Raw genomic sequence first — 123,361 nt, 5'->3', positions numbered from 1 at the left:
CGCTGATATACTTCATAAGTGGTATGTGTGAAGGAAAAAGTACAGTAATTTTTCAGTATTGGAGTTTAAAATATCGGAATATTAAAGAAAGGAAAGTGTTCTGCTATAATTTGGTCATTCATAGCTGTTTAGGCCCGGCATGGTCAGGACTCGTAATCCGAGGGTCGCGGGTTCGAATCCCCGTCACACTAAACATGCTCGCTCTTTCAGCCGTGGGAGCGTTATAATGTCACGTCATTATTCTCGTTAGTGAAAGAGTAGCCTAAGAGTTGGCGGTGGATTGTGATGGCTAGCTGCCTTCCCTCTAGCCTTACATTGCTAAATTAGGGACGGCTAGCGCAGATAGCTCTCATGTAGCTGAAAAAGTGTGCCAGGTCCTGAATTATCATAATGTGGGCTTACTTTTACCGTTTTCCAATTGATAATGAGGGACTAGAAAGAGGTTTAAACTAATAATTATAGATCTACAAATACACCCTGAAAGTAATCATTAAACTGTCTTTTATACGTGTATAAGTATCATACCTACATTAGGCCGATTAGACCTAAAATAATTTCGTTAGTAAGGAAATTACAAAATGCAAAATAGAAAATATAATAATGGTGAAAAAACTCACCAAATTTCAGTACTTTTAATGGTAAATAGCCCTTAATTGGGTTTTCCGAGACGTTGTTTTAGTGTTTATCAATAAGATAACAATAATTTAGAGAGTTTCAACGTCACTATATTTTATATTTTGCATTTGATAATAATATACAGTCATTAAAACCACTTGACCTTAGGCTATGGCCTCGTGTGCCTCATGTGTTAATCTGTCCTGTTTAGAAGTCTTCGCCAGGTAATATTGTCATGGTCAGGTGATTTGACTGCTCGACGCGTAACATTAGGGTCGCGGCTTTGAATCTCCAATACACTAGAGATGCTTGCCCTTTTAGCCGTGGGGACGTTCTAATGTTCAGTAAATCCCACTATTCATTGGTAAAAGGGTAGCCCGAGAGTTGGCAGTGGATGGTGATGACTAGCCTCCCTTCTTCTAGTCTTACACTACTAAATTATGGACGGCTAACACAGATGGTCCTTGCGTAAACTTGCGCGAAATTCAAAACAAACAACCAAGTATTGATCAACAAGTCACAAAAGTCCCACAACACCAACAGTAGCAGCCACAAACATACAACCACAACTCAATAGAATAGGCGAATACTGTCAACAATACAGAATGAAAATAAATACAGCAAAAACACAACTTGTCGTCTTTACAAAGTTGACAAAATACAAAAAACTACAGCCTGAAATATACATGAATGGAACACAATGCCAGACTATTTATGTAAAAACGGCTCGTTTGGGTTGAGAATGTTTTTTTTTTTTTTCACGTAGAGCACTTAACCTTTTTCAGTGTTTGCACCCCTTTCAAATCAGTAATCATTTCTCGCACCCCCTGGAAACTTAAATATAAAAATATAAAGCATACTCTTATGTAAAAATATTGATTTGCTTTAATTATTCATGGGCATCCTCGCACCCCTTGGGAATCATCTTCGCACCCCCTAGGGGTGCGGGCACCCCTGGTTAAGAACCCCTGACGTAGAGGAACGAACAAAGTTTCGACCTTCTTCGGTCATCGTCAGGTTCACAGACACACACACACAAAATCTCAACCTAAACGAGCCGTTTTTACATAAATATTTTTCTCTATAAGTGAGTTTTCTTGACATCACTGATTACAACGGCAGACTGCCTCATCGGCAAAATTTCTAGATTTAACCTATGACTTAAAACGGCCCAGCATGGCCAGGTGGGTTAAGGCGTTCGTCTCGTGATCCGAAGGTCGCAGGTTCGAATCCTTGTCGCACCAAACATGTTCACCCTTTCAGCCACGGGGGGCGTTATAATGTTACATACAAATAATACCAGATAGACTCTTACATAGTACAATAACGTATTGTGATAAAAATTGGATGAAAAATGAATTATTATGCGAACTAAACTGGTACTTCATACATGATGAAGATTGTCCTAAACACCTCTCCCCGATCAACATATATTTTAAACACAAAAATAAATAAATGAAAACAACAACAATAATAAACATATATAGAGAGAGGGAGGGAAAGGCCACCATCAAACTGGACTTCCTACTGATGGGGAAAAAGAATATCTAAATGTATACCAGCACATGGACATTGCCATGAAAAAGGGTCGGAGAAATTCAGCCCACTCTGACCCTAAAGCCCCCTGCTAGTACAGTGGTAAGTCTACAGGTTTACAACGCTAAAATCAGGGGTTCGATACTCCTCAGTGGGCTCAGCAAATAGTCCGATGTGGCTTTGCTATAAGAAAATACTCTAACATTCTGACCCTAAAGCAGTAACTAACACCAACCAACACTGCATAACCATATAAGTAAAGGAAGAAGGAAGAGGTCAAAGAGCACCTGACCCTCCAGGGTACATATGATACCCAAAACCCTTGAGAGAGAGAAAACAGCGAGTCACAATTTTTGTCTGACATCCCCCTCCCACTGGTAGCTCAGCAGTAAGATCGAGGGCTTATGTCGCTAAGATCCAGGGTTTGATCCCTATGGTAAGCACAGCACAGTTATCCACTATGCATAGCAACTAACAAAAAATATACAATTTTACATAGATTTAGTTTCAGTTTATAGGTAACTCTTATAACGAAAAAATATTTTATGAATAAACAATATAATTTCGTAGGGGCGTAGAGGTAGTTATCGTATTCTTAAACATGGAAGAACATTTACTCGCTTTGAAAGGTATTTTATCTTAATGTTTATTTGTAATAGAAGCTTTAAAGTATGATTAATATTTTTCTAAACTTTGAGGATGTTATATTTTACTGAGTAAAGGTCAGCCACTTGAAAACTGTTGTCCTTAAGTAAAAATGAGAATTATAATAAATTTTAGTCTGACAGTAACAATTGCAGTGTATGAGTATTGACAGTAACAGTAACATTATAGTATTAGTGTTATTGGTACAGTAACATTACTGCCACTAGTGGAACATAAAGCACTAAATGTAAGACTGAGTGCCATATTTATAAAAATGATTTAGTATTAGAAGTTACAGCAGAAATCATAATACCTTATTAGTTTGTGCTAATTTGTAAGACCAGAACACGTTTCCCTGTTGACATGCACAGAAGAACATTTTATTTAATGTTTTCTTCAAATTGTAGTCGTATGGCTCATGTACCTAGCACTATTCTATAAGTTACAAGAAATCTTAGTTGAACAATCAGTATCAACTTTAAATTTTTAAGGTACCAACAAATTATTATTTATTCTCTCCACTAACAAATTACTCATTTAAAAAAATGAATGTTAGTGCCACAGTTAATTATTTCATATATTAATACATGTTACTAAATATGTATATATTTTATTTATATATATAAATCTGTTATTTTTGTATCTAAATATTGTATCAGAACACATTTTAATTAGATTTGGTAGTGATTTTGTTTTAACTGATTCATAACAATTAAAAGATGCTTAATACAGAATTAAAGTATCTAGAACATGACTGTCTGGATTGACAAGATCTGTGCAACCCCCACTGATGGCCATCCTATAATAAAAAAAAAAACCAAACTATTTTATTATTAAAAGTTGCAGCTTAAATATTGATAGGCCTAACATTAGTGTTAGCCAGGAACAAATGAAAAAGGATGTGAAATAAATACAGGTGCAGATATTGTGAATATAACAGACTGGACCATTTTCTAAAATGGTATGGATAAGTTGAAGTTATGTTGTTAATATCCCTATTTTCTGATGCTTATCCTGGGTTTGCCATGCTGCTGAAATGGAGAACTAGTGCAATCTTTTCAATTGTAGTTATAGTGACTTTATGAATTATGAATGTTGTGTATAAATGAATGTATGTATCATGGGTGTATTTATATTTGACAGTAAGAATCTGTAAATCTTCTATCTGAAATGTGTACTAATGTTATTTTTATAGTGTTTTCTAAGCAAAACTTCAATACTAACAAACAATTAACTAGTTTGAAAGTGTTAATTTTGAGTCTAGATAATTTAAGTTTTGAGTACTGTATTGTAGAATGTGATAGATTAACTTCACAATTTTAAAGTGTATCTCTTGTTTACAATACTATTCTGTAAATTACTGAATGTTCTTGTGTCTCTAATATTTTGAATTGCATAAATACTTCATATAAAACTGATTACAGAAAAGTAATACTGAATATTTCAGTGATGAGGCTTACTCGGCCTTCATTATATGCAACCTTACCGGTTACGAACGATTTACATGACTTACCTGGAAACCTCTTTAATGAAGAAATATGTGCTGATCTTGGGACACCTAAAGGATTAGAAAACTTTAGTCTAGGAAGCTTACTGATGCTACCTCAGAGCTTCGGGTAAGTTGGATATTTGTGTAGATTGTTCCTACATAAATCTCACATTAATATTTTCCATATGGAATACACATATTTTTCCTGAGTCTCTTTGAAACTACTTAAATGGAACTTGATTTCAGTATTTATGATTTATTGTTCTTGGAATGTATTTTCATGAGTGATGGTAGATAAGTGTGGAGAACTTATGAATTCATAACTACATGAACACACACATCTGCATTTGTGAAGACTGTAAAACAGCAACCTTGAGATTTTTATAAATTATTAATTTTTAAAAAGTCTAAAGTAAAGAAGCCAAAGAATATTGTACTACATAATATAAAAAGTTGATTAATATTTAGAAATAGATATTTTAAACTGGGAGATTTAGTTGTTAGTTCAAAAGGACAGGAATTGTTTAAAGTGGAAGGTTCTTTTGACTTTAATGCTAAAAACATAATTTGTGTTTTGTAATATTTATGTGGAGAACTGTATGTTGGAGAAACTAAACATCTGAGCTTAGAGTTAATTTAAATACATCTTATGTTAGAAATCTGGTGCCTTGTCAGTAAATGTTTTTATTTATATAATACTAATTTGTTTAATGTATTGAATGAACTGTTTTGTCAGAGTTTTCCTTTTTTAAATTTTATTTGAAAGTCAGTAAGAGGCAAAGTTTTTTAAATTTAAATCTAAATTTAAACCTATAGTTTATGAGAGATACGTTAATAACACTGTTATTGTATTCAGAAAGCAAAATTGTGTCAAAAAGTTTCAAAACTACTTAAATTCAAAATACAGGAATATTGAGCTCACAGTTGAAAGAAAGAAAGAAATCTAAGTTATCTCTTTTGGATGTTGAAGTCATCAACTGGAACAACAGCTTCAAAACTGTATACTACCATAAACAAACATTTTGTAGCTTGTACTATCATATCAGCACATTCATACTTGACTGTTACAAAACTCAGTTGATAATTATTTTAGTTTATAGAGAATTTAAATTTATCAGCTCTTATGTTTAGTTTCACGATGAACTTACAACTGTTAAAAATATTTGAATAAATATATCTTTCCTCTAGCACTTCTCAACAAAATTATTCATGAATATATAAAAAAAGTTTACAACTCCAAGATTTCTGACCTCAATGTTCCTAATTGTTCTGTTGCCTTGGTGTAACTTTCACTGGTTCCCATGACATCAAATGTAAAAGTAAAATGAATAAAATTCTACAGTCAATGTGTCCCAAGTCAGCTTAAGAGTATTCTTCAAACCACACAAAGAGATACACACAGTGTTTTGCAGTTTAAAGACAAAATATCTCCTTCAAAAAATCACAGGTAGTGTATAAATATTTGTGTTCTTGCTGTAGACAAGTCTGTATTGGGTCAGTAGCTAGAACAGAATCAAGGGACATGCATATAACAGGTTTTTCAATAACTCTGGAATTTACAACCACTTATGGAGATACTAATAAAAAAAACCAACAGTTAACAGTTCAAGTTAATAGAGTCGGGGAAAGGTGATTGGATGCTAAGTTCTCCTATTTGTAACCTCACTGCATTTCAAACATACACAATGCTTGAGATGGACAAAAAATGAAAAATTCATACAACAAAGGTGTCAATAACTACTTAAATGGGAACAAAACTTATGGTTACTTCTCAGAAAAGGACTTCTACACTGACATGATTCACCACAAATAAACACTAACATTAATACATTCATAAATTACAAATCAGATGGAAACAATTTAAAACAGCTTAAATCTGTTGGGATAAAATTGATATAGATAACTTGATCATTAAGGAGATTTGTAAGATTTGGTCTGATTAGCAAATTATATTAGGCCTAAGTCATTATACTGAGTACTAATGAAAAATTATCTTTAGTTTTGAGACAGTTAGCTGTAATACAAAAAGCTCAATGAAATATATGAAACATCAAGAATTATTGATTGTAAGAGGACAGTGGGTCACACCATAACACAACCTGTACATGTATCTGTTGTTAAAGAATACAACAGTGGACAACAACTGTAATTCTGTGAAATCTTTGTGTGTTTTTGTAATGTATGTTTTTAATCACTGATTAATTAAGTTACAAGTATTTTGTATTCCTGTCGTAACAGCTAAATATAAATGATGTAAAGCTAGGCTTGAACTGACTAACTTACAATCTGAATATATGTGAAAACCTCAGATATGATGCAATACCTGAAATTCTGAGTGACAATTTCTGTGAAATATTTAAATTATTGTCTAGAATTGTAATGGTACAATTATTTTGAGAAAATTTGGGAAAAAGAAAAAAAAACAACAGATTACAGAGGGATGAATGATCAGTAAACTAATGTAGTCCAGATTTCTTAGTACAGACAGTAGTAAAGTTTAGTTAGGCTTCTGAATTTTAGGGTTTACTCCTAGATCAAGGCCTGATATAAATAAAATGAAATAAGAACCAACTGCCATTGAATAACAGAAATATTTTCAGTGGAATAAAAAGGCTGAACTGAAAGTTATTTTGTAGTAATATTTGGAAGTGTTTAAAGTTATGGACATCTGTAGTAATCTGTGAGAGGAATATTTGAATCAATATTAGATACCTGAAGACTTGGTTAAGATGTTGAGAGAGTATTCTAAGGAAGTGTTTCTGATTTGTCACTCATATTTTTCTCATGTTCAGGAATATTTATCTTGGAGAAACGTTTTCCTGTTACATTAGTGTCCACAATGACAGTGCTCAGACTGTGAGAGATGTTTCAGTGACTGTAAGTATTAACCCTTTTTAAAATATTACAGGAATGTACAGAATAATTACTTGAAATATGCTTTGGAAAAACAGAAAGTAGATAAATTTATATATTAATTCCTGTTATATTTAAAACCTTTGACATTAAACAATATAGAGGTGATAAAGAGGTGTAAAAAGTACACAAATTATGTAAAAACCAGTGAAAAGAAAACAGTATCACAGAGACAAGTGGAATAAAAACAGTGAACAAACCAGTTGTAAAAAAAATCACTGAAAAGAAAACAGTATCACAGAGACAAGTGGAATAAAAACAGTGAACAAACCAGTTGTAAAAAAAATCATTGAAAAGAAAACAGTATCACAGAGACAAGTGAAATAAAAACAGTGAACAAACCAGTTGTAAAAAAAACATTGAAAAGAAAACAGTATCACAGAGACAAGTGGAATAAAAACAGTGAACAAACCAGTTGTAAAAAAAAACATTGAATAGAAAACAGTATCACAGAGACAAGTGGAATAAAAACAGTGAACAAACCAGTTGTAAAAAAACCATTGAAAAGAAAACAGTATCACAGAGACAAGTGGAATAAAAACAGTGAACAAACCAGTTGTAAAAAAAAATCATTGAAAAGAAAACAGTGTCACAGAGACAAGTGGAATAAAAACAGTGAACAAACCAGTTGTAAAAAAAACATTGAAAAGAAAACAGTATCACAGAGACAAGTGGAACAAAAACAGTGAACAAACCAGTTGTAAAAAAAATAATTGAAAAGAGAACAGTATCACAGAGACAAGTGGAATAAAAACAGTGAACAAACCAGTTGTAAAAAAAAAACATTGAAAAGAAAACAGTATCACAGAGACAAGTGGAATAAAAAACAGTGAACAAACCAGTTTTAAAAAAAAACATTGAAAAGAAAACAGTATCACAGAGACAAGTGGAATAAAACAGTGAACAAACCAGTTGTAAAAAAAAAAACCATTGAAAAGAAAACATTATCACAGAGACAAGGGAATAAAAACAGTGAACAAACCAGTTGTAAAAAAAAATATTGAAAAGAAAACAGTATCACAGAGACAAGTGGAATAAAACAGTGAACAAACCAGTTGTAAAAAAAACATTGAAAAGAAAACAGTATCACAGAGACAAGTGGAATAAAAACAGTGAACAAACCAGTTGTAAAAAAAAAACATTGAAAAGAAAACAGTATCACAGAGACAAGTGGAATAAAAACAGTGAACAAACCAGTTGTAAAAAAAAACATTGAAAAGAAAACAGTATCACAGAGACAAGTGGAATAAAAACAGTGAACAAACCAGTTGTAAAAAAAAACCATTGAAAAGAAAAAAACATTATCACAGAGACAAGTGGAATAAAAACAGTGAACAAACCAGTTGTAAAAAAAAAACCATTGAAAAGAAAACATTATCACAGAGACAAGTGGAATAAAAACAGTGAACAAACCAGTTGTAAAAAAAATCATTGAAAAGAAAACAGTATCACAGAGACAAGTGGAATAAAAACAGTGAACAAACCAGTTGTAAAAAAAAACCATTGAAAAGAAAACAGTATCACAGAGACAAGTGGAATAAAAACAGTGAACAAACCAGTTGTAAAAAAAAATCATTGAAAAGAAAACAGTATCACAGAGACAAGTGGAATAAAAACAGTGAACAAACCAGTTGTAAAAAAAACCATTGAAAGAAAACAGTATCACAGAGACAAGTGGAATAAAAACAGTGAACAAACCAGTTGTAAAAAAAAATCATTGAAAAGAAAACAGTATCACAGAGACAAGTGGAATAAAAACAGTGAACAAACCAGGTGTTAAAAAATAAACATTGAAAAGAAAACAGTATCACAGAGACAAGTGGAATAAAAACAGTGAACAAACCAGTTGTAAAAAAATACATTGAAAAGAAAACAGTATCACAGAGACAAGTGGAATAAAAACAGTGAACAAACCAGTTGTAAAAAAAAAAACATTGAAAAGAAAACAGTATCACAGAGACAAGTGGAATAAAAACAGTGAACAAACCAGTTGTAAAAAAATACATTGAAAAGAAAACAGTATCACAGAGACAAGTGGAATAAAAACAGTGAACAAACCAGGTGTTAAAAAATAAACATTGAAAAGAAAACAGTATCACAGAGACAAGTGGAATAAAAACAGTGAACAAACCAGTTGTAAAAAAATACATTGAAAAGAAAACAGTATCACAGAGACAAGTGGAATAAAAACAGTGAACAAACCAGTTGTAAAAAAACCATTGAAAAGAAAAAAAACACAGCATCACAGAGACAAGTGGAATAAAAACAGTGAACAAACCAGTTGTAAAAAAAAATCATTGAAAAGAAAACAGTGTCACAGAGACAAGTGGAATAAAAACAGTGAACAAACCAGTTGTAAAAAAAACATTGAAAAGAAAACAGTATCACAGAGACAAGTGGAACAAAAACAGTGAACAAACCAGTTGTAAAAAAAATAATTGAAAAGAGAACAGTATCACAGAGACAAGTGGAATAAAAACAGTGAACAAACCAGTTGTAAAAAAAAACATTGAAAAGAAAACAGTATCACAGAGACAAGTGGAATAAAAACAGTGAACAAACCAGTTTTAAAAAAACATTGAAAAGAAAACAGTATCACAGAGACAAGTGGAATAAAAACAGTGAACAAACCAGTTGTAAAAAAAAAACCATTGAAAAGAAAACATTATCACAGAGACAAGGGGAATAAAAACAGTGAACAAACCAGTTGTAAAAAAAATATTGAAAAGAAAACAGTATCACAGAGACAAGTGGAATAAAAACAGTGAACAAACCAGTTGTAAAAAAACATTGAAAAGAAAACAGCATCACAGAGACAAGTGGAATAAAAACAGTGAACAAACCAGTTGTAAAAAAAAACATTGAAAAGAAAACAGTATCACAGAGACAAGTGGAATAAAAACAGTGAACAAACCAGTTGTAAAAAAAACATTGAAAAGAAAACAGTATCACAGAGACAAGTGGAATAAAAACAGTGAACAAACCAGTTGTAAAAAAAACCATTGAAAAGAAAACATTATCACAGAGACAAGTGGAATAAAAAACAGTGAACAAACCAGTTGTAAAAAAAAACCATTGAAAAGAAAACATTATCACAGAGACAAGTGGAATAAAAAACAGTGAACAAACCAGTTGTAAAAAAAATCATTGAAAAGAAAACAGTATCACAGAGACAAGTGGAATAAAAACAGTGAACAAACCAGTTGTAAAAAAACCATTGAAAAGAAAACAGTATCACAGAGACAAGTGGAATAAAAACAGTGAACAAACCAGTTGTAAAAAAAAAATCATTGAAAAGAAAACAGTATCACAGAGACAAGTGGAATAAAACAGTGAACAAACCAGTTGTAAAAAAAAACCATTGAAAGAAAACAGTATCACAGAGACAAGTGGAATAAAAACAGTGAACAAACCAGTTGTAAAAAAAAATCATTGAAAAGAAAACAGTATCACAGAGACAAGTGGAATAAAAACAGTGAACAAACCAGGTGTTAAAAAATAAACATTGAAAAGAAAACAGTATCACAGAGACAAGTGGAATAAAAACAGTGAACAAACCAGTTGTAAAAAATACATTGAAAAGAAAACAGTATCACAGAGACAAGTGGAATAAAACAGTGAACAAACCAGTTGTAAAAAAAAACATTGAAAAGAAAACAGTATCACAGAGACAAGTGGAATAAAAACAGTGAACAAACCAGTTGTAAAAAAAATACATTGAAAAGAAAACAGTATCACAGAGACAAGTGGAATAAAAACAGTGAACAAACCAGGTGTTAAAAATAAACATTGAAAAGAAAACAGTATCACAGAGACAAGTGGAATAAAACAGTGAACAAACCAGTTGTAAAAAAATACATTGAAAAGAAAACAGTATCACAGAGACAAGTGGAATAAAAACAGTGAACAAACCAGTTGTAAAAAAACCATTGAAAAGAAAACAGTATCACAGAGACAAGTGGAATAAAAACAGTGAACAAACCAGTTGTAAAAAAAAATCATTGAAAAGAAAACAGTGTCACAGAGACAAGTGGAATAAAAACAGTGAACAAACCAGTTGTAAAAAAAACATTGAAAAGAAAACAGTATCACAGAGACAAGTGGAACAAAAACAGTGAACAAACCAGTTGTAAAAAAAATAATTGAAAAGAGAACAGTATCACAGAGACAAGTGGAATAAAAACAGTGAACAAACCAGTTGTAAAAAAAAACATTGAAAAGAAAACAGTATCACAGAGACAAGTGGAATAAAAACAGTGAACAAACCAGTTTTAAAAAAAACATTGAAAAGAAAACAGTATCACAGAGACAAGTGGAATAAAAACAGTGAACAAACCAGTTGTAAAAAAAAAACCATTGAAAAGAAAACATTATCACAGAGACAAGGGGAATAAAAACAGTGAACAAACCAGTTGTAAAAAAAATATTGAAAAGAAAACAGTATCACAGAGACAAGTGGAATAAAAACAGTGAACAAACCAGTTGTAAAAAAAAACATTGAAAAGAAAACAGTATCACAGAGACAAGTGGAATAAAAACAGTGAACAAACCAGTTGTAAAAAAAACATTGAAAAGAAAACAGTATCACAGAGACAAGTGGAATAAAAACAGTGAACAAACCAGTTGTAAAAAAAACATTGAAAAGAAAACAGTATCACAGAGACAAGTGGAATAAAACAGTGAACAAACCAGTTGTAAAAAAACCATTGAAAAGAAAACATTATCACAGAGACAAGTGGAATAAAAACAGTGAACAAACCAGTTGTAAAAAAAACCATTGAAAAGAAAACATTATCACAGAGACAAGTGGAATAAAAACAGTGAACAAACCAGTTGTAAAAAAAATCATTGAAAAGAAAACAGTATCACAGAGACAAGTGGAATAAAAACAGTGAACAAACCAGTTGTAAAAAAACCATTGAAAAGAAAACAGTATCACAGAGACAAGTGGAATAAAAACAGTGAACAAACCAGTTGTAAAAAAAATCATTGAAAAGAAAACAGTATCACAGAGACAAGTGGAATAAAAACAGTGAACAAACCAGTTGTAAAAAAAACCATTGAAAGAAAACAGTATCACAGAGACAAGTGGAATAAAAACAGTGAACAAACCAGTTGTAAAAAAATCATTGAAAAGAAAACAGTATCACAGAGACAAGTGGAATAAAAACAGTGAACAAACCAGGTGTTAAAAAATAAACATTGAAAAGAAAACAGTATCACAGAGACAAGTGGAATAAAAACAGTGAACAAACCAGTTGTAAAAAAATACATTGAAAAGAAAACAGTATCACAGAGACAAGTGGAATAAAAACAGTGAACAAACCAGTTGTAAAAAAAAACATTGAAAAGAAAACAGTATCACAGAGACAAGTGGAATAAAAACAGTGAACAAACCAGTTGTAAAAAAATACATTGAAAAGAAAACAGTATCACAGAGACAAGTGGAATAAAAACAGTGAACAAACCAGGTGTTAAAAAAATAAACATTGAAAAGAAAACAGTATCACAGAGACAAGTGGAATAAAAACAGTGAACAAACCAGTTGTAAAAAAATACATTGAAAAGAAAACAGTATCACAGAGACAAGTGGAATAAAAACAGTGAACAAAACCAGTTGTAAAAAAAAAACCATTGAACAAATTTTTAGAATACCAAACAAAAAATTAGAATACTAAACTGAAAAAGATGCAGAAACTTTATACACTGCCAAGTAATGAACAAATAAAATTGAATAATACAAAATTTGAAAAAACTGTCCAAGTTGAATAGAATATCAAACAGAGAAGGGAAAAGAAAATGTAAAACAAGAAAGTAAAAAGATGAGAGAATATCTACAAAAAATAGTGAACATCTTTGGGTAACTTATTATACATCAGTATTATTTAGGTTAATGTATTAACCTTATTGTTACTTTGTATGATTTATTAATCATTTTGTTACTTTGGTTAATGTATTAACCTTACTGTTACTTAGAGTAATCTATTAACTTTAGTGTTATTTAGGTAATGTATTAACCTTAGTGTTATTTAGGGTAATGTATTAACCTTAGTGTTATTTAGGGTAAAGTATTAACTTTATTGTTACGTAGGGTAATGTATTAACCTTAGTGTTATTTAGGGTAAAGTATTAACCTTATTGTTACTTAGGGTAATGTATTAACTTCAGTGTTATTTAGGGTATTTGCATGCATTTCTGCCTCCAATAGGGTATTCACCCAGATGGTCAGCTCCATTTCAAATACTTTGTGCATCTTGTGGTCTCTCAGGCAAAGTTCTTGGGACTTTGACTGTTAGCTTATTTTTATTTCACACATCAAGCAGCTACATGTCAAGTGTATATCCTCCATGTCCTCTCTTCTACCTCTTGAAGAGCAGATTGATGTTCTATGCTAAAAATCTATTGTACTCTTATTTGATCAAAGCTGGACTCTGGGTCTGCCAGGATCTCAGCCTTGAAGATTTTGGACCATGTTCACCATCAGGGGCCTTTCACTCTTCTCCAGTTCAGAGTTTGTGCACTGAGTCTCATGAATCTCCTCTATACCTTCTCCATTTGCAACTGTCTTTACTGTATGCTTCAAAACTTTGAATTTTACCACAGCATCTCACCTAGGGTTGTGTTTTTCTTCCTCAGTGGGCCATGCTTTTTCAGAGTAGACTGCCTGCCATTATTCTTTTTGGCCTTCCTATCCAGGTGCAGTTGGATGAATTAGGTTTGTTCTTGGATGACATTGCTGTATCTGCTGGTCAGTGCATCCCACCATGGCTTATTACTGTCTTTAAGTGTGACCTTACTTTGAGTCATCTGAGAAAAGCAGATACTCCCGATTAGAAGTATTGCCTTTTATTTGCCAAACTTTTTTCAAACCATCCTTCCATTTACATTTATACAGATGGTTTGAAATCAGATGACTCTGTGGGCTCTACCATGGTTTGTTGTGATTTGATTCTTGTACACAGAATCCTCTCTACAATTTCTGTGTTCACTGTTAATTTGTATGTCATTCCTCTTGCCCTGGATCAGAAGCTGTGTAGGGCATGAACTGTACTATTTATACTTACTCACTTAGCTCTCTATTGGTCCTGGAATGTTAGTTCTCACCCTGTTCTTGTTGATATTCAGAAACAACTGGACCATTTATCTCTATAATCTGCATCTTGTTTTTTGAATAACAGGACATGTCAGAATTCGGGGGAATGAGCTCACTAAGATTGCAGCTCAATCTGTTTGCATTTGTACTATCACTGCTGTGCCTGTCCCATACTTGGACTATAGTCCTATATTCAAGATTCAGCTTTGCACCTTTTGGCAGTCAACTTGGAGTGAGCAACATGATAACAAGCTTTTCCAGATCAAACCTTCTGTTGCTCTTTGCTCATCTTACTTCCCTAATGATCAGAAGGAGGAAGTTGTTATGGCTAGGTTATGCATTGGATATGGTTTTTAACTCATCACTTTTTTTAATCTGATCTGTTTGACACTAAAGTCACAGTAGCCCACATTTCACTGCCATGCTGTCATTTCAATCAAGAACGACGACACAATTTTAAACATATTTTTACCGTATGTTCATCCTTGATGTTGGAAAGTGTCATTGGTGATGATGGCACTGTCCACCTCATTTGTGTTTTTAAGGGTCATTGATTTTCTTAACTCTATTTAAAATATTAATTTGAAAATTGGACTATGTTTTGTTTTAGCATGAATCCTCTTTATATATTTTAATGATTTTACTTTCTTACCTTTCTATAGGTTGTCTGGCACAGATGGCTTGGTTGCTTAGCATCAGTGAATATTAAACAATCAACCAACTAATTAACTTAAGTTAATATATTAACAGTAGTGTCACTTAGGATAAGTTGTTAACCTAAGTGTTACTTAGGATAGGTTATTAATCTTATTGTTACTTAGAATAATGTTTAACCTTTTTGTTATTGAGGTTAACTTACCAATCTTATTAATATTTAAGTTAATGTATTAACCTTAGTTACTTAGGTTAACATATTAACCGTACTTTTATTTAGGATAGCTTATTAATGTTGTTGTTATTTAGGATAACTTATAAACTTTAAAGTTAATTAAAATAACTCATAAACCTTTGTGTTATATATGGTGACTTATTCAGTTTTAATGTTTATAGAACATTAAAAGTCTTTTTATTTTTCTTAAAGAACCCACGGAGGTAGTAGCTATAATTTTAATTACTAATAAGATAACAGTAAATATTCTGTTGCAATTTAATGTGTGTGTAATATCTTTAGCTGTTTTGTCAAATTTTCAAAGTTTTGTTTCACTAGTATGTGATTTTTATTGTTTTTGTAAACTTAGGTTACTCTGTATTAAATTGCACTTAATATGAGAAATAAATATTTACATCAACTGCTTGCCAAACAATAAAACTTTCTTCCCTTTGTTGAGTGAATAGGTTGTTCGTATTGAAGTCTAGCAGTATGTTGTTATGAAAATTTGAGATATGGTAACATCTGTATTATATTATGAAGTTTCTGTAGTGAATGTAAAGGTGGTTAACTACTAAAACCTGATATTTTTATTATTTCCTAGGCTGATCTTCAGACTGGAACTCAGAAAATACCGTTGATGTGTCAGAGTGGAGAGAATGTTGTAGCTGAACTTGTGTCAGATTCAAGTGTGGATGATGTTATACATCATGAGGTTAAAGAAATTGGTTCTCACATGTAAGTAATAGTTTTATCATTCATGTTGTTATCTGCAGCGTTATGTTACCCGATGTATGAATCTGGTTTGTTGTTTCCTAACAAAATGTCAGTATTGATGGCGTATACTCACACAGTCAATAACATAGTTAGTGCTATTGAAAATAAAATATTTTATTTTATTAGAAGAATTTTCCCAACAAAGAATACAAATTACCAACTTGCACTTAAATTGAGTCATAACTTGTTATAAGGATTTACTCTTAAGTTTTAAATTGAGTCATAACTTGTTATAAGGATTTACTCTTAAGTTTTAAATTGAGTCATAACTTGTTATAAGGATTTACTCTTAAGTTTTAAATTGAGTCATAACTTGTTTTAAGGATTTACTCTTAAGTTTTAAATGTCAAAAGGAAGTTTTACTTTATTGTCTGTAAAATAGATTTTCTATAATAAAATTGGAAATGCTGTGAATCTTCAGATCAAAACTCATCATCAGAAAATATTCTGTTTCTCAAACTGTTTAGGTAAACTTTTGTAGAAAATATCATAAGTATTGTACTAATAGTAATTTCATGTTTAAATATTTTAGAAACTAGATATGTATGTTAAAATTAGTAGAAGTAAATCATTACATATATAAATAAAAGCAACACAAGTTTGATGCTGTTCACTTCTCACGTGAACATCTTTAATGTATTTTACACACAATATGCTGGTGTCATTCCTGCTAATCATGACAACCACTCAATCTACACAACCTGAACTTTGTTGTGTGGCTGTGCTTACCTTTATAACATGCTACACGAGTATGTATAGTGACCTAAGGAACCTTGATATAGAAGCCACAATGTTGTCTCCTTTGTTTCAACAAACAATTAAAGTTTGGTAAAGTTTAAAGCTCTTTTATAGTCATAGATCTAAAATGTCCAACATGGTAGCCACTTGCCACATGCAGTGAAATGGGTGTTGACCTGTGCTTTACTTCTACCATCTATTTTGTTAAGAACAATTAATTTTATCAATAAGTAATTGAAAACATTTCTCTGTATTTTTCTATCCCTCTATATTAAGAAAAAACAATTATTTATTGTCATGTGGCGAAAGTGTTAATATATTCTGTACAATTTTAGGGATTATGAAAATACTATTGAACCCTGCTGTCATAGATACATGTGTTTTAAGTTACTTTTCAGGTAATTTTCATTGTCCATTTAAGTAGATACTTAACCTGGTAAGAAAATGTAATCCTACTCTAGAGGAGTGACCTTGTTTCTTAAAGAAAACCTGATACAGACAAGTGTAAAATAACTTAACCAAGCCTACCTTATCTTGATCCAAGAAAGACATTTTTTAATACAATGCAGCTTCATGAAACACACTTTACAAGAATACTGGGACAGTATATTGTAACAAAAGTTTAGAGACATCTTCATGACATATGTACATCAACTTTCTTCTAAGCTCTTCACAAAAACTGCTGAACTGATGTCCCTGTTAACTTATTAAATATAACAGAAACGTTAAGTTTCAAAGTCAATTAGCAATGTTTTGTTAATATTACAATGACTTTGCTTCTAGAGGACTTTGAAAATTGTATTATAGTCAGAAAAAAATAAGAAAATTCACAAACACTAGTAACTTTCCTCAGATTGCATTTAAATCAATCAAAAATCAAAATTAAATAATTTAAGTATAAAACTAAATAAATGATTTTTTTACTGAATAGATTTCACCTCTGATGTTTATTCATTGAAGAATGATTACAGTTGTACTTATGATTAATTTGGTGGTTAAATTTATTCATGAGACAGAATACACCCATCAAAGGACTTTCAAACACAGTGTTTACCATGTTTGTTTAAAGGTATTTCAAACAGTTGTAATGTTGACTGTTTCTCACTGTTTGTTCAAAGGTATTTTGAACAGTTGTATTGTTGATTATATTTCTCAGTATTTGTTTATAGGTATTTCAGACAACTAATTCTCATTTCAGATTGGTGTGCTCTGTGAGCTATACTAAAGAAACTGGTGAGAAACTTCACTTTAGGAAGTTTTTTAAATTTCAGGCAAGTTTTATATTTTACTTAATTTAGATTTTTGTGTAAAGCTACCAGTGACATATGGTGTTTTCTATTTCAAGTGATTTTAATGTTTTTGTTACATGTAACACCAGTGTTGTATTCTATTTCACTTCATTTTATGTTTGTGGTGTGTGTTACAGCAATGCCATTTTCTATTTTTCTTCATGGGTTTCCAACATCAATAGGCTGACCTACCTGAATAAGGGTTTTTTAGTCCAGCCAGTTTGTCCAAGCCTAACATCATTTTCCATCCCACTTGCAAGAACAGAATTATACTGCTGATAAGTGTTTTAATTTTGATGTTTACTTCACTGTGTCCTCCTGCTTCTGTCCAGGCAGGTTATTTGAACTATGAGGTACGGCCATACATTCCCAACCTCCTCTGATGTTTTCAGTGGTAGTGGTTTGGACATTCAGAGGCATCATATTGTGGTTCTTTGGCATGTGCTCATTGTAGTGGCAAAGACCACAATGCTTACAATTGCAAATTGTCACCACACTGTATTAACTGTAGTGATTCCCACCAATCATTTTTTCCTTCTTGCCCTCATTGGGTGGAGTAGAAGGGGGTGCAGCATTTGAAACTGATTGACAACATTTCTTTCCCTGAAACTCAAAAGTTATTGTTCCCATTTCCATATTGGAATCATGTTGCACTACATTCCATTGCTGCAGTGTGACTGCAGAGAGATCTTACTGTGCCTCCAACACTGAATTCCAATCATGTGAAGAGTCTTTTGCTATCCATAATTTAAGTGAGTTGACAAGTCAGTGTCTACTCCTGTCTCTGTCCATACTATCACTCCCAGTAACTGCTCAGATCCACCTTTTTCAGCCCTGAGATGTAAAATGACTATCATTCATGCATTCATTCACAAGAATCTCCATCTACTGATAAAGATCTGCCCACTTGACTCAGAGCAGAATCCATCTTGCTCTTCAATGACCAAGAAGTTGCTGATTTTCAGAGCATTGCCAGTTATCTCAGTGAGAGCTTTTCTCATGTAATTAACACTTTTGTTTCTTCCCCAACTTTTTTAGCAATCAGGTTTTGGGCAGAGTAGTTGTCTTTTTCCTTTTGGGTTGATTGTCTCTATGACTGTAATCACCCTTCTGGTTGATTGTCTCTATGACTGTAATCACCCTTCTGGTTGATTGTCTCTATGACTGTAATCACCCTTTTGGGTTGATTGTCTCTATGACTGTAATCACCCTTCTGGTTGATTGTCTCTATGACTGTAATCACCCTTCTGGTTGATTGTCTCTATGACTGTAATCACCCTTCTGGTTGATTGTCTCTATGACTGTAATCACCCTTCTGGTTGATTGTCTCTATGACTGTAATCACCCTTTTGGGTTGATTGTCTCTATGACTGTAATCACCCTTCTGGTTGATTGTCTCTATGACTGTAATCACCCTTCTATGTTGGTGGAACTCAAGCTTGCTCTTCATTGGTTGTACCTAATGATGTTCACTGAGATTCTGTACCATCTTTCTCCTGCTTCTCTTGTTATCCTCCTGGTTGTTTTATACAGATCTGGAAGGATAATTTTTTTTTCTGATGCTTGGTGCCAGGCTGTTGTTCTTCATTTTTCTAATTTTCAGAAGAATCTCAAGATTCCTTCTACCTATCATCCAATTGCTTTGACTATCTATCTCTGTAAGGTCTTTGAGAGGATGCTTAATACTCGTCTTGTTTGATTGTTCAAATCAAACTTCCTCTTGCCCACCCAGTGCAGGTTCTGTCGACAGTGTTCTACCATGGACTACCTGATTTGATTTGAAATGTTGATCAGGGAAGCCTTTCTCAAAAGAGCCCCTCAGTGTCTATTCCTGTATATGGTGAGGGGACCTTCCAGGGAATATTCTGTTCTTTCAGTTTACCTCCTCTAGGATTTAAACATCCACCCACATGTTTGCCATGCATGGCAACCTGTGAAGGGGAGGAGATGATTCTGGTGGATGAGGGGTCCAACCTTAACACACCACTTTGACCTTGAATTCCTGTAGACAGGCAGCCTTGGGGTGGCCCCTCTTGGGTCAGTTGGCTGTTCCAATTAGGCTAGGTTCAATCAAGTACCAGTGTTGGATGTTCTCAACAGGTGTTGTGAACATTGTATCTGATGTTGGTGTTTGGGTATAGTGCTCATGAAACCCTGGCGTTGCTACAATGTCCTTGCATGACATTGTAGTGCATTCCCTCATAGGACTCCATGGTGGGTGGGGTCAGTGGGTACTAAAATTTTCCTTTTTTCCTATGGATCCTCCGACAAAAAATTTAAATAAAATAGTGAAAAAACAGTCCATAGGTAAATGATCACATCTAGAAGATTCTGAGCAGCAATCTTCAACATCTGTAACACCTGTACATCATTTTCTGATACTACATTCTTTTTCAGAGACCTTTAGGGCAAAAGGACTTTCTGGCTCTCCAAAGTCAGTGAAGAAGCTTTGATCTTGTGACATATTGGTAGAAACATCCACATTGGTAGAAACAACACAGTGAACTCCTCATGTATTCAAAGGCAATTGGAGATATACCTATTGAGGTTACACCTCATGTTATTTTGAATTAATCAGGAGGAGTTATCATTGAGAGGGATTTGAAGAACATCCCTGAGTCAGAGACTCTCGCTGGTTTCTCCACTCAAGGAGTTTCTGCAGTGAGGCGTATCTCCACTCACAAAGATGGAATTATGATGTCGACCAGTATCCTCATTCTGACATTTACAACACCACGTCCATCTGCCACCATCAAGGCAGGTTACCTTAATGCAGGGTACGGCAGGTTACCTTAATGCAGGGTACGGCCATACATTCCAAACCCTTTCCAATGTTTCCAGTGTCAGAGGTTTGGTCACTCGAAGACATCATGTCATGGTTTCTTGACTTGTGCTCATTGCAGTGGCAAGGACCGTGACACCTATGAATGTGAAATGGACCCTTATTGCATCAGTTGGAATGGCTCTCACCTGTCCTACTTTCATTCTTGTCCTGAATGGTTGGAATAAAAAGAGGTATAGCATTTGAAAACGATCCATAACATTACTTATCCTGAGGCTCAAACATTGCTGTTTACCACTTCATCTCAGACATATGCTGCTGCACTTCATCCCACTACTACAGTGGGAGTGCAGACAGATCTCTCTGTGCCTCCAAAAGTATCACTCTCAAAACAAATGAAAAGTCTTTTGACCTCCATGGTTAAAAAAGTTGATGAATCAACTTCAACATCCATCTCTGTCCCTCACATACATTCCAACAAATCCCAAGATCCATTTCCTTCAGTTCTGGGTACAGGCATTTCCTCAGATACATCTTCTCCCACCCCAAGATGCAAAACAATCAGTTCACATTTTCATTCACTGGAATCCTCTTCCAACAGCAAAAACCTGCCCAGTTGACCAGGACAGGATCCATGGAGGTCGATAGACCTCCCTTGAATAAAGACAGTAAAGAAAAATGACATGGTCATAAACAGAATGGTTCACTTAATTTGCCTACACATAAATAAAAATGGTCACCTTGATACAATGGAACTGTCGAGGTTACGTTCTAATCTGGATGACATCAAAACGTGATTGCTTCCTACCATCCTGTATGTCTTTCCTTATAGGAACCATATCTGAAACTTGCCGATACAGTCACCTTTCGGCAGTTTTGTTTTATACATTTCCTGTTTTAGTCCTGGGGACTTTAATGGTCACCATCCCCTATGGGGAAGTGCTGATATTGATAGGAGGGGTTGCTCTGTAGATCTGATCACATCTTTTCTCTTTTCAATACTGGTTCTTCTACTTATTTCCATGCACCTAGTCAGTTCTTTACTGCCATTGATCTCTCAATTTGCTCCTCTTCACTGCTCTCCCATTTTTCATGGAAGGTTGACAATAATTCACGAGGCAGTGATCATTTTCCTATAATTTTGAGAGAGAATGGCTGTGGTTGATGCCACTTGACCCATGTGCCCCAGTGGAAGCTGGATCATGCAAACAGAAATTGATCCTGCCATTGCCTGTAAGCCTTCAATAGACGACTGTGTGGCAGCTGTAACTGACTGTATTATAAAAGCAGTTGCTCAATGAATTTCTAAAATCTTGTTTCTCACAATATTCTCATCCGTGGTGGAATCCTGCTTGCTACATGGCATGGAAAGCTTAAAAACAGCCTGGGATTCTTTTCGTAGTTGTCCTACACTTGCGAACCATATTGATTTCCAGTAGGCCCTTGCATATGCTTGGTGGGTAAGATGTCAAAGCCAGAAGGAATCTTGGATTAAGTTCACAATCAGCATATTTTCTACCACAGGTCCCAAAGTCATATGGGACAAGATTCAAAAGGTCAGTGGGCAATATAATTCTGTCTCCCTTTTCAATCTTGCTCTCTGATGTCCAGGAAGTAGCTGATACCTGGAGCATTGCTGATACTCTAGGTGAAAGCTTTTGTCAGGTCTCTAGCACTTCTGCTTCTTCCTCCACCTTCTTAGCCATCAAGATTCTGGCAGAGCAATCACTCCTTTCCTTTCGAGCTGATTGTCACTATGACTGTAATCTTCCCTTTACACTGGTGGAACTCAAACTGGCCCTTCATCAGTCTGGCGGTGCATTAGTTGGACCTGATGATGTACACTGTGAAATGCTGTGCCATCTATCTCCTGTTTCTCTTACTGTTCTTCTGATCTCAAGATTCCTTCAAACTACCATCAAATTGCTTTGATGAGCTGGCTCTGTAAAACCATAGAGAAGATGGTTAATGCTCATCGTGTTTGGTTTCTCAAATCAAACAACCTCCTCTTGACCATCCATTTTGTATCAATATTCTTTGACTTTGAGAAGGCTTATGATACAACATGGAGGTATGGCATTTTGTTAGACCTCCATATCTATTGGTTACGTGGCCATTTGCCCATTTTTATTAAAAATTTTTTAATGGACAGGAGATTCCAAGTTTGTTTGGGTTCAACATTTTCATGTCCTTTTCTACAGGAACTTGGAGACCTTAGGGCTGTGTTTTGAGTGTCACACTTTTCAGTATAAAGATAAATGCCATTACTGAACAACTCCCTCTCACTGTTGCAAACGGTATCTCTGTCGATGTCTTTCACATCTCATGTCAGTCGTTGAACATGAGGTATATTGAGCAGCAGCTACAGACTGCCCTCAATCATTTACTGAAGTGGACCACAGCAAACAGCTTTAACTTTTCCCTCTCTAAACTTGTTTGCATGCACTATTGCTGCTAATGGGGTATTCATCCTGATCCTGAACTCTGTATCTGTGAAGTTGTGCTGCCTATGGTCCCTGAGCCATAGTTCTTGGGGTTTATCTTTTACCGTAAATTGACCTTTATACCACACATCAAGCAGCTATGTGGTCAAATGTATAAGAGCACTGAACATCCTACGGGTCCTCTCGTCCACCACTTAGGAGTGGATCTATGTTCTATGCTAAAGATATATTGTGCTCTTGTTCGATCGACATTTGACTATGGATCACTGGTCTATGACTCTGCTGGAACCTTGGCCTTAAAAATGCTGGACCCCATTCATCATTAAGGACTTCGGCTCTGCACTGGGGCTTTCCGTACTTTCCCAGTACCGAGCTTATACATAGAGTCTCATGAACCTCCTTTGCACCTCCACTGTTTGCAGCTGTCTTTACTGTATGCTTTGAAACTTTGGTCCTTACCAAAGCATCTCATCTGGGGTTGTGCTTTCTTTCTTCGGTGGGCCATACCTTTTCAGAACAGACAATCTGCCACAATAACTTGAGTCTTGAGTTTTACAGTTTTTAGTATCAAAATTAATGTTATCACTACACAACTTCCTTCTGCTGTTGGAATCAAGCTTTATGTCAATGACTTCTGCATCTGATGTTGGTTGTCAAACATGAGGTTTCTTGAGGTTCAGGCTGCCCTCAGTCACTTGTTGAAGTGGATCGCAGTGAATGGTTTTGCCTCTTCTTTCTCCAAAACTGTTTATATGCATTTTTGTTACCAGTGGGGTATCCACCCTCATCCTGAGCTCTGTCTTGGTGGTGATGTTCTTCCTGTGTTCCCTGAGGCAAGGTTCTTGGGGCTTATTTTAGACTGTAAGCTGACTTTTGTTCCTTACATCAAGCATCTACATGTCAAGTGTATGAGGGACTGTACATCCTCTGTGTTCTCTCATCCACCTATTGTGGAGTGTATTGAGGTTCCATGCTCAGGATCTATCATACCTTAAGTTGCTCCAAACTAGACTGATCTGTGGTTCTGCCAGCACCTCAGCCTTGAAGATGCTGGATCCCATTCACCATCTGGGGCTTTGACTCTCTATGGGGATTTTCCAAACTTCTCCACTCCAATGTTTGTGCACTGAGTCTCACAAAGCCCTTCTTTAACTCTGCTATTTGCAACTTCTTTTGCAGTATGCCATTAAACTTTGATCCTTACCACATTATCCTGCCTGGAGTTGTGTCTTCCTTCCTCAGTGTGCTATGAGTTATGAATAGATGGTCTGCTATTCTTCTCTTTGACCTTTGTGTCCAGGTGCACCTGGATGAGTTGAGTGTGTCACTGGATGACATTGCTGTCTCCTCTGATCAGCTCATATCTCCATGGCTTATTACCATTCCCACCTGTGACTTTATTTGAGTCACTCGAGGACGATGGAAACTGCCAAACATCTTTATATGGATTTTTTTTACATTGGGTGACACTGTGGAATCTGCCATAGTTTGTTGTGGTTTGGTTGTTGCTCACAGGATCTCCCTCTACAGTTTCTGTGTTCATTACTGAGTTGTACAATGTTTTTCTTTGAATGGATCATGTAGAATAGAAACTATGCAGTACACGGTTTGTGGAATTTACTTTGACTTCCTTAGTTCTCTATTAGCCCTGGAATCTCCTAGCATTAGTTCTCATCTTGTTCTTGTTAGTATTCAACATGGGTGACCCATTTTACTCTATCTTCTATTCCAGTCCAGTCTTCTAGATACCTGGCCATATCTGTATTTATATGAATGAGCTCACTCTTCTGCTTCTAAGTCTGTCTGCTCTAGTGCCATCAAAGCTGTACCTATTCTGTATGTGGACTAGGTCCTATATTGAAGACTCAGCTTTGCACCAGTTAGCATTCGACATAGAGTGAGCAACACCTAGCAAGCTTTTCCAAATCAAAACTTCTGTTGTTCTTTGGCCATCTTGTTTCTCAAAGGAGTAAGCTGTCCTACATCTAGGCTATGCATTGGTCACAGCTTTTAACTCATTTTCTTTTATATAGAGCTGATCCATCAATGCGTGGCCTTTGTGAAACTCATGTTACAATAGCCCACATTTTACTGTCATGCTGCCATTATCACAGTGAGCGAGCACCATATTAAACATGTTTTTTCTGTGAGATTACCCTGTATTAGACTGTTATTGGAGATGTTGGCACTGACCAACATGCTTGTGTTTTTAACATTTTACAAGCCATTGTTCTCTTTAATTCTATTTGAAACTTTTATCTGACTTTTGAAGATTTCTTTGATTTCACTTGATTTACTTTTACCTTTTCTTTATTTTACCAGTTCAGCACAGGTAGCCAACTTGATTTGCCCTATTAAATGGCAACCAACACTTGTTTATTGTGAATTTTGGGCTGAAGTTACTCTCTTTTTATAGATTACTTTTAGAGGTTTTTTCAATATGTTTTACAGAAAACAATTTATTAATTATAAGTCTACATTTTTGAAGTATATATGGCTGGAATTATAAATGTAAATGATATAAATCCAGCTACTATTTTTGTAGTGTTCTAATTAAATATATTTTGTTATTCTTTAGGTGTCAAAGCCACTTGATGTAAAGACTAAGTTTTACAATGCAGAGGTAATTTTAAAATGGTTAAATTATCCTTCAAATTATTTTATTATCACAACATTAAGTTTATTTGTTGTCATTTAACTGCAGGTTTTCTTTATTGTAATAGTTAATATTGTTCAAAGATAGTTTAAAGTCAAGAACAAATTGTAAAAATTATTCAGTTCAAATTAGTTTTTCTCAGAAAAACTGAAATTTAAAATATTAAAAAACAGGCTTGTTTTGGAAAAATTCAAAGAAAAAATTCAAATGATTAATAGTTGAGTTATTACTGTTTAATCGTGTGTGTATTTTCCTCATGTTCACATCTGTTTGTCATATTTCAGTGTTTTATATCACATAATTTGTAAAGCAGTAAAAATTAAAACTGAACTTTTAAATTCAGCTCAGTTTTAATGATTGTTTTATCTCTTGATTTTTTCTATCCTTCCCAGTAAAAATGTTTATATCTTTCATGAAACTAACTATCCTTATAGAATACATTTACTCTTGTCTTGTCACTCATATGATTTTATTTTGTGGCTTTATTATATCACAGCATGTGACCTGAATAATTACTTGTGAAACTAAGCTTTGGAAACAGTGGTGGGCAATGTTTAAATATGCTTGAGTATATGACATTTGTGTAGCTCAGTAATTTAGGATTTCTCACTTGAGCTCCCATAGCAATGAATAGAGGAATCTAATAGAACTTGAAAACAGTACAAATAGGTAATGAAGAGATCTTTATTACAAGTAATTCACATAATTTTTTTGTTGAATTGTGTGCAAAGCTACATGAGGGCTATCTGCACTAACAGTCCCTAATTTAGTTGTGTAAGATTAAAGGGAAAGCAGCTAGACATCACCACCCACTTCCAACTCTTGGGCAACTCTTTTACCCATGAATAGTGGGATTGACCATCACATTATAACACCCCCACAGCTGAAAGGGCAGGCATTTTTGGTGCAGAATGAAATTGAACCTGTGACCCTCAGATTACGAGTGGAGAGCCTTAACTATCTGACCATGCTGGACCATTCTACATAGACTTATGAATAAATGTATTATAAAATAATCTTGTAAGCTGCTTGTGTTTAAGGATCACATGAGCTTTTCAAAATATTATACATTTGTTATTTGTAATAAACATTTCTTCATTACCCATTCAAGCTACCACCACACTTTATTATCTGAAAGGAATATAAAGGGAAGCTTAGAATATTTGTGAACAAACCACTTTCTTCAGACATTTCTGTCATTCCTGAAAATGCTTTAATGTTAACTTGTATCTATTTCAAAGTTCTGGAAATGTTCTTACATGATTCATCTGAGCTTAGGTAGGCTTAGGAAGTACTGTAGATAACAGCAAAATGTCCTTACTTTTTGAATATTATTGTTAAGTTTATTGTTTTAAACAGTGAATACAATAATTTATTATTTATTGAATAGAAATTTTGATCAGGAATACTAATAGTAAAAAATCATTCCAAAGGTAATGTTTGCTATTTTCAAACACCAGACTTTGTCAAACCTTTATTAGTTTGTTATGTTTTTATGTAGCTAATAAATACTGCATTAAGTAGCAACAGAATATGTTAATGAATACTGATTGAATTCAAAATTACTATACATTATCGATAACAATAAGCAAAAGGAAAATCACAATCTAGAAATACTATATCAAAATGTATGATGCAACCCAGAAATATTAGATCAAAATGTATGATGTAATCAAAATACTAAATCAAAATGTGTTACACAACATAGAAATATTAGATTCAAATTATGATGCAACCTTGAAGTATATAAAATATGTGACACAATCTATAAAAATATTAGATTAAAATGTGTGACACAACCTAGAAATATTAGATTAAAATGTGTGACACAACCTAGAAATATTAGATTAAAATATATAATGTAACCTAGAAATATTCGATAAGAATGCGTTATGTAACCTAGAAATATTAGATCAAAATATCTGATGCAACCCAGGAATATTAGATGAAAATGTATGATGTAATTTCAAAATACTAAATCAAAATGTGTGACACAACCTGGAAATACTATATCAAAATGTATGATGCAACTAAGAAATATTAGATTAAAATGTGTGATGTAACCTAGAAATATTAGATGAAAATATATGACACAACATAGAAATATTAGATTCAAATGTGTGATGTAACCTAGAAATATTAGATCAAAATGTATGACACAACCTAGAAATACTACATCAAAGTGTATGATGTAACTTAGAAATATTAGAATAAATGTATTATGCAACCTAGAATTACTATATCATAATATGTAAGGTAGCCTTGAAATATTAGATGAAAATTTATGACACAATTTAGAAATATGTTAAATCAAAATGTATGACTCAATCTAAAAATATTAGATCGAAATGTATGATGCAATGCAGAAATATTAGATTAAAATGTATGATGCAGTCTAGAAATATTAGATTAAAATGTATCATGCAGTTTAGAAATATTATATCAAAATATGACGCAACCTAGAAATATATAAAATCAAAATTTGTGACACAGTCTAAAAATATTAGATCAAAAGGTGTGACACAACCTAGAAATATTAGATTAAAATGTATGATGTAACCTAGAAATATTAGATGAAAATGTATGACAAAATCTAGAAATATTAGATTAAAATGTATGATGTAACCTAGAAATATTAGATGAAAATTTATGACAAAATCTAGAAATATTATATCAAAATATATGACACAACCTTGAAATGTATTAGTCAAAATGTGTGACACAATCTAAAAATAAATCAAAATATGTTACACAACCTAAAATATTAGATTAAAATGTATGATGTAATCTCAAAATACTAAATCAAAATTTGTGACACAACCTATAACTACTATATCAAAATATATGATGCAACCTAGAAATACTATATGAAAATGTATGATGCAATCTAGAAATATTGGATTAAAATGTGTGATACAACCAAGAAATATTAGATCAAAATGTGTGATGTAACCTAGAAATATTAGATCAAAATGTATGACACAACATAGAAATATTAGATTAAAATGCGTGACACAACCTAGAAATACTATGTCAAAATGTATGATTACAAGACACTACTGTGATTCGTATAACTTGGTCAGTTGTTTCCACTGTGAGAAGGGAAGAAAAACAGGAGATAGTGATCCAAATTTGTTAATTTAAGTGAGAAACTATCAGTGATGTAACTCATGTAACAGTTGAGATGAGAAAAGTGTTTTTTATATTATATAAAGATATGAGCTAGGCTGAGTTTTTTGTTTATCTTTAAAACAACATTAGATGAAAGTTTTGGTAATATAGTTAAGTTTGTGGTTTTTATGAATTCTTTAAAGCTTTCTTGCATTCATTGGGTTTTGATTCCTTGAAGTTTGTTCTGTGATTGTTAGACATGCATATGAAATACAGCAGCACTTTGGATTTGTTAAAATGTGTTCTCACAATAGATTAATCATTTTAATTTAATATTTATATGTTTGTTTGAGAGACTGTTATCAGACATTGACTGTGTATGATAGCTTGTGACTTTGACCACTTGACAGATATTTTTGCCATGGATGGGTTATGATATATCTCAGTTGTTGCAGTTTTAATGGGGTACCATATCAAATCATTATCCATTAAAAATAACTATTATGTTTGAGTTGTCACAGTCTGAAATATTTGTAAATGATTACAGTATCCTCTGCTTGCAGTGATTTGTAAGCTGTTATCTGGTATGAAGTGTTATCTTCATGCCACATGGAGCTGACACACACAACTTTATATATTTTGTCATTTCTGTTAAGTTTAGAATATTCGTTGTACAGTGAAGAAAAAGAGATTATTAAATTCTTTGTTTTGGAGCAAAATATATGAAACAATTCATATATACTGAGATAAATGTCTCATGTTTAGAATGAGACAAGAAGTAAGTTAGTAGACATGTTCTGTTATATGTTTTCATGTGTGCTTTAAAATATTTAAATGTTTTCAGTTGTTTCCTACATGATTTGATACCAGTAACATAAGGTATAAAACAGAACAAGAAACAAGTGTCAATTATAGAACTTTGGAACTAGTTGTGACATAGAATCAAACCATAGCATTTACCTAAGTACTCAGAGCTCCTCTGCTTTCCAAGAATGAAATGTAATAACAATGTGTGTGTGTGTTAGAAGTGATAACAATTACAAATTGTATAAACTGCTTGAAAGTAACATTGTAATAATGTATAAAAGTTTGTTGGTTATATGGAGTTAAAGAATCATAGTGTAATTATAAATTAAAAACTTTAAGGTGTGTATTGTATTATGTAAACGTAACTAAATACATTAACAAATGTTGTCACTTCTCTGTAGGATTTTGTTTTTTATATCTTTATTTGATTATTACTGGCTATGTCTCTAACCCACTAGTCTGTTGCACGATTTTCAGGCTTGTTTTTACTAACCATGTGCCTTTATTTTACCTTTCTTGGCTTGAGTTTTCATTACAACCTTGGTTTCTGACTGCCTAGGATTACCTTGTAAGTGATTTAATTTTCTAATATATTATCAAAGCATACAGCTGTTTGTGTTAATTCATTACAAGTTATTCCAATGTGTGTATTAATTTCTTCATTTTTTTATTTTATTGTTATTTTTACATGAGTTGTTTAGAAACAGTGCTAATAAGTATGCTTATTTTTGTAGAAATCAACTTTATATATGTAAAAACAGCTAGTTTGGGTCGAGTAAATGCTTTATGTAGAGGAGCGAACAATGTTTCGACCTTTTTCGGTCATCCTCATGGTTCACAAAGAAAGAAAGAGGTAACTGACCAATAGCTGACCACATATTTGAAGGGAGTTGTGTAACTGAGTGTAGGAATGTAGAGGGCGTGCTTAGATATTTGATTATATTTATTAATATAGGTGTTCCTTTGTATTGATTTATTTTAGGCTTGAATTGTTGTATAAGTAAGGGTTCTTTAATTTTGTGTTTGTTTATGTTTGTTTCTTTATTTAGTATTTGGGTGTTTTCTATGATTATGTTGTGTTTGATTTGCAGTGTTCGAAAACGTGTGAAGGTGACTTTTTGTGTTCTTTGAATTTGGTTTCCATTTTTCTAAAACATAACCATTGAAAACACCCAAATATTAAATAAAGAAACAAACATAAACAAACACAAAATTAAAGAAGCCTTACTTATACAAGAACTCAAGCCCAAAATAAATCAATACAAAGAAACACCTTTATACCTATATTGATAAATATAACACTGCACAACAAAGTTTATGCTTCTTGAACACTGCTGGGTGTTTCTTATAGATTTTTGGCTGCTGATCACGAAAATCACATCCAAATTTGCTCATCATGTATGCTTATCATGTATGAAGTTAATGATTTTGATTATTCATGCAGTTAAGTGATCCAAGTGATGGTTTCTGTTATTACTGTTTTTTATTATTCCAACAGTTCGTTGATCCAAGTGATGGTTTCTGTTACTACTGTTTTTTATTATTCCAACAGTTCATTGATTCAAGTGATGTTTTCTGTTACTACTGTTTTTTATTATTCCAACAGTTTGTTGATCCAAGTGAAGGTTTGTGTTACTACTGTTTTTTATTATTCCAACAGTTCATTGATCCAAGTGATGTTTTCTGTTACTACTGTTTTTTATTATTCCAACAGTTCGTTGATTCAAGTGATGTTTTCTGTTACTACTGTTTTTTATTATTCCAACAGTTCATTATTCCAAGTGAGGGTTTCTTTTACTACTATTTTTAATTGTTCCAACAGTTCATTATTCCAAGTGAGGGTTTCTCTTACTACTATTTTTAATTATTCCAACAGTTTATTGATCCAAGTGACAGTTTCTCTTACTACTATTTTTAATTATTCCAACAGTTTATTGATCCAAGTGAGGGTTTTTCTTACTACTATTTTTAATTATTCCAACAGTTTATTGATCCAAGTGAGGGTTTCTCTTACTATTATTGTTAATTATTCCAACAGTTTATTGATCCAAGTGAGGGTTTCTCTTACTACTATTTTTAATTATTCCAACAGTTCATTGATCCAAGTGAAGGTTTCTCTTACTACTATTTTTAATTATTCAAACAGTTCATTATTCCAAGTGAGGGTTTCTCTTACTACTATTTTTAATTATTCCAACAGTTTATTGATCCAAGTGAGGGTTTCTGTTACTACTATTTTTAATTATTCCAACTTTCTAACCAAAGAAACAAAACATTGGTATTATGTTTACATGTTTTTAAACACAAAGCTACATAATAGACTACTTATACAGTTCTAACCTTATAAGCTATTTTGTTTTTAATTTCAAGTGTGTTAATATACAATGATTAGAGATGATAAATCTCGTGATTCTAGGATATCAGGCTCATTCCAGTTGTTGCTAATTTTTTTTTTCTTGTTTCTATTATGGTAAACATACTGATGCTATCTATCATTGTATTTACAAACATTAAGTAGAAAGAAAACAGCTCCCATAACCAACTTGGGTTTTCCACTCCTAGTGCTGGTTAGAGAGAAAGCAACTCACAATCAGCTTTTCTTTCTTTGCTGCTATATATCATGGACTAATTGATTAATACAGCCCTTGATTAATTGAATATCAAATATTACTAATTGCCTATATCTAACCTCAGATAAAATTTGATGTTGATTGGTGCTTAGCTTACCATAACTAGCAGCTTAACTCTATGGTAATAGTTCAAGATGTAGGAAGTAGCTTGATTATGTTGTCAAATATATTTTATTTACTTTTCAATAAAGTATCCAGAGAAAAATAATTTTCTTTATTATTACATTTAAATCATACTGAACACTAAATGAATCATGTTCTGTTTTGAATTTTTCCATGAATAAACTTTAATTATATGTGTATTTTTTACTTAAACTGAGGCTTATACCTATTTACTTTAATTTGATTGGCTGAAGAACGGTGTAGGAGTATACAGTATGTGGTTAATCCAAAGCTCATATAAAATTGTTTGTGAAATGTTTAATGAAGGACAAAAGTTTATTATACTTACATTTTTACTGTAGTCCGATGAAGTTTACTTGGAAGCACAACTCCAGAACATCACTTCTATTCCTATTTGTTTGGAACGAGTCTCATTAGAACCATCTCAGAATTTCACTGCTCGTCAGCTGAATATGTTAGATAATGGGTGAGAATTCTCAATGACAGCTTCTGTCATGTTAAGCTGATGGTTTTTGTACATAATGTGTTTCATGATGTCTTCTGTGTGTTTAGAAGTGGTTACACATTATATTGCTTTAACTCTACCTGTGATATTGTGTTTCATGATGTCTTCTGTGTGTTTAGAAGTGGTTACACATTATATTGCTTTAACTCTACCTGTGATATTGTGTTTCATGATGTCTTCTGTGTGTTTAGAAGTGGTTACACATTATATTGCTTTAACTCTACCTGTGATATTGTGTTTCATGATGTCTTCTGTGTGTTTAGAAGTGGTTACACATTATATTGCTTTAACTCTACCTGTGATATTGTGTTTTATGATGTCTTCTGTGTGTTTAGAAGTGGTTACACATTATATTGCTTTAACTCTACCTGTGATATTGTGTTTTATGATGTCTTCTGTGTGTTTAGAAGTGGTTACACATTATATTGCTTTAACTCTACCTGTGATATTGTGTTTCATGATGTCTTCTGTGTGTTTAGAAGTGGTTACACATTATATTGCTTTAACTCTACCTGTGATATTGTGCTTCATGATGTCTTCTGTGTGTTTAGAAGTGGTTACACATTATATTGCTTTAACTCTACTTGTGATATTGTGCTTCATGATGTCTTCTGTGTGTTTAGAAGTGGTTACACATTATATTGCTTTAACTCTACCTGTGATATTGTGTTTTATGAGGTCTTCTGTGTGTTTAGAAGTGGTTACACATTATATTGCTTTAACTCTACCTGTGATATTGTGTTTTATGATGTCTTCTGTGTGTTTAGAAGTGGTTACACATTATATTGCTTTAACTCTACTTGTGATATTGTGTTTCATGATGTCTTCTGTGTGTTTAGAAGTGGTTACACATTATATTGCTTTAACTCTACCTGTGATATTGTGTTTCATGATGTCTTCTGTGTGTTTAGAAGTGGTTACACATTATATTGCTTTAACTCTACCTGTGATATTGTGTTTTATGATGTCTTCTGTGTGTTTAGAAGTGGTTACACATTATATTGCTTTAACTCTACTTGTGATATTGTGTTTCATGATGTCTTCTGTGTGTTTAGAAGTGGTTACACATTATATTGCTTTAACTCTACCTGTGATATTGTGTTTCATGATGTCTTCTGTGTGTTTAGAAGTGATTACACATTATATTGCTTTAACTCTACCTGTGATATTGTTTCATGATATCTTCTGTGTGTTTAGAAGCGGTTACACATTATATTGCCTTAACTCTACCTGTGATATTGTGTTTTATGATGTCTTCTGTGTGTTTAGAAGTGGTTACACATTATATAGCTTTAACTCTACCTGTGATATTGTGTTTCATGATGTCTTCTGTGTGTTTAGAAGTGGTTACACATTATATTGCTTTAACTCTACTTGTGATATTGTGTTTCATGATGTCTTCTGTGTGTTTAGAAGTGGTTACACATTATATTGCTTTAACTCTACCTGTGATATTGTGTTTTATGATGTCTTCTGTGTGTTTAGAAGTGGTTACACATTATATTGCTTTAACTCTACCTGTGATATTGTGTTTTATGATGTCTTCTGTGTGTTTAGAAGTGGTTACACATTATATTGCTTTAACTCTACCTGTGATATTGTGTTTCATGATGTCTTCTGTGTGTTTAGAAGTGGTTACACATTATATTGCTTTAACTCTACCTGTGATATTGTGTTTCATGATGTCTTCTGTGTGTTTAGAAGTGGTTACACATTATATTGCTTTAACTCTACCTGTGATATTGTGTTTCATGATGTCTTCTGTGTGTTTAGAAGTGGTTACACATTATATTGCTTTAACTCTACCTGTGATATTGTGTTTTATGATGTCTTCTGTGTGTTTAGAAGTGGTTACACATTATATTGCTTTAACTCTACCTGTGATATTGTGTTTCATGATGTCTTCTGTGTGTTTAGAAGTGGTTACACATTATATTGCTTTAACTCTACCTGTGATATTGTGTTTTGATGTCTTCTGTGTGTTTAGAAGTGGTTACACATTATATTGCTTTAATTCTATGTCTTCTGTGTGTTTAGAAGTGGTTACACATTATATTGCTTTAACTCTACCTGTGATATTGTGCTTCATGTGTTTCATGATGTCTTCTGTGTGTTTAGAAGTGGTTACACATTATATTGCTTTAACTCTACTTGTGATATTGTGTTTCATGATGTCTTCTGTGTGTTTAGAAGTGGTTACACATTATATTGCTTTAACTCTACCTGTGATATTGTGCTTCATGTGTTTCATGATGTCTTCTGTGTGTTTAGAAGTGGTTACACATTATATTGCTTTAACTCTACCTGTGATATTGTGCTTCATGTGTTTCATGATGTCTTCTGTGTGTTTAGAAGTGGTTACACATTATATTGCTTTAACTCTACTTGTGATATTGTGTTTCATGATGTCTTCTGTGTGTTTAGAAGTGGTTACACATTATATTGCTTTAACTCTACTTGTGATATTGTGTTTCATGATGTCTTCTGTGTGTTTAGAAGTGATTACACATTATATTGCTTTAACTCTACCTGTGATATTGTGTTTCATGATGTCTTCTGTGTGTTTAGAAGTGATTACACATTATATTGCTTTAACTCTACCTGTGATATTGCTGTACTTTTAAGTGGTTGGAAATTTCTCTTGTAACTGTACCATTGCTACACAGTAATATGGTTGTGAATTTGCCATTATCCAATTATATAGGTGTTGAACACGTTATTCCGTTATCTATGCAAATCATTCTGATAATGCGTAGTTAACCTTCCACAGTATGTTGAAACATTGTTCTAATAATGCGTAGTTAACCTTCCACAGTATGTTGAAACATTGTTCTAATAATGTGTAGTTAACCTTCCACAGTGTGTTTAAAAATTGTTCTAATATTGTATAGTTAATCTTTCAGTGTGTGAAACATAGTTCTAATATTGTATAGTTAATCTTTAAGTGTGTTTAAAATCTGTTCTAATAATGTGTAGTTAACCTTTCACAATTTATTGACAGTTCGAGTCTAGTGTTTGGAGAAGTTAATTGTCTCAATCCATTGGATAGCCGTCAGTATCTCTTCTGCTTGACTCCTAGAGCAGAAAGGGAAGGAGATAAAATTCTGCTGAAAGGTGTCACCAGCATTGGTAAACTTGACATCGTGTGGAGGTCAAGCATGGGTGAGAGAGGTCGGCTTCAGACATCTCAGTTGGAAAGAATGGTAGCTGTTAACTTTGAACAATTTTATTTTGAAATAATGAATATTAATGGTAGAATATTCTATGAGTATTTCGTATGTTCTAGTGATTATTTTATTTTGAAATAATGAATATTAATGGTAGAATATTCTATGAGTATTTCGTATGTTCTAGTGATTATTTTATTTTGAAATAATGAATATTAATGGTAGAATATTCTATGAGTATTTCGTATGTTCTAGTGATTATTTTATTGTGTTCCATACAGTTACAACTTGTTTTTGTTTTTTAAAATTGTTGAAAAGCTTGTTTTTTGTTATAAAATGTTATGAAAAAACTGCAAATTGAGTATGTTTTCTGTTTTGTTTGTAAAGTAGAGGGATATATGAAAATATTGATATTTTATTAGAAGTAACATTATCATAACACGTTCTAAAGTTTGTCACTGCTATTATACATAAATACAAAGATGTACAAGGTGCAGATACACATGCTACATGAAGATTTTAAAAGCATTTTACCTATGTAAAATCCATGTGTTCAGGACCTGCACATGAAACCAAGGTGTTAAGAGATTTGGTATGATCACATATAACCCAGTTGTTAAGGGCTTGGACACTGTGCACATGAAACCAAGGTGTTAAAGACATGGTTTGCTCACATGTAACCAAGTTGCTAAGGGCTCACAGTGTGTTCACATAATACCAAGGTGTCAAAGACTTGGCATGTTCACCTATAACCAAGGTGTACAAAAGATTTCCATGTGTTCATTTAAACTCCAAGTATTAAGGACTTGTAATGTATTCATACAGAAGTGAAATGTTAGACATAAAACCAGTGGTCATGCCATTGGTAACATATATAAACAAATAATCAGCAGTTTCATAAATTTTATAGGTACACTATTGATAAGTTAAGATATGAATTACAGTTAGTCAAAGAGATGCTAACACACTAATTTTCTTGTTTGGATTATAGTTTTTCCTTCTTTCCTGTGAATGATGACATGCAGGATATTTGAGCTGTTTTTTGAACTTTGTGTTTTACTTAGGACTTGTATGTAAAATATTTGTTATTGTCGAATCTCTGAGTTGTATATCGTACCATAACTGTATAAACAAATATCTCCTTTTACTTTATTAATTGATGTGAACTGACTTGTACAGAACATACAGTTGTCTTTATATTACTGACTTGTACAGAACATACAGTTGTCTTTATTTTACCAACTTGTACAGAACATACACTACTCTCTTTACGTTACTGACTTGTATACAATATACATTGTTGTCTTTACGTTACTGAATTGTACAGAACGTACACTACTGTCTTTACAAATTATGATTTTATCATGTTTACAATTCTCTAGTTTAGTGTTTTGTATAAATTATATATTAATGTTTTCTACAGCCTTCATGTTAGAGGTTTATATTATCTTTATCGTTGTTTAAATTTATGATAAACAAATCAGCTACATTTTTTTTCAAACCCCTTATAATTTTTTATTATACAGGGTGGCCCGTAAGTCCCTACCCATTGATATGTTATTCTAAACAACGTTATAATACTAATGATGAGTTGAAGGCAGCTGTTACTGCGGCATTTGGAACAATAACCCCTGCTAAGTTGAGGAAAATGTCTCACAGAACATGGTGTTGCATAATATTATGCAGCGAGAATGAGGGACAGCACACAGATACACTGGATACATAAGATATATGGATGGGTATGGACTTATGGGCCACCCTGTAGATTATTAGCGAACTTTTTACAATTAAATCACAACCTTTGCCAGTATTTCTACTTTATTTTTTTACAAATTTATTGTACATATTACTTTTATGTTAGGCTCCAGGCTATGGGGATATTAGACTAGTAATTGAAGAAATTCCAAGTATGGTCACTTTGGAGAAGGCCTTCCTCATTGGATTTAGAGTCTGGAATACTTGGTAAGGGTTTTGGTTCCTTTGTTAAAATAGAGTAATTCAAAGTGCATGTTAATTTATGCCCTTGACAACTAGAGAACAAAGGTTCCAAGTGGCAAAAATGTACAAGAATTTGTGGTTATGATGGAATTACACACACAAAAGATTTTAATTTGTAGAATGTTTATTATATTTCACAATATTTCCTTCAGGCTGACAAACAGTGCATCTTGTTCAAAGTAAGACATATAAAGTTGTGATGAAGATGGATGTGTGGCATGCAAACTTCCAACTACTAAACCTCAGTTTATTGAAACAAGTTCTCATTAAGAGAATGTATGTATAAGTACAGTTAAAGCTCATACAGACTTACATATAACACAAGTTTTACTTATACCACACTTACATGTACCATTAGTATATATACACACCACACTTGCACATATCACTAATTATATATAATCACACTTACATGTACCATTAGTATATATACACACCACACTCGCACATATCACTAATTATATATAATCACACTTACATGTACCATTAGTATATATACACACCACACTTCACACTTACATGTACCATTAGTATATATACACACCACACTCGCACATATCACTAATTATATATAATCACACTTACATGTACCATTAGTATATATACACACCACACTCGCACATATCACTAATTATATATAATCACACTTACATGTACCACTAGATTTACCAGTACCAGGTGTAACTAAAGTGAAGTAAGATTATAGAATATTCTGTTTGCACTGTCTGCCTCATGATCTTATTAAGTAACCTTTTGAAAATGCTGAACTGATAGGGATTTTATTAATTTCTGTCAGCACTCTTGGACATAACATTTGATCTAAAAAGTGGTGGTATTTTAAGTTAAACACTAACTGTAAACATCACCAGTTTCTGTTCTCTGGAACGAGTGGTAATTTGGGGTGGTATTAAACATAGAGACATTTGTATTAACTCTCTCAACAAAGGCTTGGCCTATTTGACTTACCACCTGACCTCATTGCACTCGTTTAAAGTCTTTATAGATTTAATACTTCTAACTTTCAGTATAGTGTACATGTCTTCAAAAAATTGTGCAGTATTTTGGTTAATATTATAAATCTTTTCAAACAAAATGACGTTCCTTAGTGAAGTATATTTAATAAAATAAAGATTTGTTCATGAATATGTTGAGCATATATTTTGAATAGTCCATATGTAACGTAATTTTCATGTTAAAATTAAAAATACTTTTCCTCATCTCACAAATCTCAAATTTCCTTTCTGTGAATTCTAAAACTAAATGGAATCGGTCAATTTGACCGATCTAGTAACCATTAAAATTGAAATAAATCTAAATGACTATTCTTTATATTTCCTTGTAAATTTAATAATGTAATTTTATATATTATTAAAATATGTATTATTAGCTTTGATTTTATGCTGTTCTTATTGGTATAACATAAACAAAAAGTAGTTTATAAAATTTTGAATGTAACACACTAAAACCTAGTGTCATGTGCAGTAGAGAATACTCATGGCAATAAGGTTAATATGGTTTTGGTTTCTTATTATATTCTGTGTTTGTCGAAAAAGAAATGTCTACACGTTTGCTTATTTTGAATATATATGTATATTTTTTGTTTGTTTGTTTCAAGTATATTTGGTAAATCTTGATACTTTTTTTCTTCTACTATGGAATTGTAAGTAAAATTCTCTTATTCCAAGGTAAAAATAAATTTCTTTTTAGTTTACATAACAATGATATATGTTTAGAAGATAGAGAAAACTGTAATTGTTTCCATTGTAGTGAGCGCACAATGGACCTTGTCCTTACACTAGACAATAAGATTAGCCAGGGATTATGGTGGCAGGGAGTATCAGGACGTGGGTTAGGAAAGCTTGAACCTGGTGCTAGTGTTGAACTAAATCTGACAGCTTTACCAGTTAGAACTGGTATTCAGGTAAGGACAAACCTAAATTAATACACCTTCCGAGAGGAAAGGTTTAGAGGAACAACCTCTTAGAACTGGTTTTCAGGTAAGGGCAAACACCAGTGAATACATCTTCTGAGTGGAAAGGTGTGGAGGAAGAACCAGTTAGAACTGGATTTCATGTAAGAACAAATATCAGTGAATGTATCTTCTGAGGGGAAAGGTGTGGAGGAAGAACCAGTTAGAACTGGTTTTCAGGTAAGGGCAAACACCAGTGAATGTATCTTCTGAGTGGAAAGGTGTGGAGGAAGAACCAGTTAGAACTGGATTTCATGTAAGAACAAATACCAGTGAATGTATCTTCTGAGTGGAAAGGTGTGGAGGAAGAACCAGTTAAAACTGGTGTTCAGGTAAGGGCAAACACCAGTGAATACATCTTCTGAGTGGAAAGGTTTGGAGGAACAACCTGAAAGAACTGGTGTTCATGTAAGGAGCAACAATCTGTTAAAAAGTTATGAGTAAATTAAGAGGTTTATTGTTTATGTAGATGTGATTAAGGTAAGAGGTTCACTGTTTATATAGATAAGAGTATGGTAAGATCTTTACTATTTAACATTTGTGTTTAGATAAATAGCTGTTAGGAGAATTGTTGATAATTAAAATCTGGATTCAAGTGCAATGGAACTGACTATAAATCTCTGTACTTAGATTGGTATTTGTATGTAATATCCTTAACTGCTGAGTTATTTATTACTACAGAGATGGATTTATTTGTGAAAGATAAATCCTGTGTTCTTACTTCCTCTAGGTGGTATCTGGGATCAGATTGACGGATGTTTTCTTGAAACGAATGTATGATTATGATGACATTGCTCAAGTGTTTGTAAATTCGGATGAAATTCCAACATAGAACTTCTTGTTTAGTTAAAAAAAATATTACTGGTGGGGAGTTTATGGCTAATTTAGTAATATTTATAAAGCTTGTAAATAAACAAGTAAATGTAAGTTTTGTGTGTTAATTAATTTGAAGTTTTATGTATTTAAAATCATATTAATGTAGTATAATGGGAAAAATGTAATTTATCATGTTTAGTCATTGTAGATTTCTTCATACATATAGCTGTACAGACAGAATGGGAGTTTTGTACATTAAACATAATAAAGACCAAGTTATAAAGAGACAGCTAGAATTTCTTGTTTCTTTTATGAAAAAAACATTCCTAATTTAACAGTGTAAGACTAGATGGAAGGCAGCTAGTCATCACCACCCAACACCAACTGTTGGACTACTATTTGGCTAATGAATAGTGGAATTGACTGTCACGTTATAATGCCCCCACAGCAGATGAGCATGCTTGGTGTAACAAACCGGTGACCCTTAGGTTATGAGTTGAGTAGACTGCATACCTCAGCTATGGAGCATTGATCATGTTTGGCTCTCAGAAAATATGAATATGTTTTTGTATGTTTGCCTTTATCGATGGATTTGAACCATTTTTGGGAGGATAATGAAGAATAATGTTATTCATATGTTCATCATATTTTATGAAAATCCAAACACTTAACTGAAACATACAGCAAAAATACTGTTAAAAGTTGGTCTCTATGTTAACAGATAAGGATATTTTGGGTTTCATGACCTTGACCATTCAAAAACTAAACATTTCCAAGTTGGGTTATAGTCCAAATGTATGCCAACTTTCACCCAAATTTGTATGGCCATTTTCTAAAAATTATGGTTAAAAACACACACAAAGTATGAAAACATTTATCCACCTTTGGTAGCAGAGGTTAAGGACCGAAGTCATTACTTGTTAATATTTCTAGTTGATACAACATTATCACGACCTGAAAAGTGTGTCCATACTTAAGTCTTATTGAGCTGTATAATTTTCAGAAGATTTAAAATCCCTTTAGTTATTTGTGACATACTTAAGTGTTTTTGGATGTTTGATTTCTTTGGTGTATGAAAATAGAGGGCTGTATGTATCAAAGTACAGAACTTGCAGTAGGTAGAAGTGAAAGTACCAGTGATCAGAGGAAATGGGATAGCTGAAGGTGTGAACTGTTATGACTTGAAATACATTAACTGAACAAACTGTCTGTTATCATCATCATTACTCAGGGAAGGGGTTAAGTGCAAACACAAATCTAAAATAAAATAAAACTATGAGCATTACTCACAAATAACTAGAGCAAAGAAAAAAATAAAAATTAACAGTGTATCCAGTAAATAAAGTAAAAAAACAAAACAAATTACAATAGAAAAGTTTCAAACAAGTTTTTCCAAATGAATACACATTGAGTCATCAACATGATACATAATTGTAAGTTACCATCACTACATTAATATGGTGACACATTTGTAGATGAACACAACCAGTTTATCGCTGCAGAAACATACATCTATTGATAACTATCACAAACTCACTACAATTCTGAGGACATATCTTTGTAACTTTGATGATAAATTATTTTTCAAGTGGTCAGAAGGAAAGATACATTCCTTTTTAAGTATGTAATCAATAAACCTATATATAATGGCCCATGTTTGAGTGTGGATGCAAAACAAGTAGTGAAACAGACTGTCTTACACAAAATGTGGTGTTCAAAGATTGTGTTAAAAAGTGATAGAATCCAGGTGGAATTAAAACTGACATGTTTTAATTTCTGTGAAGTACACATTCATTTTGCAAGAAACAAATGTTCCAAATACTTTTAACAGACTGACTAGAACAGAATTAAACATTTTTTTACTAGCCTCAAGGTACAAATAATATTTTTAAACAGTATAAACAGCTGGGTGACAAGAACAGAGAAACATTTTTTACTAGCCTCAAGGTAAAAATAATATTTTTAAACAGTATAAACAGTTGGGTGACTAGAAGAGAAACATTTTTAGTAGCCTCAAGGTAGAAATATTTTTAAACAGTTGGGTACTGACTTTAAACAACATATTTTTAAAGGGTGTAAACATTTGGGTAACTGAAGAAGTAATAGTTCTTTGACTGGCCTTGAGGTAGACATCATGCTTTTAAATAATTTTTAAATCATGTAAGCAGCACAAACTGCAGAAGTGTACAAGTTAATGAGAATCATACATGTGGTTTCCACATAATCATCAGCTTTTGAAAATCACAGAGAATGATTGAATTTAGAGAAAAACAATCCAGTCACACCAATACATGGTGCAGACCTGCACTGTAAATGTTCTAAAGTGAAAAACAAACTGACATTTATTTCCTTAAAGTGTCTTTGTATCATTTCATACAAACATTTTCAAAGTATTAATAAGTTGATTTAAACAATTAAGTTTTAAGAGATGTTTGTTTTACTATACCAGTTAAAATATTACAAATAATCCTGGCCAAGTTCTTGTATACAATTAACATAAACAGATCATCTGATTTTTATAACATGAAGAGAACTATGGGCATTTTTTAAAATTCTAAAACTTAATTATGAACAAATATTATGACTTATTTGAATATAAATATATAATTTATCTGAATTATATTACCATAAACATAATTTCAACTTTGGCAATAAGATAAGTACACATCCATATGTCAGACTAGTATACGAAAAATTCCCTGCATATATAAATTATTTCCATTCAGATCAGCATTTAGTTTATTATTTTTGTAGAGAAACCTTTTATCTCAAACCATTTGATGGAAATACAAGAACATTTCAACAAGGATATGTTATTTTCTAAACTACTGTAGCTCAAAGCAGATATTAAACACTGTTTCAAAGAAATCCATGTGTTCCAGGCAAATTTATCATAATTATCTAAACTCAAGTGACTTTATATTTACCTTTACAAAAGTACCTTGTGTTCAAGGTAAACTTACTGTAATTATCTAAACCCAAGTGACTTTATATTTACCTTTACAAAAGTACCTTGTGTTCAAGGTAAACTTATTTTAATTATCTAAACCCAAGTGACTTTATATTTACCTTTATAAAAGTACCTTGTGTTCAAGGTAAACTTATTTTAATTATCTAAACCCAAGTGACTTTATATTTACCTTTACAAAAGTACCTTGTGTTCAAGGTAAACTTATTTTAATTATCTAAACCCAAGTGACTTTATATTTACCTTTACAAAAGTATCTTGTGTTCAAGGTAAACTTATTTTAATTATCTAAACCCAAGTGACTTTATATTTACCTTTACAAAAGTACCTTGTGTTCAAGGTAAACTTATTTTAATTATCTAAACCAAGTGACTTTATATTTACCTTTACAAAAGTACCTTGTGTTCAAGGTAAACTTATTTTAATTATCTAAACCCAAGTGACTTTATATTTACCTTTACAAAAGTACCTTGTGTTCAAGGTAAACTTATTTTAATTATCTAAACCAAGTGACTTTATATTTACCTTTACAAAAGTACCTTGTGTTCAAGGTAAACTTATTTTAATTATCTAAACCCAAGTGACTTTATATTTACCTTTACAAAAGTACCTTGTGTTCAAGGTAAACTTATTTTAATTATCTAAACCCAAGTGACTTTATATTTACCTTTACAAAAGTACCTTGTGTTCAAGGTAAACTTATTTTAATTATCTAAACCCAAGTGACTTTATATTTACCTTTACAAAAGTACCTTGTGTTCAAGGTAAACTTATTTTAATTATCTAAATCCAAGTGAATTTATATTTACCTTTGAAAGGGTACTTTGTGTTCAAGGTAAACCTACTGCAATTATCTAACCCCAAGTGATTTTATATTTACCTTTAAAAGGGTACCTTGTATTCAAGGTAAACCTACTGCAATTATCTAACGTCAAGTGACTTTATATTTACCTTTACATGTGAGTGTAATATCACCACATTAAACAAAGATTTGTGTACATGTGAAATATTCAGAAGTTGAAGACAGTCACTTTGGAAGGAAAATAAAATAGTGCTTTAAACATTGATTGTTAATTTTTTAGATCAAAGTTACATTAAAATAAGCTTCATTGAATACTTCTGTATGAGTTTTTGGGATAAACTTCCACTTTAGTAGGTGTATCTGTTCTCTAGACTGTTTAAATTTTGAATAACTGGACTTCATGTTTCTGACATGAAGTACTTCTGTATGGTCTAGTGACTTGAATTTAGTGGAAGTTTGTTTTGTATTTATTTACTTTACAGCATCTATGTTTACAGGTCAGTTAATTCTGTTGAAAGTTAGATGACATAGTCAAAATAAACATACACAGTTACTGAAGTGCACCAATAAATACATAAGAAAACTAAAGTATATGTTTTTTATAGCATATCCAACATCATTAACAGTTTAACAATTCGTGAACACTCCAAACATATGATGAATAAACTTTAAAAGTTACAATAAGCAAACAGACACCAGTAAAACCTATATAGAAATTCTATGCCCAAGAACTAAGTCTACTCACACAGTGTACTGTAACACTTTAATCACCTATCAAAATATAACCATCACAATCTAAACCAATACATTAAGGTCTTGTTGAAATTATCTAATTTATACATAAGTATAAAAATTTGAACCATAAGATGATAAATTCAGACATAGCATTCCCTCAGAGCTAGTTCACCCAGCGTGTACAGCGTGAAAACTCTCATTCCCTCAGAGCTAGTTCACCCAGCGTGTACAGCGTGAAAACACTCATTCCCTCAGAGCTAGTTCACCCAACGTGTACAGCGTCAAAACACTCATTCCCTCAGAGCTAGTTCACCCAACGTGTACAGCGTGAAAACACTCATTCCCTCAGAGCTAGTTCACCCAGCGTGTACAGCGTGAAAACTCTCATTCCCTCAGAGCTAGTTCACCCAACGTGTACAGCGTGAAAACACTCATTCCCTCAGAGCTAGTTCACCCAACGTGTACAGCGTGAAAACTCTCATTCCCTCAGAGCTAGTTCACCCAGCGTGTACAGCGTGAAAACTCTCATTCCCTCAGAGCTAGTTCACCCAACGTGTACAGCTTGAAAACTCTCATTCCCTCAGAGCTAGTTCACCCAACGTGTACAGGCGTGAAAACACTCATTCCCACAGAGCTAGTTCACCCAACGTGTACAGCGTGAAAACTCTCATTCCCTCAGAGCTAGTTCACCCAACGTGTACAGCGTGAAAACACTCATTCCCTCAGAGCTAGTTCACCCAACGTGTACAGCGTGAAAACTCTCATTCCCTCAGAGCTAGTTCACCCAACGTGTACAGCGTGAAAACTCTCATTCCCTCAGAGCTAGTTCACCCAACGCGTGTACAGCGTGAAAACTCTCATTCCCTCAGAGCTAGTTCACCCAACGTGTACAGCGTGAAAACTCTCATTCCCTCAGAGCTAGTTCACCCAACGTGTACAGCGTGAAAACTCTCATTCCCTCAGAGCTAGTTCACCCAACGTGTACAGCGTGAAAACTCTCATTCCCTCAGAGCTAGTTCACCCAACGTGTACAGCATGAAAACTCTCATTCCCTCAGAGCTAGTTCACCCAACGTGTACAGCGTGAAAATTCTCATTCCCTCAGAGCTAGTTCACCCAACATGTACAGCGTGAAAACTCTCATTCCCTCAGAGCTAGTTCACCCAACGTGTACAGTGTGAAAACTCTCATTCCCTCAGAGCTAGTTCACCCAACGTGTACAGCGTGAAAACTCTCATTCCCTCAGAGCTAGTTCACCCAATGTGTACAGCGTGAAAACACTCAATGGACTTAACCTTCATCACGAGCAAGCTCCTTAATGAACTTGAAATATTCAACAATATCTGGTAGAATTTGTACAAACAATGAAGGTATCTCTCAAATACTTGGACATATAAAATAATGTATTTACATTTTAACTAAAAATTCATGGGAAAAACATTTTGCACCAGAATTAGCTAATTATCATTTAACCCTACTCTAATACAAATGATGGGTTCTACCTTGGTACAACCTTGTAGCTTGAAGACTTTAAACTGAATTCTTGTTCCAAATGTTGTTTGAATTTAAAGTTCACAATCACCTTTGAAACAATAAATAAACCCTCTACTTGGGTTCCATATCTCTGATCATTTTTCATAAATTGGTTATAAATGCTCAATTAAAAGTCAATATAATGGTTCATACTTCCCACAATAAAATATCTCTACACATCTGTTTAGATCAATGATTCTCAATGGAGTTCACTTGGATCCCCACAGGAGGAATTTCAAGCCCAAGGGAAGGAATTTTGGTTAGCTGTTTGGAGAGGAGAATATTGTGAATTTCTCCTGTTTTATCATATTTTTTATTTTTCCATATTTGTATACAAAGTATTTACGTTTCTGTGTCTGTCTGACCAAGTTTGTGTTTTCTGTTTTTCCATATTTTATTCAAAATGCCAAAACAGACATTGTCTGAGCTGCTGGCATTTGCAAACATCTACAAGAAAGTCTGCTAATATTCAGCAGACCATTTAAATTTTGGTTTCATTTGTGATGCTACTGAAGAAACCAAATCTTACTGCTTGCTGTGCTGCAATTCCCTCCGTAATGATTATATGAAGCCAGCAAAACTGGTAGGATACCTCAAGAATGTACATCCAGAACACGCAGGAAAACCTCTCAAGTACTTCAAATACCTGAGTGAACAGAGGTCAAAGAGCAAACAGAAGTCATTTGATGCAATGTTCAAAACACAAACTAGTGTGAATGAATGTGGGCTCCAAACTAGTTATAAATTCAGTTTTCTTCTTGCTAAGAAGTCTTGACTTCAAACTGATGGCAAAGAGTTGCTGAAACCAATCTTTGAGGTATACTTCCAGACAATATAAGACAGAAAAAGAGCTGACCAGGAACTTGCCACCTTATGCATCAGCAATGATACTGTTTGCTGCCTCATCAATGATATTGCAGGAGACATAAAGATACAATTGACCACAATCATCCAAATGACCACATTTTCAGTGGCCTTCGACAAGATAACTGTCCAAGACAGTGAAGTCACTCTAATGGCCTATGCCAGGTTCTAGCACAACTCAAAATTCATGAAAGAGATAATGCTTTGTGTGTCTTTAACAACCATGAACACATCACAAGATGTCTATAATGTACTTAGTGTGTCCACTGTTGCAGGAGGTGCTCCAACAATGATGGGATGACACAAGAGAGCATTTAAACTTCTGAAAGATGATAATCCAGATATGATGACCATTCACTGTATTATTCACAGAGAGTTTGGCAGCTGCAAGTATTGGTCCTAAGCTGGACGAAACAATGAAAAAGGTAACCAAATTGGTAAATTTGATAAAAACCCATCCTAAGACTGAGAGACTGTTCAAAGCATTTTGTCAGGGCATGAACAAGAATTACTTGAGATTACCTCTTCATACACACATGCGATGGCTCTTGAAAGGCAACTGTCTGGGAAGGTTCAGTGCTCTGTACAACACCTTGTTAGACATTGGTAGGGACCAAGGACTTTCAGTTCTTGAAATCCAGTGAATCCAAGACCTTGATTTCATATCTTACAGATATTTTTGGTAAACTGAACACTTTAAACAAGGAACTGCAGGGTGAACAAAAAAAACTCAGATTGCAAAACCAAAATGTAGTTTTATAAACAAACTAAACTTTTGGAAAGCCCATAACTTGAAGAATAATCTGTCACAATCCATGCATCTCAGCAAATATAAACCATCAGATGATGTCCTTCAAATCATCTCTGAACATCTTTCCAACCTCCATGTTGAGTTAAAAGACAGATTTACTGATCTCCAATAATTTAACTTTCCCTCTTGAATTACTTACCATTTCTTTTTAACTGCAAAAACAATGAGTATATGGCTATAAGCTCTGATCAGATTGATGAGTTGATGGACTTGTTTTGTTCCTTGATTTTCTCAGCACGAGGCTCAAGGTTCACATTAAAGTTGTACAATTCAAATGGAAATCTGATATTCAGTTACAATTCTGAAATCAAAGTTGATTTCTTTTCTTCTTTAAATTTTTGGCCAAATAATCACCTTTAATTTAATTAGTCGTTAATTAAGTGTTTTGTTTTGTAGAAATAAGTGTTGCTTCCTATTTCCTTTCATATTTGGTCAAATAATCACCTTTAAATAATTATTTTACAATAATTATGTTTTGTAGACTAACTGAATTTCATTAATTAGTATTATAAATAATTACTATTACAATGATGCAAATAATTTATTATTTCATGATGATTTAAGGATGGGGAATATTTGGAGGAGCCTGGAATTGCTAAGGGAAGGACACCATGTGGGATGTTGAGAAACACTGGCTTAGATTCTTTCAACTTAACAAATGTTCCATAAGAATGGTACTAAATAAAAGATTAAAAACCAATAAAATTATCATTTGAACATTAAAAACTTTGGGCACAGACAAAATAACGTGGAACAACATATAAGAACTTTTCGTTGAGATATGTAAAACTATAAAACCCCTCCTGAAAGACAGTCAAGTTTTCAATAGTATTCTATAAACTCAGTCAGCAGTTCTATGTTAACTCAAGTCTTTCAACACTTCTGTCTTGCTTCCTGTCTATTAACGAAGAAAGGTAGGCCTGAACTCGGGGCCAAATTTCATCTGATTCTTTTCCCGTGAACTCCTGCAGTAACCCTCTTTCCCTGAAATAACCGTAACACATGCAAATAATCAATATGAAACAAGGAATAGAAACAAACACGTTACACTAATGAACAAGGAACAGAAACAAACACGTTACACTAATGAACAAGGAATAGAAACAAACACGTTACACTAATGAACAAGGAATAGAAACAAACACGTTACACTAATGAACAAGGAATAGAAACAAACATACTAATACTTACACTAACACTAAGAATTAGCAAGGAGAACTAAAAATATATGAATCAGAAATAGTTAGAAAATAATTTATCTTTAAACAATTTTTCCTATCAAGAAATCAGTAAAACTAGGGTATGTTACCGAAATTTAGTATTACACTAAAGTTGTAAGTATAATAAAAAAATGTTTAAACTTTATAAAGACAAGCACAAATTGATATATTCATAACCTAGCTCACTATAGTAATATGGAATTTAAATTCTAGAAGAAGGCATAATTAAAACTACAGTTATGACAGAAAGTGTTCGTACCCCTACATTGTGAGTAGTTTTTCCTCATAACTTAAAAAGTATCATGATTAGGATAATGAAAGTACAGTATATTATAAATATTATACTAACACACATCTACATAAATTTTTATGTAAATTTAACAACAAATAAACTGTTTATAAACAAATAACCAAACATAGATGGAGCAGAAAGTGTTCATGCATCCACTTTAACTGTCAGTTGTGTAGCCTTTCAGGTGAATTACTTGATGCAATCTCTCCTCATAGGCCTCCATGATCATTTGACAGTACTCGACTGGTATTTTCTTCCATTCTTCTCTACGAAAGGCCTCCAACTCTTGCAAATTTTTCAGATAATGCTGATGAACCCTGGTCTTCAACTCATGCCAAATGTTTTCAATTGGGTGACTGCGATGGCCACTCCAGAATGCTTATATGATACCTCTGCAACCAGGATTGCACATATTTCGATGTGTGCTTAGGGTCATTGTCGTGCTGGAAGATCCAACGACGCCCAAGCCGCAAGTTCCAAGCATCATTCTTGATATAAGTGCCTAATATATCAACGTACTCTTCTTTTTTCATGATTCCGTTGACGTGGTGAAGGCTGCCTACACCAGAAGAGCTGAAGGAACCCCATAGCATGATCCAGCCACCTTCATGTTTAGCTGTAGGGACGGTGTTCTTTGGAAGATTTTGTTCCCTTTTCTTACGGAAAATATTACGAACATCACTGTGGTCGAAAAGCTCGATTTTAGTCTCGTCTGACCAAAAGAATACTCTTCCAATAGGTAAAGGGTTTATCTACATGCTTTCTTGTATACCTCAATCATGCTTCTAAATGAACAGGCTTTAAATATGGAGTTCTACGACGACAGCATGCTTTGAACCCAGAAGAGTGTAACATGTTCGTAACTGAAGAGGTGCTTACTTCAATCTCAGTTTCCCTTACCATTCTTTGTATATCATTACGTGTTAAACGAGGGTTCCTACTAACTTTGCTGAGAACCTTCCTCTTGGTTCTCTCTGGAATTTTGGTAGGGTGTCCGGAATGAGGGAGGTTAGCAGTTGATCCTGTAAGCTTAAACTTGGCAATTATGCTTTAAACAGAAGATTTCGGCACATTAAGGTGTGTAGCAATACCGGAAAGAGACATACAAGACTTGTATTTTACAATAATTTGGTTTCTTAAATCACTGGACAGTTGTTTCCTGTTCACCATGATGACCAAGCAGATAATGACAAAGACAGCGCTAAATTACCGGAAGTACATTTTTTGCTGGCTAAATTCCAATAATTATGAACCCAGTGTCTAGTTCTGGAATGTTACAATGTAGTTTATTGGTCAAACTAAAAATTTTTACGTGAATATCAGTTTTTTCATGTTCTGAACTGTACGAACACTTTCTGCTCCTCCTATTTTTGGTTATTTGTTTATAAACAGTTTATGTTTCGTTTAATTTACATAAAAATTTATGTAGATGTGTGTTAGTATAATATTTATAATATGACATACGTCTGTTAGCTTAATCATGATACTTTTTAAGTTATGAGGAAAAAACTACTTGGGACGGAGGGTTACAAACACTTTTTATCATGACTGTATATACTACTATAACTAGCTAGGTTAGGTTAAAAATTATATACTGCAATAACTGGCTAAATTAGGTTTAAAACTATACACTGCTAAACTGGCTAGATTAGGTTTAAAACTATATATGCTATAACTGGCTAGGTTATGTTTAAAACTATATACTACTATAACTAGGTGGGTAAGGTGTAAAACTATATATGCTATAACTAGCTAGGTTATGTTTAAAACTATATACTACTATAACTAGGTGGGTAAGGTGTAAAACTATATATGCTATAACAAGCTAGGTTATGTTTAAAACTATATATGCTATAACTGGCTAGGGTAGGTTTAAAACTATACACTACTATAACTGGCTAAGTTAAGTGTAAAACTATACACCACTATAACTAGCTAGGTAAGGTTGAAAACTATATACGACTATAACTGTCTAGGTAAGGTTGAAAACTACATACGACTATAACTGTCTAGGTAAGGTTGAAAACTACATACGGCTATAACTGTCTAGGTAAGGTTGAAAACTACATACGACTATAACTGTCTAGGTAAGGTTGAAAACTACATACGACTATAACTGTCTAGGTAAGGTTGAAAACTACATACGACTATAACTGTCTAGGTAAGGTTGAAAACTACATACGACTATAACTGTCTAGGTAAGGTTGAAAACTACATACGACTATAACTGTCTAGGTAAGGTTGAAAACTACATACGACTATAACTGTCTAGGTAAGGTTGAAAACTACATACGACTATAACTGTCTAGGTAAGGTTGAAAACTACATACGACTATAACTGTCTAGGTAAGGTTGAAAACTATATACGACTATAACTGTCTAGGTAAGGTTGAAGACTATATACGACTATAACTGTCTATGTAAGGTTGAAAACTATATACGACTATAACTGTCTAGGTAAGGTTGAAAACTACATACCACTATAACTGTCTCGGTAAGGTTGAAAACTACACACGACTATAACTGTCTAGGTAAGGTTGAAAACTACATACGACTATAACTGTCTAGGTAAGGTTGAAAACTACATACGACTATAACTGTCTAGGTAAGGTTTAAAACTATATACGACTATAACTGTCTAGGTAAGGTGTAAAACTATATACGACTATAACTGTCTAGGTAAGGTTTAAAACTATATACGACTATAACTGTCTAGGTAAGGTTTAAAACTATATACGACTATAACTGTCTAGGTAAGGTTTAAAACTATATACGACTATAACTGTCTAGGTAAGGTTTAAAACTATATACGACTATAACTGTCTCGGTAAGGTTTAAAACTATATGCTGCTATACCTGGCTAGGTTAGGATTAAAACTATATACTACAATAACTGGTTAGGTTAGGTTTAAAACTGTATACTACGATAACTGCCTAGGTTAGGCTTAAAACTATATACTACTATAACTAGCTAGATTAGGCTTAAAACTATATACTACTATAACTAGCTAGATTAGGCTTAAAACTATATACTACTATAACTAGCTAGATTAGGTATGTGTTGATCCATTCTTATTTTTACCAAACTAAAAATGTTTTGTTATATTAATTTCCTGGTGCCAGCAAGGAATGTGTGTGTGTGTGTGTGTGTGTGTGTGTACCTGGTTCAATTTTATTGGGCATCAAATCTAATTATGTGCCCAAAGTAGTGCATTATCCATTATAGTACCCTTTCAGGTAAAAGAAAGAAATCATTAGAACTCCAGACAGAAGAATTCTATGAAAGAAGTAGTGTGATATGTGTCATTTGATACATAGTAACTGTATCCTAACTGTGTATTATATAAATCCTACTGAATACACAGATAAACTTGTGAAGAAACCATAATCACCTCATCATTGACTGTCACACCTAATGATAACATCCTATTCAATATATATACAAACTTACAGAGTTACCTTACATCAAATTATCACTAACTCTATTATGTACACTGACTTTGTTTGAATATGTATGAGGTACAATAAAATCATATTTGTGGTTGTGGTTTTAATAAAAAAAAAAAAAATTGTACTGGATCTTTGAGTAATTTCTTTTGTAAATATATTGAAGCATTTTTTAGAAACATTATGTTTTACTGAGATATTCTGTCATATTTTGTACCTTCTTGAAGGTCATTTTGTACCTTCTTCTACTATGATGTAATTCAAAGACTTACAACTATAAGTTTTATGACATTTTAAATAAAGATATCTATTTACAAAATTGCAGGCATTGTATGCAATCTTATAGATCTAATAAAAGTTTCATTTTGGGTTTACTTACCGATACAGTATACTTGATTTCAGTTTACAACTTTTACAGTAAGTACTTACTTGAAACTAATATCAGGTTTGAGATTTTGGTGACAAGAGTGGTACAGATGCTAAACAAGTAATAGACAGGTTGCACGAAGCTAGGGTACATTTCAGATAACACAAACTGAGTTTAAATAGTATACATTCTTAAAATATATCTTACTGTGAAAGCTTTAACTTATAATATATTTCATCAATAAGTACATTCAAAACAAAATTTTTGTTCTTCTTCTAAAAACTATTCTTACTGTAAAAGCTGTACCTTGTAATATTAAAAGTTTGTTTTACAGAAGGTTTAGCCATACATAGGTACAATAACTACTTTTGTGTTTGGTTACAATTCAGTTATGTATGGTGAACAAGGCATTGTAAGAGTACTTATAAAACTCCAGTACAGCTACAGATTGTTTCTTGTAGTTCCTTAGTCTATTTTGAACTGTCTCAGGTCTGTCATCTTGTCTCTGGATCAGTGGTTCTCCTGTCACATCATCAAAACCCTGTGATGAATCAAAAGCAAACTTTCATCAACTGAAACATGTAATTAGATGGAAGTTATATATTGTGTATAACCAGACCACCAGTGACATTGAACACAAATGAAAACTTTACAAAAGGCATTAAAATGAGGCTGCCCATGACAAATATAATAATAAAAGAAAATATATTCCATCCACTTTAAACAAATTTATTATCTGAGGTGAACATTCTACAAAAAAACACTGTTAAAGACATGTGTGGTTAAGTCACTCTCACAGAATACATTCATAGTGTTTTTATTACATCTTTACTCACAGGAACTTTAGGAGGCTTGAACTGTATGTGGTAAGTCCTGCCACTTTGTGCATGCACCCACCGGTCCTTAACTCTTTCAATGATAATGTCATCAGGTACATTTAAGTTCAAAACACATGATAAGGAGAAGTTTTTCTGAAGAGCTTTAGCCTGTGACACTGTACTTGGAAATCCTGTTTAACAAAAATATTGAAACCAAGTTCAAGGATGCTATGTTATATTCTTAACTTGGCTACGTAGATAAGTAATCAGCTCATTTTCCTGTTACAAACAATGTAAGCAGAGATAAAAGTTATAATTTTCTAACAAATACTTCACTCGGGCCCATAGGATTAGCTATTCCTGTTTAGTGCTGCCTTCCACAGGTGAACCTTTTTACTAAAGATGCCACAAGCTTTCTGCACCCATCTACAGAAACCAAATGATTTTATAAATCATCATGCATCACTGTTCCACCATTAGAAATACAGTATGATGCATGTGACTCCTTTCAAGAAACCATAACTTCAAACTTTGGCAGATGACAGAAATACCGGAACTGAGCAAGGAGGAAGTGTTCGAAGTACCTATTGTAACTATAGGCAAATTATAACTTTTGATATGGTACTTCCCTCTTCTCACACTGAGTAGGAGGAGGAACTGGTGTGAGGGAAGAAGAGATGTACTCCTTGAAAGTGTACAAAGGATACCTCTGTATACGACAGAGTCAAATTTGAAGAGGGGATCACACCAGTTTTGATTCAGGCATATTCTTTGCCCAATGGTGTAATGTGTAAGAAAACAGGATGAAAAATGTGAGTACATCCAAGTGGTAAGAAAGTGATCCTAACTGAAGAAAAGTATAGTAACTGAATCCCACAAGAAGAAAGTGTGTAAACAAGGATACATTCTAGGATGTAAGTGGCTAGGATGTGATGGACTTTACTCAGTAAGTCAACTACATCCAAAGCCTTCTCAAGAATACAAATGCCCACACAAATATTTAATGAGGATTTTATCATCTTCACCTAACCGGGAAATTGAAAACCACACTAATTCCTGGGTATGTGACACACAATCAACTCCAAGCTATCAATCCCAGAATATGACATCTGGTCTTGAGAGGATGTCCATCACGTGAACCATGAAATAAGCTAGAACTGACTGAGAAGATAGAACAAGAGATAGCTGATGACAAAACTCGAACAATCCTACATATCACCACTGTAAACTACAACACAGACAAAGGAAACTGAGGGAGGAAGACAGACAACTCAAAACCTATGTGAGGACTTATGTTGATTGATTCAATCTAAACAGAATTTCAAGTCCCTCTGGCCAAAATTTGAAGAACCAAAACATCTATAATGAAAGAATGGCACTAATGAATGATGGCTGCAAGTCAATCCCTCACTGGACTTGAACACACCAGGTAGTCAACTGAACTGTTGTTAGCATATCATGTGTCATTGAGTAAAATGATGAACTGTGGTACCTCAAGGAGGGACAGGTAAGAGCTGGTAAGGGGAAGGATGATAGGCCAAAATAGGCTAACTGTTGTTAGCATATCATGTGTCATTGAGTAAAATGATGAACTGTGGTACCTCAAGGAGGGACAGGTAAGAGCTGGTAAGGGGAAGTATGATAGGCCAAAATAGGTTCCATGTTCAGCTCTGACTGAGAGAAACAAGGAATTATATGTGAAATGGTAGACTGATGTTGGACAGATGTCACCTGAGACTCCAAGGATTGTATCAAAGATGAAACATTAAGATGTAGAGCCACACATACATAAATACTGGAAATAAGGAGAACTTAAATGGTTTGTAGATAAGATAGCATCACAATTTAAAAGTTCCCAATAACAGATAAACCATATTTGTAAAGCCAAATTCGAAGATGATAAATGAACCAATGTGAAGGTAAATAGGGAGAGGATGCACTCAGAAAATTTCATAGGATTTCTGTGAAGAGCCTCAGACAGGAGATGGATAGAAGAAAGGTACCACAAAAGAGTAATAATGGTCAGACAAAGGCAGGAACATTGGTCATAGGTAAGACTTCTGGAGAATTGAGGACCTGCTCTCGAAACGGGTAAAACAGAACCAAGCAGTTGTTGGTCAGGATATAGATAGTCAGTACTCTGATATACAAGGGTATACTGATCAGAGGCCCATGGGAGATGAGGCACACTAACACTATATCCCAACTGAGAGCCAAATTGGTCAGCATTAACTCGAATTTTGGAGGAGGATGGAAAAAACAAATGGGATTGGAAAATATAGTCATTCAATAACAAAGGATGCGAGTCATAAGCTATAGAAGCAAGAGAGAAATTCACATACCTGAGAAATAAAGCCTCAAAAATACCCATGAAAGGCTGAACTCATTAGAAAGATCATGAGAAGGTATGGCAAATGTGAGAGATGGAAACAGGTGATGAAAGTCCTCATCAGCCTGCCAAGGTTCCACATGTTCAGGAAGAAGTGGGGCAAGTTCTGGAAATAAAGATTGACCCACACAACGTTCAGTCTTCCTGTGAATAAAGACCAACAAATATCCTGACAGGCTGCCAGCACTTGAAGTCTGTGGTGAAGTGCCTGTGTGAGACACTCAAAGCTGTGACATAAGCTTTGAAATTCTTGTAGTCGCAGATGAGAAAAACATCTGAAGTGAAATTAAATGTGACCAGAATAAATTGAAATGACTTCTATAACTAATGCAATCTAAAGCACTGACACTGATCACAAAGAAAGATGTCTGAATGCAAGCACTACAAAACAAGGTGTAACAGTTTGGTACAGGTGCATAGAGGAAGTCATAAGAGTGTACTATGCTCCTATTGGTGGAGTACTGATACATGATGATTTACACGAATGACAGACATTGAAATCATTTGATTCCAGCAGGGTGTGCAGAAGGCTTGTGGCAAGCATAACAAAAAATTTTGCATATAGAGGGCAGCACCAAATGATAATAACTAATCTTGTGAGTACAGAGAAGTACCATATTGGAACTCCTTGTTTTTAAAATGTAATTATATGGATTCAAAGTTGGATTAGTTAAAAACAAATATCAAACCATTAAAATAATCCTCAGAAAATAAAAATGTTTTTAATTTCTCTACTAAAAATGTTTGTTCTTAAAGGAGATATTAATTTATTAGTTGAAATAAGGAATTTCCTTCCTACTTTATATAGTTAGCTCTAAAAAACGGGTAAAACCACAATGCAACTAATATTTAAATATTGAAAAATACTGGTTTGCTGTCATAAAACAACACCATGAAGCAATGGAGATTCCACCTACAAGGGCTTTCACATACAACAGGATGAAGAACCACAGTCATTCTGGAAACTTCAAGTGTAGATACACAAATAACAATATAATTACATATGTGAAATTTCTTAAAGTAGGCAAAATCGTTTTTATCAGTTAAGTCAGCCAGCATGAGGCAAGTTCATGTAATGTTATGTTTACAATACCCTTAATCAGACCTAACGATAACAAAGGATGCATAAAACAACAGATAGACCAAAATCAGGAAATAAAAATAACTTCTTAGCTTTTTACATCACTTCATATTAATGAATATTCAGTGTTAAAATAAGAGATGAGTATGAATTATTATTAAATGGATGTAGCATTACTAAAACCACACTATATATACCCTAAACCCTACATATATATGTGGTAGAGACAGACTTCTGATATGAATATTATAAACCTTTACATACGAAATAAGTAATATGATGACCCAAGAAGGACAAAACATTGTGGTTTTTAGATATGCTTTCAATACTCATAACACACATCTCTTCTATATATTTACTTCAAGCATTTTCACATCATTGGGAACTAAACCCTACATAAAATCTTGTCTGGTGTTCAGTGAAACATAATTGTGATGTTATATTTTTGGGAGTTTAGGTAAACATTTGTTTGTTTCAGAATATGAATAACAGTTTTATTAGTGTTGAGATAAAATATCTAAAGGTTTGATGTGAATGTACTGTTTAAAATAAACTGTACATTTGTGTGAAATGCAAAAATAACAATGAACTAACAAACATTATCACAAATTAGTTAACATATATATCATAAATAAAAAATTAAAATAAACAACAATGAAGCTGTTCTAGAAATACACAGAGAAATTATAAAGTTATGTGAGGAATATACTGCCACACACAACAAAACTAAAGTCAGTAATGAATCCAAGATAATGACTGTTACTGCTGTATAATGACTATTACTGCTGTATAATGATTATTACTGCTGTATAATGACTATTACTGCTGTATAATGACTGTTACTGCTGTATAATGACTGTTACTGCTGTATAATGACTGTTACTGCTGTATAATGATTATTACTGCTGTATAATGATTGTTACTGCTGTATAATGATTTTACTGCTGTATAATGATTTTTACTGCTGTATAATGATTATTACTGCTGTAACTCCAGTAAAAACTTTCTCATGTTTTTACATTATTTCCTACAGACCTTAGAACATGCTTTCCTCATTAAATGGGGTTTTATAAGTTTCAAACTAATTGGCTGCCACAACTTTTCATATAAACTATGATGTGTAATTTTTACACTTTAAGTACAAGCAGTCACCTGATATACTATAACATCACTCTATTTCACATGGGTGAAAGAAACTTAGTTCAAATAATGTATGTATTTGGTTTTAATATAGTGGCTAATCAAAGTCGTCAGAGTACACAAAGAAAGCATAACAAACTGAAAATATCTGAGGGAAGAATTCTGTATGATTACACAAGAAAGCATGTCTTGCATGTACCAAAGTGAGTTCTAAAAACTACTGCATGTAACAAAACAAAGTCTAAAATTACACGTAACAGAGTGAGTTCTGAAACTACTGCATGTAACAAAGTGGAGTTCTAAAACTACTGCCTGTCACAAAATGAGTTTTAAAAAACTACTGCATATAACAGAGTGAGTTTTAAAACTACTGCATGTAACAAAGTGGGTTCTAAAATTACTACATGTAACAAAGTAAATTCTAAAATTATTGCATGTAACAAAGTGAGTTCTAAAAACTACTACATATAACAAAGTGAGTTCTAAAACTAGTGCATCTAACAAAGTGAGTTCTAAACTAAAGCATGCAACAAAGTGACTCTTAAAACCCTGCATGTAACAGAGTGAGTTATAAAAACTACTGCCTGTAACAAAGAACAAAGTGAGTTCTAAAACTAGGGCATCTAACAAAGTCAGTTTTAAAATTACTGCATGTAACAAAGCAAAGTCTAAAATTACATGTAACAGAGTGAGTTCTGAAACTATTGCATGTAACAAAGTGTGTTATAAAAATACTGCATGCAACAAAGAACAAAGTGAGTTCTAAAATTACGACATGTAACAGAGTGAGTTCTAAAACTAATACGTGTAAGAAAGTGAGTTATGAAGTCACTGCATATAAGAGAATACTGTTTACAGTTTGCTAGTTAGGTCTCAGTTGGATTACTTATTAGTTTGCTAATTGGGACTCACTTGGAATAATGTTTACAGTTTACTAGTTACATCTCATTTGGAATAATTTTTACAAATTACTAGTTAGGTTTCACTTGAAATAATGTTTACAGTTTACTAATTAGGTCTCACTTGGAATAATGTTTAGAGTTTACTAGTTAGATCTCACTTGGAATAAATTTTACAATTCTTGTACCTTTCTTTAAAAAGCCAACTAGCTTACTGTAAAAGAGAAGAGATAGTGAGATGTTTCTGGTGATGGAAAGGTTAACTTATAGTTACCAATCTACACAAATGTCTGTTACCTTGTATTATCTTGTGGAAAGATGGGTTGACAGTGAAGTTTACACATACAACCAATAAGTTAAAGGCCTCAGCATTCTTCATGCTGTATTTTGAGAACAAGAAGACACAGGTTTAGGATTTGGATAAAAGAGAGGTTATGCTCCAGTTCAGACACTTTTAATTATTTTTATATCAGGGTGAACGGTTTATGAAATAATTTGCCATCAGCAGTAATGGAAGCTAATACCTGGTAAAAAAATTTATTATTTCTTAAATTTTACTTTTCTCAACAGTAGGTAAACAACAAAAACCTTGAAGGACCAAATACATACAGTTCAGTGCTGTCCATAAGTGATCTTAGAAAGATATGTCATTATCTAAGTAAAAGAGGTTAATTAATAAATATATTATTCATGTGACTATGAATAATGATTTTATGCTAGTATCATATAACAACCTTACCATCCAACAACCAGTTTTTATTCTTCAAACTAGAATGCAGTTCTGCAAGAATCAACTGGACAACAAGATCGTCTGGAACTAGCTCTCCTCTTTCTATGTACTGACTGGCTTGAACACCTGCAACTGAGTTGAAGAAATACACTTGACAGAGATTTTGCTCCTTGGGTATGCATTAGGTGTTCTAATGTGGCATATTTGATGTACATATACTCCTTTTAATTATGCCTTTTTTCCATAAATTGCATAAATCTATATTTACATATAGAAAACTCGAATTTTGAGTTGTATTACTGTACACCGTTAAAAACTTTTATTATTAACAAATAAATTTCATTTTTATCTACACTTAATACATGTACTAATTTTCCTAAGTGTGTGTTTTCTTACAACAAAGCCACATCGGGCTATCTCTAAGTCCGTCGAGGGGAATCGAACCGCTGATTTTAACATTGTACATCCACAGACTTACCGCTGTACCAGCGGGAGACTAAATGGAGGTAATTAAATTATTTTGCTTGAAAAATGTTTCGAAAATTGTATACAGAATAAATGTGATAAGAAGTTGTTTGTAGTATCATGAGAATGTTAATATTACACATTGCAAGTACTAGTACTACTACTAGTTAACAACTGTATTACTAGAAGCTGAGAACAAGTCCAATCCGCATGTTGAGGCAGACTGTATTATAACAATGCTAAACGTAATTGACTGATACTACTGAATTGTTTAGATTTTGATAGGTTATAAGTGTTTATATGTAATACAAACCACGAACTGAAACTTACATGTTCCTTCCTGAATCTGTGCTCTAAGCAAGTCGCCACTGGAGAGATGTGTAAGCGCAAAGCTTTGTGCTATACGGGATGAAATCGTTCCCTTACCAGAACCCGGTGGACCCATAATTACACCCCTGAATACACGTGAAATCATATTAAATTTAATCTTATAGATTAACTCATTTACACTGAATTTGTTATAAACAAAAAGCAGGAAACACTTAACAACTGAATAAATACAACTACAGGTTCTACTAACAATAACATATATACTATAACACTTTTTTTTTTTTTTTACTTTGATACAGATTACATCCTTCAACCTGCTGCCATCTGTTGCTGAACGCTTCAAGTTACAAATTATCATAAATTCAATATTTACAAATCGGCAATTAAATTCATTTCAAAACAATGAAAAGTTGAGTAGTTTTTTAAAATAAAGTTAACTATTTAATTATAGCTAAATTTTAAAAGCTTTTAGTAAAAATATTATCAAAGTTACCTTAGTATAAAGCTTATTATGATTTGTAAACACTACATTTTGATTTAGTTCTTTATGGTATTTCAAGAAGAAAAGTTATCATATTGCAACTACATAACATCCGTCACATCTACTACCAACAAAGCATTTCTCTCAATATTGAATATTCAATAACAGCAATAAACACGGTAGTGTTTATATGTTCACATGAGATTACGTCATCCTTCAGGCATAAGGCTGGCGGATCTCCTGTCTTTAACCAGGATAGGTGACGAGAAGACGAAGAAAGGATGTATAATTAAAAGATTTGTTTGTTTTTAATTAAACACAAAGCTACAAAATGGGCGATTTTTGCTCTGCCCACCACAGGTATGAAAACCCGGTTTCTATCGGTATAAATTCGCAGACATCCCACTTTGCCATTGACGGGCTTGCTAAAATAAAACTGTGTTAAAGGAAATGAGACATTGTGATAAAATTGAAAAGAAATATTGCGTGATAGATATGAGATTCGTAGATTTGTGGATTCATACTGTTACAGGTTGGTGTTGCTTCCATTTAATTTTGTATTGTTTTAGTATTTCGTTCTCCATGTACATATACCTCTCTAAGTGTGTGTATGTGTGTCATTATTTTTTGTATTTATGATACAGTGGCATGTCAACGGACTTACATTTTGATATCCCTTTTAGCTTTGTGCTTAACTACAAACAAACACGTTTTTATATTTTTATTTATTTTGTTTTTTTGGAATTTCGCACAAAGCTACTCGAGGGCTATCTGTGCTAGCCGTCCCTAATTTAGCAGTGTAAGACTAGAGGGAAGGCAGGCTAGTCATCACCACCCACCGCCAACTCTTGGGCTACTCTTTTACCAACGAATAGTGGGATTGACCGTCACATTATACACCCCCACGGCTGGGAGGGCGAGCATGTTTAGCGCGACGCGGGCGCGAACCCGCGACCCTCGGATTACGAGTCGCACGCCTTACACGCTCGGCCATGCCAGGCCTTTTTATTTATTTATTTATAATATTGAATGAGAAAGACGAGGTACACAAGGTAATCTTCATCTGTTCTGCAGTTGAGGTGGAGATCCTCTGTATAAATCCACTCTGGGATATCAATATGATCACCATCATCAGAAGAGGATGACAGCGTGTAGGCTTAACAGATATTGTAGAAGAAGTAAAGGTAGAAAGACTGGTGGAGAGATGACCAACCTTTTCAGCATAGATAAAATTTTGAGTATGGAAACAATGTTGGTCGTAATGAAGGTGAATGTTTTCTAGAAGTGAACAAGTGATTACAGAAATAGAATACAGTTATAAAATTCTTTAGTAAGACTAGGTAGCCACACGTGAAATGCTGAAACAAGTGCATGGTGTTCCAAAATCTTCAAACAAGATAAATGAAGAATAAATGGAAATCCGCGCAATGAGAATATAAGTAGACGAAGACAAAGGTAAGCTTTATATCTGTTTAGAAGTATAGGAGGGTTTAAACCCAAAGAGGTACCAGCCAGGCAGAGGAAGTTTAAACTGAGAGGTTACATTATTACTTAAAGAAACTATACCTACTTTTTAGGTAAGATACTTGTCAAAAGTGGTTCCAACATATTTCATAATGTTAGAACATTTGAGACAAACACTCTCATACACGAATATGTATCTTAACATTGATGAAACTGATATCACATTAGGCCAAAGAAAATAGCTCTGATTTTATGATAATTCTTGATAAGTTGTTGGTATATTGTCAGTGACAACTCCACATAATGAAACCACTGAGAACAACTTGTATCATTCTGTTGGGTGTAATCATTGTTTTGTACATGGCTAGTTGAACAGTATTGCCCTACTGACAGAAAGAAATAGAAGGAAAAGAAAGGGGCATGTCAGAAACATACTGAACATAAAACAGTGGTGGTAAAATGAAACTTAGGAGGGTTCCACCAATTGAGATGAAAATATTTGAAGTATCCTCTACAAAGACTGTAATGTGATGGTTTAGAAGAAACGAATGAATAAATAGGACACACTTCAATAAAAATTTCAGACACCTGAGCTTATAAATTCGCCTCTGATGCCATACAGCGTTAAAAGTACTTGCAAAGTTAGTAATGGCATCAGATAATATGAAGAACTGGCCCAGCATTGAAAGATGAAAAAAGACTGGTTTGTTTCTGTGAAACTGTATATGTTGCAATAAATTATACACTTTCAAAAGTTTTGCTAAAAACACTAGTTAGGCTAATGAGATTATCAGAGTCAATATTAATTGGAAACTTAGGTGATTTTCAGAAAATAAAACAGTGGATCTCTTCCAATAACCCGAGTAAAAGTCAGTGTGAAGAAGGAAGTTGTAGAAAATGAGAAGAAGAAGCATGGGTTGGAGCATGTCGAAGATGAAAATAAATGAAGTCATCAAGACTAGTAGTCGTGATGCGGATTCCTTTAAGAGTTAAGTAAATGGTTTAAAACATAATGGAAGCATTCAGAGAACATTCCATAAGACTATTCTCAAAATTTGATATAAGGTCCAGAAATGATGGATAAATCTGAAGGAATACATCAGAAGGCTTCTCGTGATCCAAAGGATGTTGATCTGGAGCTTGAAAGTTGGAATTTAGAAAGAAAGTAAATACCTTAAATTTGTCAGTGAAGAAAAGAAGTTCTTAGCCATCGACAATAATTTAGACCAGAGAACAATGCACAACCAAACAATAATGAGAATGACGATAATCTCAAAGATCGATAAAAGAGATCCATAACCAGACGTGCCATCGTAGGTTTACGTGCCATAGAATATATAGTAGGGGTATGTATAAATTGGTAGAGATGAGAAGAGATTCAATGGTACAGGTAAAAACATTAAAATGAGCAGAAGAGGAGAAACGCACAACAATATCGTTAACTGGCTTATTAATATGCGAGTGTTTGGTAGCCTAATTAGAACCAGAATGAGTATAGACGTGGTTAGTTTAGATTTTAACTCTGGTGGGTAGATAATCGCTTCCAACTGGAGAGAACACAATGGTGGAGAGAAGAGATGCAATATTAGCAGAGGCAAATAAAGCATTAAGTAAGAGCTTTATTCAGAATGGTAAAGACAGCAGTAGTAAAGTAACCTGAAAGATGGAGGGAAAGTGAGATATCTCAGATGTAGATCAGATATGGAGTTTGAGGTCTCTCACAATTAAGTATCTATTGTGTACAAAAATAAAGTGATAATGATAAAAGTAAGTATCCAAGATGGAAATTAAACAGTGACCAGAAGATGTCCAGAAAATGTCATAAGGAGAAATAAATTTAATATGGAAAGTACGACTTATACTGTTACATATAGCAACACTACCTTTGCTTATATAAGAAGGATGATCACATTAATTAAAATTGTAACAAAACAACATTGTTGTTTGTACGAGTTTAATAAATGTTTCTTAGAGAATGATATAATCACAATTATCACTAACAAGGAGAATTTAGAGAAGAGGGAGATTCTCACAAAAAAGCAGATGTTAACAAATAATAAATTTAATACATTGTTTAGAGAGACTCAGATATTTCAGACTCCCATAGACAACGAAAATGAGTATTCAGTTTAGAGTAGGTGGCTTGAATACTGACCTTAAAAAGTGCTTTAGCAGAGTAATTGGTACTGTCAGAAACAAATGATAAGGATGAATATACTGAAGAACAATGACAAGAAACTGAACAATGACCTCCACTAGGAGGAGAAATAATAGGTCAGAAGTATTGATAGGAGACACTATGAGTATGTAGGGTGGTTCAGGTGCAAGTATTACAACCTGGAGACAACTTAGTGCACTGAAGAGTAAAATTTAAATCCCTACAATGTGGGCAAACAGGTTTGTTATAACACTTGGGATTTGGGCAAGAGTCACAACACAAGCAATTTCATATTACAGTGACTGAAGAGGAAGGCTTTAGAAGTATCCACTCAATGATGCTGGGAAGATGTGTAGGTATTATGGTGAAGTAAATGGTGAATGACGACTTGGAGGAGAGGTCACAACAGTCGAAGTGGTAGATGGGCTGGTGGAAGGAAGAGCATAAGAAGGTACAGCTTCTTCAAATGTTGGTTAAACAACAGATGCAGAATGCACTCAAATTGGAAGAAAAGGGAAACTGGAAACCAAATCAGCATTGTGAACTGAATTAGAGTGTTTAATGTGGGTTTCAGGTCAGTCCTAAGACTTGACACATGCGTTGACCAGGTGAAAAGACAGTCACTTCCATGGGTGCTCCACTATAGAAAGATGTCTGGAAACCAATATATGGCACCATAAATCGGCAAAGGTACAACAAATGTAAAATGAATGAGTAAACAAGAGTTCAAGAAATGTAACTCACCAAAACTCAATGATTTGAAAACCACGAAACAATCCAAATGAACGAGAAATCACGGACCTGAAAAGGTTCAGCAGATTTGAAATACTATCAGTATAAACCATTAGCTACAACAACAGTTCATATGGTGTGGACAACATTTCTAATCTGATGAAGCATAAGTAACTATATTTATTACAATGTATTAATATTGTTGTATATTTTTAATGCTACAGATTTGTTCAATCTCTTTGGGTTTTCACATAAATGATCTTCATTGGTTTCGTGTTTTATCCATAAGATACATTGAACTAGTACTTCAATCACACTATGTCCACAATTTCATTGCCAATGGTGCAGTTCATTCAATACAGAGCTGACCGGGTCAGCTGGGACACAAAAGGTATAATAGTGCCCAGCTACTATTTACTTAAACTATATGTTAAGACGATCTTCAAAATTCGTTATCTGTGCCTTAGTGTTGTTTCACTAATGTAGGGTGAGTCAACAGAAAAAAGTATGAACAACACGGAAACTGTTTTTTACAATTTTGTTCTATGATATTATATTCTAGAAATTTGTTGTGTCGATAATACGTAATTGCGTGTATTTATATTTTTATTTGTTTGTTTGTTTAAAGTTAAAAGTAAAGTTACGCAATGAGATATTTGTGCTCTGTCTACCACGGATATTGAAACTCGCTTTAGAGAGTTGCAAGTTCGAAGACATACCACGTGCTACTGAAGTGGTGAAGTATATACAGTAACTGTACTTTATAAAATTACAAATGGAAAAATAAATAAGCTTTATCTAATATTAAAATATTTCAAAGACTTATATACGATAACAAATAACCAGTCTGTATCTCAACAAATCCCTCAACAGATTAATGGTAACTATGAAAGCTAAGAACAGATTTTGATACCCCATGGTGGGCACAGCACAGATAATCTATTGTGTGGCTTTGTGCTCAACAACAAATAAATAACTTCCTTTTATATATCAATTCTGTAAGAATTAAATACATGTTTTATATATTTATTACGTACAAATACTAGAAATATTTAGATACAAAGTATTCAGAATGCAATCTTCCCCAATTAAATGCTACTTTTATATTAAATTTTGAAAATAATGAAGAACTGTGGCAGTTAAATTGGAAGTTTAATTAAAGATTTAATGTGGCTTCTTTTGTAACCACATAATAACAGTTTACAATAGAGCAGTTTATAATCAGATATTAAAATCTGTAAGTTTTGAGCATAATTTGACGTTCAAATAAATTCTTTTAAGTGATGGGTGAAAGTCAATTAATACATTTTAATTTGAAAAATGTTTTTGATGAAAATAGTATGTGCACTGTTGGAAACATAATGTGTATGGTATATCTATGTGAAACTTAATTAGTTTTAGAACTTATTCAGATAAGTTCACTTGAGAACAATAGTTTTGATCGAGATATCGATCACAAAGTAACATTAAATTTTTTTACTAACAGCGTCAGCTTAAGATGAAACTGAACACAAAATGAAAATACAACACGAAAGATTCTTACTATTACTGGATACTCTCAGTGGCTCACTGTTCAAGACTAGATTGACTAAATGAAATGTTCGTTATCTCACACGAAACCTTGCATTTACCCAAATTGACTCACGAAAGTAGTAAGGGCTGCACTTTGAGGCAGAAGTGACACCATACCATGACACAAGAAGACGGAAGTTAGAGAAAGGAAGACGAGATCATAGTCTCAAAAGTTGTCATGAAATGGCGTGTCGTCAGGGGGCGTTAACAGTCCGCCATGGCATGGCTTACCCAATAGATTTCTTATCATGTTAGTAATTAATTAATTGAATCCTTTTAAAAAGGATGGTTAACACTAATTGAATGACTTGCTGTATTTGTCCATTTCTTAAATAACCATTTATACTGGTAAATGTACAGAAAACTTGTGAAAGTATGGAATACATTTCTAAAACTGTAATAGCTTCTTTCAGATAATGTTCTGTAAGACACTGTTTCACAAATAATACATAACCAACGATCACCATTAGAGCTAAATATGATAAATGAACGAGGTACCAATTTAGCCTCTGCTCTGCTCTTGTAAGTTAGAATGCAGTATCATTACATTTGGAGAGTTATTTTCAAATTTTTTATTAAATAACGTTTTTATTACATACGTGAATAAGATTGAGATCATAATGTAGTTTATAATTTAAATTTTAAAATTAGTTCTGTTTTAATTTCCTAGTTTAAAAGGAAATGTGAAGGAAACAATGTTAACTATCAGTTTTTGTACATCACAGGTCCAGTTGTCTTATTGCTCAGTTTCTATTTTATTACGCCCACCATACAATATGTACAAGTATCTAACGAATTAGAAACTCGAATTTGAAATATAGACAAGTTAAATACAAAATAAGAACCTCCCGCCTTTATGATTTGCTGAAATGTCAATATATTTAGCAAATCTACTGGAGAAGCCCTGCCCTTCAAATCAATCATTTGGAAGTTCTTAACTAGTTCCACCTACTACTAAGTAGCTGAAGTTTATAACCAACAGAAAGAGAATTTACCATCCACGTAATAATTCTGACAGTTGTTTGTAAATGACTTGAAGACGAAAGTAATAATTTTGCCGAGACTGTAGATCAATAAATCGTTTCTCTGAATAGAAATGGGATTTTCTCAACCCACAAACACCCTACTTAGAGATCCTACTAAATAACTGGGATTTTGAAAATACTAATACAGTAATGCGATATTTTTTATTTTTCAAAAGTCAGTGCTTGAAGCCTACAAGAATTATTATCTCTACACGCCCCAGTCACAAGTCTAAACAAGGCTTAGGATAGTACATATGTGTAACGTAGTCGTGGGCTGACTTGCAGGCAGGCCAAATGGGCTGTTTCAGCTTAGCCATTGGAATTTCGACTAATACTACTTGCTGTCACATGAAATGTTTTTGAAGTGAGGATGGAGTGGGCGAATGGAGCACACAGGTACTAACTCTAGGCTTTACAGTTAAAACAAAGAGACTCAAGACTAAAACTTCCAATCACACTTTTTATTTAACTCATCAAACAATTAATATTTACACACACACACACACATATACAATTTATCATAATTCATGTTTATCATAGGCAGTCATTTTAACTATTAATATGATGACTGATGTTTAGGAATGAATGATATTATAATACTTATAAAGAGGTTGGGCGAGAAATGGCATTTCTACTAATGATAAGAGACATCTCTCTTTCCTCTTGAATGATAAGATCAGTTTAGAGTGCTTGCTGGATTTTTGAAGAACCTTTATACCAGTGGAGAGGTGATTTGTTGGCCTATTCATAGTGCAAAGTGCCAGCTCTTTGTGACTTCTCAAGCTCATTAGTTACCAATAGTTCATACTGAAGCATCATCAAATAGTCAAGGTTTCCTACTTGTTTTCTAACCTCTAAGCTCATTAGTTACCAATAGTTCATACTGAAGCATCATCAAATAGTCAAGGTTTCCTACCTGTTTTCTAACCTCTAAGCTCATTAGTTACCAATAGTTAATACTGAAGCATCATCAAATAGTCAAGGTTTTCTTCTTGTTTTCTAACCTCTAAGCTCATTAGTTACCAATAGTTCATACTGAAGCATCATCAAATAGTCAAGGTTTCCTACTTGTTTTCTAACCTCTAAGCTCATTAGTTACCAATAGTTCATACTAATGCATCATCAAATAGTCAAGGTTTCCTACCTGTTTTCTAACCTCTAAGCTCATTAGTTACCAATAGTTCCTACTGAAGCATCATCAAATAGTCAAGGTTTTCTTCTTGTTTTCTAACCTCTAAGCTCATTAGTTACCAATAGTTCATACTGATGCATCATCAAATAGTCAAGGTTTCCTACCTGTTTTCTAACCTCTAAGCTCATTAGTTACCAATAGTTCATACTGAAGCATCATCAAATAGTCAAGGTTTCCTACTTGTTTTCTAACCTCTAAGCTCATTAGTTACCAATAGTTAATACTGAAGCATCATCAAATAGTCAAGGTTTTCTTCTTGTTTTCTAACCTCTAAGCTCATTAGTTACCAATAGTTCATACTGAAGCATCATCAAATAGTCAAGGTTTCCTACTTGTTTTCTAACCTCTAAGCTCATTAGTTACCAATAGTTCATACTGATGCATCATCAAATAGTCAAGGTTTCCTACTTGTTTTCTAACCTCTAAGCTCATTAGTTACCAATAGTTCATACTGATGCATCATCAAATAGTCAAGGTTTCCTACTTGTTTTCTAACCTCTAAGCTCATCAGTTAATCATCCTCTTGGAAACTATAACCCATCTACCATCCAAGGTTCTTCCTGGTTCCAGCATCTAAGTTTGCTTAGCCCATTGTTTTTCAGTGGCTATCTCTGAATCTCTGTCTTAAATAACTCTTCTGTTGTGTTTCATAGTGTCAATTCTTCATAAACTAGATATTATTTGATCATACGGTATTTCTTGGTAAGTTCTAGAAGCTGTTAATGTACTATAAACATCATTGCTTCATACACATATTTTCTTATACTTCATTACTTCCTGTTTATTAAGATAATTATTCGAGGCATACAGATATTTAGTGATTCCTCATATGCAGAAGTGCATATTTGATAATATGGGTAGATACTTAAAATCAATCTTTTTCAATGTATTTTTCATCTATTTTCTATATTTTAAGAAATGCAACTAAAATTCAAACATTTAAGAGTAGATAGTAAGATGTCTTTGCATATTTATATACATTTGTAACGTACGGTAGCCGAAATAGTATACTTTTGTTGGCCAATACATCGTTAGGCCTACTGCATTTGAATTACTCCAGTTGTCTAAACAGGTAAATTTATAATCACATTATACAACATTCGAAAACTGACAACTTTAAAACAAGAGTGTAACAAATTTTTATGTGCCCAAACAACACCTTCATACATCTATGTTGCAAAATTCGACAGAGATCAAATAAATGAGCAGTAGTACTGAAACATTTGCAATGTAAATCGTTCGGCGAGGCTCAAAACCTACAATGTTTATTTGACCAGTGCAACTTTCAACCACATAATAAATGTTTTCACACATTCTAATTGCAATTTTATTACTCTTTTAAGTTCCTTTTGTAATTGTTGTAGAAAACATGAGCTGCTTAGTCCAATATTGTGTTTTCCGACAAAACCATATATGAATGACCTTTTCTGTTTTGCTCTTGCGTTATTGCTCTCGAGGATGTCGTATTACAGGTGCCGTGTGCAACGATGGGCTCAAACGTATGCTGAGACGGTCAGTGATGTCAGCTTCACTTACAGTGGGTTTAACTCCAGATATTGAAAGTAAAATAAGCACAGAAAATTTATGAAATATGTTAAAAAGTTGAAACTCGCAGGGTACATATTGTGAAACCTCGTGATTAAGAGGTTATACAAGTGAAACGTGAAATTCTTGAGACAAAAAGGTATTTTTAATCTCAAAATGAAAATCACTTTATTCTCACTAGTTAAAAATAATCGACAAATATTTAAAAAAAATTGCATTAAAAGTTCTGACTTTACATGTTTATTAAAAACCTACCAAAATTTGTGAAGTTACACTTGATATATTAGAAGTTACTAGTATACAAACAATAACGAGTACAAATGGTTATGAGTCAGGTCCAATGGTCCCAGGCAGTTTCGGTAAGGCTACTAGCTAATAAATTGAAAATACCTGAGCTTTCAGATTGGCTGTCATGAAACACATACACATTTCTACATGCTGTTTATGGATTCATAAAACTAACAAACCTGTATCTGACGTCTACTATATAGACAGTTATTTGTGACAACACGTGATCAAATGTAAAGTTTGAAGGTATTGACATCATCAACGCATATAAATTATCAATGCTATTATTTAGGAGTTTTAGAATGTCTAAAACTAAGATACTAATAGCAAATAGCATGCATAACTCCAGAAACAGAAGTTTAAAAATTACAAAGGTCAGACACAATCAGTGAGAACACTGACACCAAGACGAGATTATTTGTAGGGTGGCCACACATCCAGTGTGGGGCTGTGACTTGTCCAGTCGACGACCTTTGCTCATTAGTAACATTGAAAAGAACATTGCGTTTTCCTTTCCACATCTTTCCAAACCTTACGTACATTTAAACTTACCTAGAGTCAGACTGTGAGTACTTTGTTGCAATGTAGAAGTAGAACAGTCCTCACAAATAGAGCCACAGACCACAGCAAATATACAAAATTATTAAAAATCATAGAATAGGGATTACCAAGTTTTTTCACAATAACTGGTTAGCTAGTCCAAGAACCAAATGATTAAAATTTTTGTAGCATGAAATATACAATTTATTGTTTGTCTATTTTGCACCAGCCTATCCAGTTGTCAATCAGTCTATAATCATTTTGAATTCAACATTTATGCTAATACTGTCTCATAGTTCTACTATTGATAAGCATTGACAACTCAAGTTATGTAAGGATAATTTTTAAATATATTTGTAAACTAATACTGTTATAGATCTGTTTTGAATATATTTGTAAACTAATACTGTTATACATCTGTTTTGAATATATTTGTAAACTAATACTGTTATAGATCTGTTTTGAATATATTTGTAAACTAATACTGTTATAGATCTGTTTTGAATATATTTGTAAACTAATAGTGTTATAGATCTGTTTTGAATATATTTGTGAACTAATACTGTTATAGATCTGTTTTGAATATATTTGTAAACTAATACTGTTATAGATCTGTTTTGAATATATTTGTGAACTAAATGAAGAGTATGTTGCTCAACTAAATACTGTGCCAACAGTTAGGCATCATTTACTTCCTTTCGTGATTGCTATATGTTGGATTTACTTCCTTTCGTGGCTTCTATATGTTGGATTTACTTCTTTTCGTGATTGCTATATGTTGGATTTACTTCCTTTCGTGGCTTCTATATGTTGGATTTACTACCTTTCGTGAATGCTATATGTTGGATTTACTTTCTTTCGTGGCTTCTATATGTTGGATTTACTTCCTTTCGTGATTGCTATATGTTGGATTTACTTCCTTTCGTGGCTTCTATATGTTGGATTTACTTCCTTTCGTGGCAACTATATGTTGGATTTACTTCCTTTCGTGATTGCTATATGTTGGATTTACTTCCTTTCGTGGCTTTTATATGTTGGATTTACTTCCTTTCGTGATTGCTATATGTTGGATTTACTTCCTTTCGTGGCTTCTATATGTTGGAGAGACTGACTACTGTAAGTTGTTTTCATACTATTTATATTTATTTCCAACAAATGATCAAATATCAGTGTTTACCAAAAAATTCAGTTGTTGCTATAATAACGACGACAACGACCTTTGTTGTGTTAAAGCAACAATATTAGGCTTAGCGTCACTCATAAAATATACAAAATATAATTATATTAGAAATCAACGATCACTACTAGCTCACATGGCTAAATAATTAAAATATTTGTCTAATATTACAGAAGGATTATGTAATATAAGATTATGTGTTTTTTATTTTATAGCAAAGCCACATCGAGCTGGCTGCTACGTTTACCGAACGGAATCAAACTGCTGATTTTAGCATTATAAATCTGAAGACTTACCACTGTCCCAGTCATACAACAAGAGTGGATATTAGGAAACTTAAGCATCATCTAAACGTTCAAATACGTAGTTTTGTTGGAAAATATTAACCATTTCATGTATATTCGTACTATTCATACTCATATAAAATCTATTTATGATATTACGATCACCATTTCGACGTTATAACGTCAATGAAAGGTTTCTTTGTTGTAAAGTTTACTATTCAGAATACGATAAATCAAATAAACATCATTTTCACAGGACTGTAACGTTTGTTATAGCAATCAATGTCTGACTGGTCAATCTATTGTCTGTTCTGATTGCAACAGATTTTGTAAATATGTAGAATATTGCAATCGACATAAATCAAAGAATGCAGACTCCTTCTGTGGAGGATTGTTTTTTGTTTGTGAATTTCACGCAAAGCTACAAGAGGGCTATCTGAACTAACCGTCCTTAATTTAGTAGTATAAGACTAGAGGGAAAGCAACTAGTCATCACCATCCACCTCCAAATTTTGAGCTACTCTTTTACCATAAATGAAAGGACGAGCTTGTTTGGTGGGACTAGGATTCGAAGCCGTTACCCTAAAATTGTGAGTCAAGCACCCTAACCTTTTTATCATGCCAGACCACTATAGAGGAAGAGCTAAAGCTATAATACTTTCATACAACGTAAAATGAGGAAACAAATTCAAGTATTTAAATTTCACATCTTTATATCTGTGGACTAATAAGTATTGTGAATATCCTGTTGAACATCCAACAATTACACTGAAAAAAATTTTATACTTCAAACAAATATTTTGGATTAATTAAATGTAAAGTTTTAGCCCCAGTGAAACTCTATCATCCGGTATTACCTGTGAGAAGTAAAGGGAAATTGACTTTCCCTCTCGAAAAGTCATGCACCAGTTTCAGAAAACCATCAGTGTGATGAAGCTTTCATTAGCACAGGGGTGAGAGAGATGAAAGAGTAGTCGAGTGTAACTATAAGATAATTAAGATTTATGAAATTTACCATTTCCCTAAAAGATCCACATAATTGTTTAAAAATTACATAGACATAAAAAGTACATAAAGTTACATTTTATTTCTCAAAATAAAACAGGAAAGTTCATGCTGGCCCTCTTGCTGTGTTACTTAGAGATAAAACAGGAATATATTGGACAGTATGTTCAAAAGGAAAGAGTGAAACTGTTCCTTGAAAACATAGAACTTAATCCAGGCAGAAGGTCAGTTCCAAAACTTTATCTTAACTGTTTCTGGTATCACTGAGGTACGTCTGAAGACAAATATCACAACTGACGTACGTTATTTCTGTTAAACAATATCATTCAGTAAAGAGCGATAACACAAAAAATTACAAGAGACGCTACTTTAATTAATGAAAAATTTATAGCTTCCAAACGAAGACATAAACATGAATATCTACACCAAAAATATCAAATCAACAACTTTATAGCATCGTTTACAACAGTTTGGAATTGCAAATACAAAAGAGAAGTTAGGTTACTCTCTCATGTATACTGATAGAGACAGTATTGTCTACATTTCAGATAGATCTAACGAACAACCACTAAACTATTATCCTGGAAAGGTTACAGACAAGCAGGGTGGGCATTATGTAACATCATGGGTCAGTGATGGTCTAAACAACTACAGTTAATTATGCAACGATGGAAAGTCATGCTATATGATCAGAGGGTTTACCTTTTATTTTATCAACAGCGAAAAATTAAACTTTTTGGGAGTGAAATGTAAAATAACCAACAAATCCAGTATTTTTTCTCCTTTACTAAGATATGCAGAGATTTGAAAACACGGTCCATTTACAGCAAAGAAGAATTTTTGTCCAGTTTACACCAAACGATATATCCTTCCAGAGTTTAACACTTTAAGACCCTTTTGTATGGATATTGATTTTTCTTTGCATCACATGGAACTAACTCATCACCATCGTCTATGAGTCGAAAAGAGGGCGCGTAGAAGCCTTAGAAGGTGATCTTAAATGTATAGAAAGAAGATCTGTACGAAGTGAGCCACGTGTAAATGTATACAAAGAAGATTTGTACGAAGGGAGCCACGTGTAAATGTATAGAAAGAAGATCTGTACAAAGTGAGCCACGTGTAAATGTATACAAAGAAGATCTGTACGAAGTGAGCCACGTGTAAATGTATATAAAGAAGATCTGTACGAAGTGAGCCACGTGTAAATGTATATAAAGAAGATCTGTACGAAGTGAGCCACGTGTAAATGTATAAAAAGAAGATCTGTACGAAGTGAGCCACGTGTAAATGTATACAAAGAAGATCTGTACGAAGTGAGCCACGTGTAAATGTATACAAAGAAGATCTGTACGAAGTGAGCCACGTGTAAATGTATACAAAGAAGATCTGTACGAAGTGAGCCACGTGTAAATGTATACAAAGAAGATCTGTACAAAGTGAGCCACGTGTAAATGTATACAAAGATGATCTGTACGAAGTGAGCCACGTGTAAATGTATACAAAGAAGATCTGTACAAAGTGAGCCACGTGTAAATGTATACAAAGAAGATCTGTACGAAGTGAGCCACGTGTAAATGTATACAAAGAAGATCTGTACGAAGTGAGCCACGTGTAAATGTATATAAAGAAGATCTGTACGAAGTGAGCCACGTGTAAATGTATATAAAGAAGATCTGTACGAAGTGAGCCACGTGTAAATGTATACAAAGAAGATCTGTACGAAGTGAGCCACGTGTAAATGTATATAAAGAAGATCTGTACGAAGTGAGCCACGTGTAAATTGTATATAAAGAAGATCTGTACGAAGTGAGCCACGTGTAAATGTATACAAAGAAGATCTGTACGAAGCGAGCCACGTGTAAATGTATACAAAGAAGATCTGTACGAAGTGAGCCACGTGTAAATGTATATAAAGAAGATCTGTACGAAGTGAGCCACGTGTAAATGTATACAAAGAAGATCTGTACGAAGTGAGCCACGTGTAAATGTATACAAAAAAGATCTGTACGAAGTGAGCCACGTGTAAATGTATACAAAGAAGATCTGTACGAAGTGAGCCACGTGTAAATGTATACAAAGAAGATCTGTACGAAGTGAGCCACGTGTAAATGTATACAAAGAAGATCTGTACGAAGTGAGCCACGTGTCATTTATTTCTCAATAGAGATAGAGACAGACAATTGTCTACTTCACCATTTTAGATGTTTAGTGTCAGATCTGACGGATGGATAATCGTCTAAAATACCATTTTACATGTTTAGTATCAAATCTGACAGATGGATAACCGTCTACAATACTATTTTACATGTTTAGCGTCACGTCTGACAGATGGATAACCGTCTACCAGACTAATTTACATGTTTAGAGTCAGATCTGTCACGAAGTGGTAAATCATAATTTGTAAGTAAAGGTTTAACTTATAATCGAAAGTGACTTATCCTATTCCTGAAAACACTGAACGTTTTCATGGTTAATTTCAACCGTTGTATGTAAAAATAATGGAAAACATTCCCAGAATTCAATTTTTCGAAGGATTATCGGAAATTGTTTTTGGAACTTATTTCTAGTTTGATGAACCAAATCCTTTTTTTTTCATTGGAGATGTTATGAGTGAAAGTAATGAAACTAAAGAAATGTTACAATCCTTTACATCTAGAGGTGAATTTATCAGTATTTTATACTGTACAGAATGTGTTTCATTATGGTAACAGAATGAATAATATTAGTATACATTTTCAATACATTATTTTGTTGAAAAATGTCATAAACGATTCTTAGTTGAATGTTTTAACAAGACAAATGTTTCCATCACGTGTTAAACATTTCTTACTCACTGATCTGAAACCTGAAACATCCGAGTGCCGAACTTTTTCCTGAACATGAATTTATCGTCTATGTTCCGAAGTAAGCTAAAAGTATTGTTTAACTCATATACCGGCCCGGCATGGCCAAGCGTGTTAAGGCGTGCGACTCGTAATCTGAGGGTCGCGGGTTCGCATCCCTGTTGCGCCAAACATGCTCGCCCTTTCAGCCGTGGGGGCGTTATAATGTGACGGTCAATCCCACTATTCGTTGGTAAAAGAGTAGCCCAAGAGTTGGCGGTGAGTGGTGATGATTAGCTGCCTTCCCTCTAGTCTTATTACACTGCTATATTAGGGTCGGCTAGTACAGATAGCCCTCGTGTAGCTTTGTGTGAAATTCAACAACAAACAAACAAACCTCATACACAGATTTATTAACATGACAGCTACTGTAGTAGGATTATTTTTTACTGAAATCATACATAATTAAAGATATTAGATATTTAGTCACTGGATATATAAACGTGTTTCTGTTTAAACAGCCGTTTTCAATTAAATATTATCAGGCGTTGATCGTCGCCAGTGTAATTGGGTGACGTGACGCATTCGTAACATTCGGTGGTGATATGGACTATCCCAGTGTGGCTGGAGTGTTGAGAGAAAGCTTTACGATTGTTTACATTGATGGTGGGAGATGAAGCTGAGATACAGACAAGACAATCTGGAATTGTTTGTTTGTCCTAAGGTTGGTCAACTTCCCTAGTCTACTCTGTCATGTCATTTTCATATTAACAGTTACCATCACTGTAGTGTGAAGAAAGCTGATGTTATATCTAAATGGATGCACCAATAAACAGTTTTTATATGTTGTACTCTATTGTTCTCTCTCTTCATTTATTCATCATAACACTTAGAATTAAACAAGGGCTGCTCTGTGCAGCTTCGTAAACAGATTAAAGGAATAATTGTCGAAGTTAAAAATTATTTGAGTATCTGTTTTCAAGAGTATTCTTATCACGACGAACGTACAAATATAGAAACTTATAGAGCAGAGTATCTGTTTTCAAGAGTATTCTTATCACGACGAACGTACAAATATAGAAACTTATAGAGCACATCTCATTAGTGAGAGAACTGACTGACAAGAAAAGTTAAACAGAAAGAAACTTGCAGATTTTACAGTTATTTTCAGTATTTGGTGGTTTGACAGGTGGGGCTATCAGTAAAACTGCCAGAATCTAATAATATGGCAAAATGGTTCTCGTACCTGAAGAACTGGCACGTTATCAACCCAAGGTTTATGAAAGAATGGTACATTAATTATTAAACTATATAGATAACAATACGAGTCAGTCATACAAAATGATACATTAGTCTTAACTGATAACGATGTTAAACTAATCGTAGCAATGTGACCAGGTTTTTCATTCATAAGCCACGGAACCTGTTAGAACTAGAATGGGACTTGTGAAAAATTACAGATCGACGAAATATAAAAACAAATTTTACTAAACTTCATACATCCCGTATATCATGAAATGATCTTGGAAGTCCTGTCCCAAACAGTAACATAATCGACTTAATCAACGACGTACTACGAGAAATAACACTATAAATGTTCTAGCAGAGGCAGAATTTTTGTCGTGGGTATTAAAACTTTAATTAAACTAAAATAAATTTTTATTGATAAAGAGAGAACAACGTTTCGACCTACTAGGGCCATTTTCGAGTTAACAAAGACGACCTAAGAAGGTCGAATCGTTGTTCTGTACTTTATTAATACCGATACAAATCCTCTTCAGAATGCATTTCTACTTCGAGTGGGTTTCATCATGAAAAAATTCCAGTCAATTTTAGAAATTGATTGATCTAGAAACATCATAAATGATGTGTTAGAAGATACGAACACGTTATAAATTTATTTAAAATTCTAGCAGGACTAGTGAACGAGAAGAAAAGTGTGTTTACCTGTGATCAACTATCCGACCATGCAAGAAAACAATTATACATCGTCAATCTGAATCCTAGTTATAAACCTGGTACCTATTGGTGTGATTTATTTTGATTGGAATGAAGAAGGAGAATATGTTGATCCATCAGGACTACCTCCAGGAGAATATGTTGATCCATCAAAACTACCTCCAGGAGAATATGTTGATCCATCAGAACTACCTCCAGGAGAATATGTTGATCCATCAGGACTACCTCCAGGAGAATATGTTGATCCATCAGGACTACCTCCAGGAGAATATGTTGATCCATCAAAACTACCTCCAGGAGAATATGTTGATCCATCAGAACTACCTCCAGGAGAATATGTTGATCCATCAGGACTACCTCCAGGAGAATATGTTGATCCATCAGGACTACCTCCAGGAGAGTATGTTGATCCATCAGGACTACTTCCAGGAGAATATGTTGATCCATCAGGACTACCTCCAGGAGAGTATGTTGATCCATCAGGACTACTTCCAGGAGAATATGTTGATCCATCAGGACTACCTCCAGGAGAATATGTTGATCCATTAGGACTACCTCCAGGAGAATATGTTGATCCATCAGGACTACCTCCAGGAGAATATGTTGATCCATCAGGACTACCTCCAGGAGAGTATGTTGATCCATCAAGACTACCTCCAGGAGAATATGTTGATCCATCAGGACTACCTTCAGGATAGTATGTTGATCCATCAGGACTACCTCCAGGAGAATATGTTGATCCATCAGGACTACCTCCAGGAGAATATGTTGATCCATCAGGACTACCTCCAGGAGAGTATGTTGATCCATCAGGACTACCTCCAGGAGAGTATGTTGATCCATCAGGACTACCTCCAGGAGAATATGTTGATCCATCAGGACTACCTCCAGGAGAGTATGTTGATCCATCAGGACTACCTCCAGGAGAATATGTTGATCCATCAGGACTACCTCCAGGAGAATATGTTGATCCATCAGGACTACCTCCAGGAGAATATGTTGATCCATCAGGACTACCTCCAGGATAGTATGTTGATCCATCAAAACTACCTCCAGGAGAGTATGTTGATCCATCAGGACTACTTCCAGGAGAATATGTTGATCCATCAGGACTACCTCCAGGAGAATATGTTGATCCATCAGGACTACCTCCAGGAGAGTATGTTGATCCATCAAGACTACCTCCAGGATAGTATGTTGATCCATCAGGACTACCTCCAGGAGAATATGTTGATCCATCAGGACTACCTCCAGGAGAGTATGTTGATCCATCAGGACTACCTCCAGGAGAATATGTTGATCCATCAGGACTACCTCCAGGAGAATATGTTGATCCATCAGGACTACCTCCAGAAGAGTATGTTGATCCATCAGGACTACCTCCAGGAGAGTATGTTGATCCATCAGGACTACCTCCAGGAGAATATGTTGATCCATCAGGACTACCTCCAGAATAGTATGTTGATCCATCAGGACTACCTCCAGAATAGTATGTTGATCCATCAGGACTACCTCCAGGAGAATATGTTGATCCATCAGGACTACCTCAAGGAGAGTATGTTGATCCATCAGGACTACCTCCAGGAGAATATGTTGATCCATCAGGACTACCTCCAGGAGAATATGTTCATCCATCAGGACTACCTCCAGGAGAATATGTTGATCCATCAGGACTACCTCCAGAAGAGTATGTTGATCCATCAGGACTACCTCCAGGAGAGTATGTTGATCCATCAGGACTACCTCCAGGAGAATATGTTGATCCATCAGGACTACCTCCAGAATAGTATGTTGATCCATCAGGACTACCTCCAGAATAGTATGTTGATCCATCAGGACTACCTCCAGGAGAATATGTTGATCCATCAGGACTACCTCAAGGAGAGTATGTTGATCCATCAGGACTACCTCCAGGAGAATATGTTGATCCATCAGGACTACCTCCAGGAGAATATGTTGATCCATCAGGACTACCTCCAGGAGAGTATGTTCATCCATCAGGACTACCTCCAGGAGAATATGTTGATCCATCAGGTCTACCTCCAGGAGAGTATGTTGATCCATCAGGACTACCTCCAGGAGAATATGTTGATCCATCAGGACTACCTCCAGGAGAATATGTTGATCCATTAGGACTACCTCCAGGAGAATGTGTTGATCCATCAGGACTACCTCCAGGAGAATATGTTGATCCATCAGGACTATCTCCAGGAGAGTATGTTGATCCATCAGGACTACCTCCAGGAGAATATGTTGATCCATCAGGACTACCTCCAGGAGAATATGTTGATCCATCAGGACTACCTCCAGGAGAGTATGTTGATCCATCAGGACTACCTCCAGGAGAATATGTTGATCCATCAGGACTACCTCCAGGAGAATATGTTGATCCATCAGGACTACCTCCAGGAGAGTATGTTCATCCATCAGGACTACCTCCAGGAGAATATGTTGATCCATCAGGTCTACCTCCAGGAGAGTATGTTGATCCATCAGGACTACCTCCAGGAGAATATGTTGATCCATCAGGACTACCTCCAGGAGAATATGTTGATCCATTAGGACTACCTCCAGGAGAATGTGTTGATCCATCAGGACTACCTCCAGGAGAATATGTTGATCCATCAGGACTATCTCCAGGAGAGTATGTTGATCCATCAGGACTACCTCCAGGAGAATATGTTGATCCATCAGTACTACCTCCAGGAGAATATGTTGATCCATCAGGACTACCTCCAGGAGAGTATGTTGATCCATCAGGACTACCTCCAGGAGAATACATTGATCCATCAGGACTACCTCCAGGAGAATATGTTGATCCATCAGGACTACCTCCACATGACCTCAACATTAGAAATTTCATGAAGAAGAACTGTTGAACGTGGACATACAACCAAAAATTACTGCAATGATCCATTTATATCTGGACTGTATTATATACACTCTGTGTCCACTTTATTAGATACACTTATCTAGTATAGGGTAGGACCACCTTTTACCTCCACAACAGCCTGAATCCTTCGCAGCATGGATTCAACACGATGCTGAAAATATTACTTAGGGATTTTGGTCCATGCCAACTTGATAGCATCACGCAGATTCATGCTGCGAACCTCCCATTCCGCCTCATCCCAAAGGTGCTCTATTGGATTGAGATCTGGGAACTGTGCGGGTCATTGGAGTACACTGTCATGTTCGTGGAACCAGCTTGAGATATTGCGTGCTTTGTGACATGGCAGGAAGCATCCATTAGAAAATGGGTAGAGTGGTCATAAAGGGATGCACATGGTCAGCAACAATGATCAGGTATGTTGTGACATTCAGCTGATGCTAAATTGGTATTAAGGGGCCTAATGTGTGCCAAGAAAACATTTCTCACACCATTACACCACCATCAGCCTGTACTGTTGACACAAGGCAGGATCGACCCATGGATTCATGTTGTTTATGCAAAATTCTGACCATATCATCTGCATGTCGCAGAAGAAATGAGATTCGTCAGACTTGATGACATTTTTCCATTCTTTAATCGTCCAGTTTTGGTGATCCCATGTCCACTGTAACCTCATATTCCTGATCTTAGCTGACAGAAGAGGAACCCAATGTGGTCTTCTGCAGCTGTAGCCCATCTTCTTCAAGGCTTGACACGTTGTACGTTCACAGATTCCCTTCTGTACATCACTGTTTTAAAAAGTGGTTGTTTAAGTAGCTGTAGTGTTCCTGTCTGCTTGAACAAGTTTGGCTATTATCCTCTGATCTCAAGGTGTCCACAGAACTGTTGCTCAATGGATTTTTAACACCATTCTCTGTAAACTCTAGACACTGTAGTGTGTGAAAACCCCATGAGGTGAACAGTTTCTGAGATTCTGGAACCACTACGTCTGTCACCAACAATCATTCCATGGTCAAAGTCGCTTAGATCAAGGATCTTCCTCATTCTAATGTTTGGCCAAACAACAGCTGGATCTCTTGACCATGTCTACATGCTTTGCATATTGAGTTGCAGCCATATGATTCGCTGTTTGGCTATTTGCGTTAAAGAGTAGGTGTACCTAATAAAGTGGCTACTGAGTGTATATTATGCTTATTATCGTTGTTCATTTGTGTTAAAATAAAAACTTCTGTCTAAATTTGTATCTCTGATATGTTTGTGTATGACTTTGTTATGAAAAGTTTTCATGTAAATAAATCCTTCTAGATGACAATTTTATTTAAATCAGATTGCAAAATTTTAGAAAATAAAATATTAAAAATAATTACTGTCTCTAGATGTTTCTATTGTAATAATATTTCTGAATTCATGAATTTTTGTTAAGACATTGTTTTGAACTCGTGGTACTATTACGTAATCATTCAATATGGCGACACCCTTGTAACAAAAGGTGGTACTATAATATTATATTCTCTACGTTGTAGGTCTAGCAGGGCCAAGTGATTAAGGCACTCGACTCGTAATCCGAGGTCGCAGGTTCGAATCCCCCATCACACCAAACATGCTCGCTTTTTCAGCTGTGGGGACGTTATAATGTGACGTAGTTATACATCATAGTCTCCTGTCGTAGAGGCTTAACGACATGCTTTATGGTAACAAATTATTGAATCATAGCCACTTGTTATGGCGGCCTAGTAGCGTGCCCCTAACGACACTATCTCTGTTGACAATTTTTGTAACTATGACCTCCTCATCTTTGATGATACCTCTCTCCCTTCTCAACTTCCGTCTTCTTATGTCATGATGTTACGTTACTTCCGTCTGTGAAGTGTAGTTCTTACTACTTATGTAACCGGGTAAAGGTTGTTACTATCACATACTCCACTTCAGTGCCGAATATCCTCGTCGCCGCACTACCAACTCGTGGTCGTTTAAACCTTCCACACAACATTGATAATGGACGACCTCCAACGGTCAAACACCGATCTACCGCTTCACCCAGAACCAGCCAGGAAAAACACGCAAACATATTCACGTAGCTCCACATCGACGCCCCCAACCTCCACTGCCAGCAGCATATCAAGTCTTACTAATCTGAAGAAGACATGTGACAAATCCTGTCAGACCACAACTCTAACTTCAGGTAGCACAACCTCAACCCAGACAGACACTACGCAACACAAGACTACAGATGCATCAGTCCAAACAGACTTCAAGATTACAAACAATCAAAGAACTCAAACCAGAACTGCAAGTAGACACGAATCATCTCAGACGGAAGAAATACAACATAGAGTTGAAGACCAACCGGGACCATCATTTTCATTTGACCTCATGAAAATGCGATACCACCCTAACTCGGAGCCATATAACTCGGACCCCAACCCAAGCTTGGATGAACACCTGTCACGTAAATATGATAAATATCCTTTTTTTCGTTAATTCAAACGCTGATTTTCTACCTAAATGTTTTACTAACCTTGTTTTTTTTTCTTTTCTAATGACTTGTAGGTACGGACAGGGTAAATCAATTCGGCGCCCTGTCCGTGAGGCACTAGGATTGATAGATCCCAGCCATTGATTCGTTAAGTTACTTCTTTCCGTTCTTCGGCCACCAACCTGGACTGCCTTCTCTCTGCCGCCTTGGACCGACCGTTTGCTTTTCTCTGAAACTACTCTTATTACTTCAACATACATCAGGTTAAACAAAAACAAGTCTGATCAAAAATTTAATCTAAGCTCCCAATGTTTATTTCAAAATTCTATCACGAGCGGGGCGAAGGAGGATATAAATATCCCTGAATTCATATTCCTGTCAAACTAAATACCTGCCACGGAATTTTTGTTTTTGTAACTGGTTATTTTCATTACAACACAGGTGGCTGTAATCTCTTGAACAACCTTTAAATAATACTGTTATTTACATCCTTCCCCAACATGTATTAAGCAATACCCTTCCCGCGCGGAACAAGTGTTACCAACTTTGAAAAGAACAAAGAAACAAACGTAGTTTAGAACGAAATCAACAGTTTTCTTGTACATGTGTTATTGTTTGTTTGTTTTAAAACTACTCGAGGGCTATCTGTGCTAGCCGTCCCTAATTTAGCAGTGTAAGACTAGAGGGAAGGCAGCTAGTCATCACCACCCACCGCCAACTCTTGGGCTACTCTTTTACCAACGAATAGTGAGATTGATCGTAACATTATAACGCTCTCACGGCTGAAAGGGCGAGCATGTTTGGCGCGACCGGGATGCGAACCCGCGACCCTCAGATTACGTGTCGCATGCCTTAACACGCTTGGCCATGCCGGGCCTGAACACGTGTTATACGAAACTTGCACATATACGGAATGAGTAAATTCAGAATATTATAATACTACAAGAAGACAGAAACACATGATGTGCATAACTGTAGAACCTTTCCTAAAATAAGATTTCTGTTGACAGATTATGAAAAGGACAAATAATTTTAAAAAGGTCCATAACTTGAAATTTCGGCAGTAGAAAATGTTTTAGGACTTCGATTGCTGTGTATTTAAATAGAATTTTAGGGTTAATCACTGCAGTCACTAACGTTCAGTTTAGGAAGTTTTTTATTTCAAACTAAAGAAGAAGCTAGGCTTACATTTAACACGACATATTTAGAACAATTATATTTGTATTGTAAAGTATTCACTTTGACAGGAATCCAGTGTAATACGTAACGATGGCTAAACAGTTCTATTCTTTAACCAATAAAAACACGAAATATTTAGAACAGGAATCCAGTGTAATAGATAAGAATGGATAAACAGTTCTATTCTTCAGTTAGTACAAACACGAAATATTTAGAACAGGAATCCAGTGTAACAGTTCTATTCTTCAGCCAATAAAAACACGAAATATTTAGAACAGGAATCCAGTGTAATAGATAAGGATGGATAAATAGCTCTTTTCATGTAACACAGATTTGTTACCAGAGTGCGGTTCAGTGCTAGAAATGCTTTATAAGAGTTATAGTCAATATTTTATTGTGAATCATAAGCTGCTGATGACTGGCTTGTTTTCCTTCTCTCACCCAGTGGCACAGCGGTATATCTGCGGACTCACACCGATAAAAACCAGGTTTTGATATCCGTGGTGGTCTGAGCACAGATAGATCATTGTACAGCTTTGTACTTAACTTCAAACAAACCTTTTTTTTTTAGACATCTGGATTTTCTAATCCAAGCCTCAGCACTGTGACCTTGTCTATGGATCATTCGATTCACTGAGTTTTGTTGACAGTTTCCCTGCTGTACTACTTCTTTCCCAACCAGATGACGCTTCTGTCTCACTACCTCCTTATTTGTTTGAAACAAAATACTTAACAACACAGTGAAATATACTTTGGACAAAACAATAGAACAAAAGCGGTATGTACATATCCCTGAACAACCCAGTTGTTAAAAGTTTTTTCCAACTTTCAACTAAATCCCTGTTCAGGAATATCTTACTTTCATCTAAATCACCGCTGAAGAATATCTTACTTTCAACTAAATCCCTGTTCAGGAATATCTTACTTTCAACTAAATCCCTGTTCAGGAATATCTTACTTTCATCTAAATCACCGCTGAAGAATATCTTACTTTCATCTAAATCACCGCTAAAGAATATCTTACTTTCAACTAAATCCCTGTTCAGGAATATCTTACTTTCATCTAAATCACCACTGAAGAATATCTTACTTTCAACTAAATCCCTGTTCAGGAATATCTCATATTTTTGTTCCTTTCTGAGGTTCAAAGTTAATGACAGTTGTACACAGCCTATCTAGGTTTGTCATTAATACAAAATGTTATCAGGGAGAAAAGGAACAACATACGTTAACTTCAAATGATTTACTTAGTGAATGTATACGTATGTATATAAGGTTTGGTTTGATTTTTGAATTTTGCACGAGGGCTATCTACGCTAGCCGCTCCTAATTTAGCATTGTAAGACCAGAGGAAAGGCAGCTAGTCATCACTACCCACCACCAACTCTTGGGCTATTCTTTTATTGACCGTCACTTATATCACGACGACTGAAAGGGAATGTGACGGGAATTTGAGCCTATGACCCTCAGATTACGAGTCGAGCGCCTAACCACCTGTCCATGTACAAAAGAATGGGTTAATAAGTTCAATATAATATTCAATGGTAGTTTACATTTGTACACCAATATTTAACGTATATCTAGCACAGTTAGGGTATATGTATCACAGTTAATGTATATGTATATAGCACAGTTAGGGTATATGTATCACAATTAATGTTTATATAGCACAGTTAAGGTATATATAGCACAGTTAAGGTATATGTAGCATAGTTAATTTATATATAGCACAGTTAAGGTATATGTAGCACAGTTAATTTATATATAGCAGAGTTAAGGTATATGTAGCACAGTTAAGGTATATATAGCACAGTTAAGGTATATATAGCACAGTTAAGGTATATATAGCACAGTTAAGGTATATGTAGCAAAGTTAAGGTATATATAGCACAGTTTGGGTATATATAGCACAGTGAATGTATATATAGCACAGTTAGGGTATATGTATCACAATTAATGCATATATAGCACAGTTAGGGTATATATAGCACAGTTAAGGTATATGTAGCAGAGTTAAGGTATATATAGCACATGTATATACATGGCAATGCTATATTTATAATGAACACAAATGAATACATTAAAAAAATGAACACCATCTTGTCAGATACAAACAAATTTAAACTACTAAACACAAATTCAACAAAATACAACTACAAATGAAAAAAACAAACACAATCTCAGGAAACATTTATTCTTACCTACGAAAGACCGACTCACGCACACCACAACTATACGGCACCCTCAAACCTCCCAAACCCCATTGTCCACTACGACCCATAATGTCGACTTATGAATCATTTAACTAAAACTTCAGTAAATATATAGCGTGGACATTTTCTAAATACGTAACGTCAACCGGCTCCTTTTTCAAGGACTCTTTTAACTTTAAATCTATTCTTAATTAACTAAATCATCAAGTCTTAATGAACAGTTTTGATGTGATCTCTCTCTTCACAGAAGTCCTAACGACTGAAGCCTGAAAGATAGCTTTAGAACTCTATATCCAAGACCCCAACCCATTGATACACATCAATTAGTAACCCTTATAGAATTCACTACCACCTAAACTAACTTTATGTTCAATAACCAAAAGTATCTACAAATAAGTATGGGGAATCCCGTGTTACCAGTTCCAGCCAACATTTTTATGACTCGTATTGAATCACAAGCGATCAAAATTAAGTTGACCTGTGAACAGGAAAAACTAACCAAACAGCATTTCTTAACCTCAAAATCACTGTAACTGATACACAATTCAAAACAGAAATCCACAGAAATATCACCCATACTGGGTTATACATTCCCTGGAACTCAGCACATGAAACAAAAAATCAAAAACTCAACATATTAATAAACCAAATAAACACAGTCACAAAACTATGTTCACCTGATAAAATTTTGTTGATAAAATCAACAAAATAAAACAAAATTTCATCAGCATTAACAAATTTCCCCCCACCAAAAAAAAACTGTGGAAAAAAATATGCGCACACATCTAGACCAACAACAATCAAACAACAATAAATCCCAAGATACAACAAACTACAAAACCTTACACTGCTGCAAACCGTATGTCTCCAACATCAGCAAAAAGACAACCAACATTTGGATAAAAACTTATAACAAACACAACATTCCAGTACAGACCAAATTTATTCAAGAACCAAGTACGAAACTAAAATCCATACTATGTGAAAACTATACCAACAAACACAACATCAATATTATTTATAAAATACAATGCAACAACTGCCACGACTTCTATATTGGAGAAACAAGCAAAAAAATGGAAACTAGATTCAAAAAACACAAAAAGCATCTTCATACTGCAAATTAAATAAACACAACATAACCATACAAAACAGCCAGATATTAAGTGGAGAAATGCAAAATCAAAGAAGCCTTACTTATACAGCAACTAAAACCAAAATTAAACCAATATAAAGGTACACCTTTATACCTATACTAATTAATAACCTGACATCCATCTGCAACGCCCCCTACAATCTCACACCGTTTATACTCTCGACCCTAAGACATGTGTCAGTCAACGGTCACATTCAAACTCTCCTTTTCTTAACATGAAAATGATCTAGGAAGATCGAAACGTTGTTCTCTCCTTACCAATAAACGTGTTAATAGTCACACCAGTCTTTCTGAGATATATTTGTATATAGCACAATTAAGGTATATGTAGCATAGTTAACGTATATATAGCACAGTTAGGGTATATATAGCACAATTAATGTATTTGTAACACACTTAAGGTATATGTAGCACACTTATGGTATATGTAGCACAATTAGGTTATATTTAGTAGAGTTCGGTCTCAGATGGTGTGGATAAATTGTAAAATAACCAGTCACGGAATTTTATAACATGATAGATGAGACTATGAGAAAAGTTAAAACTAAATTGTTCAACTTTTCTATTTTTGAAAGAGGCATTTGACTGTTCAATAAATCACAACTTTTTAAACTAAAGGCGTATATCATTACAAGAAGTACAACTAAGTTACACATTAATTATATTCTTCCAGAAAGTGACACATTAATTTGCCATACATAGGTTTGTGTGCGTGTTTGTATTTATTCCTGTTAAACTGTTTTCGCATGGCTAAACAATGGGTTCTCTTTGCATAACCGTTTCTAATTTTCAACTTATAAGCACTTAATCAGAAATATCCGCAGTCAACTCTTTTCTCTAACTGTTACTCCTGTAACATACCCACGGGTCTGAAGTCCGAAGCGACCAGTACCAGATCAAGAAATCTCAGGGCGTTCTTGGTCCCTGCTTTAGAACGTCAAACGAAACTACTGGGATAAAAAGAAACACAACAGTAACAAGTTAACCCTTGTGCTACAACGAGGCTACCTGCGTACAGCACTTCGCACGATTATTTTCGCAGTTCGTGACAAGTCACTTTATATGTTACTTTCTCATTTATTGATCCATACATTATTTAGATGGCGATTGAGCAGAATCAAAATAAAATAAAACAGCAGTTACTGTGGAATAAATTGTACAAACTTGAAGTGCACACGATTGAAAAAATATTTCTATGATTTATCAGTGCAACAGTAAAGGTATATGTTTGTGTCCTTTGATAGATCTAATTGGAACCTCAGTAAGAAAGGGTTTTATTGTTTGTTTTGTTTTGAATTTCGCACAAAACTACTCGAGGGCTATCTGTGCTAGCCGTCCCTAATTTAGCAGTGTAAGACTAGAGGAAAGGCAACTAGTTATCACCATCCACCGCCAACTCTTGGGCTACTCTTTTACCAACAAATAGTGGGATTGTCCATCACATTATAACGCTCCCACGGCTGAAAGTGCGAGCATGTTTGGCGCTACGGGGATGCGAACCCGCGACCCTCAGATTACGAGTTGCACGCCATAACACGCTTGGCCATGCCGGGCCCTAAAGGGTTTTATACAAGAATCTGAAAGGGTTTGGTTTGTTTTTGAATTTCGCGCTATGCTACCCGAGGGCTATCTGCGCTAGCCATCCTTAATCTAGCAATGTAAGACTAGAGGGAAGGTAGCTAGTCATCACCACCGACTCTTGGGTTACTCTTTTGCTAACGAATAGTAGGATTGACCGTCACATTATAACAACCCCACGACTGAAAGGGCGAGCGTGTTTGGTTCAATGTGGAATCGAATCCACGACCCTTGGATTACGAGTGAATAGCCTTAACCACCTGGCCATGTGTGGTCGAATCTGAAAGGCTAAAGGGATTTTTGTTGTTTTTTTGATGGCATTTGGAACCACGTGGAACAAAATTGGTCTAGCAAGGCCCGTGCTTAAGCCACTTGACTCGCAGTTTGTGGGCCACAGGTTCGAATCGCGTCACTAAACATGATTTTTCTTTCATCCACAGGTTGGGACAATATATGGTGTCGGGTAATCCCACTGTTCAATAGTAAAGGGCTAGCTCAGGTGTTGACTAGCTGCTTTCCCTCTAGTCTGTCATTTCAAAACTAGGGACGGTTAGCTCAGATATCTCAAGTAATTGTGCATGAAATACAAGAAATAAAATATTGAAGAAAATCTATCAATATATTTTATATATCCCATAATAGATACATGTATGGCTGGCTTTGCTATTTTTATTTAGATGGAAAACAAATCATAGCATATTGCTTCTATTTTAGCAATAAAAACACATAGAAAATAACATTCAAATAAGATAAATATTTCTTAGATTTGAATATAAATCCGTAAGTAGACAAAAAATGTCATACTTTATTTTTATATAAAAATATGAACTATCGTATTCCTCGACATAGAAAATATTTCTCATACCGACACCATAAATATACCAATAATAACGCTGATATTTGTAATTTGTTTATTTATTTGTAAATATATTGTTACATGAAGAGACTCACCCACGCTAAATTGGTAAAATGTCTACTTATACCAGTGAGATCCTTCGTAAAACTAATAAATATTGTATGAACTGTAATCTCAGGTCATATATTTCATTGGAGTCCAGACTCTAAATCCTTACCATACAAGTAACAGAACATGTATCAGTTGTCGTTTATATCTTTATCAAGGCACTGGCATGGCCTAGCGCGTTAAGGCGTGCGCTTCGTATTCTGAAGGTCGCGGGTTCGCGCCCGAGTCGTGCCAAACATGCCCGCCCTCCCAACCGTGGGGGCGTTATAAAGTGACGGTCAATCCCACTATTCGTTGGTAAAAGAGTAGCCAACTCTTGGGCTACTCAAACCCCATATAATAATTATACTGATAAATATGGGCCAATAGAAGCTTACTTTATTTTATTTAACTGGGTGACGTAATGAGATGTGTAATGTTTGTAGTGGTTGCTCAGATGAAGAAATTACAACACCAGGTATTTGTTAGATAATAATGTAAATATATATCATACGTATGTTATGTTTTACTCAACCAGTAAGCCTATATTTGTTATATGTATTTTATGCTTTACTCAACCAATAATCCTATGTTATGTTTTACTCAAACAGTAATCCTGTAGTTGTTATAAGTATGTTATGTTTTACTCAAAAAGTAATCCTGTAGTTATAAATATGTTATGTTTTACTCAAACAATAATCCTGTAGTTATAAATATGTTATGTTTTACTCAAACAGTAATCCTGTAGTTATAAATATGTTATGTTTTACTCAAACAGTAATCCTGTAGTTGTTATAAATATGTTATGTTTTACTCAAACAGTAATCCTGTAGTTATAAATATGTTATGTTTTACTCAAACAGTAATCCTGTAGTTGTTATAAATATGTTATGTTTTACTCAAACAGTAATCCTGTAGTTATATATATGTTATGTTTTACTCAAACAGTAATCCTGTAGTTGTTATATATGTTATGTTTTACTCAAACAGTAATCCTGTAGTTATATATATGTTATGTTTTACTCAAACAGTAATCCTGTAGTTATATATATGTTATGTTTTACTCAAACAGTAATCCTGTAGTTATATATATGTTATGTTTTACTCAAACAGTAATCCTGTAGTTGTTATAAATATGTTATGTTTTACTCAAACAGTAATCCTGTAGTTATATATATGTTATGTTTTACTCAAACAGTAATCCTGTAGTTATATATATGTTATGTTTTACTCAAACAGTAATCCTGTAGTTGTTATAAATGTGTTATGTTTTACTCAAACAGTAATCCTGTAGTTGTTATAAATATGTTATGTTTTACTCAAACAGTAATCCTGTAGTTGTTATAAATATGTTATGTTTTACTCAAACAGTAATCCTGTAGTTATATATATGTTATGTTTACTCAACCCAAAACCCTTAATTTGTTATATGTATTTTATGTTTTACTGAACCAATAATCCTATGTTTGCTATGTTTTACTCAAACAGTAATCCTGTAGTTATATATATGTTATGTTTTACTCAAACAGTAATCCTGTAGTTATATATATGTTATGTTTTACTCAAACAGTAATCCTGTAGTTGTTATAAATATGTTATGTTTTACTCAAACAGTAATCCTGTAGTTATATATATGTTATGTTTTACTCAAACAGTAATCCTGTAGTTATATATATGTTATGTTTTACTCAAACAGTAATCCTGTAGTTGTTATAAATGTGTTATGTTTTACTCAAACAGTAATCCTGTAGTTGTTATAAATATGTTATGTTTTACTCAAACAGTAATCCTGTAGTTGTTATAAATATGTTATGTTTTACTCAAACAGTAATCCTGTAGTTATATATATGTTATGTTTACTCAACCCAAAACCCTTAATTTGTTATATGTATTTTATGTTTTACTGAACCAATAATCCTATGTTTGCTATGTTTTACTCAACCAGTAATCCTGTAGTTATATATATGTTATGTTTTACTCAAACAGTAATCCTGTAGTTGTTATAAATATGTTATGTTTTACTCAAACAGTAATCCTGTAGTTATATATATGTTATGTTTTACTCAAACAGTAATCCTGTAGTTATATATATGTTATGTTTTACTCAAACAGTAATTCTGTAGTTGTTATAAATGTGTTATGTTTTACTCAAACAGTAATCCTGTAGTTGTTATAAATATGTTATGTTTTACTCAAACAGTAATCCTGTAGTTGTTATAAATATGTTATGTTTTACTCAAACAGTAATCCTGTAGTTATATATATGTTATGTTTACTCAACCCAAAACCCTTAATTTGTTATATGTATTTTATGTTTTACTGAACCAATAATCCTATGTTTGCTATGTTTTACTCAACCAGTAATCCTGTAGTTATATATATGTTATGTTTTACTCAAACAGTAATCCTGTAGTTGTTATAAATATGTTATGTTTTACTCAAACAGTAATCCTGTAGTTATATATATGTTATGTTTACTCAACCCAAAACCCTTAATTTGTTATATGTATTTTATGTTTTACTCAACCAGTAATCATATATTTTTATGCTTTTCTCAACCAGTAATCCTTTGTTTTATATGTTTTACTCAACCAGTAATCCCATATTTGTTAGATTTTGCTCAACCAGTAATTCCATATTTGTTATGTTTTACTGAACCAGTAATCCTATATTTGTTATGTTTTACTCAACCAGTAATCCTATATTTGTTATGTTTTATTCAACTAGTAATCCTATATTTGTTATGTTTTACTCAACCAGTAATCCTATACGTATGTAGAAATTTTAAGAATATGCAGTGTTAATAATAAATAATTTATTATTGTGTATTGTTTCTTGAACATTGATTGGTTAATATTTATATATTTATATTCAGGTGTTCCCTAGTATATATATACGTATGGTTTCTGTCTGGGATATGCAGGGGTTCCAAAAAAATAAAACAATTTTTAGTTTTAGAGGAGTAAAAGAGCAGGCCAGGTATAGGTACAGTTTAACATAGATCGTATCATTTTAGGGCTGGTACAGTTTAACATAGATCGTATCATTTTAGGCCTGGTACAGTTTAACATAGATCGTATCATTTTAGGCCTGGTACAGTTTAACATAGATCGTATCACTTTAGGCCTGGTACAGTTTAACATAGATCGTATCATTTTAGGCCTGGTACAGTTTAACATAGATCGTATCATTTTAGGCCTTGTACAGTTTAACATGGATCGTATCATTTTAGGCCTGGTACAGTTTAACATAGATCGTATCATCTTATAACCTGTACTTAAATTTTGAAGTGATCTAATTCACAAATGTGACGAAACGTGTAGTTTGTGAATCCCTTTGATTCGCTACAACATACTTGTGTGAGACTGTATTCTGATGGTACACTACAACAACAAGGAATAGAATGATTGCTATATTCCTGATGTAAGAAACCTGATATCCAGAATCGCTCCCAGTATTAAATGGATGTGTGACGAAGATAACTAACATCAATCTTCCATTACAGCTTTCTTTATATGCTATGAAGTTAATACAAAAATGTTTAATTACATGAAATACCCTTTTCTTTGAAGTCAAGCACAAAGTTACACAGTGGGCTCTCTGTGCACTTCTGACCACAGATATCGAAAGCCGGTTTCTGGAGTTGTAAATTCGCAAACATACCGCTGTACCATCAGAGAACTAGCAAATAAAAAATAACATTCTCTAAATTTATTTGGGTATTACTTACCTATTGTACAAAGGTAATTATTTTATAGTTTAACTTTTTAACATAAGAATATTTCTCAATGGTTCTGCCAGTAGTTTTAGAGCTCAAAAGTGTTTCATGGCCGAAAAAGTTTGAGAAACGCTAGTATAAAGTATTGGTACAAGCTATATGTTTATGTTGTGATTTATGTTAGCAAGAGGGCGCATGGAGTTAAGCTTAAGTAGATTTGTGAGAGTTGTACTTGAATAGAATAAACTGAGGTAACGAAAATTTAGAGACTTTACGAAGTTTCTAGAACAAGGATTATATTACATCAGTAAAAATGAAGCAGTCAATACGTAAACAAGCTTGCAGAGTGAGTCAGTAAATAGAGTTAACTTGTCGCAGCTGTTAATGCAGCGTGTATATTAGGCCTTACATAAATTTTTGTTCTCTGAAATACATGTTTTTGTGAAGAAAAATTAACAACTTATTTATAATTGTAAACTATTATATATTGACAATAGTTTGCTCTCTGGTGGAGTCTGTAACATAACAAAAAACATATTTATCATGTCAGAAAAGACGACTTACATATTTCGATATCAACATCACAGTTCTTTTGTATAATTCTGTATCTCTCGTATTTAAAGAAGTACTGTTGTAACAATGATATTAATTTGACAGCAAGTATTTTGCGGGTTTGTGCCAGTATTGTATAATACATGAAAACGATATGCACAAAGGTATGGAAAAACAGTCAGTTATATGGCGGATTATACTGTGGCCAAAATTCGATTAAAAATTAACATATATCCAGATTATTTATCTTACTAAAAATGTTTATTTATTTCACACTTTTAAGCTCAAGAACTTCATCAAGCTGCATTAGAGCAAAAATAAAAACTCGTAATAACAATTAACTTTTATAAAATGTTTGTTTGTTTTTTAATTTCGCGCAAAGCTACTTGAAAACTATCTGTGCTAGCCGTCCCTAATTTAGCAGTGTAAGACTAGAGGGGAGGCAGCTAGTCATCACCACCCACCGCCAACTCTTGGGCTACTCTTTTATCAACGAATAGTGGGATTGACCGTCACATTATAACGCCCCCACGGCTGGGAGGGCGAGCATGTTTGGTGCGACCGGGATTCGAACCCGCGACCCTCGGATTACGAGTCGAACGCCTTAACACGCTTGGTTTATAAAATGACAGATTTGATATTATATTTGAAACACAATATTTGAACTGTTCCCAGACAGACATTACTGAAACGCTCGAATGACTTCAAAATAACATGATTCTGCCGTTATTTCTAAAATACTAAAAATAATTTATTGCTATGTCAAATGACGTATTATTTAGTTATGTTTTTAATGTATTGCTATGTCAAGTGACATATTACTTAGTTATGTTTTTTTATTAATTTAAATTATCGTATCAGCAATAAATTTTCTGGGATTCCCATGGGAAGATTTACACATCTTTAATTGTTAAACTTTTACTGTTTTATACACACTTTGACTGGAAATTTATTTTTATGAACTGAGCAAAAGATGTCGCCGGCAGGGATGTTTAGCATATAAAAGGTGCGGTTGAATGCTGTTATAGTTTCATTGCTACGTAACCGTATAGGGCTAGTAAATAAAGATGTATTGAAATATATTATTAATTTTACTGTAGTTTATATTCACACACACTACCGCTCTGTTAATCACTTTTAGTTAAACACTAAACACGAAATGGATTGGTATTTCATAAACTGTTGCTAGAAGTAGTATCATATTTGTTTCCAAAACCGATCTGGTATTAACGAAAGGCCTCGTCGAGAGTGATGTGACGCACTAAAATCGCTATTATCCTGCTTCTTTTCTATGAAACCCTTATAGGGTTACTGACTGAATAAAACTGTTAAAATATCATCTGTAATGTCACATGACCTGTATATTTGTGTAACACGTCCGTTAAGGTCGCAATTAACTACTGAGGTACGGGTCGTTTTATCCAATAAGCAAAAAAGAGCACTCCTTGATTATTTACTTTAAAGATAAATTAGTTTCTAAAAACAAATAAACAACCTATTTTTTCCCTATTTATTTATTTAATTTTTATTTATCGCTGCTAAAGTCAGTTTATTAAAATGTATCCTATTTTCTTAAAAGCAATGGTCCTACTGGTTTATGCCTCACTAAGAAACCTCAGTGGTACTCATTGAATTGAGTAATGTTTAACCTAGTGATAATAAATTTAGACCAATCACAATTTCTCATTCTCCCATACGTTTACTCTCACAACTAGTGATAATAAATTTAGACTAATCACAATTTCTCATTATTCCATACGTTTACTCTCACAACTAGTGATAATAAATTTAGGCCAATCACAATTTCTCATTCTTCCATACGTTTACTCTCACAACTAGTGACAATAAATTTAGACCAATCACAATTTCTCATTCTTCCAAACGTTTACTCTCACAACTAGTGATAATAAATTTAGACCAATCACAATTTCTCATTCTTCCATACGTTTACTCTCACAACTAGTGATAATAAATTTAGGCCAATCACAATTTCTCATTCTTCCATACGTTTACTCTCACAACTAGTGACAATAAATTTAGACCAATCACAATTTCTCATTCTTCCAAACGTTTACTCTCACAACTAGTGATAATAAATTTAGACCAATCACAATTTCTCATTCTTCCATACGTTTACTCTCACAACTTGTTTTTGATAGTAAAGAGAATATTTTCTAAAGTGATACTTAATGTAGATTGTGAAACGTCATAGTTAATTGATGTAGATTGTGATAACGTCATAGTTAATTAATGTAGATTGTGATAACGTCATAGTTAATTGATGTAGATTGTGATAACGTCATAGTTAATTAATGTAGATTGTGATAACGTCATAGTTAATTAATGTAGATTGTGGTAACGTCATAATTGATTAATGTAGATTGCTACTAACACTAATGAATTAGTAATAATATTGTGTGTGTGTTTTCTTTTAGCAAAGCCACATCGGTCTATCTGTTGAAGCCAACGAGGGGAATCAAACCCCTGATTTTAGCGTTGTAAATCCGAAAACTAACCGCATTAATTGTATTGCTATTACTGGTATTAGAAATAGGCTTACAATTAACTTACTTGTTTTACTCGATGTATATAGTAGACATATCATTGTCAGGGATTGTGGGACTAACACGAGCAGTATGCTTTATTGCGTAGACTGTAGACCAAATGTTTACTAAGTGAGGAATTTAACACGAAATGGCCCAGCATGGCCATGTGGTTAGGGCGCTCGACTCGTTTTCTGACGTTCGCGGATTGAAATTGTCACACTAAACATATTCGTTCTCTCAGCCGTGAGGCGTTATTAAGTGTCGGACAATCCTACTATTTGTTGGTAAAAGAGTAGCCCAGGATTTGGCAGTGTGTGGTGATGATTAGTTGTCTTTATTGCAGTCTTAGGGATGGATAGCGCAAGAGACCGCGCGTAGCTTTGCGCGAAATTAAAACACAATAAACATGAAAAACATATATATATTTTTTCTCTCTGTCTTTAATCTTTGGTTTAACATTACTCCAATAAACGAATGATAAAAATAACATGGGAAAATGGTATTTTGTCTCATATTAGCCACTGATGCCGCAACAATTTGATCAGCTGTGACGTCAATTTTCATTTTATTGTTCTAAAATATTTTATCATTAGAGACGGGCCTTTATGGATCACTTGGCAGCTAATGCCAGTCAACGTTACGATAACGAATTAAAGGCACTCGCTTTTCGTAATAAATTAGTGTTATAATTCCATTTCCTAAAAACTGTTTGTTTCATTACGTTCTAACTATGTTACTGTTTCAGTTCGAAACAATTTTATAAGTTTAATATCTGGAGTACTTGCATCCTGGTTGGAAGTTATGTAAATTCATGATTAATCAAAGGTTACCTTAGGACAAGAAAAGTTGCTTCCATTATATGTAATTCTAGAAAAATGCAAAACCGTCGCAAAAAAAAAAAAATTAAATGCAAAACACAAAACTGAAAATTTGTATCTCTTTATGGGCCTAATGATCAACCAAGCTGGTTGGTATCCATTCAAACCTTGCGAAGTAGTTACCCGGACGAACGACAGACATTACATTATTAGTATATTTATATACAGTGTGGCCCCTAAGTCCCTAGCCATCCATATGTTATTATGCTATATTCAATTACGCATGTATTATAAATTTGTTTCTTTTTTTTTTTCAGAGAAATATGGCTGATGTAAGCTCATTTATACTTGAAAAGCGTATTGTGACAAGTACATGGGTACATGAACGCAGCGAGAATGAGGAACAGCACACAGATACACTGGATACATAAGATATATGAATGGGTAGGGACTTACTGGCCACCCTGTGACACACGTGCAAGTTGAACACTGACTACGTATTTCTAATTCTATTTCACTCAAGTGGTTTGTAGCTGAGCTATTTGGAACCGTTGTTAGAACCTATAAAAGTTTTGAAACCAGTTATATGTATTTATATATATAAGCAGCATTATAAGAATTTGGAAAGCTTCCAAATAAATGTTTCTCAGGATCTACGAAGATTTACCAAAAGTACCAAATCAGTTCCGATTGAACACTAAGAATCATTGAAATATTAACTTTTAGAAAGAGCTTAATCTTATGGAACCATTAATTCTAAGAATATACAGTACAACAAGTCATAGAAAGTTAGTAATTACGAAAACGAATAGCTGTTTCCGGTTAGTTATTACCGTATTTAAATCGTGATCCATATTCTAACCAATTTCCTGTCAAGGATTCGCATTATGCAGAAAAAAGGATATAAAGTTTGAATAAATTCTTCGGTCACATGCAATCTCTGGAACAAATCAATACATGCTAAAAGCAAATCAAGACGTATTTATCACCACACTAACTACTGTAGTACAGAACCCAAGCAACAAGTATACACTAACTATTGTAGTACACAACCCAAGCAACAAGTATACATTAACTATTGTAGTATACAATCTAGGCACCGGGTACACACTAAATATTGTAGTACACAACCGAAGAACTAGGTACACACTAAATGTTGCAGTACACAATCCAAGCATAAAGTACACACTAACTGTTGTAGTACACAACTCAAGAACCAGGTATACACTAATTGTTGTAGTACACAACCCAAGGTACACACTAACTACTGTAGTACACAATACAATCTTCAGGTGCACATTAACTGTTGTAGTACACAACCCAAGCACCAGGTACACACTAACTACTGTAGTACACAATACAATCTTCAGGTGCACATTAACTGTTGTAGTACACAATACCATCTTCAGGTGCACATTAACTGTTGTAGTACACAACCCAAGCACCAGGTACACACTAACTACTGTAGTACACAATACAGTCTTCAGGTGCACTTTAACTGTTGTAGTACACAACCCAAGCACCAGGCACACACTAACTACTGTAGTACACAATACAATCTTCAGGTGCACATTAACTGTTGTAGTACACAACCCAAGCATCAGGCACATACTAACTATTGTAGTACACAACTCAAGCACCAGGCACACACTAACTACTGTAGTATACAACTCTAGCACCAGGTGATGAAAAGCGACTCACTGCCTTAAAAATCACACAGATGAATGCTGTAAATAGATTACAACTCTGCCTTACATTTAACGTTGGAAAAGTCCAACTGCCTTAAAGTAACAAACTTTTTAAATAGATAACAATCTCATTTCACATTTGACAGTAAAAACTTAATATTAAAGGACAGCTAGGGGCGTGTTGGTCCAACTAAGCTCTGTTATCCACTAAATTAAATAAAATCAGAGGAAAAAAGAACACTCGAAACCAGCCTTAATCATTCAAATAATTACAAGCTTACTATTAAACTCCGTTAAATTAGTTACATCTACATAATCAGAAAGTTGTTAACCTGACTTTTGTGTATATTTTCGACTGTATGTTAGGTCAGTCTTTGTAACACTTAAAATACTGTATTCTATATCAGGCTACAACTTATATTTATAACTGTATGTTAGGCTGGTCTTTATACCAGTTAAAATACTGTATTCTAAATCAGTCTGTAATGTATATTTATGAATGTATTCTTCTGTTTCGTTTGTCTTTCTATTATTTTTGTGAATAAAGATGATATATTTCTTTGATAAAATGAATAATATAGTTCGACTTAGTCGAACAATAAAATTGGTTAACATTGACCGGGGAGTACTATACGGTATCTGCACTATGTTTACTGCAGGGATTGAAATCTGGTTTTTACCGCCATTAACCCTCAAGATTAACGTCGAGCCACCGAACTTGCTGCAGTAAATGGCACGAAAGCAGCATTTCAAACTCAAGAGGAGTACAACTGTCGTGTTACATCAAACGTTAAGAACATACTACAGAAAATATTCTTATGTTGTTGTTATAAGCAATAAATGTGACTACGAACCGATATATGCTGTTTTGTTTAACATCCAACTATACACGTAGTTGATGTTTTAAATCACGCACCGATATAACGCTCAATTAATATCTGTATGTCTCATTGGCTAGCTGATGTTCTTCAGGAACCAATCATTGAAAAGCAGTTATTTTTTATGAGGTCACCGGTTTATTTAAATAAGACACAGGAAAGGTTTTGTGTCCCTTTTTGATGTAGTTGCGTGTCTTACGTTAAGCAATATGACAAAAACTGACAACCTAATTTGGATCTTGGAGTTGAACTTACTTTTAGTTGGAGTCACTTGTGGGACTTATAATGTTCAGAATGTTTTATTTTCAAAATCCCCACTCTTTCCTGACGGCTATTCCTTCCCATTGGGAACTGAATTTCGTCGTTTGAAGACAGGCAGTGTAATTAGCTGTGGTCTTCAGTGCGCTTTCTTCAATTCGGAGAGCTGCGTGGCCTTTGACGTGAAATCCACCCTGCCAAGCGCCTTCCAGTGCCGTTTGAAATCAAGCACGCTGCAGAAGAACGAGTCAATACACATGCCTGGACATCGTTACTTTCAGGTAATGCTTATGGTATGAAAACTTCCTTGTTAACTGTCCAGTGACGAAATTAGGGGCGTGGCTAGCCAGGCCTCCGTTTTTATACTATTAAAAATGGCACATTTAAAAACTGTGTTATTAAACAAATTCGTCACCACTGTCTCTTGAAAACTGTTATGACATACTTTTAGGGTAAGCGCTAAAAACAACGACAAACAAAATTAGAAGACTGGAATAGAGAAGGAAACCTCAGATTTAGAACAATAAAACTGTGTATCTCAGAAGGCATGTATGTGTATTAACACTTTTATTGATAAGGAGAGAACAACGTTTCGACCTTAGATTATCTTCAGGATAAGAAAGAGAGAGTTTAGATGTGACCGTTAACGGATACATGCCTTAGGAACGAAAGTATAAACGGTGTGAGATTGTAGGTGGCGTTGCAGATGGATGTCAGGTTATTAATTAGTATAGGTATAAAGGTGTACCTTTATATTGGTTTAATTTTGGTTTTAGTTGCTGTATAAGTAAGGCTTCTTTGATTTTGCATTTCTCCACTTAATATCTGGCTGTTTTGTATGGTTATGTTGTGTTTATTTAATTTGCAGTATGAAGGTGTTTTTTGTGTTCTTTGAATCTAGTTTCCATTTTTTTTGCTTGTTTCTCCAATATAGAAGTCGTGGCAGTTGTTGCATTGTATTTTATAAATAATATTGATGTTGTGTTTGTTGGTATAGTTTTCACATAGTATGGATTTTAGTTTTGTACTTGGTTCTTGAATAAATTTGGTCTGTACTGGAATGTTGTGTTTGTTATAAGTTTTTCTCCAAATGTTGGTTGTCTTTTCGCTGATGTTAGAAACATATGGTATACAGCAGTGTAAGGTTTTGTAGTTTGTTGTATCTTGAGATTTATTCTTGTTTAATTGTTGTTGGTCTAGATGTGTGCGCATATTTTTTTTCCACAGTTTTTTTGAGGAAATTTGTTAATGTTGATGAAATTTTGTTTTATTTTGTTGATTTTATCGTTAATTTTATCAGGTGAACATAGTTTTGTGACTGTGTTTATTTGGTTTATTAATATGTTGAGTTTTTGGTTTTTTGTTTCATGTGCTGAGTTCCAGGGAATGTATAATCCAGTATGGGTGATATTTCTGTGGATTTCTGTTTTGAATTGTGTATCAGTTACAGTGATTTTGAGGTTAAGAAATGCTGTTTGGTTAGTTTTTCCTGTTCACAGGTCAACTTAATTTTGATCGCTTGTGATTCAATACGAGTCATAAAAATGTTGGCTGGAACTGGTAACACGGGATTCCCCATACTTATTTGTAGATACTTTTGGTTATTGAACATAAAGTTAGTTTAGGTGGTAGTGAATTCTATAAGGGTTACTAATTGATGTGTATCAATGGGTTGGGGTCTTGGATATAAAGTTCTAAAGCTGTCTTGCAGGCTTCAGTGGTTGGGACTTCTGTGAAGAGAGAGATCACATCAAAACTGTTCATTAAGACTTGATGATTTAGTTAATTAAGAATAGATTTAAAGTTAAAAGAGTCCTTGAAAAAAGGAGCCGGTTGACGTTACGTATTTAGAAAATGTCCACGCTATATATTTACTGAAGTTTTAGTTAAATGATTCATAAGTCGTAGTGCGTTGGGGTAATGTACAGAATTAATTTGAGAAAAGGTGTCAAAAATATTTCAGGGGACCACTCTCCCTGCTAGGACCATTTGTGAAACTTCTTAAGTCGAAATCACGTAAACTGTAACACGAGTTTAGTAAGCGACTAATTTTTATAAAATCAACATTCTTCTATTTCAGCTTTCTAAAAGTACAACATTAAAAATACATTAAATTTGTAAAGATATTGTTGTAAGCTTTTCTTTTATTAATTTAATTTTAGACGTTTCTGTTGTTGTTGTTTCTTGGCTGTGACGTAACGTTTGGAATTTCCTTGAAACTTTAGGAAATATTTTGAACACAATATAAATTCGGGTTACGTTAGAGTAAGTTATTTGATTAATTCGTAAGTTAATGAGTTCGTTAGACAGTTATGAGTTACTTTTGTTTACTTTATATTGAAGCAACGAACTATCAGAGATTCGATAAAGTGACGGTACGTGGTAGTAGTTGCTGTTGTAGTTAAGCACAAAGATACAGAACGGGCTACTTGTGTTGGGTCAACCAGAGGAACGAAACCCGGTTTATGGAGTTATAATAAGATTCGGTATTATTTCAACTGTAAAAAGTGTTTCTTTTTTTTTATGCTGAAATGAAACAGTAACAAAATAAAGCAATAATTAGGGCATTATCCGTGCAACACCCTATTAGAGAGTACCACATGAGTATCAACCTCGGGGTAGAGACGAGGAGGTGATGGTTTAATGAAGTGCCACCAGAGGATGCGTTGCTAGACAGCAATAACGGACAAACATGACAATGAAACGTAAAAGACGATTGCTTTATAATTAGAGGGCGCTGACAAAATGCAACGATATCAAAAGAAAAGGTGGGTTGCTGGATTGCCATGACAGGCGGACATGATGTCAGACACGACTAGATTTAATACAATAAATATAAAACAGTATTTCAATATTCCTATGTTTATCATATTTCCTGACCTTTTATATGTAAATCATCTTATGAAAAATTTTGGTTTTTATTTATATATTTATTTCTATTACATGTATTTTACAAATGTTACTAAGGGTTGTACACAAATTTCAACGTACATTTTACAGAGATGATCCTATGCTTCAGAAGGACAACGTACAGGTTTCAACTCATCATATTTTTGCTTTGGTTGTGTTTCTATGGGACAATAATATTACAAATAGATTTAACTTACTACTGGAAAGTTTTCACTTATTGTTTTTATAATTGTCGACCAAGTCAGTCGTTCTCGTTTTCACATTTAATATATTACAATTGTAGTTTCTATAACGTTTTTCATCTTGAAAAGGACACGAAAATTCTTATTTAAATAAGATAACTATTATAAGATAGATATTATTCGAACGAGGTAGCATAAACATTGAAACTTTGTCATGTTAAGACACTGGACATTGATGTGAAGCTAACTAATCTTTGAGTGTTAGGAAATACAAAGGTTGTCACATAGCTACACCATTTAATTTAGATTGTCAATAACACAAATGAACTTAATGTGTTACTGATATTGTGAAATTCAACCATACTTTACAGGAAAAAACGTTTTATATACTTTTGTGAGTAAGATTAAACTGTGTCCAACATCGATCAAAAACTCAGAAACTAGAGTTTGGTGATTTTGTTATATGAAATTCACTTTTCGTCATAGACGAATGTAATATCTTTAGTATGTCCACGTAAAATCTCAGACTTAAGTATCTCACATAGTGAAACATTTATTAACAAAAGTGTTAGATATACTAATATGCTATTTACTAAACATCTGAGCTTTTAAAATATCAACTTTCAGCCCAGTGTAATAATACCTGCGGTATGTACTTACGCTAGCAGGTCATTAGTCAAACAAAATAAATCACCATAAATGAATCATAAGGGGCGTTTCTCAAAGTAACCAAAATTCCTTCATTTTAGAAACTCTACAAAACATGATTATTTTGATTACTTAGTAACAAAAGCATATGAAACGTTTTTTTGTTTTTTTTGTAGAGTGTGGTTGAAGTACTGGAAATACACAATATCAGTTATAAATTAATTTGTGTCATTCATTAATTGTCCTGAGTGAAACTGTTTGGATCGTTTGCTGTGTGTCAAACACAATATTCAATAGAAAGTATTCAACAATTGTACCCTAACTGAAACTTCCTGTGAAGTATTGAGAATATCGTAGCAATATATATTTAAATGTTTTGTATCACCATGCACAGTGAGACAATTATGTTTATTGACTTTTAAATTTAAAGCTATATAAAAAATTGGTTTAAAGTATGGTAAACATTAACTTTACGTAGAAATATACAATGATGTAGAGTTTGAACCGTTTGTTTTCAATATTAAGTACAGTGTAAATACATACATAGTGACGATGTAATATAATTGATAACCAGAATTTTAGAAACGTGCAGTCTAATTGAATGCAAAAATGTATTGAACTGACATGCAGCTATAGACATTTAGGACTTTGTAAAGTGAACGTTGATTTTTTGTAGAGTTTGGACAGTTTATTTTCAACATTAAATATAATGCAAAAACATAGATGGCAATAAAGTATTATACTTACTTTTACTAAACGTTTTTCACTTCTTTAAAACCAAAGTTTATTGAATAACAAACACAACAGACTGTACTCAATTCGCTTCGTTCCAAAAATTGGAGCTTTATATATCTTACTGTTCTCTGTCTACCGTTCTCATGGGAACACGTGACGACCTTTGTATATCTTAATAGACAGAGTTCAGCTGGCTTTGTAACACAGTCCAAATTTTAGAAATTTTAATAGAAAATTGTTGGATAAACTGTTACTCATTCACTTATTGTTTCTACTTGTAGGAAAATGAATTAATATCATTTAAATAATATATAAATGTAAGTGAAAACAAACAGCAGATTTATTAAAATCCTGCAGATGGTAAGATTGTCGTCAAAATAATGGATTTGTCATAATGAAATAATCACACTTGGATGTATAGTAACACTATCGACTCTTGTAAAACTAGTATTGGATAAAGTAACATGTGATAATGAAATAATTACACTTGGATGTATAGTAACACTATCGACTCTTGTAAAACTAGTATTGGATAAAGTAACATGTCATAATGAAATAATCACACTTGGATGTATAGTAACACTATCGACTCTTGTAATACTAGTATTGGATAAAGTAACATGTCATAATGAAATAATCACACTTGGATGTATAGTAACACTATCGACTCTTGTAAAACTAGTATTGGATAAAGTAACATCTCATAATGAAATAATCACACTTGGATGGATAGTAACACTATCGACTCTTGTAATACTAGTATTGGATAAAGTAACATGTCATAATGAAATAATCACACTTGGATGTATAGTAACACTATCGACTCTTGTAAAACTAGTATTGGATAAAGTAACATGTGATAATGAAATAATCACACTTGGATGTATAGTAACACTATCGACTCTTGTAAAACTAGTATTGGATAAAGTAACATGTGATAATGAAATAATCACACTTGGATGTATAGTAACACTATCGACTCTTGTAAAACTAGTATTGGATAAAGTAACATGTGATAATGAAATAATCACACTTGGATGTATAATAACACTATCGACTCTTGTAAAACTAGTATTGGATAAAGTAACATGTGATAATGAAATAATCACACTTGGATGTATAGTAACACTATCGACTCTTGTAAAACTAGTATTGGATAAAGTAACATGTCATAATGAAATAATCACACTTGGATGTATAGTAACACTATCGACTCTTGTAAAACTAGTATTGGATAAAGTAACATGTCATAATGAAATAATCACACTTGGATGTATAGTAACACTATCGACTCTTGTAATACTAGTATTGGATAAAGTAACATGTGATAGAATGAAATATTTTATCAAATTATATGGATAGTATAAAGTCAAATGAATTAAAGAGTAAATTTTAAATCATTGCATAATCTTCAAATAAGCGTTTATTGGACAATTTAAATGATCAGGAAATGTAACCATATATAAAACAAATGAATTAGTGTTTTATAACAACAGTATTAAATCTACTCACGCTGATACATTTCATGGATGTCATTGTTATGTCCGCCTTACAATACACCGTCTCTGGTAACGTCATTGCATGGCGCAAGCATCTTCTGGTTCTACTCTTAAACCTGTCACGTAATCGTGTCTGACGCCACGCCTGCCTATCATGACAAATTTATCACTAACAATGTACTTTCTTGTTTTGGATGTCACTGTCTCTACCTCTTCCCTCCCTATTGCCTGGTGTCATTCAAGTTCCCACCAAGTACTAAAGACTAGGTAGTATATGAAGATGGCAGGTAGTGATATGGCATGATTATACAAAGAACGATTTATATATATCCAAACTTCAGACTTTGCTCGAAAATCTTATAGAAAGAAAAGAGGAAACAAAGATGTAGGATATCACTGTTTAAGAGTACTGGGATGATAAATCTTCGTTTACAATCTGTTATTGACTGTGATGATATCACAGTATTAAACATCATATTGGTTAACTTTGACAGAGAGAGCCAGCTTCCTTCCCTCTAGTCTTACACTGCTAAATTAAGGACAGCTAGCGCAGATAGTCCTTGTGTAGCTTTCGCGGAATTCAAACCAAACTTTAACTCGTAAATGGAAGCCATCATCAACTGATGCAACATTCCCGCTGTTTAAGGGTTAATTTCGTAGCTTTGGTAGGAGAACAGAATCAAAGATCTGTCCATAGAAAACATCTCTGGGTATCAATAGCTTGACGTTTGTGTTTGCAGAGCTCATGACCATCAGGAAGACAGTGATAATCCATTACAAAAGATTGTTTCACCTAATTATCTCTATTTTTAGAGTTGTTGAAAGAGACGAGGTAATACATCACAGAAAACTGTCTGATGTAATTGTCAGCATTCTTAGAGTTGATGACAGAGTCAATGGTAATACATCAAAGGAAATTGTCTCATGAGGTTTGTACATAAGTTATTTGGTACTTTGATTCTTTGTCAGTCGATGATTTCTGAAATAAAATTTGTAACTATGAACAGTTTTCAAGAGTTATCAGTTCAAATAACAGAATGTATTTGACAGTAACGTATCATGTTTGTAGTAAGTTAATTATTGATTACAATATTTTCCAGATTATATTCTTCTGTAATTAAACATCTGAATGATGCAATTAATGACAAATATGTTTATATTTCCAAAATGAGCTTTATAATGTTGTGTGAACACTACAGGTGCAGACCATCTTCAACCCGACCCAGGCACCAACTACGACCAGGGTTAAGATTACGACCGACTCAAGGAGCGACAATACAGCTTCAACGACAGTCAAATTAACTGGTAACATAGTTGATGCTGCTGCTAAAGTAAAGATGTATTTCAATCAAAAAGAAAAAAACACAGCGTATCTTTTATTTTCCGGGCTTCAAGTATACGTTTTCAACAAATTTCCACTTAACCACACTGCATTTGTAAGAGTTCTCCCTGTCTCCCAACTCTTCGAAGGTGCTAATACACGTGGTGCAAAAAAGATACAAGCTGCGATGGTCTACAGTGGTGGAAACAACAAGATTGCATTGCTTTACGATGGCAAGTAAAACTTAATACTGGTTGAATGTTTTATATTATGTAAAACTTAATGACTGGTTGACTGTTTTATATTATGTAAAACTTAATGACTGGTTGACTGTTTTATATTATGTAAAACTTAATGAGTAGTTGACTGTTTTACATTATGTAAAACGTAATGTCTGGTGAATGTTTTATATTATGTAAAACTTAATGACTGGTTGAATGCTTTATACTATGTAAAACTTAGTGTCTGGTTGAATGTTTTATATTATGTAAAACTTAATGACTGGTTGACTGTTTTATATTATGTAAAACTTAATGTCTGGTTTAATGTTTTTAATTGTGTAAAACTTAATGACTAATTGAATGTTTTATATTGTGTAAAACATGACTGTTTGAATGCTTTATATTATATAAAAGTTAGTGTTTCGTTGAATGTTTTATATTATGTAAAACTTAATGACTGGTTGAATGTTTTATATTATATGAAACTTAGTGTCTGGTTGAATGCTTTATATTATTAAAAACTTAATGTCTTGTTAAATGCTATATATTATGTTAAACGTAATGTCTGGTTGAATGTTTTATATTATGTGAAACTTAATGACTGGTTGAATGTTTTATATTATGTAAAACTTAATGTCTGGTTGAATGTTTTATATTATGTAAAACTTAATGACTGGTTGAATGTTTTATATTATGTAAAACTTAGTGTCTGGTTGAATGTTTTATATTATGTAAAACTTAATGTCTGGTTGAATGTTTTATATTATGTAAAACTTAATGACTGGTTGAATGTTTTATATTATGTAAAACTTAGTGTCTGGTTGAATGTTTTATATTATTAAAACTTAATGACTGGTTGACTGTTTTATATCATGTAAAACTTAATGTCTGGTTGAATGTTTTATATTATGTAAAACTTGCTGTCTGGTAATATGTTTTATATTATGTAAAACGTAATGTCTGGTTGAATGTTTTATATTATGTAAAACGTAATGTCTGGTTGAATCTTTTATATTATGTAAAACTTAATACTGGTTGAATGTTTTATATTATGTAAAACTTAATGACTGGTTGAATGATTTATATCATGTAAAACTTAATGACTGGTTGAATGCTTTATATTATGTAAAACTTAATGACTGGTTGACTGTTTTACATTATGTAAAACGTAAAGTCTGGTTGAATTGTTTATAATATGAAAAACTTAGTGTCTGGTTGAATGTTTTATATTATGTAAAACTTAATACTGGTTGAATGCTTTATATTATGTAAAACTTAGTGTCTGGTTGAATGATTTATATTATGTAAAACTTAATGACTGGTTGACTGTTTTATATTATGTAAAACTTAATGACTGGTTGAATGTTTTATATTATGTAAAACTTAATGACTGGTTGACTGTTTTACATTATGTAAAACGTAATGTCTGGTGAATGTTTTATATTATGTAAAACTTAATGACTGGTTGAATGCTTTATAATATGTGAAACTAAGTGTCTGGTTGAATGCTTTATACTATTAAAACTTAGTGTCTGGTTGAATGTTTTATATTATGTAAAACTTAATGACTGGTTGACTGTTTTATATTATGTAAAACTTAATGTCTGGTTGAATGTTTTATATTGTGTAAAACTTAATGACTGGTTGAATGTTTTATATTATGTAAAACATGACTGTTTGAATGCTTTATATTATATAAAACTTAGTGTCTGGTTGAATGTTTTATATTATGTAAAACTTAATGACTGGTTGAATGTTTTATATTATATGAAACTTAGTGTCTGGTTGAATGCTTTATATTATTAAAAACTTAATGTCTGGTTAAATGCTTTATATTATGTTAAACTTAATGTCTGGTTGAATGTTTTATATTATATGAAACTTAATGACTGGTTGAATGTTTTATATTATGTAAAACGTAATGACTGGTTGAATGTTTTATATTATGTAAAACTTAATGACTGGTTGAATGTTTTATATTATGTAAAACTTAGTGTCTGGTTGAATTCTTTATAATATGAAAAACGTAATGTCTGGTTGAATGTTTTATATTATGTAAAACGTAATGACTGGTTAAATGTTTTACATTATGTAAAACGTAGTGTCTGGTTGAATATTTAATATTATTAAAACTTAATGACTGGTTGACTGTTTTATATCATGTAAAACTTAATGTCTGGTTGAATGTTTTATATTATGTAAAACTTGCTGTCTGGTAATATGTTTTATATTATGTAAAACGTAATGTCTGGTTGAATGTTTTATATTATGTAAAACGTAATGTCTGGTTGAATCTTTTATATTATGTAAAACTTAATACTGGTTGAATGTTTTATATTATGTAAAACTTAATGACTGGTTGAATGCTTTATATCATGTAAAACTTAATGACTGGTTGAATGCTTTATATTATGTAAAACTTAATGACTGGTTGACTGTTTTACATTATGTAAAACGTAAAGTCTGGTTGAATTGTTTATAATATGAAAAACTTAGTGTCTGGTTGAATGTTTTATATTATGTAAAACTTAATACTGGTTGAATGCTTTATATTATGTAAAACTTAGTGTCTGGTTGAATGATTTATATTATGTAAAACTTAATGACTGGTTGACTGTTTTATATTATGTAAAACTTAATGACTGGTTGAATGTTTTATATTATGTAAAACTTAATGACTGGTTGAATGTTTTATATTATGTAAAACTTAATGTCTGGTGAATGTTTTATATTATGTAAAACTTAATGACTGGTTGAATGCTTTATATTATGTAAAACTTAGTGTCTGGTTGAATGTTTTATATTATGTAAAACTTAGTGTCTGGTTGAATGTTTTATATTATGTAAAACTTAATGACTGGTTGACTGTTTTATATTATGTAAAACTTAATGTCTGGTTGAAAATTTTATATTGTGTAAAACTTAATGACTGGTTGAATGTTTTATATTATGTAAAACATGACTGTTTGAATGCTTTATATTATATAAAACTTAGTGTCTGGTTGAATGTTTTATATTATGTAAAACGTAATGACTGGTTGAATGTTTTATATTATATAAAACTTAGTGTCTGGTTGAATGTTTTATATTATTAAAAAACTTAATGTCTGGTTGAATGTTTTATATTATGTAAAACTTAATGTCTGGTTGAATGTTTTATATTATGTGAAACTTAATGACTGGTTGAATGTTTTATATTATGTAAAACGTAATGACTGGTTGAATGTTTTATATTATGTAAAACTTAATGACTGGTTGAATGTTTTATATTATGTAAAACTTAGTGTCTGGTTGAATGTTTTATATTATGAAAACTTAATGTCTGGTTGAATGTTTTATATTATGTAAAACGTAATGACTGGTTGAATGTTTTACATTATGTAAAACGTAGTGTCTGGTTGAATATTTAATATTATTAAAACTTAATGACTGGTTGACTGTTTTATATTATGTAAAACTTAATGTCTGGTTGAATGTTTTATATTATGTAAAACTTAATGTCTGGTTTTTGTTTTATATTATGTAAAACTTAATGTCTGGTTGAATGTTTTATATTATGTAAAACTTAATGTCTGGTTGAATGTTTTATATTATGTAAAACTTAATGACTGGTTGAATGTTTTATATTATGTAAAACTTAATGACTGGTTGAATGTTTTATATTATGTAAAACTTAATGACTGGTTGAATGTTTTATATTATGTAAAACTTAATGACTGGTTGACTGTTTTACATTATGTAAAACGTAAAGTCTGGTTGAATTGTTTATAATATGAAAAACTTAGTGTCTGGTTGAATGTTTTATATTATGTAAAACTTAATACTGGTTGAATGCTTTATATTATGTAAAACTTAGTGTCTGGTTGAATGATTTATATTATGTAAAACTTAATGACTGGTTGACTGTTTTATATTATGTAAAACTTAATGTCTGGTTGAAAATTTTATATTGTGTAAAACTTAATGACTGGTTGAATGTTTTATATTATGTAAAACATGACTGTTTGAATGCTTTATATTATATAAAACTTAGTGTCTGGTTGAATGTTTTATATTATGTAAAACTTAATGACTGGTTGAATGTTTTATATTATATGAAACTTAGTGTCTGGTTGAATGCTTTATATTATTAAAACTTAATGTCTGGTTGAATGTTTTATATTATGTAAAACTTAATGACTGGTTGAATGCTTTATATTATGCAAAACATGACTGGTTGAATGCTTTATATTATATAAAACTTAGTGTCTGGTTGAATGTTTTATATTATGTAAAACTTAGTAACTGGTTGAATATTTTATATTATGTAAAACTTATTACTGGTTGAATGCTTTATATTATGTAAAACTTAGTGTCTGTTTGAATGTTTTATATTGTGTAAAACTTAATGACTGGTTGAATGCTTTATATTATATAAAACGTAGTGTCTGGTTGAATGTTTTATATTATGTAAAACTTAGTGACTGGTTGAATGTTTTATATTATGTAAAACTTAGTGTCTGGTTGAATGCTTTATATTATGTAAAACTTAATGACTGGTTGAATGTTTTATATTATGTAAAACTTAGTGATTTGTTGAATGTTTTATATTATATAAAACTTAGTGACTGGTTGAATGTTTTATATTATATAAAACTTAATGTCTGGTTGAATGTTTTATATTATGTAAAACAGTGTCTGGTTGAATGTTTTATATTATGTAAAACAGTGTCTGGTTGAATGTTTTATGTTATATAAAACTTAGTGTCTGGTTGAATGTTTTATATTATATAAAATTTAGTGTCTGGTTGAAGGTTTTATATTATATAAAACTTAGTGGCTTGTTGATTGTTTTATATTATATAAAATTTAGTGGCTGGTTGATTGTTTTATATTATATAAAACTTTGTGTCTGGTTGAATGTTTTATATTATATAAAACTTAATGTCTGGTTGAATGTTTTATATTATGTAAAACTTAATGACTAGTTGAATGTTTTATATTATGTAAAACATGACTGTTTGAATGTTTTATATTATATAAAACTTAGTGTTTGGTTGAATGTTTTATATTATGTAAAACTTAATGACTGGTTGAATGTTTTATATTATATGAAACATAGTGTCTGGTTGAATGCTTTCTATTATTAAAAACTTAATGTCTGGTTGAATGCTTTATATTATATAAAAACTTAATGTCTGGTTGAATGTTTTATATTATGTAAAACTTAATGACTGGTTGAATGTTTTATATTATGTAAAACTTTGTGTCTGGTTGAATATTTTATATTATTAAAACTTAATGTCTGGTTGAATGTTTTATATTATGTAAAACTTAATGACTGGTTGAATGCTTTATATTATTAAAACTTAATGTCTTGTTAAATGCTATATATTATGTAAAACTTAGTGTCTGGTTGAATGTTTTATATTATGTAAAACATAATGACTGGTTGAATGTTTTATATTATGTAAAACTTAATGTCTGGTTGAATGTTTTATATTATTAAAACTTAATGTCTGGTTGAATGTTTTATATTATGTAAAACTTAATGACTGGTTGAATGCTTTATATTATTAAAACTTAGTGTCTGGTTGAATGTTTTATATTATGTAAAACTTAATGACTGGTTGAATGTTTTATATTATGTAAAACTTAGTGTCTGGTTGAATATTTTATATTATTAAAACTTAATGTCTGGTTGAATGTTTTATATTATGTAAAACTTAATGACTGGTTGAATGTTTTATATTATGTAAAACTTAATGACTGGTTGAATGTTTTATATTATATGAAACTTAGTGTCTGGTTGAATGCTTTATATTATTAAAACTTAATGTCTTGTTGAATGCTTTATATTATGTAAAACTTAATGTCTGGTTGAATGTTTTATATTATGTAAAACTTAATGACTGGTTGAATGTTTTATATTATGTAAAACTTAGTGTCTGGTTGAATGTTTTATATTATTAAAACTTAATGTCTGGTTGAATGTTTTATATTATGTAAAACTTAATGACTGGTTGAATGTTTTATATTATGTAAAACTTAATGACTGGTTGACTGTTTTATATTATGTAAAACTTAATGTCTGGTTGAATGCTTTATATTATGTAAAACTTAATGTCTGGATGAATGTTTTATATTATGTAAAACGTAGTGTCTGGTTGAATATTTTATATTATTAAAACTTAATGTCTGGTTGAATGTTTTATATTATGTAAAACTTAATGACTGGTTGAATGTTTTATATTATGTAAAACAGTGTCTGGTTGAATATTTTATATTATTAAAACTTAATGTCTGGTTTAATGTTTTATATTGTGTAAAACTTAATGACTGGTTGAATGCTTTATATTATGTAAAACTTAATGTCTGGTTGAATGTTTTATATTATGTAAAACTTAATGTCTGGTTGAAAATTTTATATTGTGTAAAACTTATTGACTGGTTGAATGTTTTATATTATGTAAAACATGACTGTTTGAATGATTTATATTATATAAAACTTAGTGTCTGGTTTAATGTTTTATATTATGTAAAACTTAATGACTGGTTGAATGTTTTATATTATATGAAACTTAGTGTCTGGTTGAATGCTTTATATTATGCAAAACATGACTGGTTGAATGCTTTATATTATATAAAACTTAGTGTCTGGTTGAATGTTTTATATTATGTAAAACTTAGTGTCTGGTTGAATGTTTTATATTATGTAAAACTTAGTGTCTGGTTGAATGTTTTATATTATGTAAAACTTAATGACTGGTTGAATGTTTTATATTATGTGAAACTTAGTGTCTGGTTCAATGCTTTATATTATTAAAAACTTAGTGATTTGTTGAATGTTTTATATTATATAAAACTTAGTAATTGATGTTGTTGAATGTTTTATATTATATAAAACTTAATGTCTGGTTGAATGTTTTATATTATATAAAACTTAGTGTCTGGTTGAATGTTTTATATTATATAAAATTTAGTGTCTGGTTGAAGGTTTTATATTATATAAAACTTAGTGGCTTGTTGATTGTTTTATGTTATATAAAACTTAGTGTCTGGTTGAATGTTTTATATTATATAAAATTTAGTGTCTGGTTGAATGTTTTATATTATATAAAACTTAGAGGCTTGTTGATTGTTTTATATTATATAAAACTTAATGTCTGGTTGAATGTTTTATATTATATAAAACTTAATGTCTGGTTGAATGTTTTATATTATGTAAAACTTAATGACATGTTGAATGTTTTATATTATGTAAAACGTAGTGTCTGGTTGAATATTTTATATTATTAAAACTTAATGTCTGGTTGAATGTTTTATATTATGTAAAACTTAATGACTGGTTGAATGCTTTATATTATGTTAAACATGACTGGTTGAATGCTTTATATTATATAAAACTTAGTGTCTGGTTTAATGTTTTATATTATGTAAAACTTAATGACTGGTTGAATGCTTTATATTATGTAAAACTTAGTGTCTGGTTGAATGTTTTATATTATGTAAAACTTAATGTCTGGTTGAAAATTTTATATTGTGTAAAACTTAATGACTGGTTGAATGTTTTATATTATGTAAAACATGACTGTTTGAATGATTTATATTATATAAAACTTAGTGTCTGGTTTAATGTTTTATATTATGTAAAACTTAATGACTGGTTGAATGTTTTATATTATATAAAACTTAGTGTCTGGTTGAATGTTTTATATTATGTAAAACTTAGTGTCTGGTTGAATGTTTTATATTATGTAAAACTTAGTGTCTGGTTGAATGTTTTATATTATGTAAAACTTAATGACTGGTTGAATGTTTTATATTATTAAAAACTTAGTGACTGGTTGAATGCTTTATATTATGTAAAACTTAGTGATTGGTTGAATGTTTTATATTATATAAAACTTAATGACTAGTTGATGTTTTATATTATATAAAACTTAATGTCTGGTTGAATGTTTTATATTATGTAAAACAGTGTCTGGTTGAATGTTTTATATTATATAAAATTTAGTGTCTGGTTGAAGGTTTTATATTATATAAAACTTAGTGGCTGGTTGATTGTTTTATGTTATATAAAACTTAGTGTCTGGTTGAATGTTTTATATTATATAAAACTTAGTGTCTGGTTGAATGTTTTATATTATATAAAACTTAGTGTCTGGTTGAATGTTTTATATTATATAAAACTTAATGTCTGGTTGAATGTTTTATATTATATAAAACTTAATGTCTGGTTGAATGTTTTATATTATGTAAAACTTAATGACTGTTGAATGTTTTATATTATGTAAAACTTAGTGTCTGGTTGAATGTTTTATATTATTAAAACTTAATGTCTGGTTGAATGTTTTATATTATGTAAAACTTAATGACTGGTTGAATGTTTTATATTATGTAAAACATGACTGGTTGAATGCTTTTATATTATGTAAAACATGATTGGTTGAATGTTTTATATTATATAAAACTTAATGTCTGGTTGAATGTTTTATATTATGTAAAACTTAGTGTCTGGTTGAATGTTTTATATTATATAAAACTTAGTGTCTGGTTGAATGTTTTATATTATGTAAAACTTAATGACTGGTTGAATGTTTTATATTATGTAAAACTTAATGTCTGGTTGAATATTTTATATTATTAAAACTTAATGTCTGGTTGAATGTTTTATATTATGTAAAACTTAATGACTGGTTGAATGTTTTATATTATGTAAAACATGACTGGTTGAATGTTTTATATTATATAAAACTTAGTGTCTGGTTGAATGTTTTATATTATGTAAAACTTAATGTCTGGTTGAATGTTTTATATTATATAAAACTTAGTGTCTGGTTGAATGTTTTATATTATATAAAACTTAGTGTCTGGTTGAATGTTTTATATTATATAAAACTTAGTGTCTGGTTGAATGTTTTATATTATATAAAACTTAGTGTCTGGTTGAATGTTTTATATTATATAAAACTTAGTGTCTGGTTGAATGTTTTATATTATATAAAACTTAATGTCTGGTTGAATGTTTTATATTATGTAAAACTTAATGACTGGTTGAATGTTTTATATTATGTAAAACATGACTGTTTGAATGTGTGTTTGGTTGAATGTTTTATATTATGTAAAACTTAATGACTGGTTGAATGTTTTATATTATATAAAACTTAGTGTCTGGTTGAATGCTTTATATTATGTAAAACTTAATGTCTGGTTGAATGCTTTATATTATATAAAACTTAGTGTCTGGTTGAATGTTTTATATTATGTAAAACTTAATGACTGGTTGAATGTTTTATATTATGTAAAACTTAGTGTCTGGTTGAATATTTTATATTATTAAAACTTAATGTCTGGTTGAATGTTTTATATTATGTAAAACTTAATGACTGGTTGAATGCTTTATATTATGTAAAACTTAATGACTGGTTGAATGTTTTATATTATGTAAAACTTAGTGTCTGGTTGAATGTTTTATATTATGAGAAACTTAATGTCTGGTTTAATGTTTTATATTATGTAAAACTTAATGACTGGTTCAATGCTTTATATTATTAAAACTTAGTGACTGGTTGAATGCTTTATATTATGTAAAACTTAGTGATTTGTTGAATGTTTTATATTATATAAAACTTAATGACTGGTTGATGTTTTATATTATATAAAACTTAATGTCTGGTTGAATGTTTTATATTATGTAAAACAGTGTCTGGTTGAATGTTTTATATTATATAAAACTTAGTGTCTGGTTGAATGTTTTATATTATATAAAACTTAGTGTCTGGTTGAATGTTTTATATTATATAAAACTTAGTGTCTGGTTGAATGTTTTATATTATATAAAACTTAGTGTCTGGTTGAATGTTTTATATTATATAAAATTTAGTGTCTGGTTGAATGTTTTATATTATATAAAACTTAATGTGGTTGAATGTTTTATATTATGTAAAACTTAGTGTCTGGTTGAATGTTTTATATTATGTAAAACTTAATGTCTGGTTGAATGTTTTATATTATATAAAATTTAGTGTCTGGTTGAATGTTTTATATTATATAAAACTTAGAGGCTTGTTGATTGTTTTATATTATATAAAACTTAATGTCTGGTTGAATGTTTTATATTATATAAAACTTAATGTCTGGTTGAATGTTTTATATTATGTAAAACTTAATGACATGTTGAATGTTTTATATTATGTAAAACGTAGTGTCTGGTTGAATATTTTATATTATTAAAACTTAATGTCTGGTTGAATGTTTTATATTATGTAAAACTTAATGACTGGTTGAATGCTTTATATTATGTTAAACATGACTGGTTGAATGCTTTATATTATATAAAACTTAGTGTCTGGTTTAATGTTTTATATTGTGTAAAAAACTTTGTCTGGTTGAATGTTTTATATTATATAAAACTTAGTGTCTGGTTGAATGTTTTATATTATATAAAACTTAGTGTCTGGTTGAATGTTTTATATTATATAAAACTTAATGGGTTGAATGTTTTATATTATATAAAACTTAGTGTCTGGTTGAATGTTTTATATTATATAAAACTTAGTGTCTGGTTGAATGTTTTATATTATATAAAACTTAATGTCTGGTTGAATGTTTTATATTGTGTAAAACTTAATGACTGGTTGAATGTTTTATATTATGTAAAACATGACTGTTTGAATGATTTATATTATATAAAACTTAGTGTCTGGTTTAATGTTTTATATTATGTAAAACTTAATGACTGGTTGAATGTTTTATATTATATGAAACTTAGTGTCTGGTTGAATGCTTTATATTATTAAAAACTTAATGTCTGGTTGAATGCTTTATATTATATAAAACTTAGTGTCTGGTTGAATGTTTTATATTATGTAAAACTTAATGACTGGTTGAATGTTTTATATTATGTAAAACTTAGTGTCTGGTTGAATGTTTTATATTATTAAAACTTAATGTCTGGTTGAATGTTTTATATTATGTAAAACTTAATGACTGGTTGAATGTTTATATTATGTAAAACTTATGACTGGTTGAATGTTTTATATTATGTAAAACTTAGTGTCTGGTTGAATGTTTTATATTATGTAAAACTTAATGTCTGGTTGAATGTTTTATATTATGTAAAACTTAATGACTGGTTGAATGTTTTATATTATATAAAACTTAGTGACTGGTTGAATGTTTTATATTATATAAAACTTAGTGACTGGTTGAATGTTTTATATTATATAAAACTTAATGTCTGGTTGAATGTTTTATATTATATAAAACTTAATGTCTGGTTGAATGTTTTATATTATGTAAAACTTAGTGTCTGGTTGAATGTTTTATATTATATAAAACTTAGTGTCTGGTTGAATGTTTTATATTATATAAAACTTAGTGTCTGGTTGAATGTTTTATATTATATAAAACTTAGTGTCTGGTTGAATGTTTTATATTATATAAAACTTAGTGTCTGGTTGAATGTTTTATATTATATAAAACTTAATGTCTGGTTGAATGTTTTATATTATATAAAACTTAATGTCTGGTTGAATGTTTTATATTATGTAAAACTTAATGACTGTTGAATGTTTTATATTATGTAAAACGTAGTGTCTGGTTGAATATTTTATATTATTAAAACTTAATGTCTGGTTGAATGTTTTATATTATGTAAAACTTAATGACTGGTTGAATGCTTTATATTATGTTAAACATGACTGGTTGAATGCTTTATATTATATAAAACTTAGTGTCTGGTTTAATGTTTTATATTATGTAAAACTTAATGACTGGTTGAATGCTTTATATTATGTAAAACGTAGTGTCTGGTTGAATGTTTTATATTATGTAAAACTTAGTGTCTGGTTGAATGTTTTATATTATGTAAAACTTAGTGTCTGGTTTAATGTTTTATATTATGTAAAACTTAATGACTGGTTGAATGTTTTATATTATATGAAACTTAGTGTCTGGTTGAATGTTTTATATTATATAAAACTTAATGTCTGGTTGAATGTTTTATATTATATAAAACTTAATGTCTGGTTGATTGTTTTATATTATATAAAACTTAATGTCTGGTTGAATGTTTTATATTATGTAAAACTTAATGACTGGTTGAATGTTTTATATTATGTAAAACTTAGTGTCTGGTTGAATATTTTATATTATTAAAACTTAATGTCTGGTTGAATGTTTTATATTATGTAAAACTTAATGACATGTTGAATGTTTTATATTATGTAAAACATGACTGGTTGAATGTTTTATATTATATAAAACTTAGTGTCTGGTTGAATGTTTTATATTATGTAAAACTTAATGTCTGGTTGAATGTTTTATATTATATAAAACTTAGTGTCTGGTTGAATGTTTTATATTATATAAAACTTAGTGTCTGGTTGAATGTTTTATATTATATAAAACTTAGTGTCTGGTTGAATGTTTTATATTATATAAAACTTAGTGTCTGGTTGAATGTTTTATATTATATAAAACTTAGTGTCTGGTTGAATGTTTTATATTATATAAAACTTAATGTCTGGTTGAATGTTTTATATTATGTAAAACTTAATGACTGGTTGAATGTTTTATATTATGTAAAACTTATGACTGGTTGAATGTTTTATATTATATAAAACTTAGTGTCTGGTTGAATGTTTTATATTATGTAAAACTTAATGACTGGTTGAATGTTTTATATTATATAAAACTTAGTGTCTGGTTGAATGTTTTATATTATTAAAACTTAATGTCTGGTTGAATGTTTTATATTATATAAAACTTAGTGTCTGGTTGAATGTTTTATATTATGTAAAACTTAATGACTGGTTGAATGTTTTATATTATGTAAAACTTAGTGTCTGGTTGAATGTTT

At 32.7% G+C, this 123,361-nt stretch overlaps 3 protein-coding genes across 7 annotated transcripts in view; 2 read left to right on the top strand and 1 right to left on the bottom strand.

The window, feature by feature from the left end:
- Positions 1-2,511: 2,511 nt before the first annotated feature.
- On the top strand, positions 2,512-41,260 carry LOC143245379 (trafficking protein particle complex subunit 13). Of its 3 annotated transcripts, none has more exons than XM_076491648.1 (11): positions 2,512-2,587; positions 4,244-4,412; positions 7,078-7,162; positions 15,764-15,897; positions 17,873-17,945; positions 25,768-25,812; positions 32,858-32,982; positions 36,023-36,224; positions 38,050-38,150; positions 39,954-40,107; positions 40,886-41,260. In XM_076491648.1, exons 2-11 carry the CDS (start codon positions 4,246-4,248, stop codon positions 40,985-40,987), a joined length of 1,188 nt encoding a protein of 395 aa, XP_076347763.1. In that variant the 5' UTR covers positions 2,512-2,587; positions 4,244-4,245; the 3' UTR covers positions 40,988-41,260. The 3 variants fall into 3 exon arrangements, with proteins under 3 accessions (XP_076347763.1, XP_076347762.1, XP_076347764.1); XM_076491647.1 differs by lacking the exon at positions 2,512-2,587 and adding an exon at positions 2,677-2,780; XM_076491649.1 differs by lacking the exon at positions 2,512-2,587 and adding an exon at positions 3,024-3,043.
- A 1,460-nt stretch (positions 41,261-42,720) lies between these two features.
- On the bottom strand, positions 42,721-62,187 carry LOC143245380 (GTP:AMP phosphotransferase AK3, mitochondrial-like). Of its 2 annotated transcripts, none has more exons than XM_076491650.1 (5): positions 61,862-62,187; positions 61,076-61,198; positions 54,846-55,018; positions 54,432-54,550; positions 42,721-49,667 (listed from the first exon to the last, which is right to left on the bottom strand). In XM_076491650.1, the coding sequence occupies exons 1-5, from the start codon at positions 62,004-62,006 to the stop codon at positions 49,538-49,540; spliced, it is 690 nt and encodes a 229-aa protein (XP_076347765.1). In that variant the 5' UTR covers positions 62,007-62,187; the 3' UTR covers positions 42,721-49,537. The 2 variants fall into 2 exon arrangements, with proteins under 2 accessions (XP_076347765.1, XP_076347767.1); XM_076491652.1 differs by having other exon boundaries at positions 49,530-49,667; positions 54,376-54,550; positions 61,862-62,177.
- Positions 62,188-102,902: 40,715 nt separating this feature from the next.
- Positions 102,903-123,361, top strand: part of LOC143245377 (uncharacterized) — a 217,510-nt gene continuing 197,051 nt past the window's right edge. Inside the window, exons 1-2 of one of the 2 annotated variants that reach the window (XM_076491645.1) lie at positions 102,903-103,282; positions 110,175-110,529. In XM_076491645.1, coding sequence (XP_076347760.1) covers positions 102,953-103,282; positions 110,175-110,529 — 685 coding nt within the window. In that variant the 5' untranslated portion in view covers positions 102,903-102,952. Of the gene's footprint in view, positions 103,295-110,174; positions 110,530-123,361 lie in introns of both variants that reach the window. The other variant, XM_076491644.1, reaches the window with a different exon arrangement.

The sequence above is a fragment of the Tachypleus tridentatus genome, chromosome 2 (assembly GCF_004210375.1).
Source record: "Tachypleus tridentatus isolate NWPU-2018 chromosome 2, ASM421037v1, whole genome shotgun sequence".
Classification (NCBI taxonomy): domain Eukaryota; kingdom Metazoa; phylum Arthropoda; class Merostomata; order Xiphosura; family Limulidae; genus Tachypleus; species Tachypleus tridentatus.
This window is presented reverse-complemented; position numbering and strand designations above follow the sequence as displayed.

What these genes read in the sequence shown, in the direction of transcription:
- LOC143245379 (XM_076491647.1), top strand. Translation starts at nt 2,753, where the DNA reads ATGGAAGAACATTTACTCGCTTTGAAAG. An exon ending in CTAAGTTTTACAATGCAGAG is followed by an intron (nt 25,813 to 32,857) that starts GTAATTTTAAAA and finishes TTTTTACTGTAG; the next exon opens with TCCGATGAAGTTTACTTGGA. An exon ending in TTTAGAGTCTGGAATACTTG is followed by an intron (nt 38,151 to 39,953) that starts GTAAGGGTTTTG and finishes TTTCCATTGTAG; the next exon opens with TGAGCGCACAATGGACCTTG.
- LOC143245380 (XM_076491650.1), bottom strand. Translation starts at nt 62,006, where the DNA reads ATGATTTCACGTGTATTCAGGGGTGTAATTATGGGTCCACCGGGTTCT. An exon ending in ACAGATTCAGGAAGGAACAT is followed by an intron (nt 61,199 to 61,861) that starts GTAAGTTTCAGT and finishes TCTTCAACTCAG; the next exon opens with TTGCAGGTGTTCAAGCCAGT. An exon ending in TCAAGCCTCCTAAAGTTCCT is followed by an intron (nt 54,551 to 54,845) that starts GTGAGTAAAGAT and finishes GATTCATCACAG; the next exon opens with GGTTTTGATGATGTGACAGG.